A 144,179-nucleotide genomic window follows, 5' to 3' on the forward strand; every position below is an offset into this window, starting at 1 on the left:
GCACTCTTTAATTTTTTGTCCAAGAAGGATGTATTTGTTAATTTACCAACGAGCTACGGAAAGTCGTTAATATTTCAAATAGCCCCGCTCGTCGCCGGCGAACTTGCCAGTTCTTGCCCGCAGTTTGTCGCCGACAGTATCATCATTGTTATTTCTCCTTTGGTCGCTTTAATGCGGGACCAAGTCGCTTCTCTTGAGAAGAAAAACATCCCAGCAGCTTATGTTGCAGCAGAACAGGATGCCGCGATTTTAAAAGATGTTGAACTTGGCAAGTACCGCATTGTTTACGCTTCTCCGGAATCTATGCTTTCAGTAGCCTGAATTTCAGACATCCCTCTGTGCTCGCCCGCTTACCAGAAGGAACGTCTGAACACATTCGGGCCTAATGCCGTCCGGTGACGTCACTACGCTTTGGTGTTAATTCATGCGGAAAAGTTTCTGTCGAGGCCATGAAATTGTGAAAGAAAAATCGCTTAAATAAAGGATTACAGGGTATAAAATTGTTTTAATAGTAAACTATTAAAAACCTTGAGACAAATGAATGATATTTTAATCGACTGCAGGCTATATTCTTTTACGGAAGCGATTTAATCTAAACTGATTTGCTTTATCTAGCGATCAAAATATAATATGTTACGCAACGGACAAATACAACACACTCGTGAGTACTTTAATAAACAGTCCGGATTATCCTAATATATTAGGACAGGGCCAACTTGGCTTTCAACCAATGGCAAGCCGCCTTTTTTTACCGATCGCATATCAAAACAAATCTCAATTTTCAAAATGGCGGACGAACGCGGACAGCGCGATGGTTTCAAGTTGTAATGCGAATTGTGGACGAGTATTAGAAGAATACGAATGTATATTTCTCTCTAGGAGGAATCTTTCAAGTAAGGCCAGTTTTCGAATCCACATTACACACAACGCAACGCGAAGGACGGCCGTGGGAGCAGGAGCCAGTTGCACCAAATAGCTTAATTTTTTGAAAATCGAGCGATCAATACCGGGCCACTTATACATATCTTGAACGCTTAAGAACGAGATAGTAGATCAAAAGGACCATTAAATTAATGAGATGCAAATTAGTGCCCGGTATCTACAGTTTAGCCCAGGATTGGTTTCATTCAACCGGATGGAACTGATGCGTTTCGTAACAGTAGCAGATGTATATATTGGTTTGGTTTGTCATCCGATCGATCATACGTTCGTAAATTGTTACGTGGTTGTTATATTTAAAGATTGTTCCACTCTCGTTAACGAAGTTCCTAAGTACATCTATCTCTTGACTCAAAATTTTCTGTCATTTGAAGGTTGTTAGATAGTAGTATGAATGGTTAGTTTTGTTTTGCTCTTAAACCAAACAATTTTTTAGGCAACACTGAATATTTGTAGTGTTTTCAAAATCTTAAAATTTCGCATTCGAAAAATTTGCCAATAGGTTGCACAACGACATAATTTTGAATATAATACAGTGTAAATTGAAAATGATTTTTCTTCTCACATGGTATTGCATTAAAGGAAAAAATAATTAATTCTATTTTGTAGAAAAGCTTACTGTTATTTATTTTAGGTTTGCATGATAGCCAACTCCACTGGGTAGGATGAAAGGATTTTTGGTTTTCCCCAACAGACACAGCACAATTAGATAAATCTACACTTAAAATTTTTTGTTGTCTACTTTTTTTGAGATTATAAAAAAATATGCAAATTTTTCACATACTGCGGAGGCTGTCAAGAGGTTGGGCGGAAAGACATCCCCCAGTCATTGGATAAAAATAAAATGAACAGCGTAGAATAGAGAAAAAAATTTAAATTTATTTCATTTTACAGTAAGTAAACAGTCTGTTGCACCAACTAGGCCTGCAACAAAAATAATACAGCATGATCAGTGTGCAAATATACAGCAACAATAAACTAGTGAACAGCCATCACCAAAAGTTATTTTCTTTTCATAAATGGCAAAAATTGACATGCAAAATCCAAGATACTATATCCCATGTTTTAGAAACCAATGATGAAGCATACAAAAGACACTATCTGCTTTGAAATGAAAGGAACATGATCATTGTATATATCATGACTGCAATAGGAATTAGGGCATCACAGGTGTTGGTTAAAGTGTGCGTTCGCGGTGTCTGGCATTTGCAGATTGCAAAATGCATACTAAAAGGCTAACCAAAGTGCTATTTAGGCTAACCGAAGGGGATAGTAGGCTAACCGGAGTGGGTAGTATGCTAACCAGAGTGAACTTTTCACTCGGGTTAGCCTACTAGACACGCCGGTTAGCCTACTATTCACTTTGGTAAGCCTGTTTACCGTTAACAGTACAATACATTCTCTTAGGCTGCATTCTGCAAATGTCAGACACCATTCGGAGAGGGGTGGGTGGAAATTTTCTGTAATATATTTTTGCGTGGACTCGAAAGCAGTTTTATCTTTTCTATTACTGGCCATAAGGCAAACATTGTAAAGGTATTTCAACAAACAAATTAATGATTTCCAAGTGAAGAATTGTGTTTGAACTTTGTATTTAGCATTCTTCAAGATTCAATGTGGTTCACAATAATTGCACTTGCCATAGTATAAATAACAAAAAACACAAATTCTCCCATTGCCAAACTATCTTATGAAATTCTCATACACAGTGCATGTCCTGCTGACATGAGGTTTACAAGCTAGTCAGTATGTGTAACAGAAGTTCTCTTTGAAACAGATACTCAAAATAATTTCCTGCAATTTCCATAATTATTGTTGCTGAATAACGAACATTCCATATTCGATTATTCTCTAATGAAAGTTGGTCTTCAGCCTTCGGCTTTTCGTTGGCCCAAATTATACAATTAATATAACCCAATAAAAGGAAACTAAAGCCGTCATCATTACTGCTAAAGAACGAACCAACACCATCTATAAAGAGGTTTGATTGTTCGTGGAACAGTTGTTTTGGTACGTGAAGTATTACCGCGACATGATCACCGAACTTCTAAAAAAGTCTACCAAAAATCTAGGTTGTCTACCATGCCCAGACTTCGCACAATGAGACTTTATGGATGAAACATTCGGGAAAAATTATTTCCAACTCCAGGAAAAATCTTTGAATATAAGAAAATATGAACGATTCTTCACCTACCTTGAAACACGAGCCAAAATTCCGGCTAAACAGCACCATCGTGGCGAAAAAACATACGAAAAGTCGACTTGAAATCCTCTCAAAACATTTCCAAGATGGCTTCCGATCATTTGACTCACACTTTTCGTTTAAAAGTCCCGGATGGAAGCTGAAAAAGCCTGGAAACAATCGATTGAATAACATGGACCATTCGTCCGCCATTTTGTCCGAGAACAATAGGTCCGTGACGTCATGACTGTCCTAATATATTGGGATAATCTGGACTGATAAATAAATCAATTTCGACGGTTTCAGAGGCATCAAGAAACGGAATTCAATCCAAAAATATCCTACTTGACCGTGGGCACTGAGTTCAGAAATCACTGGCTCATCGAGGCTGCAGGACATAAGCAGGGTGACATAAGCGTCGAGCGGCTTTGTTGACAAAACAAGATTACATATAAATTTGGCAAAACACTGCATGTCGAAGCGACGAATGCCGCCAAATTAAAACCTACCGATTTCCATTACTATTCTTCATCCGTAGGTAAACTAATAAAGTAATAAACTCAAGGTAAATGACTAATCAATTCATTTCTGGGAAGGTGAACTCTTTCGAACTCTTTCCAAACGTTTTCAAATTACAATCCTCGCGCGGTAAAATTCAGTCATAATTTCACATAATTTATGCAATTAATTTTTAAATTCAACCAATCAAAATCACTACCCGGTTTTCGGGTAGTGACGTCACCGGACGGCATTAAGCTCAAATGTGTTCAGACGTTCCTTCTGGTAAGCGGGCGAGCACAGAGGGATGTCTGAAATTCAGGCTACGTTATCACCTGCATCCAAAAAAAAAAAAAAAAAAAAAAGAATACATATATCTTATTGACCACACGCGAGGGCCGTACTGGGCGATTATTAGCCCGAAGTCTTGACAGTACGGATCGAGCGCAGCGAGGTCCGTACAAAAAAGACCGAGGGCCAATATTCGCCCAGTACGGTCCCGAGCAAGCTTGGTTAATAAGAGATTTATTACACGACTGGAACCTTTGTGTAGTGAAAATTGCTACCCGGTTGATGTCGTGGAAAACAATGTGCGGCAAAACTTTTACGCGCGCTATTAAAGGAGTTATAATTATTTTCGTGTTTAAGGTCATTTCATTATCAAAGCAATAAAAACTCCGAAAAAATATTGCAAAAGAAATCTTGCAAAAAATCTCGCGCTAAATCGCGCGGGATCATCCGGGACAAAACCCGATCCGATACTTGGAAAATATCGGCCCTCGCGCATCCTCGGAGACAGACTTTTCTTCGCCGATTTTTTTTTTTTCGCCCGTATAGACTTTTCCCCGCCCCCACTAACTGCCCCTGGGTCTCCGAGGATGGCCCTCGCGGGACCGGAAATAAAATTATCTGATTGGCTGATTTAGTTATTGGCCCTCGGACCGCCTTACCCTGGGTGCCAGAGGGTTTTTTTTTTCGGCGACAAAGAGCGGCGAAGCCGCGACGATCGCGGCTTCGCCGCTCTTTGTCACCGCAAAAAAAAAGAACCCTCTGGAACCCAGGGTAGGACCGCCTTAGTCGTGTAATAAAAAAAAAATATTGACGAAGCTGCAGTTGAGGTTTTCAGTGGTCCTTCAAACAGGCAAATAATCAAATGTAAACATGTTTCAGACCGAAATCATTTTTTTTTTTTGCCTCCCAAATCCAATGCTCTTTTAAGAGCGAAAGAAACACTACAGGATCATTACCTTGGGGGTGGGGGTGGGAGGGGGTGACTAACAGTTAGCAAATATTTTGTTTACTATAACATTTTCACCTCAGGGCATGGAGGTTAGCAAATATTTTTGTTTTAGTTTTAGTTATCTGAAATTTTCACTCATTTCTCAGCATGGTTGCCAGACATTCAATTTCAAAATTCCCTGACTTTTTCCTGATAAAAATCAATAATTTCCTGACCAACAACTGCAAAATGTCAGATATTATAGTTGCAGCCTCCAGCCTCCATTTCCAAAGAAAAAACATCGCTGAGATCACTTGGCGTTAATGTTTTTTCCAGGCTTTAATGGTACTTAACCACAGTGGTGATATAATTACAATTTCCCTGACTTTCTAATTTTCCCTGACTCAAAATAAAATTCCTTGACTTTTCCCTGACCTTGACGAATTTTAGGGACCATTTCCTAACCTGTGGCAACCCTGCTCAGTGTCATTGTTCTTATTTTCATTTTTATGTGCTTATTCATGCGGCAGATCAACAATCTTTGACAAAAGTAGTTGACACATTGACTTCGCTCTGCGGTTTTTATGACAAATTTAACACTAGTTTTTAAATTTCATGACTGTCTGCTAAAATACCCCCCTCCCCCCCATCCAATGTTGTAAAATGGTAGCAAAGGACTTCTGGAAACAAACTACAACATTGATTGGGGGGAAGGGGGTTGGAAAGGTGGGGCAAAAGGATGGAATTGGTCCATATAACAAAAAATAAGGGCGTAAATTAACAATGGGTCAACACTTTTGTCAATGATTGTAGGTGGGGGACCCCACCTAGATGGGGGCTAGGCCCAAATCCACACCCCCTGGATCTGGCCCTGCAAATACATAAAATGATGTCAATTTAGCGCCGGTGGGACATTTCAACAATCGTCAATCCTTAATGTACCAGTGGAGCACCATGGGATGTGGTCTTTTACCGAATTTGTAGCCTGTGTAGCAGGCGTAAAGAGGGGGAAGGGGGTAGTAGGGGGATTGAGGGAATTCCAGTTCCCCTGCTACACCGGCTACCGAATTTGATTAAATCCACCTGGCAGTGGCTGTACATATAAACCCTCTCTTCAACATGCAATGTTTTCAGTCACCATAGTTTCTCTAAGAGTTGCAAGGAAAATTGCCTCGAGTAACATGTTTGGCCTTAGTGCTAGGGTAGGGCTAAAGGTTTCGGTAACCCTAGTACTTAAAGTTACTCTCTACAAGTAGCCTCTTGTATAAAATATATTTTAAATTTCTAATTTTATTTATTAATTACAAGAAAAAAAGTAAAGTTGCAAATTATTACAAATTATATCTATACAGTAATAAGACACTTACAGTAACTGAAAAAATATATATACCGGTGTATACAACTAAAATTTCCCGGGGGGGGGGGGGTACTCCATATAACGGCCTATACGGGGAGGCTCCGCTCGAAAAGGGTACCTTTTTCAGGCTTCAGGTATATAAAAGGGTAGCGATTTCACAAGTTTAGGTGTATGAAAGGGTATTAAATTCCGTCATTTAGGTTTTTTAAAAGGCCAGTAATTAAAATATTTCGAACAGACGCACTTTATGGCTGTATATATCATTTTAATTTATTAAGTGCTACATAAAAATGACAAGAAAACGTCCTGTTCTAAGGCTATGTCACGTCTTTAAGGTATATGAAAAAGGTACCTTTTTCAGTAAAAGGCTTACGAAAGGGGTACAATTTCTGTCAAAAATGGTATATAAAAGGGTAGGGGGTTAGAACTTGGGGCAGAGCCTCCCCGTATAAAACTTTTTTGAGTACCCCCCCCCCTCCCCCACCGGGAAAATTTCTTAAAAGTATTGAGCATTAAATGGAGGAACTAAGAAATAAACTAATGCTATTACACTTCAGTTTATAGACTGTAAATATGCTGCACGAGGTTCCCATTTTTGCAACTTAAGCTTTCTAATTATAAGTAAAAAATCATGTTCGGTGCAATTCTTCAACTGTAATATGGTAGGTGTCAATAAAACTCATACAATAAATTAATCACAATTAATTATTCAAAAACAGAAGTTGCATGACATTATGATAACATAAATTTTCAGTATGAGCAATTAAATAGGACATCCATTGTGATGCCACCTTAGTACGAGCAAAAGACAGACATTGAACAACAATCTTGCAGGCTCTTAGCCATACTTTTCTGACAACCAAGGCAAAAGCAATTGACAGAGTCCTTAGGGGGACAAAGGATTGAAAGCGTGCGCTTAATTTAGCGACTAAAATTTTTCACTGGTGACAAAACTTCATGAGCAGTCGGTGGCCAAATGGTCTCTAAAGAAAAAAATAAACTTGGAGGGTTGTAAAAGAGCATCACATGATTTGCAAAATATTTTGATAAGATTATCTGCATTTGCCTCAATAATGAAACTTGTTCCAGTCCAATGCTGAGAAAACGAATATGGTCTATTGCTTAGTTGGCACCTTGATATTTCAACACAACAAGTGTCATTTACAGAGGAACCCAATAAGCAGCAAACATCTCCACATTTAAGCTTTGACGCTGGCACTTTCTTCTTTAAATACTTTGCTGTGTTAACATATATCTTGGGATTCACTACAAAATGATTCCTCGCATGGCACTATTAATCTTATAGGGGTTTTCTTTCCAACTAAGTTCAGTGATAGGTGTGGCTTTTACACCTTTATTTTGGATTTATTTTTAAGTCAATTTTATCAAATACTTATTCTAAGATAAAGGCCTTTATAATGTAGGACTGCAACAATACATTTTCTCACAATACGATGCATACCTTGAAACAGGTGCCACGATATGATACAACAATACATAAAACTGACAACTGCTATAATTTTACTAAATTTGGTTGGTAAATCAAATTTTTCAACGTTAACAGCTGCAAAAACTTATTTGCAAAGTGAAGTTCTCATGATCCACATGTTTTTGCTTGTGGGCAACATTGTCAAATTGACAGTTGACAACATTGTCAAATCTTTAAAGAATGTGTGATAATTTGGTAGCGAAGCAGAATGGCACTTCCTTGTCCCCCAGTTTAATAAATAATTTCTGAATGTTGATGAAGAATATTTAATTGATTCACGATACTGCGATATTTTGTTCAAATACAGATATTCTTCATATCTTGACAAAAATATGACAATTCACCGGTGCACTGGTGTATTGTTGCAGCCCTATTATAATGTACACATTGTTTACTTTTAAGTAAAATTGAAAACAGACAAAATGCTTCCCTTAGCAGTTATAAAAACTTTCAACCTACAAAATAATTATGCTTAGCTGGCAGGCAGAAAACCTGGGAAGTTAAGTGGCATTGTCCTAATAAACACTGCAAAACATAGCAACAACAGGCTGAATTGGATGTAGAAACAAACTATAGAAAATGACAAAGCAGAATCATTGGTTAAAATCTAAAATATCTATTTCATGTGATTATCATAGTGTTCAAGAAGCTGAGCTCGGCTACTAAACTTCTCCTGACAAATCCAACATTCGAATTGGCCTTGTTTAGCTCTTTCATTGTTACTCAAATCTTGTGTGTGTTTAACACAGTTGCCTCTCTGTTTGCGTTTATTTACTTCCGTGCCAGTGTGAAGACTTTCATGTTTTCGCAAACTTCCTCTTTGGTTAAAACACTTGCCACAATGTTTGCATTCATAAGGCTTCTCACCAGTATGAACTCTTTCATGAATCCTTAAATATGTTCTAAGTCTAAAGCACTTGCCACAGTCTTTGCATTTATGAGGCTTCTCACCTGTGTGGATTCCTTCATGTTTTCGCAAATCTCCTGCTTCCCTAAAATACTTGCCGCACTGCTTGCATTCATGAGGCTTCTCACCAGTATGAACTCCTTCATGAGTCCTTAAATATGATTTAAGTCTAAAACACTTGCCACACTGTTTGCATTCATAAGGCTTTTCTCTTGTGTGGACTTTTTCATGATGCCTCAAGATTCCTACTTCTCTAAAACACTTGTCACACTGTTCGCACTTATAAGGCTTCTTACCAGTGTGAATTGTTTCATGAACCCTCAAATGTGATGTTTGGTTAAAGCACTTGCCACACTCTTTGCACTCAAAAGGTTTTTCACCACTATGAACTCTTTCATGAGTTCTCAAATGTCCACTTTTTGTAAAACACTTGCCACACTGTTTGCACTCATAAGGCTTTTCACCTGTGTGGACTCTTTTATGAGTTTGTAAACTTATACTATGACTGAAACACTTACCACATTGTTGGCATTCATAAGGTTTTTCACCTGTGTGGACCCTTTTATGATTTTGCAAATGTGATGAATCTCTAAAACACTTGCCACACTGTTTGCATTCAAAAGGCTTTTCCCCTGTGTGGACTCTTTGATGAGTTCGCAAATGTACTGCTTGGCTAAAACACTTGCCACATTGTTTGCATTCAAATGGTTTCTCACCAGTGTGGAGTCTCTCATGCGTACTTAAATCTGTTTTACGTCTAAAACACTTGCTACACTGTGTGCACTTAAAAGGCTTCTCCCCAGTATGAATTCCTTCATGATCTTTCAAACCTTGTGCTTGATTAAAACGTTTCCCACACTGTTTGCATTCATAGGCCTTTTCATCTGCGTGGACTTGTTCATGAGTCCTCAAGTTTGATGCTTGGTTAAAGAACTTGCCACACTGTTTGCACTCATAAGGCTTCTCACCAGTGTGGAGTCTTTTGTGCGTTCGGAGATATGATGCAGTTCTAAAACACTTGCCACATTGTTCACATTGAAAAGGCCTTTCATCTGTGTGGACTATGTCATGTTTCTTCAAATTTCCGGCATCTCCAAAGCACTTGCCACACTGTTTGCACTGGTACAGCTTCTCCCCTGTGGTAGCTCTTTTGTGTTTTGTTACTTTTGACTTTTTACTTTCTTCACTCATGCCTCAATTCCTGGAAATGAATTTAAAAAAGGGAAAAAAGGTTTCAATATCACAAACACAGCTACAAATACATCTCTAGTACTGCTTTATTGAGTTATTTTTTCCAAAAAACACCTCTCGTCAGTCGCAATGGACTATGTACTGTAGTGAGTCAGTGAGTGAACTATGTTTGTTTGTCACACCAATCAGGTTTGAGTTACTATCAGAACCAATCAAATTGCAGTTTACAAAGGGGAAGTAATCTGATGAATTGAAGATTTAAGATTGTTAGGAGGCAGAATTGGTGAGTCGTGAATTTATTGTTCTGTATATATTTGGTCGCCTGCCATCAGCAAAAGGCCCACTACTATTGTTTTGGACAGGCTAGTTTTGCTGACCGTAGAAGAAATTGCACAAAGCAGATTTACAGGATAATATTGTCATTATCATGTTAATACAGTATACACTGTACTAACAAAGAGTTTGGCACAAATGGTAAGGAATCTGCTCTGTATTGTATAATAACCTGAATTATACGCGCATTATGATTGGTTGTTACTTATGATCTATCAGAGTACAGACGCATACAGTAGATGACGTCACGCGGTGGTGTGACTCGCGCACGTGATCAGAGTTCATAGTCCAAATCAAAGTTTTATTATATAAAACAAATAGATTAAATTTTACCGTGGGTCTGTTCAGTTATAGATCACAGAAGACGTCAAAATGTGGTAAGAACAACAGTGACCCACTCGCCTAGCAGCTCGTGGGCCACTTTTTTGTTCTTACCACATTTTGATGTCATCTGTGATCTATAACTAAACAAACGCACAGCAAAATGGAATCTATTTGTTAATTAGAGATTGTGATAAGGAAACTTCCCAAAATTTAATCATCTCTTAGACGTCTTGCTCATTTCACTGATTCAGAATTAACTCTAGGGCAAGTAAGGTTTATGTTTATCTTGTTGAAACATTTAGTTAACTGGTACTGGTAAGAGGGTCTCAATGGGGTTAAGCGTTAGCCGTTAAACGGTCAGAAACTTAGCTGTTAGGCGTAAAAATTGGAAAATTTTAACCGTTAGCCGTAAAATATGTTAACCGTAAAAAATCGGTCAGTATTGATAAATTAACCAAACTAGTTCACTTCATCGTCCCAGAATGGCCCTGAGACCTAAAATATGTTTTTTAATAATGGAAATTAATTTTTAACTTTTTTAAACAATGAAAATTAACTTTTAACTTCTGTTAACCGTTATGAAAATAAATTAACCGTTAGCCGTAAAAAAGCCAAAATTTTAACCGTTAACCGTAAAAGCCACCACCCCATTGAGACCCTCTGGTAATGTATGGGTACTAAATAAAAATGATTTTGCTGCTACAAATCAAGTACGATCAACAGTGGCAACCGAATAACAGCGTGCTAATCTGTGACAATTTGATAATTAAATAGTTTTTATTCAACTGAAAAAAAAACAAGAACTAATTCTTCAGTTGAATGAAAATTTGGGTGTAACTAAACAGAGTAATGGAGCAAAAAGTAACAACGAAGTAATGGAATAATGAGAAACGAATAACAGGAAAAAATTCAGTAGGTTGCAAAAATTATAAATATATAAAACCAATACAAAAATACCAAACAATACAAAATCAAATATTTAGACTTTTAAAAACATGAGGGCCACGGATTTTTGCACCTTAAAATTTTATGTGACTGTGTCTCTTTCATCAGTAAGCACGACAAGCATGATAAGGGACCAGTTAGTAAAGATTTTCTCTTGTTTTTTGTTGTTTACCTTTGCTTAACAGTGGAGATAGCTACTGTACAATAATTACATTAGCAGCTATTTGCTGTCGATTTACGGCTCTTTTTTATCACACTTTATTTGCCTAACAGTATCATTTGTCTCTGCCAAAACCAACAGATGACTCCTTTGATCACAGAAATATGTTTTCTTCTGAAGGCAAAATCTATTAAACTATTCAAGAGAAGGTACTGTAAATAGAATGGGATTTTCATGCGGTGTAACGCATGTTAACTTCAGCAGTACCGGTACCTTTTTTAAATTCAAACGAACTGCAGACATTGAGTTAACAATGAAATTTTGACTTTCAGGCCATATTTGTTTTGTCTGTTGCCTGACATGCTGTTTTCCTAAGAATTTTGCGAGAAAATCATAATAATAATATAATAATAATAAAATCATTGGAATTTAAGTGACATTTTAAGTATATGTTGTATTGATTACGGTTGAATTTGCGCCAATGTCTACTAAACTTAGGGGTGTGGAATGGTAAATGTGAGACTAATTGCAAGACGGTGAGACTGACATCTCTTCTGCAACCCGGAGACCTTTTTGGCCTTGCAAAGGAAATCAAGACTTCGAGATGGCATCAAAGAAAAATTCGAGATGATGAGACCCCTGAAATTTGGTTTTAATTTCGCGAGACACATTTTTTAAGGATAATTCACTACCCCTGAACTTGTTTACTGTGACAATTTCATGAAAATAGAACTAAGATTGACTGTGTCTTCTCCAGCTTGGTCACAATCCTAACCATTTGATCGGTATTAGCAATTTGCAATTCATAAACAATGCAGAAATTTACACAGTGCTCAAAATTAAAAAAAAAAAACATCCTTAAGTAACCATTAGGCAAATAAGTGCTAAAAAATCACCAAATGCAAATTATTAGTCGCCAGATAAACTTTTGTAGGAATATACCGTAATGATTCGATTTAGCGCCCTCCTTCAAATAAGCGCCCCCTTCCGAATAAACGCCCCTCTTCGAATGTGTTTTTGTAAATAAGCGCCCCTATTCCAATAAGCGCCCCCATTCTAATTAGCGTCCCCGTTCTTATAAGCACCCCTATTCTAATAAGTGCCCCTATTGTGGATAACTGCCCATACTGAAGTCATTGACGTCAACTAGATAAACTCCTGACCGTTCGCCGTACAGTTCATGTATATATTTACTGCTAAAATGAACAATTATTTTAAAAGTAACTGATCTTTAAACAATTTCCAACTGTTACAGTTTCTGTTATTGTTAGATACATTTGGTTGTTTCTCAAGAAATTAAATAAGCGCCCTGTCCCGAATAAGCGCCCTGTCTCGAATAAGCGCCCTCCCTCGAGGTGGCAAAAGTAAATAAGCGCCCCGGGCGCTAAATCGAATCATTACGGTAATCCAAAAAAGGACTCGTCTGAATACATATTAAACATTCAGAAAGAAAAGCAAAGCAATCTTATCACAAGGTTTAAAACAAACACATTATATAAGATTTTGCATGCACTTTAAACTTTGTAGCTGATGTAAAGTCGAAGGAATCAACATGGCAGATAGCCATGCATTACAAGAGATGCAATCCATAGGCACATGACATACTTAACAGTTTGCAATGCATTATTGGGCGATTTCAAACTGTGCAAGTTTTCCAATATGTGGAAAAGAATATTTTAGAGCAAAGCAAAAGGATGGATTGGAGCAACAAACGACCAACATAGAATAAATAAAATGAGCCATACACTCGCCTATGGTTGAAATAGAAGATTTAAAGGGACTGTGTCACAGCTGAGTTACTGTAAATGATCTAATAAATGCCCACTCTCAAATAAATGCCTCGTATCCAAAAAACGCCCCCCCTGAAGTGTAAAGTTTGTATTAGATGCCCCCTCTAATAAAGGACCCGTGTCTAATAGACACCCCCTACAAAAATATGTAAGAATCACCTCAAACACCTGGGAAATTCTCCATATACCGTATGCGTATTTATTCAATTAAGCCCCCAACCTCGAATGAGCGCCCACCTCGAATAAGCGCCCACCCTAAAGTTGGGAAAAGTTAATATGCGATGTGCGCAAGGCTGAGAAGTAGTGAAATTGATTATCAATAAGTACTACTAAGACACTTCCCCAAAGACCGAGTTTTCTTAGTATTTTACAGAAACTTTTAATGAACAGTTAAAAGTCTGCTTTCTTGCATCGTCAAGTTTTGGTATTATTTGTCTTGTTACAAGATAAACTTCCTTTTTGCTGAAAATGGTGAAAAATTTTAATAAGCGCCAGCCTCGAATAAGCACCCACTCTCAAGGTCCAACTCTGTTTTATATCTTACTCTGCTAGGAAACTACACATCCTGTTTGTTTTGTTGCCGTTGTTACAGTTAAAGTTAAATAAACGCCTCTCTCTAATAAACGCCTCATACAGTATCTATTTAACAACTTCCCTAGGACCCCGAAAATTTAATAGACGCCCCCGGGCTTTTATTAGATCATTTACGGTAAGTTTATGTTATTTAGATGTGCCAAATACTTGCTTTGAAACTTAATTTTGTGCAAGGAAATTTCTTCTATTGATCTAAATGACAAAAGGATAGCTTCATATTGCAACCAAATGTGTCTCCCGATGAATTGAATATTTGAATTTTAAAAACAGAAAAATGTTTTAGTGCTTGTCTGAAAAGTCATTTTTAATATCTTAAACATTGTTAGAATCAAGAAAAATATTTTTGAGGCTTGCTTAAACTTGATTATTACTGGATTTGCTTTTGGACTCTATTTATTGGAATGAACGCCGCATCATGGTGTGGTTTGATGAGCAACCAGTAGGCAAAGTTTGAGCAAAAATCTATTGTCAGATCTATAATTTTCGGGAATTACCTAGCAAAATGAAAAATATCAAATCGTTTAAGATGACTCTTAAGTTAGATTGGATTCAGTTTTGGGGTGTTACTAGGGTAACAGAAAAACAAGTAACTGGTAGGTTTAGTCTGTGTTCGAGCCTAGTGGCTTATCGTTAAAAATGAAGTCATCGGGACTTCTTCTTCTAAATCCAGACAAAACAAAACTGATGGTTTTTGGTAGCAGACAGCTTACTTCCAAACTCCCTGACTTGAGAATAACTCTACTGGGGAAGGAACTTGTCCCTGTATCTTCTGCCAAGGACCTTGGGGTTATACTCGACCCGAATATTACTTTCGACTACCATATTTCGAAAACAGTTTCATCGTGTATGTCTATAAGTTTAGCTCAAATTAGTCGTGTAAAACATGTGTTTAAGCATGACATGCTTGTAACAATAATTAATGCGTTAGTATTAAGTAAACTATCCTATTGCTCATCCGTGTGGTCCAACAGCTCGGGAAAAAACATCTGCAAGTTGCAATTGGTCCAGAACTTTGCCATCCGCAACATCAAAGGTACGAGGAAATTCGACCACATCACGCCAGCATTTAAAGATCTGCGCTGGCTTCCTATTAAACAACACCTCTACCTTCGTGAAGCTGTGTTAGCCTTTAAATGTATGACTGGATGCTTGCCTCGCTATCTTAGCGATCAGTTCACCACCCGCAACAAAATCACCAAACGTGCGACCCGGAACTGCCAGCTTTTAAATATTCCCCTTTTTAAATCTGCCTCTGGTCAAAGAACATTTCATTATAGAACAGTGAACATTTGAAACAATCTCACACCGACCTTAAAAACTCTTAAAACTATTTTATCTTTTAAATTTCATTTAAAATCAAAATTAATGGAGGAGTTTTTAATATAGATTAATTAGAAGTAATGCATTTACGAACGCGAGCTAAACACCTCGTAACAAAACCATCTGTAATCTCCAAGGAGAAAAAACATCTGTCATCTGTTCTTGTATCTAATGGTTATCCTTTTTCTTTCTTGCAGAAGATCACTAAGACTAGAAAACCGAACACCAGTGCTGAACCCGTGGCTGAGTTTAAATCTACTGCCGTTCTACCTTATGTCAAAGGTCTTTCCGAGCAACTTCGCCGCTGCCTACAACAACAAGGCGTACGCGCTGTTTTCAAGTCGGAAACTACACTGCGATCACAACTAGTACGGCCGAAAGACGCTGTTGATTCGACTAAGCAAGATGGCGTTGTTTACAGGATTCCCTGTGAATGTGGCAAAGTTTACATCGGCGAGACTGGAAGACCTATGCAAGATAGGATCAAAGAACACGACCGGGACATCCGACTTGCACGCACCCAGACTTCCGCCGTTGCAGAGCATACCAACAACACCGGACACTACCCGCTTTGGAATGAGGTAAAGTTTATTGATCGTGACTCGCACTGGTACACACGCCGGGTCAAAGAGGCGATTCACATAAGACTTCACCCTAATAATATCAACAGGGACAGTGGAATTGAAATTCCTGAAGCATGGATGCCCACGATCAAAAAACACAGCAACAGGAGAACTGTACGACTGCGGACCGCCGAGGGAGCAACAGTACACCAGCATGCAGAACACTGAGGATCGAAATGCACCAATCAGAGCTGTTGAAAACCATCCAATCACAGAGCAGCCGTGTACTTTATAAGCTAACGCACAACAAGTCGACCTTATCGCCTGATGAAGACTAGCAGTATGCAGTCGAAACGTTGCGATCTCCATCACACATGACTATGTCATGAGACAAACGAAATAATACTTTATTATTCAAATTTTTATAATTGTAACTTTTTATCATTGTAATGTTTACCGATTGTAGTTTTTATAATTTTAAAATTCTTATTCATATTGTAATTTATTGTCACTGAAAAGCCCCGTAAGGGGAGTGTCAAATTAAAGTATTGTATTGTATTGTATTGTATTGTATTGTATTGTATTGTATTGTATTGTATTGTATTGTATTGTATTGTATTGTATTGTATTGTATTGTATTGTATTGTATTGTATTGTATTGTATTGTATCGGGAATACAAGTATTTCACCTTTTAACCATTAATACACAATTACAGTATAAATCTTAACCCAAGGTTTGGCATGAGAGAAAAAAGTATCCATACATGTACACTGTACCATCAATTAAGTATAATATAAATTTCATAAGTAGCATTTTATACTTGAGAGTCTTAATTGAAAAATGTGCTGGCCTGCAAAGCTGTGTTCTGCATTTGAAGATGAATTCTACATTGTTTAGTTAGGAATATTTTGCATATAAATCACTCTCTGAAAGAAAGAAATAACTAGATGACTTTTAAGTCAGATTGAATTCATTTTTGGGGTGTTACTAGGGTAACAGAAAAACCAAGTACCATATTTACTCGAATAAGCGCCGCATTTAGGACCAAAAAGTTAATAAGCCACCCCCCCCCCCCAAATAAGCGCCGCAGTCCTGATGCGGCGCTCATGTAAGGAATTCCGTTCAACTGAAAACAGCATAGCAAAGCAACTCTAAAACAAACTTAGACACTTCTTTCCATCAAAAGCGTTGTTTTGCAGTTCAAAGTGATTGTTTTACCTGCTCGCCATTATATTTTCTATCCAACATTCTTACAATACGTAGTTCTGTAAATGTTGTAAAGGCCACGAACTTTGCCAGGACAGACAGCTAACGCCACTTTCGTCAGCAAAAAACAAAGATTGGCAATCAAAAGACACTATTTTCAGTTACTTTAAAAGATGAGATTCTTTGTGGCGTCCAAATTTTAAATAAGCACCGCCCTCGAATAAGCGCCGCACTGGAGACAAGAAAAATTTTATAAGCCGCGCAGCGCTTATTTGAGTAAATACGGTAACTGGTAGGTTAAGTCTGTGTTCGAGCCTAGTGGATTATTGTTAAAAATGAAGTCACCAAGAATACAAATTTCCCCTCCTTCCCAGATGGGATGCTAGTCTATTCAGGGTACAACCTCCCCAAGCATTAAATTCGCCTCTAACCATACTACACCATAAATTACAGTATAAATCTCATCTCAAGGTATGGCATGCGAGAAAAAAGTATACATACATGCATATGTACACTGTACCATCAATAAAGTATAATATAAATTTTATAAGTAGCATTTTATACTTGAGAGTCTTAATTAAAACATATGCCTGCAAAAGCTGTGTTCTGCAATGATTTGAAGATGAATTCTACATTGTTGTGAATATTTTGCATGTAAATCACACTCCAAAATAGTGTAATTTCTGTTTTATCACCAGGGCTCAAGACTTACTTTTTTGCTAGCTACCCTATTGGCTATTGGCTAATTTCACCAGTCAAAACCAATTTTCTACTAGCCAGAATTCTCAATCCAACTAAGGTTAATTTTAGGTCACAGTCTTTGACAATTTTATACGTGACAACAGTGTACTTGTGAGTTCCATTTATTCGAAGTAGATTTCGTATCAAATTCCTGAAATTTTATATGGCTAGCTTGTGAAAGCTGAAAACCTATTAGCCAAAACTGCATTTCTACAAGCCTGTGGCTAGTTGGCTACTGTTATTCTTGAGCCCTGAATCAAATATTGTTTTCTATTAATGTCACAGGGGTAGGCAATTTGATAAACAAATTTGACCACAGGGCATTTGAAAACAATTTTAGCCCAGGGGATGGGAATTTGAGCAAACAAAAACATATGGCTGAAATGCATCTAAAAAGAGCCCATTTTAAGATATTTTATTAACTTTGTTTAAATCCCTAAATTCACTATTCTTACTAGATAGTAATTTTTACCGTAGAATCCAAATTTGAATCAAATTTTTCATTTTCCGGTCATAAAGGTGTGAAAATTGACACCTTAAAATGTCAGCCAAAATAGTACATGCAATTACTTTATTCTCTCCATTCCTTTTCTTTGAATAGCTTTCTTCTTTGTATAATTTATTAAATACCTGTATAAAAACAATTCTTCTGTGACTTAACCGACATCCAGTTGTTATTCGTACGGAAAATAATCGACCATCTCTAAACCAGTCACGTGGCATACCATAATATCAATCCGATGCAACAAAAAATGTCTGCTAAGTCAGGGAACTTAGCTCCATTTGTGTGTATTAACTCTGTCAAATTTCACAAGAATTCAATAAAACACATGGAAAATATTTCTATTTTCGTCTCACACATGCTGAGAATCCATCAAATTTTGCCTGTTTTTGTGGCTTTGTTCGCACAATTCTTGTCTGCCATGTTTGTTTTCGATTGTCCATGCTGCATTGGCTTATGGGACAGGTATTTCACGGAAGAAACGAAGAAAATGACGCATTTCTAGCATGCTACGTTTCCTCGAAAGAAACAAAAGGAGAGACCCTGGCTAGCACTGCAATCCTTTTGTCAGCGGTAACAATGCGCACTTGCCTTGGCGCATAAGCATCGCGCATGTTCGAGTAAACATATCGAGTGTACATGCAAGGGTATTTACCCTATTGTTACGTATTTTCGTGGGCACTTAATTGTGCGAAAATGAAACGGCCATATTTCGCGGGACTTAAATTTCGCGATTTGGCCAAATAAATAAGATTAAGGGAACTTAATTTCGCGAAGTGTCAAAATACTGGTCTACATTAACAAACAGTAAGTCTCAAAATTGGTCCAACTGATTTTAATTTTCCACTGCAACAGTTTCCAATGACATTGAACAAAACCATATAACAAAAGAAAACTTTAAAAACAGTTTAACATGTTCCTTTGCAACAAAGAAGAGCTAGTTTGATGACTGTACCAAGGTAATTAAGTAGTAAACTGACGGAAACGTTGAATATTCATAACGAATTATATAGAAGGGTATTAAATTTTGCGTTGTTATTTTTCACGGGTCTTAAATTTTGCGATTTTAACAAAATCGCAAAAATCGCGAAAAATAAATCCCGCGAAAATAAGTAACAATAAGGTAGATGCTTCGCTGTGGAGATTCAAGTTCTCCTGTCATACAGCTTATAATCTTGTAATTTTTTCGGTGGAAATAGTCCTAAGCAAGGTGACATTTAAAACCACAGGGGAGGGGATTATCAATATCATCAGGAAAAATAAAAACGCCTAGTAGCAAAAGTAAGACTAATTAATTAACAATTAGACTACTAGCCCGATTTTTCTATAAAGAAATAATCAACGAGGCGGCGCCGGTTTGTCTATCGCTCATAAAAAAAAGGGGGGAAATATTTATTTTTTTTAAAAAAAATATATAAAAAATATAATACAAAAAAAAAAATTATTATAAATTAAAAAAAAAAAAAAAAAAAAATTTACCTAATTCCCCCCCCCTCTTTTTTTGCGAAAAAAAAAAAAAGGAGAAAAAACAATCCCATAAAAAAAAAAACCTAAATACCGGTAGATGGATTGGACATTCCAGGTCTGACAATTATCCGTAATGTAAAACAGAAATACATTCTGTTTTACATTTATCGCCAGTACCCAAAACTAACTTTTTTGCTACACTGTAGCTACAGCCCATTGGCTAGTGACAGCTTTGACTTCACTAACCAAAAAAAATTTCTACTAGCCAGAATTCTCAAGTTATCTTTAGTTTGGGCATTGGGCACTTTTGCCATCTTCACTGCATGACTTTGTTATTATTATCTTGGGTAAATTTAAGGTTACTTTTTGGTAATTTCAGCTTTTCCACAGCCTTTATAATTTATGTGACGACAGTATACTTGTGAGTTTTGTTCCATTGGCTAGTGAGACCCTGTGTCAAAGCCTAGAACCTTCTAGCCAAAACTGCAGTTCTAATATATATATATATATATAACAATAAATATATTTAAGCGCCATCCAGGCCGCCAGGCGCTTTACAAATGTTTAGCCTGTGGCTAGCTGTCTACTGTTAGTCTTGTGTCCTGAATCACATATTTTTTCTATCGATGTCCCAGGGGTAGGCAGTTTGATAAACAAACTTGACCATAGGGCCTTTAAAAACAATTTTTAGACCAGGAGATGGGAATTTGAATAAAGAAAACTTCAAAAGGTCAAAATTATACCCGGTGGTTGTCTGGGGGAGAGAAGATGAAATTTAGATTTGATCGCTACATTGTGCCTGAGGTTATTTACTGATTTGCAAAAGTTTGTTCCTCAGTTCTTTCATTCTTAACTTTTATTCAATGGCTACAAATAACATCCATGATTGACGCTCCAACTTGCTGTTTGCTCCTTTATTTTATCAGTGAACAAAGAATGCAACGCTCGTCCGCCATCTTGGAACTTTTAGGTAATTTATGAACTTGAATTTTTAAAGAAGCCTCACTGATAGTACTTTATAGCTTCTTTATAGCTTCTTTAATCTTCTTTAATCTTTGATGTTTAGGGTGTCGATAAGGGTCAATTAGGGGTCAATGCTTGTCAAAACCTCAAAAAATTACAGCAACACGATTTTATCGGGTGTGATGATTGATGCTGACCCAAAACCAGTTATTTTGTTCCTGGGTAGGAATCCTAGCACAAATGAAATGCATCATGCACCGATAGGCATTTACAACGTGATCTTACCTTCACAAGAAGAATCCTTTTATGGTGTTACAGTTCACTTGATCAAAAATCTCCTGCGGGCAATATTGAGCAACACACGTTCGCGCTATTATCAAAATAGACTCGACGCTCTTTCCGCTCGATTGAATAAGGCTCGCCCCAGTGTACGTGTATTCTCAAAAGAAATATTGACGCTAAATTTGGACTGGACTCAGAGATTTCATCTTTCGGATCTCTTTCCAGCTTACTGCTATTTTTAACGACCAACCATAGCAAGAGAGCTCTATTTTTTTCCATCAAAATACCTCTAAACTTCTCTATGATACAGTGTATTCATAGGCATGGATGTGGTCATTAGATTTAAAGCAAAACAAAAAACAACAAAAAACAAGGAAATCTGCAAGCAAACAACAGCAACAACGTAACACACGTTTCGGCGTATGCAGAAAAGTAAGCAAGCAAGCATGGAAGAAACTTCATTTATTGTCGAAAACGTGGAGTGTAGTTGCTCAGGATAATTGTTAAATATTTGTTCTGTTATAAAGCACACAAGGAAGACTTAGTGACGAGAGCACGAAAAGAGTGTAGGGTGATACACTTCTTGAGTGGTCGTGTCAAAACAATTTTCACGGAGAGGTTGATAACAGAACAAAGCCTTCTCAAGGCTGTATAACTTGTTTTATAATCAATTCAAACAAGATTTCGTCTTTATAGGATGCGTGCACGGCCGGAATGGAAAGTAGACGAATGTGTCATTGATAGTGTTTTGTTTTAAAAATTATTTTATTCTAATCAAGATCAAACAAATTTCAGAAAAGAAAACAAAAACAGTTTCCATCATGTAAACTTTGACCTTTTTGGGTAAAACAAAAACATTACTGACACCTCTTCAACTAGTCATCAACAAAACTAGAGTTAGTTCTTCCAAAACAGTAGTTGCATGTTATGATAGCATGAACTTCCTGTATATATGAGGACATGTTTTGATGTCACCTAATAGCAACGGACAGACATGGAGGAGCCCCTCAATGGGGTGTCCTTAAATGTTTTCCTTTAATGTTTCCTTAAAATTTCCTTTGCATTAATTCTGGCTTGTTCCCTATATGCATTTTGTCAATTTTTATGATGATCCTTGTTCCCTAAAATATCATAAACACATCTTTTGTTTTCAGTTTTATTTTCCTTCTTGTTTCCTTGTTAAGAATTATTTAGTGGCCATGTTCCCTTGTTCACTGAAACCCCATATGTGATGTGGGGCATATCAAGGAACAGACTCATTCAGTTTGTTGTTTAACAATGGACTGTATTCATATTCTCAGTATTGGAATGGAACTAGCATGCAAAGAAAGGCTAATGAGGAGGGATACCACTCAAGAGTGTCACATGATTAATGCTTTTGAAAATCAGGCGGATACCTTATTATTGAAGGTTAGCTAGTTTCAGTGATCTATTGTTCACTTGGCACCTTGTTTTTCAACACAAAGAGCCCAGCAAGCAACATCTCTGCACAGCTTTGATGTCGGCATTTAGACAGTATTTGGCACTGAACAAATAAAATTTTGAAAAGGTGTTTTTCTTGGTTATTATTTAATTCTCACCCACAGAAATAAAATTTGCCCAGCAGGCAGAACACCTGCAAAAGGCAAAAACTGGAAGTAAAATTGCATTGACTTAGCAACTGTATAACTGAGCAATGAACTATAAGACTGAATAACAGATAACGACAGTTTTAAATCTGAAACATCTATTTCATATGATTGTCATAGTGTTTAAGAAGCAGAGCTCGGCTACTTAATATTTTCTGACAGATCCAACATTCGACTTGGCCTTGCTCTACTTCTAGAAAGTTAGATGTCGTGTGGACTCTTTCATCATTCCTCAAATCTTGTGCTTGTTTTTCACAGTTGCCTCTCTGTTTGTATTTATTTGCTTTCTCGCCAGTATGGACTTTTTCATGAGACATCAGGTTTTGTGCTCGCTTAAAACACTTTCCACACTGTTTGCATTCATAAGGCTTCTTATCAGTATGGACTTTTTCATGAGACCTCAAATAGTCTGCACCCTTAAAACACTTGCCACACTCTTTACATTCATAAGGCTTCTCATCGGAATGCCAAACTGTTTCATGTTTCCTCAAATGTCCTGCTTGGTTAAAACACTTGCCACACTGTTTGCATTCATAAGGCTTCTCACCCGTGTGGACTCTTTTATGAGTTCTCAAAACTGAGGCAAATCTAAAACACTTGCCACACTGTTTGCATTCGTAAGGTTTCTCACCAGTGTGGATTCTTTTATGTCTTGCCAAATTTCCTGCTTCTGCAAAACACTTTCCACACTGTTTGCATTCATAAGGCTTCTCACCAAAATGCCGAGCTCTTTCATGTTTCCTCAAATGTGTTGTTTGTTTAAAACACTTGCCACACTGTTTGCATTCATAAGGCTTTTCACCAGTGTGGATTCTTTCATGAGTTCCCAAATCTGAGGTGAATCTAAAACACTTGCCACACTGTTTGCATTCATAAGGCTTCACACCAGTATGAACACTTTCATGTTTCCTCAAATAGTCTGCACTCGTAAAGCACTTGCCACACTGTTTGCATTCATAAGGCTTCTCACCCGTGTGGACTGTTTTATGAGTTCTCAAAACTGAGGCGAGTCTAAAACACTTGCCGCACTGTTTGCATTCATAAGGCTTCTCATCAGTATGGACTATTTTATGTTTCCTCAAATAGTCTGCACTCTTAAAGCACTTGCCACACTCTTTGCATTCATAAGGCTTCTCACTGGAATGCCAGACTCTTTCATGGGTCCTCAAATGTGATGTTTGGTTAAAACACTTGCCGCACTGTTTGCATTCATAAGGCTTCTCACCAGTGTGGATTCTTTCATGAATCCTCAATGTTTCTACTCGGCTAAAACACTTGCCACACATTTTGCATTCATAAGGCCTTTCATTTGTGTGGACTCTTTCATGATGTCGCAACTGTACTGCTTGGCTAAAACACTTGCCACACTGTTTGCATTCATATGGTTTCTCGCCACTATGAACTCTTTCATGCTTCCCTAAAGATGCTCTTTGTCTAAAACACTTTCCACAATGTGTGCACTTATAAGGCTTTTCACCAGTATGGATTTTTTCATGATTCCTCAGAGTTGCTGTTTGGGTAAAACACTTGCCACACTGTTTGCATTCATAAGGCTTCTCACCGGTATGAACCCTTTCATGATTGCGCAATTGTGGATGATCTCTAAAGCACTTTCCACACTGTTTGCAATGATGAGGCTTTTCACCTGTGTGGACTCTTTTATGTCTTGTCAAGCTCCCTGCATGTCTAAAACACTTGCCACACTGTTTGCACTCGTAAGGCTCACCAGTGTGGACTCTTTTGTGTTTCTCCATAATTCCTGCTTCTCTAAAACACTTGCCGCACTGTTCAAATGCAAAAAGTCTCTTTCTTTTGTTTTTTGTTACTTTTGACTTCTAAGCTGCTTCCCTTGTGCTTTCATTCCTGAAAATAAATTTAACAAAAAGTGAGAAAAGGTTTCAAAATATTACAACAGGTTTTTACAAAGGCATTTACTGGTATTTAGAGAGCACAACAGTTAATATTTGCCCACATCTAGACATAATATAAAAAACGTTTAAAACAGATCTAAAAAATATAAAAGAGTCTATAAATTTTGATTGCCTTCTGCCGTCTTCTTCAGAGAAAGATGTATTTTGCGAGGTTTCAGAATTCTAATAAGCTACGTCGACGTTATTGTCCGTTGCCCCCCTGGTGAGCAACTAGTGATGCGTAAACCCTTGGGAAGGGCGGGGAAGGGCGCCCTTTCATTTACAGTGTTTCTGTCTAAGAAAGAATGTAAGGATTTCAGAAACAGTTTTTTGTTCTGGCTGCTTACACCTGTTTCAAGAATTTCGCCGTAACTTGGATGTATGTCGTAGCCGGTTTCTGCATGTTGTTTAATCGCGGAGTTGATATTTCCATTTGTTCCGGGCTTGTGTTCGGCCCCCCAAGATTTCCAGTTTCTTTTGCTTTCCTCTGAAGAAGATCGCAGAAGGCGATCGAAAATTTAGAGACTGTTATATATTTTTAGACCTGTTTTAAGCGTTTTTATATTTTAAGCTATGACCACAGATTTCTCCAGCAGTTTCACATCTAGACATTTGCAGTCTTCCCATATGCTGGCTTTCTGTGATAACTATGTATATTAACAGCACAGCATTAATTTGAGGAAAAAATAAATGTTAACCAGAGGGGCTCTGCCTCACAATATTCCACAACCCCTAGGGAAAATCATAAAGATTGCATATTCCTCTGTATGGACAGCCCAGGAATTAAACCAAGGAGGAACCTAGTACCATAGCAATACTGCTTAATGTCACAGAAACTGGAATAAGATCCCGAAAGTGTGTGCCACTTGGCTCTGGGCTTTCCCATTATCAAACTGACAGTCAGGATTCTGGTCATTGAACAGTTCCGTAACTGCATTACTTAAAGCCACAAACAATTGGTGTGTTAATATTGACAATGGTCTCCAAATGGTTTTTATCGACTTAAAGAAAGCCTTTGACACTACTGACCACAATATTATTATCCAAAAATTGGTCAAGTATGGTTAGACTTTGGTTTACGTCTTTCCTATCTTCTGGGAGTCAACAATGTAATGTTACTGGCCATATATCTACCGCTAGACAATTTACATGTGGTGTTCCACAAGGTTCTCCAATTGGACCATTACTTTACTTTACATATGAAATGGTTTTACAAACTCTCTTAACAATATATGGGACTGCTTCAATGTATGCAGATGAAACCAGTATCACTCTATAGTATAGTTGTGCTGAAGCACAACTATAGAGTGACACTTTACAAGTCACACGCTTTGATCACCCACAGCGGAAAGTATTTCCTTGAGAAATTAAAACAGTCCCTTGAGAGTTAACAAGAATGTGATTCCTTCCGGTTGGCTTCCGGTTCCAGATTACCCCACATAACTGCTATTCCCCCTATTTTTGCTTGTAAACAAGCCAAAAAAGTCGAAAAAATGACCGATTTGTGGGACTATTGGTCCCTGCAACTAGTCCCAGAAATTAAACAAGCTTAATTCGTGGGACTAGTCTTTTGGTCCCTGCGACTAGAATTTCGATGCAAAATACAAGTACACACTAGGGGACTGGTCCCTGAAGCAAGTCCCTGTGACAAGTCCCTGCGACTAGTCCCCTAGTGTGTGCCGACCTTAAATGAAAGCTCCTTTTATTTTAATGATTGTATCAAATGGTTAGATTTTATGACATACATTTTTGGTGTTGTTTTTGTTAACACTTTAACTTAAAGGGTCACTTTTCCATGTGTCTGGCATTTTTCACGTTTATTTTTTGGCAATTATTCTGAAAATTAATCTCACAGCTTTGATGTTTTATAACCAAGCAGTTTTATTCTTAACCTAGCAAATATCCTTTCCTGATATTTAAATTTACGATTAAAATTAACATTGAATGTGATGTGGGCAAATCAAATGTTTATAAATATTTAAGGAAAAAATGCCTCGCGCTAGTTATTTTCATCCACATGTACACATTTTTACACTTAAGACAGCTGGGGGTTAAATTAATAAAAATTACAGTCTAACGTGATAATATGACCAGATTCTTGTTTTTGTTTTGTAGATATGGGCGTTCCAAGGGGTAGGGGGGAACCAAAAGGCAAAACAAAGAATTTCCGTGGGGTGGGCAAGACTCTCAAAAATGGAAAATCCTGAGGGGTGGAGGGGGGGGGGGGTTAAACTACAAAAACCCTAGACTATTGCAGGGTTACAACCTCCCCAAGCATTAATTTCACCTGTACCATTAATATATGATTACAGTTATAAATCTCATCCCAAGTTACGGCATGAGAGAAAAAAAATATACATCAACTCTACCATCAACAAAGTATAATAAATTATAAATAGCATTTTATACTTGAGAGTCTAAATTGAAACATATGCCTGCAAAAAGCTGTACTGTTCTGCATGCATGTTCTGCATGCATGAATTCTACATTGTTTAGTTAGGAATATTTTGCATACCGTAGAATTCCGGTTATAAGCCCCCCGCTTATAAGCCCCCCCGGTTATAGGCCCATCATCCTGGAAACAAAAAAATACATCCGGTTATAAGCCCCCCGGATATAAACCCCCCGGATATAAGCCCCCCTCTCCCAGATGACAGTACTGAATAGGGCTAAATGTTGCTTTATCGTGTGTTTTTAACTTAAAAACGTATTGTCATCAACACTCCCGTGGCACGTTTTGAAACGTTTTTTTCATTCAGCTTATTAGCCCTCCCGGATATAAGCCCCTCCGCTTATAAGCCCACCCAAAACCCCTTACGAAGTTGTATAAGCCCAGGGCTTATAACCGGAATTCTACGGTATACCAATAAATCACACTCCAAAAGAAATACATTTCTGTTTTATTACCCCTGGCCTGAGACTCAATTTTTTTGTTAACATTCTTTTCAACCTGACATCACTATTGCCAAATCCCACAGAGTAACCGACCTGTTTCGACCTGTTTGCTTATCAGGTGTTTCTAAAGGGCACTATATGTTGTATTATTATGAGCTAATGCAAGTTAAAAAGAGTCAAAAGACAGTGGTCTATAAAATTGTTAGAGGTAATAGGTTCTACATGGTTTCGAGTTTAACACCTGGAGCTCTATTTAATAATAATTTTAGCCACATGTTTCCCTAGTGCGGCTTGTTTTGGATCCTTCTATCTGCAAGATTTGTTTTAAGCTCTCGAAATAGTCGCACTGGAAGAAAAAGGTCTGAAATATTCCATGAAATTTTTTTGGTGATGCAGAGCCCGGCTGTTTAGGGACTGGTCAATAAAAACCAAGGGGGGGGGGGGGCATAGCAATTGGAAAAGTGGTGGCTTGAAAATTTGTTACCCAGCCCTTCCTTCTGGCTCAAACTGACTGGCCCACCCCTGATAGGGGATTGAAAATTACATGACCCACCCCCTTTGCTTAAAAAATTCATTATTCTGTAAGGGTTGGAGGTTTTTGATTTGATATCAGCTTTAAATTTCAAAGTGTGATTCCTTACATACACCACCCTTATTTTCCCTGATGCACACTGCTGTTCCGCATACGTCTTTTTCATTTCAACCAATTCTTAGCACACCAAAGAGGGAAAAATTTCTTAATTCTTATACTAGTCTTTTAAGTTCATGGGAAAATTTAGACACAAACATATGGGAAAACTGAAACAGATACGTAACATTAATCAAAACAATAATTTTTTATTCAAGAAATACAGAAACTGATAACAAAAATTATCTACAACCACTGTCTATAAATCATAATTGCAAAGTGTTTAAGAAAAGAGTTTACTGGTGAAAGCCTAAAGCACAGAGTGAATCAACACAGGCTGAAGATTGACAGGCAAAACTGATGTTGTAATCACAAGCCATCTAGGGGGGAATTAGCCTGAATTTCAGCCATCCCTCTGTGCTCGCCTCCTCGCCAGAAGAGACGTCTGAACACATTTGGCTCTAATGCCGTCCGGTGACGTCACTACCCGAAAACCGGGTAGTGATTCTGATTGGTTGATTTAAAAATATTTTGCATAATTATGTGAAATTATGACTGAATTTTACCGCGCGAGGATTGTAATTTGAAAACGTTTGCAAAGAGTTTCGAAAGAGTTCACCTTCCCAGAAATGAATTTATTCGTCATTTACCTTGAGTTTATTACTTTATTAGTTTACCTACGGATGAAGAATAGTAATGGAAACCGGTAGGTTTTAAGTTGGCGGCATTCGTCGCTCCGACATGCAGTGTTTTGCCAAATTTATACGTAAGCTTATTCTTTTGTTGTCAACAAAGCCGCTCGACGCTTGTGTCCTGCAGCCTCGATGAGCCAGTGATTTCTGAACTCAGTGCCCACGGTCAAGAAGGATATTTTTGTATTGAATTCCGTTTCTTGATGCCTCAGTAACCGTCTAAATTGATTCATTTAAGTACTCACAAGTGTGTTGTATTTGTCCGCTGCATATTATATTTTGATCGCTAGATAAAGCAAATCAGTTCAGACTAAATCGGTTCCGTAAAAGAATATAGCCTGTAGTCGATTAAAATCTCATTCATTTGTCTCAAGTCTTCAATAGTTTACTATTCAAACAATTTGTTACCCTGTAATCCTTTATTGAAGCGATTTTTCTTTCACAATTTCATGGCCTCGACAGAAACTTTTCCGCGTGAATTAAAACCAAAGTGTAGTGATGTCACCGGACGGCATTAGAGCCAAATGTGTTCAGACGTCTCTTCTGGCGAGGAGGTGAGCACAGAGGGATGTCTGAAATTCAGGCTAGGGGGGAATGGGGCATGCTCCCCCGGGAAATTTTAATATTTGGGCCTCCTGAAATCTCTAAAAAATCATTTAAAACTGCTCACTTCGAGAAATTTATTAATTTATACTGATATCAATAAGATGACCCACTCCCTACGTGTAGATCAAAACTACATAATCCACCCCTTTTCGAGGGCTCAAAAACTGATGACCCATCCCCTTTCTGCTCTGGCCCACCCCCCTCTACTTATTGACCAGTCCCTTTGGGAAATGGTCAAAACTATTTTAACTCAGACAGGACCCACCACTCTGGAAAAAGACAGGTGGTCTCTTCATGTACCACCCCCACCCCCTACCCCACCTAAAAAAGATGATTTCTTGTTAGTTTAGTGTCCACTCTATTAGGAGTAGAAACTAAGAAAAAGATTCAAACCTCCTTGTGCTATTTCTCCAGCAATACAATCTTCATGCAGACCAAATATGAAAGTCTTAACACAATTTTTGAAGCCAATAATAAAACTTTGTCCATTTGGCTAATCAGAGAGGTGGTTACTCGCATACCCCCCTACCCCTACACAAGGTTGGGCCTTTGCTGAGTACACTTGTTATGACCACTTCCCTTAAATGTAAGTTAATTGTTGCAAGATTTTTGTTTGTTTTCAAAATAATGTATGACATATTTATTTTTCCCACCAAATGTTTTAGTTCAGGCAAGACCATTGTTTTGATCATGCATATAATAACTGCTTGAAAGACTTATTTTCTTTTCTTTGTTAACTGTGGCCAGTATCATGTCATTTTCATGTTTGCTTTCTGCCCACTTTCTGTTTACTGCCAGTTCAAACTTCAGGGGAATGCCTATCAGAGCCAAATACGGTTTTCCTGGTACACAGTTCGGGGCTCAGACTTAACCAAGAGTTTACATGTAGTTTCGTCTGCAGTGCAGGCAAGCCTATTGGCTAATTAGAGCTACGATTTCACCAGCCAAAACCAATTTTTTACTAGCCAGAATTTTCAAGCTTACTTAGGTTTGGGCAGAGGCAACTTTGCCATCTTTACTGACTCTGTTATCATTATCTTTAGGGTTAGTTTTAGGTCACAGTCTTTGATAACTTGTGTTAATGTCCAGTGCACTTGTGAGTTCTGTTCATTCAGAGTCAATTTTGTTATATGGTTTTCTTCCCATGAAGTTCCTGAAATTCCTGGCTAGTGAAAGCCCATAACATACTAGCCATAACTGCATATTTTCCACACGCTTGTGGCTAGTTGGCTATGTTAGTCTTGAGCCCTGAGTCACATATTGTTTTCTGTTAGTGCTGTTCACCTAATATGCCTAAATCTAAACTAAAACGGCTCAAAACGATCATATCTTGGAACAATTTCCCCTTGTGCATTGCAAACGTGCTAATTCGATGGTTCTCTTACGATGCCCTGAATAAGATCCGTACAGCAGCGAACAAAGACAAGGAAGACTTCAAAACCATCTGGCTTTCTGTCTCGTACATCGGAGAAAAAAACATCGCAACCCTTAAGGTCATTCAAAAGAAAGCTTTGCAGATGTCTTACAAACTCTTACATCGAGATAAAAGTAAGTGAGAAAACAACGAAACTATGTTTCTACACGAACAATAAAGATCGAGTTCCACTTCTGAATAAATCACATGTTGTTTACAAATTCAAATGCCCTGGCTGCCAATCAGCGTACATCGGCAAAATGGACAGAACTCTTTTTGTCCGAACACATGAACACGCTTTATATCTGACAAGGAGAGCGCAATTTACAAACTCTTGCGAACGTGTAATCATTTACTGTTCATTTGTGATTTGTGTAATTTACCGGATAATTTAAATACTGACATTGTTCCACCTTCTATCAGTAATGACAAAGAATATTTCACCCAAGTTGTCAGTGATAATACAACAGTATTAGATCGTGACAATAATTGGAATCTTCTTCTATACAAAGAGGCATATTACATCAAATGCCTAGCACCCTCCCTCAACAATGGACTAAAATCCAGCAGAGAACTCTATCTATTCTTCTGAGTAAACTTATTGATTTTCGTCTTCTCACTCACAGTATTTAAGATCTAGCTTGTATGTTAATTTTATTAGTCTGATGATGGTATAGCTTATACCGAAATATTACAATTTATTTATCAAGATCTTCATTTGTGGTCTGAATTGTTGGACACAATGAACTTATTCGGGTTATCCTTTGTCCTTTATAATGTTGCAGGGGTAGGCAATTTGATAAACAATTTGACCACATGGCATTTAAAAACAATTGTTAGCCCAGGGGATGGGAATTTGAACTTCAAAAGGTCAAAAAACCGATGGTTCCCTCCCAGGGGAGGTACTCCCTAAAATTTACTACGAGGTGCGCCGCTGAGTTTCTAAGACTCTGGACCTGTTCCAGAGAAAAAAAGCTGAATTTGGGACCTGTTCCTGACAAACATTGTATAATAGGTACCCTGTCGGACAATATCCATAATGGAAATATATTTAGAAAGAAAAAAAAGAAAGAAAAATCACAAAGCACTAACTTGAATTCGTCTGTGGGTCAGAGATAAAGCAATGAGAGAAAAGGAGTTTCATAGCTAAGCTCTATCATGTTCATTCAAGATTCTGGGGAAAAAATCAACCCTGATCCAGGGTCAAAAGGGTGATTTTTATACCCTGTTCCACAGTCAAAGAGGCAAAAAGCATACCCTGTTGAGCTGCATATACCGGTATAGCCCTTATATGGGAGTACCCCGGGTGGTTCCCCAGGGGAGAGAAGATGAAGTTTTGATTTGCCATATCTAGCTTATTATGCCTGGGGTTATTCATTTTTTGCCAATGTTTGTTCCTTGTTTTTTTCCATCCTTAAATTTTGATTCAATGGCTGCGAATAACATCTGTGATGGCGTTGAAACTTTAAGTTTGCTCGTTTACCCTTATTATAGGAAATTAACGCAAATTTCAAACATTCGCGTTAATCTTAAGTCGCATGATTTTTGTTAACCTTAATTTCCGTACCGTTAATTAAATGGAGCGGTAATTTCAATGACCTTAATTTCTATTATTTTGGTCTCTTTCATGTTGTTTTTGCAAACTTCCAAACTTGTTATTAACATACCATCTCTTTGATATTCTTAGTAAACTGGTTAATTTGTTTTGGGTAGTTGGAGATTTAATAAAGTTTTTATAGGGTACATTTTTCCTCTTAATAGATTTGAGTAAAGCTTAAGTTATCCATGGTTTTAAATTATACGAGTTATATTTCACTTTTTTTAAAGGAAAACACTGGTTATGCAAGACAGTAAATTATTTCAAGAAATTATTTATATAATAAATATTTGGATCATTATCATCTTTATGTATTGACCAATCCATATATTTTAGTTTGTTCCTAAACAATTCTTCCAGGGAAGAATTGTTGTACACCCTTTCTTTTAGTTTTGGATCCACCACTAATATTGTTAATCATGTGAACATGAAAAATTATATAGGAACATGATCAGAAATGTCTGCACAAAACAGTCCATTAACACATAAGTGTAGCTGTATTTGACGTAACTCTAGTTGGTTTGGTTATAAGTGGTTTAAGAAATGAGGAATAAATAATATCTGCAAACTTACATGCGATGTCAGATTCATTTGAGTTTATTAAGTTTGTTATAATCTCCAAGTAGGTAACATTTTTTCCCATCAGAATTAATTTTCTCAAATATTTCTCAATTCTGTTAATTTTGCAAGAAAGCAGTTAATGTCTGAGTTAGGTGCCTTATAAATAACACCAATTATTGTGTTCACATTGTTGTCATTAATTTTTTCCACGGCTTTCCTTACTTTTAAGGGACTTAACAGTGATCCATTACATCGTGATCATAAAATCCTAAATCTTTTCTTATTTTGAAGTTGGATTTTTTCTTGATGAAAAGCCCCACTCCACCTCCAGTCCTGTTTTCTCTTTCTCTTCACAAATAAAATTATAGTTTTCTAATTGGATCAAATCATTTGGTTCTTTTAACCAAGTTTCACTAATACCAATGAAGTCTCAGATCACCGGGGGTCGCACAGCAACTAGATTTTATCGATCGGGTGCGAACGTCAAAGCAGACTCCTGTTTTTATCGATTTTGGGTAAGGAATCCTAACAAGAATGAAATACGTTATGCATCAAAGGGGATTATAACGTTATCTTACCTTAACAAGAAGAATCCTCTTGTCTTGTAGTGTTACAGTTAACTTGATCAAAAATCTCCTGCGGCAAAACATCAACAACACGCGTTCAACTTGGACTCGACGCTCTTTCCGCTCGATTGAATAACGCTCGCCCCAGTTTACTCGCAAATGAAATATTGACGCAATATTTGGACTGGACTCAGAGATTTTAACTGTCGGATCTCGTACTTGCTCCAGCCTAATGCTGCCAACGATAAGAGCAGAAGAGTTCTATTTTTTGTATCAAGCTACGACGTTTTGACATCATCGGGATGTTACTGTCAAGTAAAATGTGTAGGTTAGTAAGTTATGCGCATATACACTCCTGGGTACCAGAGGATTTTTCTCGCGCGCGACGAGTGGCGAAGCTGCGACAAAAAATAGACATACAAAATAGACACACAAAAGACACATGACCGACGGCGTGAAAGATAAAACTGCGCCCCAATCGTACTTGGATGCTAAGCGCATCTGATTTTCTGGCGATTTGGAGTTAAAATGTCGAGATAACCGTAAACAAATTCAGCCGTTGAAAGGTCTTTAAATTTCTTCCGCGAAAGGCCGAAAGGGACGTGCAGATGAGGCCATCCTTGAGGATTAGTAATGCGAGTACAGTCAACTCTCGTTAAAGCGGGCACGCTCGGGGCGTCGTTTAGTGTCCGTAATAGCGAGAGTCCGTAATAACGGGAGTCATTTCCAGTCAAACCTTATTCGCCGGAGATCTGGATTTTGTCCGTAATAGCGAGTGTCCGCAATAGCGGGGTGTCCGCAAGGCGAGAGTTGACTGTAGTTTAAAATAAAGTATCGTGCAGAATTGTTAAGAAGGAAAAAAATATCGAGCAAAATTAAAAAAAATCCTGCAGGGTTGGAAGAATAAAACAATATCTAGCAGCCTAAAAATCCTGCAAACCCCCCCCCATCAAAAATCAAATGGTCCACCCCTAAGGGACAGACCATTAGAAATAACCGGGGGGGGTAGTCTCCCACGCAGTCGTGCTTTTACCCAAAAAAAAATTCCTCCAAGGGAAACTTGTCGAAAAAAAAAATCCTGCAAGCGGTTGTGCTTGAAAAAAATTCGTGCAACGGAATTACCTGTAAGTGTTGTATGATGGCATCTATAAACGTACATCAGAATGGCTAAAATAGCGTTCCTGAGGTTCTGAAAATTTTCCCGGAGAATGATGCCCCCGGACCCCTCTAATTTGTCATGTAGCGAGGGAACAGCATCAGCTCAATCCTATCAACTATTTGGTTGCAAACACACCTGATCCACACTAACAATCGCGTCCCATCAGTTAAGAGTCAATCAAAAGCACAAACAGTATTATTATTATCACTTTAAACTGCAATTTTGTCTGATATTCTAAAGTTTAGCTTGATAAGTTTTAACTGTCATCTTTTTTTTGAGGGACCAGGGTACAAATTTCTAATAAGGAGGGGGATTATATTTAACAGGCACTATTTATCAAATCCCTTAGGCCACCCTACCCCGTAAAAAATGAACGGTCCCTAAATGTCGCTTAATTCAGAGAAATAATCTGAAAAATGAAACAATAATGCTATTTAATAATGACAATTGTTGCACAAATCATAGATGTGTTACAGAGAAAGACCTGTATCTTTCAGCGAAAAATAATTCGTGCAAAGCTTGTGCCCAAAAAAAAATTGCTGCGGACAAGTACGCTTTCAAAAAAAATTCCTGCGCCGAAAATGTACTTGTAATATAATTTTTAAAATTTAGATAGCATTAACAGGTGACGAGCCATGTATTATGGATATACTCTTAATAAACCATTATTATTATTATTATTATTATTATTATTATTATTATTATTATTATTATTATTATTATTATTATTATTATTATTATTATTTTGTCTACAACCCGCCTGTCCCCCCTGCTCCGCCGCTTATGCTCTCTTCACCCAGGTGTATAAATTGGTAGCAGCAAACTTATGCTGGGGGTAACCCTGCGATGGACTAGTATCCCATCCTTAAACGCTTCATGTTACAGAAACCGGGATAAGCTCTGGCCTGTATACGTATGGGCTAAAAGGCTCGACGCAGAATTTATTACTACTCAACGTTAATAATAATAATAATAATAATAATAATAATAATAATAATAATAATTTTTTTAAAAAATAAATTAAACACTTTATTAACCAATTTCTAAAAGAATTACAATGATTTGACTATTCGAATAAGAACTTTATATATAAACATATTATTTACATAATAATAAAAACAGTGTCTTTAAAAATGTAGAAAAATAGTAAAAGCGACTTCGAGAGCAATAATAAAAGAAGAACTATATATTAAAAAAAAAAAAAATATTCGATCTAAATTGCAGTACGAGAATTCTCTACTTGAAAGTCCATATCATAAATGTCAATGTTCCTGTTTCTCTTTACAGTTCTTGATCCCCTTAGGCAGATTAAGGCGGATCGGAGGATCGCAAATGAGACTTTTGATCTGATCCAAGACACCGTTGTTGCGTAATCCTCCCCTTTCTTTGCGGCGATTAATTCTGCAAGCCTACTGTGATACCTCTTGCACTCCTCGCCCATTCCTCCGGTGGATGTAAACACCAATGGAGTGAAAGTTCCCTGTTCTACTTGAAGAACCCTGTCTGCGTAAGCCCTCTTCTTCTCATTCTCATGGTTACGGTATATCTGCTTGGGGGTTTGGTCCTTGTAGGAATCCGCGTTGGGGTGACACACCCTCACATCAAAGAACGCGGATCTCTGCTTCTCCCAAAACCCCCGGGCATGTATATCTAGGCGAGCATCTGGCGTTGTGTTAGCGCCGCTTGGTAGCCTCTCTCCAGTCAGTTCTTGAAGGACGGGCTCTATTTCGACATCATTACAGACCATCTTAAGCAAGTCAGCCTCGAGGTCACGGAGTTCATTATGGCGCTGAATTATGAATCCGCCTCTCCTACAAATCATTGCATGATCGATTGTAAAGGCGTCACCGCACACGCACACTGTCGGCTTGTCGTCAATTTTCCAGTCGTACCTGAGCTTTACAGCATCTCGGAACTCGCCTTTATTCAGGTTGTAGCCCATGTCCTTTAATGGGAGGACCGTGAGCCAGTTAGAAGCACCTTTCTTGGTTGCGAGATCAATGGCTCGTTGTGTCTTCTGAGGTAGAGACTCCCTGACATTGCCAAGCCTAGTCTGAAGCGCTTCGTTGGTTTCTCTTCGCACGCACTGCTGTAGTGTCTTGACAGCAGTATCAGCCGGTGTTTCATGATCCTGTGCGATTATTTTCTCGACTAGGGGCGCTGTGATCTTGGTTGACACCTTGAATTGGGACGCTGCATCCAAGCCCCCCTAGCCGCACTGGAAGTGCAACTAGGTCCCTCTCTTCTTTTGTGCAGTGGTGATCAGTGATTGATGGTATTAGTACATCTGCGATAGCACGCTCCAGGGGCTCTAATAGATCTTCTATATCAGGAAGTGTTCTGAGAAAATATGTCCAGCGGTGGCGTAGTCCGAAGGTAAATGCCGCATAGCACGCCTGTGGGTTTGATGTGGCATACTCGGCTAGCTTTACCACCTGGCTCACCCACTCTTCAACCTTTCCATCGACATACTCTTCGAGATAAGCTCGAGAGCCCAGAGCGGCGCCTAGATGTTTTTGTCCCTGCGTAGAGATGTTTATCGCAGTCCCCTCGAAGATAGCTTTAGCATGGTCCTTCTTGTCGGGTTTCGTAATAAGCCAGCACTTTTTGGCGTTAGGGTAGTACCCCAAATCAGGTCCTGCCTCAGTCAGCACATCCCACCATCGCTTGATATCTTCCAATGAACCTGCACCACTCGCGTCATCGGCAAACCAGCACTGCTTCAAATCGTTCGAAATCCCCAAACGAGTAATCAGAGGTTGTAGACTGATGGCGTAAATTCCCATCGCTAGAGGATCTCCTTGCGTTGTACCCTCTGCAGACTTGATCTCCTTCCCTCCGATTATGAATAATCTTGCTGGTTCTCGATACGTATTGATAGCGTACGTTGCAATAGGTGGGCAGAGTACTCTAATATTGTGGAGGGCAGCAGCTCTGTTTAGTGCATTGAATGCATTTGAGGCGTCAATCAGGAGTACAGCATCCGTCTCATCAGCTTCGAATATAGAGTGTATGGCGTGGACTGCGGCTTCGCTTCCACTCTTGAGGCGGGTCTTGAGGCCTGCGCAGACTTGTAGCGAACCACTAGCCTCGATCACATCTTGTTTGGTCACCTTCATGACACATTTCCCAATCACTCTCCTGATGACTTCACCAACACCGATGGGGCGGACCGCGCCTTCGCTTTTGTCTAGAGGGATGAGCCTGTTGGCTAGAAATGGCTCAATGGTTCGAGGGTCGACAAAGTCTGTGTTGAGCCTCCTTGCCATTTTTGCTAAGGCATCGCATAGGTTTGCACTCGATTTCTTGAATGATTTGCAAGCAAGAATTCGCTTGAAACCGTTTGCATCGACGCCTGAGGGACCACCGGAGCCTTTTGTTCGTAACGCCGCAATAATAATAATAATAATAATAATAATAATAATAATAATAATAATAATAATAATAACAACTTTATTAACGTGTCAAATATGTAGTAGCTGAGGGGAAAAGTCCCCTCTACTAATTGTGGACACCTAACCTGCCTAACTAAAAAACGTAATTAATATATATAAAATAGAAAATATTTATTTACATTTAAAAAAAACCTAAGTACAAATATATTAAAATTCTGTTTCTTTAACTATCTTAAAATATAAAAATTAAAATTATGTTAAAAGTAAAAATTATGTCATGGCTGTCAGTCATTCCTGACATAGTTTGCATCCCCGACAGTCACTGATATTAGCAGCCAACGCAGTGAGGTCCCGACCACGTATAACGCATTTGAATTGTTTTAAAGATGGTAAATTTCTTAGTATAGTTGTGAGAGCATTCCAAAGTTTGGGCCCTAGGTATCGAAGAGAGTGTTTGCCAAATGTTACCGAAGAGAATCGGGGTTGAATAAATTCACGATTTCTAAAAATAATAAAAGCCACTGTCTATTTGGAAGAAAACGGAATGCTGTGTAAGCTGTTTTGAAGAATAGGTTTTCGAATTTCATAAATGATAATCGTCTGAGATCGTCGTTCGAAAATTAAAGCGCGCGCATTCACACTGCGCATTCTAATGACGATGTCAAGTTGATTACATTTGTGATGTAATAAACTCATTCGTCTTATTTCTTTACAAAGTTGTTGACAGCTGTAAAGTAGCTCAAAGATGGGACACTGTTTCTCAGGTTGTACGGAAAGCGACGATAGCGCATTCTCGTCAGGACGAGAGAAGAATGCCAAAGGAAAGCGAAGATTCAAACTTACAAGAAAAAAGAACGCCAAGGCTTCTCGAAAAAACTCTCCATCGTCAACACCGAGAGATGATCTCTCCATCACTTCCGTAGAGTCATCCAATGAAGCCGGTAATGTTGATACAAAGAGCGAGTGCCTGAGTGAAGGACGTCAATCAATTGAGGATTTAACAGTCATTGGCCGGGCCCTTCCCAATGTAGAAAAACCAGAAAGTCCTGGGATCGAGCCCGGCGCGTCAAATGCGAGGATTATCGTTGTGCAGCCATCCGCGACGAGCGAGAATTCTTCAAAGGAAACTTTTCTCGGAGAAAGTATAAAAAGACCTATCACCGGTAGCGAATCAAACGTGTCCTTGTCATCACCCTCTATACTTGAAGAACCCAAATGCAACAACGAACTTGAGGAGTTCAGTCTTGACAAAGAATCAAGTTCCGCACTTGCACCGCCCCGCGTATCTGAGGAGCCCGAGCGGAGCAGCCACTTGCAACTTCTTAAATTTCTCAGGATACGTCTTGATATGGCCGTTAATAACATGGAAATCAACAAGCTGATAGCCAATGTGGATCGCGCTTTAGACAGAGCAGCACGAACTCGCGAGCTTGGATTCCGACGTATGCGTGCTGCTGCAGAGGCACGGCGAGCTTCACTGGACATCCACGAAGAGACTGGTACTGCATCTAGTGACGAAGAGGAGACTGAAGATGAAGACGACGAGGAAAGTGACGAAGGGGGTGGTACTCCTCCCCCACCCATCCCTAGAGTCTGTTGGCAATAAGAGTGTCCTGAAGAGGGGGAGGGGGGTAGGCAAATTAAATTCCCATTTCCCTACCCTTATTTTGCCCAAATCCCATTTCCCCTGCTTAAATTTACCCAAATCCCATTCCCAGGTCAATTGTTCCGCCCCGAGCTCTAACCCCTTCCCCTTCCCTGTCCCGGTGCCCCAACTCCCATTTTCCCAATGAACATTTGCCGAAACCCCAATTCCCCTTTCCCCTTCAGGTCCCTCTAATAAGCCAACAGATTCTAGAGATGGGTAGCTGAATCTGTGGTATCGCGACTTACTCACATGCTGTCTTGGGTGCCTTGCCTATTTCGCCTTCCTCATGAACTAGATGTGATTTGTAAAGGACAATTTATGTCGGAAAGGTTTGCACTACTTTTAGGAATGCGAATGACAATTTAAAAAAGTTTGATCAGTTTGACATAGCTTGCTTCTCACACGACACGCATTTCCTTTTTTGCATTTTGTACGGTTTGTTATCTTTGTTACCGATTATGAAAGTTTATTTAAAAGTTCGCTTTTAAAATCCCGACCTTGCAACTCTAAAACGTATTTGTACTTGACTGTAATTACAGCTAAATCTGAGAAAGAAGAATAAATTTGGAACAATGTGATGCATAATATCTCATTTAGCTTTACAAAATGAAAGAATCTTATTTGGGACTTCAACTATGAAATGGGTACGACTTTCTAGAGGCTCACGACCCGGTCGCTTGTGGGGGGGGATAGGGGGGTCTGAACTTCCCGCCTCCCGTACCTTTTACTCCAGCTTCCCGTACCTTCTACTCCTGCCTCCCGCCCCTTTTCGTAGCTTGCTCCATGTCTATTGCGAAATATAATGAAATGTTACAAAATTTCACTCGTTTTCTCCTGGTTCCCTCCACCTTAAGAATCATACTTCCCGCCCTCTCTTCTTCCGCTTCCCGTCCCCTGTCCCCCTCCACTCGCTTGCACTTTGCAGTTGGCCATTTGATAGCGGAGCTCTCGCGCCCGCGAGCGTAGCTCCATTGATAACACGCGGGTTCAAGGGACAGAATTTGGTAACCCTTCGATGTGAAAAATTTTGGATGTTACGTGGCCGTCCGTCCGACCGACAGACCGACCGTACGCACGGAAAAAAACTGGGGATATATTACTGTGTCAACTATAATTTTGCAGTGTGATGTCTCTTGGCAAAGAAATTTTCAAAATGACTACGTTTTTCAAATCCTATTCAGCCAGTCTAAAGGTAAGAACTTGAGACAAACATATTTATTTTGGCTCCTTGTTATGCCGATGACTACAAACGAGAGCAGGGTAAACCTAACTTCGAGGAAACAGGGTTGAAGGGATCTGCGATGGGAAAGAGTTCGCGAGAGATCAAGAGAACACGGACAAAAAACAGACGAAAAAGTTTAGTGAAGCGCCCGTCAAAACTGGCAGCAAAATAGCGAAGAAAAGCGGCAAAAATAGCAAGAGAGGTGCCTATAAACAGGCAAAGAAATAGCGAGTTAGGATTTCGAGTTGGATTTTCGAGTTAAGATTTTCTTGTCAGGATGAAAGGAAATCACCGAAACAAGCAAAACTTCAAGATCTCCGCCACTTACCGTACTATACACTCCGGTTAGCCTACTATTTACTTCCATTAGCCTACTATGCACTCACGTTAGCCTGTTTACTGTTAGCTTTTAATCATTGTTATGGATTTTGCTTCGCCAAAAAAATCCTGACTCGAAAATCCTAACTCGAAATCCTAACTTGAAAATCCAACTCGAAAATCCAACTCGAAAATCCTAACTCGAAAATCCAACTCGAAATCCTAACTGGGGAGTTAGTTTGTCTCTTTTTAACGTTTGTTTGGTTACGACACATACTATTTTCAACCTTGAGTAGTTCCAAATACTGGAGAAAATTGATGTAATTAACAGTGAATATATAGGGAGTCTGGGAGAGGAAGAGAGGTGCAGGTGTAGGTTTCACACTCTAATAACTACTGAGCATCCCTCACTGACTATACCTTCGACAATATAACTCTTTTTTACCCAAAAACACCACGTGCCGTCCTCGCCCGCACTTTCTATCCTTTGGTTATTACTAGTTTAAATTAGTGAATAGAAACAAATGCTAAATGTGGTAAACCAAGAATGTTTACCTGAGGAATCTAGTTGTATGTTTGTTTCTAAAGCACTACCTATTATTTTGTTATTCGACAAATTAATGAGTCTCAAAAAATATTTTATGATTGTATTATAAATATTGATGTGGAGGTAGAATCATCCAAGTTCCCCCTTCACAGCAAGGCTGCTGCTTGATTTGGAGTGTACTTCTAAAGCAATTTTGCATAATTTGTTGTGCATAGTTTCAGGTATTATTCGTTCATCAAAAATTCTTCACGAAAAATGATCATAGTTACTGCCAAATGAGTTTAAAAAACAGACCCAGACTTAACAATTGTACAGAAGAATGGGCTTGTATACGTTTACCTCCTTTAGAAAACCATACATAGACCTCAAGGATTTATTATATAATGTCCTAAGACCCACTCGGTGTAAAGACTATTCCTAAAAAAACATATCTATCAACTACTTGAATTGGCTGTTTTCCAAGCTTATTTTCATTTCTGAATATTTTACCACTCTTGTTAAAAATAATAACTTTAGTTTTCTTTATATTTATCTTCACTTGCCATTTCTTGGTATATAGTTTAACCTTATTAAAACATAGCCTTAGACAATCTATTGTTAAACACTTGCTCTCTTGATGGCACCTGTGTTTCTTCCAATATACAACAACTGCGAGTTATCTTTATGTTGAGCAGTCTTAAAAAGGAACATTCCGAAAAAATATAAGCAAACACCAGCTTTTTGCCCGTCCATTTCTACGTGTAGTTTGTTTGTAACAGAACAAAACTTTAAACGTGTAACACGTACTGTAACCGTGGGAGGCGCGGTGGCCTAATGGTTAGCGCGCTCGCCTCCAAGTCGAACTGCCCGGGTTCGAGGCCTGGCCGGGGCGCTGCGTTGTGTTCTTGGGCAAGACATTTTATTCTCACAGTGCCTCTCTCCACCCAGGTGTATAAATGGGTACCGGCGAATTTACTGCTGGGGGTAACCCTGCGATAGACTAGCATCCCATCCAGGGGGGAGTAGCAATACTCCTAGTCGCTTAATGCTACGGAAACCGGGATAAGCTCCGGCATGTATGGGCCACTAGGCTCGAAGCAGACTTTACTTACTACTACTACTATGTACTGTAACCTAACAGAGGCAAATACCTGCTTTGAAACAATAATCATAATAATCATAATGATAATTTGTCCTATGGGTGTCAAAATAGGCATAAAACAGCATCGTCATCGATTTAATTTCAAATTCGTTGTTTGTATATAAAACGTCTCAATTGCCACCAATCTTAACATTTTTTAAACATTTTCTAGCTTACTTATGCCCTGACTAATGCATCCTTGGTGTTTTTGTAGCTTTGAACCTGTCGCAGAGCGCAGGGACCGCGTAGAGGGAGGGGCTTGGGGGGCTTTAGCCCCTCGCTTTTTTCAGTAACAAGAAAAAATTATAATGAATTACAAATCAAACGAAAAATTACTGAGAAGAAATTCGTTTCTAAACGACGAAAGTAACACCAAATACTATTGCCAAAATTGACTCGCCTTCAACTTAGATAATAAAACACGAGTAAAAAATACGCGCAAAAGACATTTGGATCAGACTCAGACGCCTTTAAACGATTAGATAGAACCATACCGGAGTTGAGTTATTATCAAAACAGGCGAAATTTCTGCTTAAAACGCTGAAACACCGCCAGGATCAGTCGCGTCAACGCAACTGGTAGTCCCAGCCGTGATGACTGCTTCAACCTCTACCGTGCATCCATGACTCAGTGGCACACACTGTGGCGTTTACTGTTTGATACTTCGATCAAAGAACAGTAGGAAATCTCACTTCAAATTCCCATTTTTATTTTTTGATTACTCCAATGACAGAACTTACAAAGGACATGATGCCAACCATCCTGTGTCATGAAGCTGCTCGCATCTGAGCAATCGAAGTCAGTTAGACAGCCCGATTTGCGTATCACGCTTATCGTCGCACGCAACTCGATATCAATAGCATACATCTAGTCGGGTTACAATCACGTGCACACTCTTACAAATGAGGAACGCTTTGCAAACATGCCTTGCTTTAGTTCAATTACTGATTTCTCTACTTTTAAGTGATTTATGTTTCGATGTACTTGGTGAATATTATAACGTGTCGGCGACGGCCTTCACTTCACTTCCATTTTTCACCATCGGCCTGCAGTGCTAGCGCTTATACCGGCACTTCTAAACTAAACAGGAAAACAAGACCTATTACCACAGAACAAACGTTCTGTTTTGGTACGGCAAGAATGTCTTCTCACCTACCAGCAAACTTGAGGAACGGACTTGTAGCAACAAAAGTTATAGAGCAGTTGAGTGTCGAAAGTAAATTGCGTTTGCTTTGGTTTTGCATTAATACGCTTAGTGATTGGCTTAAAAATCTCGCGCCACTTTCTCAGCCAATCAGAACTAAAACCAAAACCAATCGTGACTCGCTCGCGCACGTTTTCCCGAGCTTCGTGCCAGCTACATGTATTTGCTTCGAGTTTTGATTGGTTCACTGGATTGCCTGTGTCCTTTGTGATTGGCCAGAGCAATTACTTTGGGTTTGGTTTGGCACCTTTGTTTCTTTCAATATCATAACTCCGAGTTATCTTCATGTTCAGAAAAATATATCCAAACACTAGCTATTTTCCTGTTCACTGACCAACACATTTAAATTTGAATTCGATCTGGAATTAGTCGGAACGGAAAACAAACTATGTGAATTTCCATTTGTTATTTTAACTTTGACACTGGTTAAAAAAGCTTTGTCGCCTTTGGGTGTCAACTCAACAGCCATAAAACAGCTTTGTCACCGGTTCAGTTTCAAAAATCGTAACCATTTTAGTTAACTTATGTCCTAAATAATGCAACTTTTGCGCTTTTTGTAGCTTGGTACCACTAATTTGAAGGTAATTTCCTACATGGCAAAAAGTACCTAACATGGGAGTTACCTGGCATAGTTTTTTACGCTTTTGGTTTTCACTAGCGATGCAAGCACAAGCGCAAATATAACAGCCCTTATTTCTCCACGAAAACAGCTTCGACTCAAGCAAAAGCACAAGCGCATTGCATTTTAATGCTTGTGCTTGTGGCATGCACAAGCACATGTTCAAAATTGGACCTTTCTTTGTGATCGCGCTTGTGCTTGCGTTTGTGCTTGCGTCGCTAGTGAAAACCAGGCTTAAAAAATATTCTCTATTTCATGTGATGATTGTAGTGTTCGAGAAGTAGAGCTCGACTTCCTAATTCCTCCAAACAAATCCAACATTCAGTGTGGCTTTGCTCGGATGAAATCTCATTTGTATCACAAGTAGTACCCTTATTGACAGAAAGAGTGTTAGATTTTGCATCTTTAGGCATATTGAAGTAGTCTACATTAATGATTTTCTCCTCGCCCCTTTTGCAGTTTGAAGACTTCTTCCTCGTTGGGACTCTTTTGTGTCTACACAAGCTACCTGTTGTGCTTAAACACTTGCCACAATGTTTGTATTCATAAGGCTTTTCACCTGTGTGGAGTCTTTCATGATCTCGCAAAGTTCTTCCATTTTTAAAACACTTTCCACACTGTTTGCATTCATAAGGTTTTTCATCAGTATGAACTCTTTCATGAGTCCTGAAATGTGATGATTGGCTAAAACACTTGCCACACTGCTTGCATTCATAAGGTTTTTCACCTGTGTGGACTCTTTTATGAATTCGCAAATATGATGCATCTCTAAAACACTTGCCACACAGCTTGCATTCATAAGGCTTTTCCCCTGTGTGGACTCTTTCATGAATTCGCAGTTCTGATGCAGTTCTAAAACACTTGCCACACTGTTTGCATTCATAAGGCTTTTCACCTGTGTGGATTTTTTCATGAATCTGCAATTCTGATTTACGTTTAAAACACTTGCCACACTGTTTGCATGCATAAGGCTTTTCATCGGTGTGGACTTTTGCATGACTCCGCAATTCTGATTCACGTTTAAAACACTCGCCACACTGCTTGCATTTATAAGGCTTTTCATCTGTGTGGATTATTTCATGACTTCGCAAATTTGTTTCACTTTTAAAACACTTTCCACACTGCTTGCATGCATAAGGTCTCTCACTAGTATGCACACTTTCATGTCTCCTCAAATGTGGTATTTGGCTAAAGCACTTGCCACAATGCTTGCATTCATAAGGCTTTTCACCTGTGTGGACTCTTTCATGAATTTGCAAATGTGATAAAGTTCTAAAAAAATTTCCACACTGTTTGCATTCATAAGGCTTTTCCCCTGTATGGATTCTTTCATGAGTCCGCAATTCTGATTCACGTTAAAAACACTTGCCACACTGTTTGCATTCATAAGGCTTTTCACCTGTGTGAACTATTTCGTGAGACTTCAAATCTCCTGCTTTTCTAAAACACTTGCCACACTGTTTGCATTCACAAGGCTTCTCAGCGGTATGAACTTTTTCGTGAGTCCTTAAATTTGAAGCTTGGCTGAAAAACTTCCCACACTGTTTGCAATTATAAGGCTTTTCGCCAGTGTGGACTCTTTCGTGTTTCCGCAATTCTGTTTTACGTTTAAAACACTTGCCACATTGTTTGCATTCATGAGGCTTTTCATCTGTGTGGATCACTTCATGTGACCTCAGATTCCCTGCGGAGTTAAAACACTTGCCACACTGCTTGCATTGAGAAGACTCATTCTTTGTGTGTAGTCGCTCATCTATCTTTAGTTTCGACATGTCTTCATCTATCTATACCTTGAAACAAACAAAGTTCGAGTAAACTTTTTTCCAAACCATTTATCAGCTTGCTACAACACATCCACTCTTTGATCTGGGTGTTTTGTAATAGTCACTGACCTGAGGAGGCTCGAAAGGGCTTTAGCTGCGCCCCTGGGCTCACTTATTACCCCAAGCTTGAACTTTACCAAACCATTGCTTTGTTATTAAAACAATGGCCACAAGTGTCTAATACAGTAAAAACCCGCGAGTAAGAAGCTAACATTTAAGAACCTGTTAAGAACCTTTTTAGCCTCAAATTTGGAAACAGGTTCTTATTTTCAAATCTTTCCTTAAGGTAAATAGGTTTGGACAAAGCATAACTGTGCATGTATATCATGTCATATTCTAAATCATTAGTGCTTCATTTTTACATTAGCACTTATGTGGTATGCAAATTTTATGCAAGGAATAGGCTAAATACCGCTGAAAGCTCTATTAGCATCAATGTTTTTTCTTTAGAAAATAAGAGCCTCTTAAGAACCTGAATAGCTTAAATTTGTCTTAACTACCAATTATGTACGAACCTGTTTAGGCTAACCTGGAAAATAGGTTCTTACTCACGGGCTTTGACTGTACCTGGCCTGGTGTTGCGATTTTTTAAAATTTCCAAAACAATGCAATGTTAAATAAAGCTGAGCTTGATGGGGTATCATCCACAATAATAAATAAAAATCAATTCATTTGAGTAGAGGTGATATTTTACAAGCCTGTGCAATTGAAATGCTAACAGTGCAGTTACAACGGTTACGAACTGTCCAAGAAGTCTGTTAAACACAATAATTAGGGTTTCCGAGGGGGGAGGGGGGAGGGCTGGTCCTTGTTCTCCTTGTTCCCTTCCAAAATTGTCCTATGTTCCCATGTTGCTACACGTTTTCCATATTCGTTCCCCTTTCAACAAATCTACTTCCCACCTGTCCCCGCCCTCAATTCTCTCCCTAAAAAAAAACTTATAAAAGAAGAGTATAGATTGTATGTGACATTCTATTTGTGTGACTCATCATGATCATCTCAACCATTTGAGCAAAATTTACAATCCATCAGAGTGGGATGAGAATTGAAACAAACCTTTAGTTTATATAATAAAAATTCGTTCTCAGTCATTTTCAGGTCTTGTCACAATATATGACCATTCAGAATAAAAGACTTCACTTTAGGAATCTATGGGTCAGCTATGGTCTAATTTTTGCAATCTTCGGTAGACTCTGGGTCAACTTCTGGAATGTTCATAAGTCTTCAGAGCAACTTCAGAAAATCATGGGAATGTTGTGCGTTGAAATTAGAAATCTCCTGAAAACTGTTTTAACTTCAAAGATTTTTAGAAGACCTTACGTAAGTAGAATCATCTCTCCAGAAAGTAATAGGCCTTATGCATGCATGTCAACGTTATAAGCTCAAAATTCAACAGCTAGCATCGTTGGGGCAAATTACTATCAAACCTTTGCTCCCTTAACGACCCTTAAACTTGCTGCTTGGTGAAGTTAATTAGCAAGTTTTAAAAAATTGACTTTGGTGGGTTACAATTACTGGTGTCGCAGTAGTTATAAACAAATAAAAACCATTTTATTACATAAACTGCGGTTGTTTATTGGGATTTTGACCACCGAGAAAAACAGTATCACGACTTGTGTAAAATTACGATAGTTTTTTACGTGTGTTTGATATCACCAATCACGTGCTGACAAGTTTGCCATGTTTCAATGGTGAATGACCCAAAGTTTATCGATATTAAGTCCAAACATCTTCCGATCTTCCTCGGACATCTTCGGTAATCTTCGGAAATTTTCGGAAAAGATCGGAAAATGTTTGGAAACATTCGTATGACCTTAGGACAACATTTTAGAGAATCTTCGGGAATCTTCGGGAAATGGTCAGAAATCTTCGGAAAATCGTCAAAAACCTCGTTATTAGTAGGTTTATACAATAAACAAAATAATACATGGTTCCTTGGAACATCATGTTCAAATCGATATCGAGTTGAACACTCGAAGATATATCTCCGCACCGCCATGTATTATTCTCTATGTAAAAAATCAGAAACCTGTCATAAATCCTAACTGGTGGGAAGCATCAGGATTAATAATAATAAGACTATGAAGGCCTTACTCTGTTTCCGGGCTAAGGCCAGCGCCCTAGGCCACGTCGCTTCACGCTTTCGAAGTTTGCAATTCAAAAGCGAGGTTTGGTGTGAAACAAGCCAAATCGAAGTAAACATGCATAAGAACTATTTCTGTCGCTATAAAATCAGAAAGTGAATAATCTCTTTTCCACAGTATTGTTTAGGGTGAAGGCCAGATCGCCATTTTATGAAACTCATGATTTCAGACGAAATAACTGTCACACACATTTGTATAATGCATGATTTACAACATCAATAGATAAAAGTACCGTATTATCGTTTAAGCGCCCTGGGGCCCGTTTCTCGAAAGCCCCGAAAACTTTACGGGCCCGTAAAGCCATTTTAAATTATCTGTATTTTAAAAACAGATAAGCGTATAGCCCTGAAACTTTGTATAAAGGAAACCTCTGTGCATATGAAACATATCATAGAATTATACAGCTCTGTAATTATAAGTATGAGATTTTGCTACGGCTTTTCGGGTGCGGAAACTTTTCGGGACCTTCGAGAAACGGCCCCCTAGGCGCTTATTAATTTTTGGACCTTGAGAGTGGGCGCTCATTCGAGGTGGGCGCTAATTCGAGGTTGGGCACTTACTAAATTCTCACCATTTTTAACAAGTAGTACGCTTATTTTGCAACAAAAAAGGAAATAATAACAGAACGTGAAGATGTACCAAAGCTGAATTTTTGCTGATCCTTGAAAGTTTTTGTAAATTATTGAGAAAGCTTGGTCTTCGGAGTAGTCTCTTCGTAGTACTTAGTCAATTTTACACTTCCCAGTTTACTCCTCTCGTGCATGTCAATTTTTTAGGGGGTGGGAGTGGGCGCTTATTCGAGGCTGGGGGCTTAATCGAATAAATACGGTAGGTCATGTGATCCCTGTGACATAAGGAGGCCCTCATAAAGAGAGACATGATGTTCATATGCATATCAAATCTACGGATTAAAACAACTTACTTAGTAGTCGTTATCCGTTAAAAAAAAAAACAATTCTGACCGACTGGTCTTTAAATGCGATATTGCAAACAATGAGAATGATGCCACAACAATGATATAATATTTTTACAAATTAGGGGCCGCATTCTGCTTAGCACATGAAGCTACATAGGACTACATACCTTATATTCTCACCGTCAAACGTTTTGATCCAGAGCTCGTCCACGTGCACTGTGACAGAAAAAAAAAAACACATTAAGGAATTAAGAGAATGATAAATTCCTGGTACCTTTAAGCACTTTAAAATGTGCATACACTTTGTTCGATTTTCTTTTTGATAATTTTTATATAGGTGAATAATTCTGTAGCCCCTGTTATTATAATATAAATAGTTTTCAAAAATTTGTAAGGGTTGCTTTTGAAAATGTATGATGCCTGGCATACGAAACATTAATTCTAGTAAAATGCCTTTTTTTCATAATGTTTATTACCGCTGTTTTTCATATTTTAGTCATGACCTTTGACCTTATACTTTCAATTGCAATGTATTATCGAAGAGCTCATTCTCCCTTTGACCTCCTTTCGACCTTAAATCTGCATTGTGATAGTCTTAACACTACCATATATAGTCATAACACTAGAAGGACCATATTCTATTACAAAAAGTCGTTTACACGAGCAACATCTAGCCGACAGCAAGCTTGCTTGTCACCCTGCCTCTAGCGGCAATTTATCTTTTCGTTTACAATTTTGCCCACCTAGCCACATCAGTCCAACTGTTTTATTCTTAAAAATGGCTATTGATTACTTTTATTTTTTTTGCCTGATACTTACTGCAGATTTTTTGATTACTACTACTTAAAATTACAAGAGTCTGAAGAAACAAGAGGCCTACAATCTTCGGCGTTATTGTATATCCACAGCTTGCGAATGGAATTTTAAAATTTTCGCCTCGCTTATTGCTATTGTTAATAGTTATGCTTTCCAAAATTTGCATTTATGGCTGTGTATTTGTGGCAAAATAAGGTTAAATAGTTTCGCTTCGTTTAGTTGCGTTCGACGAAGGAGAACGCATACTAATCGCGTCGTTTGCCCGACGTCAGTCCCGCGGGATCTATGGTTCAGTCCCGCGGATATCAATCGCCTGATGCCATAACCGTTTGAGATTTTTTGGACTGCTACAAGTGACCTCGACCTCATGCAGGTGGCCTCAATCTCATGTGAGAAGACATTAGAAAGCAATTAATTGCGTCACATCAACGTCACAATGACATTAAGCCGCGAAGACAGCGCGCGCAAAAACAATTCAATTAAGTCGATACCGCTAGGCTGTAAACAATTTTTGCGTTCGACGGTAGGAGAACGCATCCTTATCTTTTGGTGGCGTGGTGGTCTCGTGGCTGTCCTGTGAGAGCCGTTCTATGTGTCGTTCTGTGTATCTTTGTATGCGGCAGATTGGCTAATTAATGACGTCACAGTTTCGTCTCAAGATACCCTGGGAACGAGGTTGATTCGATCTAACGATCTTCTTCGGTTTGCTTTTTCGAGTTTGACCTGTGAGTTGTGCTGGAAAATAAACGTTTCGGCTGTGCTCCCTTCAACAGCAGCAAAAAAATTTGCTATGCTGCCTGTGCACTGTTGGATTGAGATTGTTTCGCTGATAGTTTCCTAAAGTGATGTTGGACGCACGCTTTATGTTGCGCGCGCGGTCGTTTCAAATTTGTATGACGATATAAAAGTTTACGTTTGCTAGCCTTATGTACCTATCTTGGAACGAACGCACTCCCCTAATCTCTGATTATTACTAGTTTTAGTTTGTTTATTTTTATGGGTTTAAGTTTTCGACTCGCTTCTATCGCATGATTTTTACACAGAGAATATACAACTTCAACACTAAGAATCGGGTACCACCTTTGGAATGTAAATAAAAAAAATTGCATCTACGCTTTCATCAGAACTTCTGGTCCTTGATAGAACAGTCTTCGAACTATGAAGTATGGCCTGAATATCATAAATTCGCCTTTTTACTATGATCTGTACCACCAGCCGGTAAAATTTATGCAACTTTTACCGAAATTGGTCAAATTACTGCCTATGCCCTGCTCAGAGCGTAAAACGTGTTCTTGATCTAGAATCTGAGGAGAACCTCTGAGGCTACCCAATTATAACAAGTCAAAAACCGCGACGGCGAAGCCGAAGATACATGAAATGGAAAATTGATTTGCACTCGCTATTGCGTAGATTTTGTTGAGTGCACTATCGGATATAATATGTGAAGAAATTTGGTGCAAATCAATTTAAGACCTGATGATATGTGATATATTTTAGTCCTAACCAACGGCATGTATCCCGTTCGCGTGTCTTGCCACAGTTACCGACGCAAGGGTGGCCAGTGCATATTGCGTTTAGTACAGCTGCATTTTCACGACTAGTGTGCTAACTAGCCTTTACCCCGAATGAAAATATGGGCAGGAAACTAGTTAACTAACGACTAACAGAACGTACCTTTCAGGAAATCAGATCTTCTAGCCAAGCCAAAGCAAACTGTTCAAGACACTTGCTTGAACTGAGAGCAACTATTTGCCAATTAACTAGAAATGCTAATTAGAAAAAAAGTATCCTTGAATTTTAATTGCAAAATAACAAAGGCCGTACTTATCTGGTAAGACAATTAATGAACTGTTCAACATAATGTTCGCTAAGATGATAACATTTTTAAAAAAGGTTAAAAGGCTATAATATGTAAAAATAAAAACCGAACGTTTTCGACTTAAAAGTCGTCATCAGAGTTAATGTTTTTGCCGCGTAGTTTCGTATTTAAATGTTAAGTCACTCCCATGAGGAACAGATTGATTGGATGAGCCAGCAGTTTTTTGTTTAGCTCTGGCTTTCTTAAAGCGAAAAACAAAGCCTCCAGGAACTTGCGTTTTTGCCAGTTGTGTTGCTCAGTGGTTTTATTCCAATAATTAATTAGCTTTTCTTGTCTATTTCTTTGTTGATGAACAATGTCCGTATTGCTTCGGTAGCATTAAGCCTGGTTTTCACTAGCGACGCAAGCACAAACTCAATGATAACAGCTCTTATTTCTCCGTGAAAACGGCTTCGACTCAAGCAAAAGCACAAGCGCATTGCATTTTGATGCTTTTGGCAAGCACAATCACCAGGAACAAAATTTGTCCTTTTTGCGCGATCGCGCTTGTGCTTGCGCTTGTGCTTGCGTCGCTAGGGAAAACCAGGCTTTAGTTTTCTTTTTTTTTTTACTACAGCGAAAATACGCCGAGTATTCTTCGTCTGAGATATACTATAATATTAAATACGAAAAGTTAAATGCAGAACGCACAAAACAAAAGAAATCATTGTCCCTGTTCACTGTTCTGGTGGTCTTGAATTTATCTTACACTTGGCACACTCTATTTTGAAATATTATGCGCCAAATAGTCAAAGAGGGGGGCGTTGCAGACGAACAAAACCCCGGTTATATAACCGGGGTGTTGTTCGTCTGCAACGCAGGCTAAGTTGACTGTCGCTCAAAAAAAACGAGTGCGAGTATTCTAATTGTTTTAGTAGAAACTCTAAAAATATAGACTCCAATGAGGGAACATTTGGACTGCTTAGATATCAATAATAAAGATACAAAGAAACATAATGCAACAGCGTTTATTATTTCACCCTTTATATCTACTTTAGAAACTTGACTATAAAAATCTGTGATAAAAGGCCGCTTTAAATCTACAGAACTTGATGACGTTTCGACGTTGGCTGGTCGGAGTATCAAATCAAGTTATAAGTTCACACAAGAAGTTATACCAATTCTGTATTAATCTAAAACCCTTTGACATATGAATGACCACTGAGGTGTCAGCCGACGAGAACGATCTACCCCCCGTCCCCACAAAAGTATTACAATGTAATACTTTCTTCAGTTTACAAGTACATCGTTAGATAGCTTCGGACTCCTAATTCCTTTTAAAACCAAAACCGAACATATTAGGCAAAAATGAATGCCAAAGAACCAGGACAATGTTGTGGGTTTTTGGTTAGCAGCGTATGTTTTAATTTTATGTTTTAGCCTGTTTGAGTCTCTTTAGTTTGCAAAAGAGCTGAACTATCAACAATTTGGGAAAATCAGTGTTACCCTCCACCCTAAATTGCTACGATTTAGTTCTGGCTGGGAGATTAGAGGAAGACATCAAAAATAGCTAATGCGTTTCGGGAAAAACGCGCAGGCACCAAGACAGATCCACAAGAATTCAGTCACAATTTCGTGGCTATTGTAAGGCCTGACCCAATCGGCAAGACATTTACAAGGACCCGTGGATCCTTGGCGATCTTCTTATTCAACGCATGCATATGAACAGCAATTCTTTTGTAGATTGACTGAAGATGGTGCTTGTACAATTCAATGGAATCTCTCTGATAGTCCAGTGATTCTACTTCCCATGTTCTGCCGTCTTTGTTAATCTTCGGGTCACACACATAGCCTTCCCACAATGTCTGGGGATAAAAGAAAAGGTTTTGAATCAAAACTAGCGAATGTTTGCAAATACGTTGTCTTCTTAAGGCTGGTTCTCATATAATCTCCCCAATCGTTTCTGTAGCCTCTGTCACTTTTTCTTGCGACCTGGGCGATTATATGATAACATTACACAGACGACGGCATGGGACGTGATAACAAGCAAAGAAACAACAAAGAAAAGAAAGAAAACAAAAGAAAAGAAAAAAAAGAAAAGAAAGAAAAAAAGAAAGAATAAAAAAAGATAGCGGTAATAAGCAAAGAAAGCGGCAGGAGATGCGTTTAATTTTCCAACTTGGCACCTGCCAACCACGCGGCCTCAACTTGATTTCCGTTTCTATTTAGGTTCTCGCGCGTATGCGTGACATGACTTTAAACAAATACTCTCGTGGCGTATTTTTAACGGTCCTTTTATTAACGACCAATTTGCCACTGATGAAGGGCTATAAAGCCCGAAACGTTTGCTTTCTTATGAACTTTTTAGCACTTTTAATATACTTAAATATACTTAACCCGTCTTCTTCTTCTTCGTCTTGGTTTTTTTTTTGCGCCATTGGATCGTCGCACAACGCTTCACCCCAGTCAAGCACTGCCGTGACGACCGTGACGGCTAATTAGGAGACTGGATCCCACACACACACACACACACACACTTATAATAATCATTCTCGTCCCCATAGCCCTTTCGTTTCTCTTAGCCGGCTTAGCACGAAAAAAGGAAGGGCTCTGGGGTCATATAATTTTTTAAATTAATTCGTATTTTTTTGATTGGCTGTTTGGAACAAAGAATTCCTAAACGGAAGTCGAAAACGTAACGACTCTCTCATACATTCTTTTGAAACGTCATGTATGCATACATGAACACCGGAAGTCCTAGAATCTAGCATTGGAAATCCTGTGTCCCCAGAGCCCTTCGTTTCCTCGTGCTAAGGCTCAGCCGGCTAAGAGAAACGAAAGGGCTATGGGGACGAGAATGAATAATAATATTCTTACGTCATCGAGCAAGATGAGTCCTCCATTGCGCACAAGCTCCATGCATTTGTCGTAATACATCGGATAGTTCCACTTGTCTGCGTCAATGTAAACCAGGTCAAAAGTTCCTGTTTCGCCATTAGCAATCAGTTCGTCTGAAAAAGAAAACAATGAAACAAAATCAGTCTCTCGACGCTAATAGGCCATTTCCGAGTTACCCTTTGCCTCTGTTTCAAAACGAGTCTACGTGCGAAACCATTTAAATGAAAATGAGTTTGTTTTGCATGAAAATGGACCTGTAGGTAAAACTCATTTTCATATGAATGGGTTCGCACGTAGACTCGTTTTGAAACAGATGGAAAGGGTAACTCGGAAATGGCCCATTGAAAAGTCTGTGGGAGGCCTAGGGTGTGGGGTCTCTGTGATGCAGTTGCGGAAAGGGGGGAGAAAAAAAAGAAAAGCGAAAGGGCTTGAAGCACTTGTCAGGCTCTTGTCTTACCTTTTCAGTGCTAACCACGCAGGCTACCGTATTTTCTCGATTAAACGCCCCCGGCGTTTATTTCAAACTTGGCCCGATAGAGCCTGCGCTTATTTGATTCCAGGAGTTTGTTTAAGCCCTATATTTCTAAGAAATGATTTTTATTCATTGTTTTTGACAGCTATATATGTAGACATTATTTTTAAAGCATATTAAACCTTTAATAATTTTTAAGATGTTTTTTTTTCAAATACAGCTTGGAAACCCGGCGTTAATACGGGGCCCGGTGTTTAATCGGGAAAACACGGTATGCTTTATATTCCTGCCTAAGTCTACCTTATTATAGGAATATAACGAGGCATTTTAACAACGCGAACAAAATTTACGTGTAATAAAATTAACGCGAATTTAGGAAAAGTTCTGGTCAAATGCTTATAGTAAAAAAGTTAACATACATAAAATTAACGCGAATTTTTGAAATTCGCGTTAATAACATGTATCGTTAATTTCCTATAATAAGGTAACCTCAGTGCTTCTAATACACTCTCGATAATATAAATTTATTATAGAGCTAAAGATTTGTCTAGGAAACGACTGGAGTATACCAGCCAGTAGCGATCTTCACGGTGTTCAATTTATCGCCTGCCTTACGGAAAGAAATAGCGATTACACAGTTGGTTAAGGAATGGAAGAAAAGACCCCTTCTTATTTCTGTCAGCGTGCACAAAAGACGGTTATTTTTTCAACTTCGTATGGTAAAAATGCGAATGCGTTGTTATCTACCAGCTTGCACCGATTATAATTTGCGATTTCTGAAATACATGTGGTTGATAAGTAAGATTTTAATGAGAAATAACATCGCCATCGGCATGTTTGCCTGACTGACTGGGAAATTATCAAAAGCAAATTTCCCCAGTCATCTGCTCTCTTTAGATTGTTTTATAAACAATGGAATCGAATGCGCTTACGTTATAGCTTGCACATAAGCCGATCTGAAACCATCCCTTTAAAAGCTTGGGCATGAGACTGGCAGAGACTAACTTTGCTACATCACTCGATACTAATCCAGTGTCACTTTATAGCTTACCAAGTGCCTGGGCGGCGTCCTTCACAATAGACTTAATTTTGTGGCTAACACCAGCCTAGAGAAATAACACAAATGAATGGTTTATTTGATGGATAATTAAATCAGTGGATTAAGCTACTTACAGCGTACATGCAAAGAGGGCGTGCAAATGGGTGAGGGTGGCGTACCTAGAGCTGGCGACCGACCCTCACGCTTCTATCAGTTTTATCAGGTGCAAAAAGGTATAGATCTGAAGTTGTGAATGGTTTCCACTAATTAACCTCTTATTAATTAAGTTTATGTGAAGTCCTGTTGGATTTATGGCCTGTGCGCTTTGCACTTGGGTAAGAGGCACTAAATAAATAAGTTAAGAACATGGAAAGCGAGCAATACTGTACAATCCGAGCTGAGAAATTGACCAATCATAGCACGCGTATTATCCGAGACACACGGTTCAGTAAATAGTACATATTACACTTCTCAAAGGTAAGACCCCTGACTCATCCTGTTCGTTTTATGGAAAAAAGAATTGTATTTTCCCGCAGCAGAAGGCGTGGGACAAGTCAGGGGCAGAGCATGAAAAAATTCAGGAACACTGAACGTATTGTTTGAATGCCATTCTGCCTCTGTTTCAGACCATGTGATCACCTGCAGTTTATCTTCAAGGGGTGTATACAACTTAGATTTATTTACAGTTGTTTTTAACAGGCTATCCAGTCGAAGACAGATCTTACCTTTTCCCAGATTGGGCGGCCTGTGGCAACCCAGTCTTCTTTGAAATCTATTGTCACCATTTTTCCATCGTCAGGCAAAACTAGTGCAATGCTAAGCGCTGTGGTACCAGCAAATGTTCCTGGTAAAATGGTTTAGGATATCATTCACTTACAAAACAGTTAACTAAAGGAATTAGCTCAGTCGCACGTTTTGGGCAAATCAGAATCTACCTTATGCATGGAAATACTGGTAGAATTTGTGTTTTACATGTGAGAAACTGTATAAGATTGTGCAATGAGGGATGACATGCAGAATTTGATTGCATGAAAGGACATAAGTGTGGACAAGTTAAAAAAATTATTTCATATTTCAATTTCATCAAGTAAAATAAGGGCAGTTATTGACGGCTTTTGCAGCCTTCTGCAAAGATAATTTACCGAGCCGCCAAGCGGCTAGGTAAATATTCACCACATTCACTGACACTGAGGTGAATAGTTGTTTTAGTATATACCACACAAGTTGAGTAACTAGCGGACTAAAACATCACTTTCGGCAAACAAAGCGACGCACGAAGGCAGTTTGTTTCTCTTTAGTTGCTCGGAGGTGAATATAGTACTTTGCTAATCGCCTCCGAGTTAATCAACAATGAACGCGTGCGAAAAGCACTATTTACTTGTGTGGTACATACTAATTAATAATAAGTAATAATAGTAATAATTTGAATGCAAGATAACAAAGAGGAGATAACAAATTTTAAATTAAAGAAAAGCCAGAATGAAAGTTAGATCACAGTACCTACGAACCCAATGGCAAGAAGCCTGTACAAGATTATTATAAATGAATTTAAAGAAAAGAGAATTTTGTGGCAAAAACTCCTCCTAACAATTATAGACAGTTGCACCTTACCCACTTCAAGCACCTTTTTTGCTCCAATTGCTTTTGCAAGTTGAGTGATAAAACTTGTTTGGTCTGCCTCTGTTGCCTTTGGTGAAAAATCCTTCAGTTTCTCACAAATAACCTGAAACCAACATACAATTCATTCTATGCTCATGAGTGCATTACTGTAGGAGCAATATCTGGGAGAAAAGTAGGCATGACTTTGAAAACACTTCTTGGGAAGAAAATAACGAAAAACTATAGTAGGAACTCGCTACCTCAAACTCAAAAAAGGCAAAACCGCAAAATTAAACTCTCCAAAAATTTCCGCGCCACAGGGTTTCTCGCTTTCCTCTAATAGAAGACTTAAAAAAAAAACAGATGAAATCGAAGCGTCGGAAGTCCTTTTTGAGGCAGTAGGGAGCTTCAGATCGGAGTACGAGTACGACTTTTGGATTTTAATTTCGTTCCGAGAGCCCTCATCCCTCCCTGTTGCTGAACAGTTGAAAAGGAGACTATCATTACGAGGTTGGTATAAGATGTGATAATCAAAAGCATAAGCACCAGGTTTGAAAAGTCGTACTCGTACTCAATCTTGTACACATAGTCCGAACTAAAGGTATCCTATTAGCTCCTATTGACTCTCTTGCGACTCTTCTAACTGAGTTTGAAAACAGTCCTGTTTATCAAAAGCTTTCTTCGACCCAGAAGGCGAGTGTTTTACTAATAGCGTCGTCGAGGAAAATTTGTATTTAATACTTTCCACGATGTTGGCCCCGGCGACATTTGGCGCGGAACGGAAGGAAAACGTGTCGTCAAAAGCAGGAATTACAGATCTAGATCTTGTCGGATTCTTGATGCCCTTCACGGGCATGAGGTCAAAAGATGTTTATGGTCTTCCGTTTCCATCTTCATAAACACTTTCTCAGGTTTTTTGGTTCAAGGAACACATTTCTCTTGCATCCCGTTTTTTGACGTGACTGGTCTGATTACGGTTTTCTCGATGCCTTTTGCACTTGACAATGGATATATTTATTGATTAAAAAGCGATATAAAATACACTCAATTCACACCGCAAAAGCCTGTTCCAGGCGTTCGGTAAGTTTAAGAGCAGCGCGAAAAACGGCGAGCGAAAAATAAGGGGGAGGGGTTTGGAGAAAAAGGCTTTCACGCCTTAGTCCCCTCGTCATTTCTTCGCGCTAATCCCGTTTTTCGCGCAGCTGCGAACTCATGGAACAGGCTAACACCGCAAAATCAGTCGGCCTCGATAGTTCCTTTCTTTGTTCGCGCGTCTCGCCCCAGACTTTCCACGGTCATTTTTCCACTCTCGCTTTTTTCGACTTTTTTCGCTTGTTTACAAGCAAAAAGAAGGAGAATAGCCAGGTGGTGTGCGGCCTATGACCGCACTGCATGCTGGTATTTGTGTCGTTTGGAGCTCATTTACTCGTGACCGCCATCGCGTGAAGATGTCTTGCGAAGATTGAAATGACCACAATTTGTTCAAAATATCGCTGATTCTGCGAGTCCTTCGATTGAAACATGCTTCCGATATGTTACTGATCTAAGGAATTAGCGTTTTAATCGGAACTGACCGTTTGGATTCGAAAACCATTGGTTTTGGACGTCTGAATGTGGTATCTACGACTGCTGCTCATCGACCATTTTGCAAGCCAAGGTAAGCAAAAATTATAAATGTACCCAACGCTATTACGCTGTAGCTTTCCTGACCACTGGAAACAAAAAGAATCAAACGTATTTTTCTTATCCGTAAAATCATCAGTGATAAAGTAAAACTGGTCGCTGTGCTGCATATTGTCATGGTTTAATGCACACAGTTGTCTGTGCATCTAATAGTGTGTGCTCTTAAAAATTAGTTTTGTTTGGAGTTTTGCCACTAAGATGAAGATAGAAACTAAGTGGACTAAAAAAAAACTAAAAGAAAGATTATTTCCTTGGCAGAGATATCAGTGGAAGCTCTACATACAGTCTCTCATAGCCAGAAAATTCATCAGCACACTCCATTCATGCATCATATGTTATGTAGCATTGGTGTACAAACTAGACCAAGGAAAATGATTCTGTGGCGATAATGCATATGGTCGTCAGTTATTGACAAGGTCTTTCTCGTTTGATTAAATTTATTATCATTATCATTGGGGGACTAGGTGCTATACTAAATGAAAGTCTTGTATTAGACCAAGGAAAATTATAAGGAAAATTTAAGCAGCAGTACAAGTAGTTGTCTACCTGCTAAGATGGCTGAAGGTCTTTGTTCATCGACTAATTACAGCTAATGATTAGATCTTTCACCTTATTTGTTGAACAGCTGGCCCTGGTTGTTCAAAGGATGTATAATCTCAGCACTTTTATCCGCTGCATAGTGATTTATCTTGTGGATAGCATTATCCACCCATTGAACCGGTGTCTGATATTTGCAGAATGCAGAATGCAGACTAAGAAAATAATTTATATTGTGTTACCTTTACCAAAGTGATATTTAGGCTAACCAGAGTGAAAAGTAGGCTAACCGGAGTGTGCAGTAGGCTAACCCGAGTGAAAAGTTTACTCCAGTTAGCCTACTACGCACTCCGGTTAGCCTACTATACACCCTGGTTAGCTTTCAATAATAGTTAAGGTAACACAATATATTTTGCAAACGTCAGACACCGCCTTTGAACAACAGGGCCCTGGTTGTTTAATGTTAGCTCAAGCAAACTGTTGTGAAAGGCCCTCACCTTATAAACATAAGAGTATCTTTGCTCTTAAAATGTGAGATTGTGTGCAAATAGATGCATTGTGTTAGGGGCCTTTACATAGTTTACTTTCCTTTATAATCACTACTGCACTGATTTCATAACTGCTATAATTTTGTACTGAATAAAGTTATCCACTTTTCTATTTTCAGAAATATGAAAACGAAAATGTCAAATGATGAGGCTTGCAGAAGATAACTTGGGAGGCAGTAGTTCCTCTTTATCATTTTTTAAATAACAAAGTTTGAGCACAAGGATATGGCCAGCAAAGGTGGACTGACCAGTAAAACATTTTAGTGGCACACTGTGTGACAAGCAGCCACAAATAAATGAAATCACTGTAAGAGGTTGTTGAAAATAAAACATGCAAAGAACCATGCAACTTTGTGTCATTTACATGTATTTAATTCTTGCAGACCAGATCCTAGATCTGTTGCTCAAAGCTTGATAGAATAATTTGATTAGATAATTTTGGAAAGCCATTTTAACAGTGATGAATAAAACCCATTTTGATCCTCATTAAATTTCAGAACAATTTATTGAGAGGGGTCTGAAGGGGTAAAATGGAAAGTGAGATTTAAAAATTTTCACTGGGAAAAACTGATTTGGGTCCCTGGTACTGGGAATCACAAATATCAATAGAACTGGGATTTGGAAAATAAGAAAACAATACGCTGAGAAATGGGATTTTATACCCCCCCCCCCTTTTCAGAAACCTCTATTAAACTTCCCATTCTTTTTATGAACCACAATTCAAGTCCTAGTGAAAACAAACATGGAACACCACAATTTAATATACCTTTGGTGTACAATCAAAACACTGATTTTCAAGCAGATGACATTAGTAAAACCTTTTCAATATCTCAAGAGGTATCATTTGACCAGAATAAAACCAAGCTGTCTGACATAAATGTAAGACAAGAAAGCAGTTTCTTAGAATGATTTTATTTAGCCCGTGAAACATTTTAACATTTAGTAAACAATGTCTAGTCTATCAACTAACAGGAAAAGACTGAAAAAGAAACCTAGCGATTATTTATTTATAAACAAATTTATATGGCGAAAACACAGGACAGTCTTTAACAAGACCTGAAATTGATTATAACACATTTAAATCAAAGCAGGCTTTGTTTTTGCGGTACGGTGACCTGACATCACCGTCTTTTAACGAATAAACAAAAGCTGTACACATCGTCTCAAAACAAAAATATTGTCAATTTCTAATGCAGTTTGTGTTAAAAGTAGAGGGGTGCGCTGGGGTGCGATCCACTCAATTAGTCGGTCTACTCTTCAGGAATATCTTGGTAATCGTTTTGGAAAAGTGGGCGCCAGGAATAGTTGAAGAGAGCCATCAGAGTGGAGTGTACTTCGCAGACGTTCGGTCAAACGAAATTACGTGCTATTACTCTTATAACATGATACGATACCACAAACGGTGTTTACAATCATTAGCGTCTTCTGGAGATGTAGGAAGGATTTTGCTTTCCATTGAATTCCTTTGTGGCATGATAAGCTTTGTAACAGCGACAAAAAATGACTTCAATTTTCGTCTTCGAACGTCGCCTCACGATGTGAAAGACCGCCATCTTGAAAATGTGTAACAATAATGCACCGCGATCGTAGGCCGCACACCACCTGGAGAATAGCAGTTATGTGGGGTATAAATCTGGAATCGAAAGGAATCACATTCTTGTTAACTCTCAAGGGACTGTTTTAATTTCTCAAGGGAATACTTTCCGCTGTGGGTGATCAAAGCGCGTGACTTGTAAAGTGTCACTCTATAGTTTGCTTCAGCACTTCCGTTCTTGTAGAAAAAACGTGACTTGTCAAAATTTACAAACGTTATACTATAACAATCAAAAACGTGAGTAGCCCAAATCTTACGTCACATAACCAATTAAGAATGTAAGGGGTTCAGCGCTCGAAGATAGCGAAGTTTAAAACGATTAAGAACGCAATTTGTACTGGTACAAGTCTTTAGGCGCTAATATTAATTTAACCTAAAACGATTAACAACGCAAATTTGTACTGGAACAAGTCTTTCACACACTAAAACGTTGCTAATAGTTAACCAAAGGGAACTCATTTCGTGACAATTGATTATTTCTGCTGAGTTGCACAATTTAGAATTGCAACATCATTAAATGTGTTAAGTGATATTTACAAGTGTTTTTGTAGCCTGTTGTGAAATTACTTCCGGTGGAAACAGTAAACGCTAAACCTTTTTGCTTCTGTTCAGAAGTTAATGCATCGCAATTAGAAAAATAAACAGCAACTGTTTTACTGGAAATGTAGTCGTTAGAAATGGCACGTGTAGCCGTAAGGTAAAGAATAACGCGAGTAGAAGCGGTTTTTGGTAATATCCAAACGAAAATTTACTTCTCAATGTGAGCTAATGTGGGGTTAAGATTGCGTGACGAGACAAAAGGTAACTCTGTCGTGCGTAACCTTTATCGGGAACCCTGCATTAAGCCGAGTAGAAATCTTCCTAACTCGAAAGGAAACAACTATTTCGATTAAAGGCAAACGTCAAAGTTTACCATTTTTAACCAAGCCAAAGTATATGAGTCGCAAAGCACCCAGCCGTCGCGACTGACAAATAGAGCATTTCCTCCGCGAAAATAAATAAAATGCTTGAACTGAAAGACGTTTGAATTCTTCCAAAATATGTTCGAACAACAATGCCCAGGATAAACCTTCTACTCATACTAACTTCATGCAAAAAAAGTCGATATCTCGAAGAGATCTTTGATTTGTTACTTTCACGCTCCATGGACCAAGAAAGTGGGATTGCTCGTTGTTTATTGCTAATGCAAATACATGAGCAAGCAAGCAGAGCGTGACCTGTCTGCCATCTTGGAAAAAGCAAGAAAATCCGTCTACATGCCTTATCTCTTTGCTTGCTTCACAAGTGTGAACATCGCATGCGCTTGTATTTGCGTTTTCCGTCGTACGTTTAAACCAGGCTTATGTTGTTATGCTTATGTCATTCAATGTGTTCTTGCCATGTTGTTATGTTGTGTTGTTCACACTAGTGTCATAAAGCATCAATTGTGTTGCGTCGTTTTGATTCGAACATGTTAGTAGAGTTAGTATTGAACCATGCCTAAGAATAGAGGTCCCCTGTTTTATAAGTCAAATGAGTCTATGAGTCAAGGTGGTTAGTTCCACTCTGGTTCGCTTGCAGTTAGCTTCTATTTGTAAGGATGTAAGGGCAACACTATTTCAAATTAATAACTCTAATTGAAGATTTACACATTGACTCATGACTTCTCATTGACTTATTTGACTATTTGACTCAAAAGAATTACTCTCCGAAGAATCCCCATAACCGCTGCCGTGACACCTGCAGATTTCCACTCCAGTAACTCGCCTGCGCGAAGCCTGAATAGCGCTCTGGGAGCCTGTTTACGGTTGGCTCTTAATAATTACTGACCCTCCTAAAATCCTATAACCGTCTTTTGTTTTCTCTCTGCAATATATCGACGATTGCAGTCATGAACCAAAACATCAGTGTGGAAACGATTGAAATCGTCGATGCAATGCAGAGAGCGAAAAATAAGGTTTAAGGAGGGTCAATAATTATAACAGATAATTACTTCGGCTCACAGTATAATTGGGTATATTGCAGGCAGCTGAGGCCTGCGGCCTATACCCAATAATGCTGTGAGCCGAAGTGGTAATGGTAACATTAGTTGACATTTTATATATACTTTCAGCCCGCAGCTTTCAGTGTGCAATCTGCCATCTGCAAATGTCAGACACAGCCGTGACAGCTGCCGTGACAAGTCACAATAAATTCACGGCGCTTGATCAAAAATATTGCAGAAGACAATATTACAGATCATTTATTTTTTCCTTATAATAAAACATCCACCTGCCCCACCAGGCAATCAAGAAGTATTTAAGTACTTGTTACTTACCTTTCGCAGTTCCGTGACTGCGTGGTGCTCTGGCGATGAGTGCTTGGCGACGTATTCTAAAAATGTCTTCAAGCCTTCGGTCTTTTTAAATTCTCTACCAGGCCTTTGAATATAATCGTCTGCATATCGTCGCGAGCCGTGCAGTTTACCGAGAAAGTAACCAACAGCTAGCGACGAGCACACTGCGGCACCAAGTACTAGAGCTGTGTTACTGCAGTTCATTCTTCGGTAATATTCCTGCTGTTCGCAGTCACACCAATTCTAAATTTTACCTCTTTACGATGAGGGTAATGTTGCATGACTTGCGTAATGGCAAGTAATTATGCGGATTGTAATATATGCCAGGAGCCATATTAAGTCGGGGTCAATGGCTCCAGTACGTATACATAGAGGTGGTGAATGGTCCCTAAAAAAACGGTCACGCAAAATTTTAGCCAAATTTCAGGGGTCTCGTCGTCTCGAATTTTTCTTTGACGCCTTCTCGGAGTCTCGATTTCTTTTGCAAGGTCTCGGGTTCGCAGAAAGAAAGAAAAAAAAAAAAAAACAGACTAGCCGTCTCATAAAGTCTCGCATTTACCATTCGACACCCCTATACATGTATGCACAATGACAAAGAATTGACCTGCCTGAAAAGCGCTCCCTTTTGCCTCACCAATTTGCAAAAGCAGCCGCTCTTTGTGGCGGGCTCGACTACGATAACAATCAAAGATTGCATCAAAATCCCCAAACATAAGTCTTCGATTTCACGCTGTACATAGAAAGTTGATACACCCTCGAGAAATTGAGTATTATGTCCTTTGTCGTCACCCTCGGCCTCAGAAACGAAATATTATTCTCGCAGTAACTATGATTATGCTCGTAATAAAGCGACAGGTTGCAGGACATGCAGTTGCAAGAGACAAAGTCACATGTCACTCACAGAAAATGTAGCGGGGCATTTTGCAGCGACATCCCCATCAGGGCCATCTTTCAGGGCCTTTTACAATGCCGATTAAGTCCATTCCGCCTTATCACTAGGTTCGTAACAGTCGAGGTTTCACTTTTATAAACATGTTTATTTCACTTCTATATCAGGAACATACGGATGACACTTGGCCGTTAAATCCGAGATGACGTGCGGCAACCTGGAACGGCCACCATATTAGATTAGGGACGGACCATAAGAAATGACCGGTAGGGGGAGGGGGGTAAAAAGTTTTCGTGCACGAATTTTTTTTTTTAAGGACTACTTGTCTGCAGAATTTTTTTTCTTCCATTGCATGATGTTTCTTCAGGCATAACCGCTTGCAGGATTTTTTTGGGTCGTCCACTACCTCTCGAAACGAGTTAATTCACTGGTTCTTAAAACAATAGCTAACAGGTGACAACAATAACAATAGAGGTAGTGTTTACAGCGGGCGAATGAAAATAGAGGTTCCAGAGAGGTAGTGTCTAACTGTTTTTTTTTTTTAGACAAGTTCCCCTTGCAGGAATTTTCTTAGCCTGCGTGGCCGGCGTTCAAAGGGAAAGTTCGTGCGCGAACTTCGAAGGGGAGAAACTTAGAAGGGGAGTTCGTGCGCGAAGCGCTAGGTGCGAGGAGAGAGAGCGAAGCGCGCTTCGCATTCTCTCCTCGCACCTCGTGCTTTGCGCTCGAACTCCCCTCCTCCTGCCCCTTTCAACGCCGGCCACGTAGGCTAGAATTTTCTTTGGGGAAAAGTTCCCCCCCCCCCCCCCCGCCTCCGGCTATTTCTAATGGTCCGTCAATTAAATCGTTCTGAAGACGCTGGAGCTGGCTAGGGGGTTTCGATATGATATGACCATAACTTCAGAGGGCGCGGTTACGTAAAAGTTTTGTCGCGAAAACTCACGGGTTAAGGTATTTTGGGCTGGAATCAAGAGTGAAAAACGTTTACACCTGGTTTATTTCTTTGTGTGTATGACACAAGCGTAAGGTGACACGCAGTTGCATTTCCCTTAAATTTTGATCAGTATGTGACTTATGCTTACGTCCTAAGTGGAAACCAACCTATAAGGGCCACCGAGTAACCTGCGCTCACTGCGCGCGCGGTCTTCGAACAAAAGGTCTGGAGCGAGTGCCAAACAAACGGTGGGAGTAGGGAGAAACGCTAAAAGATTTCTCTCGCCTTACGATGTTCTACGCTTTTGGCGCTCCGCGCTTTAGCTTGCAAGAAAACGCCTGTTTTGCCGCCGAGTGGCTTGATAAATCTAATTATTGCTTGTGCTTGCGTTATCCTGGGGTCAATTCACTAAAACATTTTCAAGTGTAGCTTTTGTTTTCAACGTCTTAAACAGCTACAGTTGTAAATTACACTTGTAAATGTTTTATTGAATTGACCCCTGGTCTACAAGAACGACGCAATCATGAAAGAAAGATGTGTGCTTGCGTCGGCCAATTTACACGACCGGTGTCTACTGAACGCGAACTTCTGTGCCGTACATGTAAACCAGTATTACGAAGAAAGTACACCAATACAAACAAGCAAATCAAAGGATTTAGTGACTTATTATCTCTTTACTACCTAATGCAAAACAAACTAAAAACAGCCTGACTAAAAGAGTAAAAAATTGCGTCTCTCTTACAAAAGATTCGCCTCATTACAGTAAGGTTTCTGTCTTTTGTTTCATAAATATTATCTTGCAACAAAATATTAACTTTTCAGCAATTGTCAAATATATATTATACCTATCTCAGCACTCTTTAAAGTAATATATCTTTACAACTTTGAGGTCTGATAAAATACATAAGACCTCACTCTGTACAAGTTTTAAAAATCTTTCTCTATGTACAAACTATTCGCTATTGAAACATACAAGCTGTATTTATGGCCCTATTGCAAAATTAAAATTCTAAAATCGATAAAACTAACGGGAGATTCATCCTCCTAAAATTGTCTCGACCCATTTTCGCGCTATCAATGAAAATTGACGCTTTAACCTACATTACTATAAATACAATCAATGTCGCATATCTTGCGTGCTTATCTACGAAATTCTCTTCATAAAATAGCTGTGTCCAAGAATCATTGGCACCAACGAAAAGGAACCATGTTTGTAACATGCGCGGTGTCTACGTTCGACTCAGTCCTTCAAGAAGACGTTGCGACCTTCCGAATGCTACGCGTCTTCCTGATTCCAGACCACTGTCAGTTTCCTGAAAAAGAAATGAACGCTCGCAAAAATCACTCAAACATCTTTTTTGAATTTTGTTACCATTAGTTTGGGTTGCGGCCCAAATTTGTACAAAATTTTAAAGGAATCCGAGGCAAACTTCTCGCTTGCTAATCGGTATCCAGCCTTCACTCGAGTACCACTTAACAAAATCAAACCGTTAGCTTTGGGTTTTATATGATCTATGTATGTTTTGGTGGCTTCTCAAAACATTAAACAATACTCCAATGCGCTCCATTCTGCATTAACTGTTGTTGATACAGTATTAAACTACCATCATGATGCATATCACTAGATGACAAAACCAGCTCTTTTTCTAAAAAGGTTTCAGTTACACTCATAAGTATTCAACAATTGTTAGAACAAGTAAAGAACTATTTTGCTTAAGTTGGAGCCCGGGGGGGGGGGGGGGTACTCCATATAATGGCCTTTACGGGGAGGCTCCGCCCGAAAGGGGTACCTTTTTCAGGCTTCAGGTATATAAAAGGGTAGGGATTTCACAAGTTTAGGTATATGAAAGGGTATGTAAATCCGTGTTTTAGGGTTTTAAAAGGGCCTTGAATTGAAATATTTCGAACAGACGCACTTTATGACTGTATTATTTTAATTTATAAAGCGCAACATGAAAATGACAAGAAAACGTCCTGTTCTAAGTCTATGCCATTTCTTTTCGGTATATGAAAGGCGTACCTTTTTTTCAGTAAAAGGTATACGAAAGGGGTACAATTTCTGTAAAAATGGTATATAAAAGGGTAAGGGGTAAGAGCTTGGGGCGGAGCCTCCCCGTACGAAACTTTTTTGAGTGCCCCCCCCCCCGGGAGTTGGAGTTTCTTTCCTAACATTTCACTGCTTAACGTACCCCGTCGGTGCGTTCGTCAAGAAAGCTTCCTGGCACGAGTCCCAGCTGACCATTCACGTCAGCGTGATAGAAACCATCAGCACGCTGAAAAAAAAAAACACGCACTTGTTCTTCAAATCAACATTATCAGTGTTTCCTAAAAAATAGCTGTACTGCTTGATAGTCTGGCACTCGTGTTAAGACCAGGGTTCGTATCCTTTTTCACAAACAAACAATTTTCCAGGACTTTTCAAGGACTCAGATTGATTTTTCCAGGACTCCAAAATTACAATAACCCTTTCACTCCCAAGATCTCGATATTATTTCTCCTTAATGTCTGCCATACACTTCTTAAAATGTTAGTTCTGAGAATTCAGTTGTTACTTGAGTTTAACAGATTTCCAGCAGTTTCCAGAAACGGTAGCCATTTTCCAGAACTTTTCAGTCCTGGAAAATGCCACAATAAAACTTCAGGACTTTCCAGGTTTTCCAGGACCCGTACGAGCCCTGTAAGACATCACCGCAATCAAAACCATTCTAATCCTTCTCATTATCCACCTTTAAGTCGTGAACACACGTTTTTACAATGCTGTGAAGAAACAAGCTACTATTACGAACTACGCTATCACTCAACCACACCATCACAAGAAAATTCCCAAGTCATCAATCTATCTTTTTTTAATTCTGTGCATAGGTGCGGTCTTATGCAGAGCAAAAACTAGCTAGCACAAAAAATTTTCATGGTGCAGTTAGATACGGAAATAATACAGAAGTTGCTCACTGCCGCAGGAGGAAAGAGAATCAAGAAGAATCAACAAGCGTTCTCCGGTTTTTCACCTCAGCATCTTACACTGTTCAGCACAGTTTCTACTATCATTTAAAAATGATTTTAAGCATACCATTTCTCCCACAACAGTAATGGTTTGTCCTTTCCTGAATGAAAGTTCGGAATCAGGGTTATCTTGTGGCGACTGTACCTCTGGATTGTAATCATACAGCGCAACCATCATCTGATCAAGGAAAAACGAGATTCAAACGATTTTAGAGCGATTTTCGACTGAGTGTCCTAAACCTAAAACCAAAGTAATCACTCTGGCCGATCACAAAGGACACAGACAACCCAGTGAACCAATTAAAACTCGAAGCAAATACATGTAGCCGGCACGAAGCGGGGGAAAACGTGTGTGAGTAAGTCAAAAGGCAAAACCAAAGCAATCGTGAATTACTTTCGACACTCAGTAAAACTAGCTCTAATTTCAGTGCTAAATGGTGAACCAGACAAGGCAGAATATTCGAAGGAGTAGTAAACGGTGGCAGGAGTGGAATTGTCACGTGGACCAAATCACGATTGGCTGTATTAGCCGAGTGGATGCGAGACTAAACTTGAAACAGGTTGCACGAGTTCTTTTTATACAATTTGAGGCGAGGTCTAAGGTAGTTAGTTGAATTGCGATGCATTTTGTTTGAAGTTAATGACACATGCACATTACATGGAGACATGTACATCTTAGTTCTTACGCAAAATACTCTCCCTTTTTCTTGTCAGAATTCGGTTTTCTTGGAATTTTCAACCCATAATAATGAAATTCTGAAAGCGACACACCAACCTTTTTTCTCAGCTGCACAGGATTCTTTGTTAGGACTGCTGGTGAACCACCACCGCCACTGGAACTGCTGCCGCCCGAGAACGGCCGCGTGGGACTGGGAAGGGCTGCTTGTCGCTTCTGGAGACGGTTTTAAAATAGTCAGATAAAATTAATTTTAGAGAAAGCCGTCAATTTATTTCGCTTAATTTCGTTGTAACATTTTTTTAACATGCCCGACTTTCAAAACAAGTTGAGTTTTCAAAGACTAGTAAACAGACCTGCAAACTTGTGCAAAAGGAAATGTATAGAGTATAGCAAGAAGTTAACATGGTTAAATGTTAATAATTAGTTTGTGTAGGATTGCTAGCGATTACTAACCTAACGAAGAAACGTGCGCCCAGTGAGAACATTTTTTAAGGGATGGTCTAATAATGCTCGCCTGAAGCAGGATCATAAAGTTGACTTACCTTGGCGGCTGCTAATCTGCGAGGCGAGGCGACTGCTACTTCCTCTACAAAGTTGGATGGGATCAGTCCTTTCTTGTTCTTAAGCTGTTGAGGCGAAAGGAGGAGTTAAGAACAACTAACAAGCAGGAAAGACAACAACATGAGCAAAAGTTGTTTTTGGCAAATCTTTATTGAAGTACCTATGACGTTTGCTGTTCTTATTATCTAACAAGAATGCAGACGGCAACAACAGAGTAAGAGTTCTTTTTGGTAAATTATCGTTAAAGTACCAATAAAAACGTTTGCTTATCCACAAATCCATTGAAAACGAACTGCCAGAAATGCATCGATTCATAAGATCTTCGTATCAATGGGCGTAAAAAGATTTTCAAGGCAAAAGTAACAGTACCTTTCCTACATAGAAGCCGTCCTTTCTAGAAGTATCAAACACTCTCAGAATGTCTCCTTCTTTGAAGCCGAGTTCAGTAGCAGGATTCGGGTTTGGTGAACTTTTGAATGGATCGTAGTCGTACAGGGCCACAAACTGTTCAGAAGAGAAAACAGAAGAACAATATGAACATTAATACATTGTCATGCAGACAACAGACAAGAATAAAGAAAGCCAACAAGTAGAGATATCTTGATATAAATCCTTAGAACCAATATGAGGACGACCAATTTACAAAATTTGAGACTAGTTTTAGACGAAACTCGAAACCTTTTTTATTTCTTTTTGTGCTGGGAAAATACAAGTGAATTAAGAGTCTACATTTAAAGCAACTGGTAATGCTGTTTATAATATACGTATTGAGATTTTCCCACTGAAAAGCCGCTAAGTAAATTTTCGTTCGCAAACCGATGTAAACCAATCAAATGGCGCGTATCGCTTTTTTCACGTGCGAGGAAAATGATACGTTCAATCGGAAGGCGCGTATCATGTTTTTTGACGTGTGAGACATATCAAGTTGAAGTGTTCATTCAAGGCTAATTGGCGGCGTTTCGCACACAAGCCATTTCTTGGCGTAGCTAAAAAGCTATTTTTTTGCAATCATAATTCCAACGTTTACCTTGAAACAATACCACATGGAAAGTGCTTTGTACGGTATTTATGCACTCGTTGGTTTGTATCAGAAATCTCAACTCGTTCGATTTCTGATACTTCACCAACTCGTGCGTAAATACCGTACGCGCGCACTTTCCATGAAATATTCTATATTTGTCAGATTGTCGCAATTCCTAAAGAGTTTTTTTCAACACTTTATGGACTAGATTGGCCAAATTTGCGTCCCTGAATGCTAAGAGATAAGCGATAGCAAAGGAAGAGACAAGCTAGATGCGAAAAAATGCAACTCAAACTTACCGTTCTATATTGCTGTTCGTCTCCCGAATCCTTTGGGGAAAAAAAGAAAAGCTTATAAACAATCAGTTCCTTTTTACGTGTTATTTACCCCTAACGTTTTTCCACTTTTACTCAAAAAAATGCACGTTTTAAAAAAAAACTTACCTCAAATGACTCTCCGTATGAATCCTGCAAAAAAGGAGAGAGTTTTCACATTAAGTATTAAAATAGTGTATTCTTATGGATTGCACATTTTGATCAATTCTCTCGAACAAAACGTTTTCTTACCAGTAAACTTGCTTTGATTGTGTCACTAAACGTAGCTGACACGGTTTCAGATGAGCTGCCATTTTCAGCCACAGTTTTGATGCTAAATTTGATGGGGGAATGGAGTTCAAGATCTTCGACCAAAGCCTGATAAGAAAAGTGAAAACAGGGAGGTTACAATTAAAGTATAAAAAGAAAACACTTTTGTACAACAAAAGCAAATCACATAACTTGCAGGTAAAAAACAAAAACAAAAATAGCAGTATCGGGTCATATTTATCGACTTTGTCTCCAGGTAGGGTAACTATTCACTTGATTTTCATTCCCCTCTAGTAACTCCCTGTGGGAGGAGAAGGGTAACTGCGTTGTGTTTTGGACGACACACTTTACTCTCACTCTCACAGTGCTTTTAAAAAACAAGGTGTATAAATTGGTACTGCCAAATTAATGCTGGGGGTAACCCTGCAATGGACTAGAATCCCATCTAGGGAGGAGAAGAAATACTCCTAGTGGCTTAATGCTGCCGGAACAGGGAGCAGCTCCGGCCTGATGGGCCACTAGGCCCAAACGCAGACTTAATCTGCCATACCTAGCAACTACCAAGAGAAGCGACTACTTACAAGCGACAATCCTTTCCGTGTGTTCTCACTCCCCCTACCTAACAAGTAGTTTAAAATGATCTTTTTCACTGTGTCGTTTCATACCTTGGCCATGTAAGGGCTTCGGACCTCTAGTTTGACGTCACTGCTTGCATAGATCTGCAAAGGAAAAAAACACCATTAAACACAGTCATCATGTTAACAGGAAAGGGAGGCGGAATCCACTGCATGTGTTAAGATGCACTTACAGGGTTCTTTAACGCGAAACTTACCTTATATCCCTTTACAGTGAGACCGTTGTTTCTTCCAAACTCGTCCATTTCCGGTAGTGTCCAGCCCACCAACATGGCGTCGTGGTTTACCGGCCGAATAATTCGAAAGTTACTTGGGGGACTGGGACGAACTAAGAGAAAGAAAAGAGAATGCGGGCATTAAACAAATCAACAACAACAACAACAAAGACAAATTAAAACAAAACATTAACCTCGTAAATACGGATACCTCAGCCTCAGTATTCCTACTCTTTTTTGGGCTGAACAGTTGTAGCTCAGTCAGTCTTAAATTATTGAAGAGGGCCTTTAATGAGATACCGAAAACATAAATGACATGTACCTTTCTTGGATCGTGACTTGTTGGAAACAACAGGAACGATCTGTTTTGAGGCCGCGGGTGGCAAAGATGCCTTCACTTGTTTCTGTGGCGCCACAGACGAAGACTGGGTCGAGGTTACGGGTACCACCGCTGAATTATTTAAAGGACCCAGCATCGCCACTTCCGGAGATGGCTTGAATCTTGTTAACCCTACATTAGGTAGAGGGCTGCTTGGGCCGCCGGGAAGATGCACGTGACTCGGTGGCGTGCTAAGATTGCCGGGAAGATGCAAGTGGCTTGGAGGCGTGCTAAGGTGGCCGGGAAGGCGAACGTGGTTTGGTGGCGTACTAAGATTGCCTGGAAGATGCACGTGACTTGGAGGCGTGCTGAGGTCGCTGGGAAGGCGCACGTGACTCGGTGGCGTAAAATTACCTAGCGCCTGCGTCGGTGACGGGAAGCCGTTAGTGATACCACCAGGGGGAGTGAGCATGTGTGTTGAAGAAGCTGTGAACATAAGAATAAATACGTTTTTAACCCACCCGCATTACAACATAACGTACTTTCTTTTTGATGAAGAAGACGGTCGTGTATTAAGATACCTACTAACTATTTTTCTTTCTAAATCCAGCTTTAAACGTTGTAAAGGCGAGGGGAAGGATTACTTGGCGGTGTTACCAAATGGAAACGAGGGAATGGTGACAAAAATGTCCCATCCATAAATGGTTTTGATTGTTCACAGTAGAGCTCTTGTCCTATTCTCATTCAACGCGCGCATACTGTACCTCAAAATAGCATCTTCAACTCACCTTTCGGTTGTCCTCGAACTTGAATGTTGTCCAGCATTCCTAAAATCTGCTCGGGAGCTCGGCTGCTTGTCTGGTTAAATGATAACAACAATTGAAAATTAGAAGTATGGTTACTTCAATTTTCTGGTAAATTAGGAGTTTAAGAAGTTTGTCATTCATTTCTAAAATCCGACAATGGACTGGACTTACAGGCTGTAGGAAGGATGATGACGAAACTTCCTCCACCACATGACCAGGAACAAATCCTGTTTGACCTGAAATAACAGGTAAAATAAACTCGAATTACTAGACAGTATGTCTCTCAAAAAATCTCCTGAGTTGTGTGGTGAGGGGGCGACTATAAAATGTGTTAGAACATCGATATAGAGAGCAATTAGGGACCGGTCATTATTTATGTAGAGGGGGGGGGAGGGAAAAATATGTTGGAAAGATCAAAATTTCTGTAAGGCCCCCCTCCAGGCCATGTAAGTAGCAAGTGACCCCCCCTTCTTTATTCAATATTTACGTGATGACCCCCCCCCCCCCACCTCATATCTCCCTTTATATGCCTCAAGTAATTTATTATTAAAATTATGCATGTTACATACAATCTTAATTGCACACTTGTTCTAATTCAAAAAGGCTGGATCAACACTTAGTCAACCAAGGCTTCTTTGCTATGGATACTTGTCCAGCAATACGGCAAATTTTTGGATGAGTTATTGTATAGTAAACATACCTCTATTATTAACTCCTTAACTTTGGAAAAGTGGTAGTTTTTAAAATTATGCTCTCATGGTGAACACAAATGTAATAACCATGCAAAATATAATTCCTTTCCAATGATTTTCCTAAAGTTGTAAAGGGATTACTTTGAATTCTTGTTTCATAAATATCATGTTTTATTACTTCTTGGCTATTGCAGTGATAATCATTTTGTAAAAAGAAAATAATTTCAGTCAAACCAGATATTAAAGCAGATTATAAAGGTCTGGTTTCTTTATTAACTAAAATTAATTTTAAGATAACAATGGAGTTTAGAGTGAAAACAGTATTTCTGTAAAATACAAATCACTAAAGTTGTACATAATAGTGGAGTTTAAACAAAAGAAAACAATAGAAATAGCATAAAATTGTACAATTTAGCATCTCACTGTTTCACATATGGTGTTTGCACTGTTCTATTTAACTGTTTTACCCACCTCAAACTGCTTATCCCCCCCTAAACTTCTTTATAAAAAAATTTTAGCCCCCCCTCTTGCCACTCTGAAATAGCCTTGACCCCCCCTTCTTTTTTTCCCTCCCCCCCTCTACATAAATAATGACCGGTCCCTTAGGTCAATGAATTCTAGAATCTATCAAAGAAGTGAGCACAATGTAAGTTATGAACACAACTTAAGCAGTGGCAGGCCTGATTTTTTCAGGCTTTTTTTTTGCGACTGCTTAAGTTGTGTTCATAATTGCGAGGATCTTCTCTTCATTTATTCTTCATCCGCAGTTCAAATATATGATTTCATATTTTCATAATTTCATAACCAATTCACTTTACATGTATATCAATATTATACGGAGAAATTCGATCTTGATCGCTGATAAGGATGGCAAGTTCTCACCATTAAGATCAACGCGATAAAACCCATTTACATCCATGTCTCCAAAAGCTGTCATGATGTCACCTTTCTTGAGTGACAGCTGATCTCGAGAAGGCCGTCCAGAGACCCCAGAATGGAAAGGATCGTAATCGTGTAGGGCCACCATGCACTGACGTGGCTCAGACCCTGCAGAAGAGGCCCCTGATGAGGGTGTACAATGGCCACTAGACGTGTTATCTCTGTATAACTGCGAAACCAAAAACAAACACTTAATAAGTTATCTTTTGCTACCAGGTGAACATTGTATGTTGGTAAAAAACAAAAATTGTAAATTACATGCACGAAATAGGTTTGTACGGAAATTAATTGTTTTCCTGTTTCGTGGCTTCTGATTAACACTTTTAAACTAAACCTTGTTTCTCGATTGTTCACGTGGTCAAAGTTTGTTCATAAAACTATCAGTATTCGAATTGATTTCTGCGATAGGAAAACTTTTGCAAATCTTTTTCCATTCGCGGGAGCAACAAATTAAAATTACACTCAACAAACAGCTTTTTCAAAACATGACTCATGTTGACATTAAAAGGGTTTGTCACTGAGTTTGTTTATTGTTTTTAGACGTTTCGGCTATTTCTTAACCCTTCATTAGTAATAAAAGCGAGTTAGCTGTTACACGACGAGAAGAATAAGACATCACGTCTTTTAGACACGTTCGATACACTCAAAATAGCTTTTACACGAATTCCCCCCTTTTTTTTAAATTTCCAGAAAATCGCGAAATTAAATAGTCGCTCAATCTTGCGCGGAAAAAATAGCTAGAATTAGTAGCCGCTAACATATATATTTCGAGGACGAGTGAAGAGGTTCAAAGAGCGAAATATATTTCGAACTTCCGCGATTTAACAGTTTTATTACCAGTTTTAATGAACATATAGCTAAGACGGAAATCAATGTTCAGTAAAAAGAACAAACTGCTTTGAAATCGAACAAACATTTGCATAGCCAGAAAGAACAAAGTTACCGGCATCAATTTTTTTAAGACCTTTTTAAGTCTTCTACGTTTAATGGTCTTCAATTTCGGTTTCTTTTGGGGTGAGAGGGGGGATACTTAAATTTACGAGTATTAAATTTGACCGAGACAAATTTTAGCGAGTACTAAATTTAACGATTCTCGCCCAACTCGCTAAAATAAGTAGCCGCTAACAGTCGTTTAAGGTATAAAAATCTTGTTCCTTTTTTTTCAAACTGTCCTCCCGTCAAAAATGAACGAGAATTTCATCTTTCGTACCGCCGTAAAAATTACATGTCAGAATAATTCCTTTTGAAATTGATACGACAAGAAAAACCGACACTGTAACTATAGAAAACATTAGGAATGAACTAATTACAATGGAACACGTCAGAAGGAAAGTGTGATAAGTGTCCTATTAAGGTAAAGTGATAGCCCCAACTGAAATCTTTCTCTAAGAGTCCTTTGTGATTTTTTCGGTAGTTCTCTGCCATTGTAGTTATGGCAGTTGTTCAGGTTTGGATTTCGCTCGTACGCCGAAGCACACTGCTGGGATGTATATCAGCTTTGTGCGTCATATGTCTTCTTTTCGTAGTGCGCTTTGACTTCGAAGTCATTGACTCTTGGAACAAGTCGCATCGCAGTGGCTACGTAAATGAGAGGTAATATAAGTTCTTCCATTCTTAACTGAGCAATATTTGGTGACCGCCAAAAAAGGAAGCCTTTCCCCATTGAACGAGAGTTCTTCAGGCTGATAATAGTCTACCTTATTCTCACTAATTTTCGCGCGTACTTAATTTCGCGAAAATTCGAGAGCTGAATTTCGCGAGTATTAATTTTCGCGATTACAAGAAATATTAGAGGAAAAGTGTATTAAATTTCGCGATTTTGTCAGCGTCTCATGGATCAGTTGTCAAAGACTAAGGAACCACTGGAAATACACAAAGGTCTGGCTCAATGTAACTACAAGGAGCCTGCAAACGGAAACTTTAGTGACTGTGCTAAAGAGGTTTTAAACTAATTTACAAGCTCGAAAAGGTACTCAGAGGAAGGGTGCTAGTCAAAAACAAGAAGGAAAGATATTTTTAAAGGTAGATAGTTGAAGTTCCAAACATTTAAAATTTTTATCTTTTTGATATCAGATATGGTATTACATGTAATTTTCGCGTGTTTAAATTTCGCGCAATGTTTTTTTTCGCGAGTACTTAATTTCGCGATTATTTTGAAATCGCGAAAATCGCGAAAATTTCGTGTCCATCTTCTAATTATAAACTCAAACAGTCAAATTTTTAATATTCCTTGAATCTTGCCCGTATTGAAAAGGGACTTTGTCGTCATGATATTAAAACAGATGATGATTGCCTCTATTGTGGCGAGCACGACCCAATCGATTGTACATTTACTGAATGCCAATTTATCATTAGTTACGAGAAAATTACTCCGCCCAAAATTACTTTAAGTGACAAGTATATACATTACTTACGACAAATGTCATAAGTAATAAGTTAAGCAATATATTGTGATGTTGTACTAAAAGAAACATATGTAAATATGTGAGACATATGCAAGGTAATGTAATATAATTTAAAAAGGCTAAAAAGGATAAAAAGTCATTAAAGTTCTTAAAACCAAAACGTTTTCGACTTTAGGTCATCATCAGTGATAAATAAACATTTACATTCAACTTGGTTTTGTGTTGTTATGTAATTCCCGCGGGGAACAGTTTGGCGATAAAACAGTGCACCTGTTTATTCAAAGTTGGTTTCTCGCAAGCAATCAACAGGCCTTCCATTATTTTGCGTCGAAAAGTTTTTTTTTTTTTTTCCGTGAACGCGATGTTCCATGTGTATAGGTGATCTGGATTTTTTGCGAGGTGGCGGGTTGGCTCCGAGTTATGGGTCTTATTCTCGTGCTCTGCTTTTCGCACTGCGAAATCACGTTTTGTTTCGCCATATTTGCACACGGCGCGATAGATTACATTTGATTTGTGATATGTTGCAAGGAACATACGAAAGTAAGATTGGTGGCAAACGTAAGAAACGTATGTTAGAGCAGAAAACAAATGTAAGTGAAATAAGGTAAGTAATACATAAGACAAAGTAAACATAAGTCGTACCGAAAACAAATAACGTCAATTAAAAATAAATTTCCTGTACTGATTTTTAATTCCAATTATCCGCCATCGCCGTTTCTTCCTTCACCCACGAAAATAATCATAAAAGCCATTCAATAAAATTCACAGAAGGTTGTGGGACCTTCCACACTTAAGGCGGCAGCTTAAAATTACAGAAACCTCAGCAATAATGGACGAATAGTGTAAAACGCATCAAAAACTGACATGTAACACCTATAAATCCAGCGAGAAACTTCTTTTACTTGGCGATTGAAGAAACACAACTTTCTATCTGCCTCATTAGTATTCTTTATTTAAGGGATTTTTATCAGTACAAAGTGAATACACGTGATGCATTATCGTTGATTTGACAGTCCATGGGATTATGAATTATAAGTGAGTTTTTGAACATAACTTTATTCTGTTTTCACAGGTCAAAAGCTACACGCGGACCAACTGAAAACCTGGATATGGTCCATAAGTGCTCTCCGATACAACACGTTCTTTACCTCAAGACACACAAGACAGCATCCAGTACGTTAGCCAATATTTTTTACCGTTATGGCGACTCCCGGGACCTTTCATTTGTTCTTGGTAAAGGCACATACATAGGTTGGCCTGAACGCTTTCAGCTCTCACACGCTCTCCCTTTTGATGGAACCCGACCGAATTTTCTGTGCACTCACACCAGGTTCAACAAAAGGCCAATGAATTTTCTTTTCCCAAAAGAAATCAGTAGATACATAACGATCATCCGAAACCCTGTGGACCAGTTCGAGTCAGTTTTTAACTACGTGGGCTTTGGCAAAGTTTATGGTTTCGGTCAAGACCCAACCGAATCGTTGAAAGCGTTTCTTAAGAAAGGAATAGAATTTAAAGATATGTTCAAAACCCCAGCAACTTGTTTGGCCAGAAATCCCATGTCGTTCGACTTGGGTTTGGGCTACAGGTTTTACCAGAACATTACTGCTATCAAAGAGTATATTTCGTTTCTGGAGAAGGAATTTGATTTGGTTTTGATCTCCGATTATTTGGATGAGTCTGTGGTGTTAATGAAGCGCTTACTTTGTTGGGAATTCGATGATATCCTTCACATTAAAACCAACAAAAGAATTGACAAAGAAAGGGCTGTTGGCTTGAGCGACGACGTCAAAGAGAACATCAAAAGATGGAACAAAGCCGACACGTTACTTTACCATCACTTTAACCAGACATTATGGCGCAAAATAAAAATGGAAGGGAAAGGTTTTTATGACGATCTTGCAACTTTTCGTCGCAAGAAAGAGGAAATAAAACATTTGTGTTTTACCAACGAAACAAGTGATCAACTATTCTCATTCATAATTATGACGCGGAATTCAGAAGTGCGTGGATTACATAACCCCATTTGTTTATAGATAGTTGTGTTAGGTAATGCTTAATCACCACGTGCACAATCGCCGTATTTAAAGATCCCTTTGCTTAGTTTCGGGGCATTTCGAAAGAGATACGCAAGCCGGGAAGTCCGGGCGAATTTTCTTATACTCTCGCGCTACGTCGCCGAAGCCCAACCACGTGCTTTAGTTTGTTTCGTCGTTTATTTTCTCAAGTTCATGGCTGTACCTACCCTGCCTCTGCTGTTTAACCTAAAGATTTACACTGCATGTCCATTCTCTGCCGCTTCGCAAGTTCCACATCATGCCGGAGTAGCGGGACAACGCGTACAGCAATAGTTTACTCGGTATTTTAAAACATTTTTATGTGTTTTTCTTTTTCGCTTGCTTATCCGTTTGTTTATCCCGTAGTGTGTTTTATATCTACGTAGTTCTGTTTATAGCAATTTATTACCATATGTGTTACGGCTGTAGTAGCTTACGTTCGCTCGTGTGTCGAGCAAAGATTGGCAAACGCCGTGTGTCGGCTGTAGTAGCTAAAACGTTCGCTCGTGTGTCGAGCAGAGATTGGTAGACCCCGGCGCCGTGTGTCGGCTGCCCGGTCGGCTGTAGTAGCTATAAAACGTTCGCTCGTGTGTCGAGCAGAGATTGGTAGACGCCGTGTGTCGGCTGTAGTAGCTAAAACGTTCGCTCGTGTTTCGAGCAGGCACTGGCAGACGCCGGGTGTCGGCTGGTAATAGCTTAACCGTTTGCTCGTGTGTCGAGCAGAGACTGGCAGAGGCCGTATGTCGGCTGCAGCTAAAACGTTCGCTCGTGTGTCGAGCTGAAATTTGCAGATGCCGTGTGTCGTGTGTCGAGCAGAAACTGTCAGATGCGTTTGTCGGCTGTAGCTAAAACGTTCGCTCGTGTGTCGAGCAGAAATTGTCAGATGCCGTGTGTCGGCTTTACGTTGCTCAATGTTTGCTCTTGCGTTTAGCACAATTTGTTACACGCCGTGTCGGTTTTAGTCTAAAGGTTGGCTCGTGGGTCGAGCTTAGTTGGCAGGAGCCTTGTGTCGGTTTTGTTTAAAGTTTGAACTGTGTATTGTGGGTATTTGGCAACAATCATGTATCGACCATTCCGGGGGGGGGGGGGGGGGGGGGCACCCTGTATTTTAACTGTTAGTGTGCTAAGTGTTTCGTTACGGTATATCTGGCTGGAATTGTTTTGCTTGCATGTCAAGAAAATCAAGTAGTTGCCGATTGATGGACATTTGTTTCAGAGCTTACTGGTGTCAGTAAGAGTGTTAATGAGCTTAGGTTTAAAGTGTTTACGAGTTGGTTACGTAAGGTTTGTTACGTAACCCATCCCAGTGCGGAACTTTATTGGACAGGTATCACGCATGTTTGTTTTATGGATCTGTGTATCTCTGTAGGTTCAGTGTTTAAATTTTCAAAGCTCGCCGGTTGGCCGTTTTCATCCACGGAGTTTAATGTTTTATCCACGTTTAGACACGAACAACGTGGGATATATGGAAGTGATGTTTATCCTTTATTTTTCCCCAAGCTAGAAGTTTTTTAATTAAAATTCAAAATATTATAAAAAAAATAATTTTAAACAGTCCACCCCCTCCACTGGCCTTGTCGCGATCAGAAGGGTAATCTCAGTTACGCCCTATAATCCGTTTACGACGGATTCCTGGTCCGGCTTGGCTAGTGGGGTTTTTTCCCTTTTGTTCATTTTTCGTTTGTTGTCTTACGTTTTCCTTTCTGTAACAACAATGGTTTTAATCTGCCCGCCTTAGGTATTGGCGATTTCTTGAAGGAGTTTTTTCTTGAATCTCCTACTCTCATTATAAGCCACGATCGAAATACATGCTATGGTGTAGGGAAGTAACCCCACTAGCCTGGCCGGGCCTCTCGCATACCGGTTGGGGTTTGAGGGGATTTTTGAGTTTTGGGGAGAAGGTGTATTTTTGGGGTACTCTTTCCTATAAATGTGAAGATCTTTTGAGTTTGTACTGAAGCAGCAAGGTGCGTGAGCAGCCGAAGGCCACAATCTTTTCCCATACCTTATCCACGCCGGACAATGAGCGGCATAATTAATGAGTGAGAATGGTATACTATTCTCATTCATAATTATGACGCGGAATTCAGAAGTGCGTGGATTACATAACCCCATTTGTTTATAGATAGTTGTGTTAGGTAATGCTTAATCACCACGTGCACAATCGCCGTATTTAAAGATCCCTTTGCTTAGTTTCGGGGCATTTCGAAAGAGATACGCAAGCCGGGAAGTCCGGGCGAATTTTCGACCCTCCCACCTCCCCTTCGGCGACGTAATAGACAACTATAGTGCTTTCTCACCCTGTCACTCATTGCCTCGGCCACAATCTTTTCCCATACCTTATCCACGCCGGACAATGAGCGGCATAATTAATGAGTGAGAATGGTATACTAGTTTACCCCAAGAAGTACGTAAAGGTATTAAATTTAAAGCAGAACCTATCAGGAGAAACGAAAGTGAAATGTGAAAGAATGACGAGATTTGAAAACTTGTATCTTGCGTATTTAAGAGAGAAACGAGAATCAAAATTAAGAGGTATTTTCCGTGCAGAGCCAGAGGAAGGCGTGCAAGAAAAAAAACTTAGTTGGGACGTGGCAAACGAACTAAGATACGATCCTGTTTAACACGAACTAACAAGCAAACAAACAAACAAACAAACAAACATTGTAGCAGTAGACTGCACTAGAACATGGGAGAGGGGGGGGGGGGGGGGGGAGGGGGAGACCAGGGTAAACAAAACTAAAGAAAAAATGTTTAGAGCCAGGCACTTAACAAGACTCTCGAGGGAGAGAGGTTGCAAAACCGAAATTGTAAAATAACGAAATTGTAAAATAAATATATTGTTACGTAGTCACAAAGCTTCAACTCCTACATCCCACTACTAAATAAATAAGAAAAACTGAAAAAAGCCACAAAGAAACGAATGGCATGACAGCGATGTCAATCTAAAATGGTCGAACTCTGTTAGATTGTGTCCTTGAAAACCATCTTTTCTCTGCATTCGGGAGGGTTCAGGCCAGTTCCTCCAAGAGGGAGGTTTTCCCTGACGGGCAACTGGCACGCAGTTTTAATCTAAACCGTTTCGATTGTAAAAGTTCTGAAACTTCACGTTCGCATCAATAAAGGGGTCTGTTGTTTGCCTAACACTGGGAGCACTTAGTACAACAGCCAGTTCCCCTATTTAACAGCAACAAGTTGTGTGATCGATTTATTGTCTATTATTGCTACGATAGGGAATAGGAAAAACCAAATGCTTTATCGCGTTCTGCATAATTATCTCACCTGAAGTTCACTGGCTTTGTGCGAAGGAACATCTTTCAGTGGGTCTCTGCGTGACCTCGATAAATACTCCTCGAGCGCAAGATCCGCGTCATTATCGTCCTCAACCTCCTCCACATACAGACTAGGAACCAGGCCTCGTACGCCATTCACGTCCGCCTCGAAGTACCCATTGATGTCCATGTCACCGAACACCGTCAGGAAGTCCCCTTCCTTGAGTTTGAGCTCCAATTCAGGGTGCTCACAGGCAGGCGACTTGTAAGGATCGTAATCAAACAACGCCACAAAGCGCTTGGCTTTTTTGGTTCCAGGGGGTGAAGGTTCGAACGACTAAAACAAAGAGAGAAACAAACTGTTTAGGAAAATAACTGCGGCTTGCATAACATGTATGACACAAAAAGTGTTCCACTACAACATAGTTAGTAACTATGATTACAACTTACTTTGGGTGAGCGTCGCGGAGACTGCTTTTCAAGCCTGCTTTGCAACCTTTCTTCAACTAAATCCTAAAACATAACAAACCAGGGACAAAATAGTTAACACACAAAACAGTGTACAGTTAAGTACGAAAAACAACATGGAGCGACTTTCGAGAGAACAGGTTGAAAGTAGTCACGTTCGTTGCTTGTTAACTAGCTAAAAAGCACTAAACGGACTAGTTCTAATCTTTCACAAACCTCAGGGTGTCGTTTAGCTATCTTTCGCTCTTGCTCCCTCTGAGCCGAGAGTTTTACGAAGTTCTTCGGCGAGTAACCGTAGCTTCGGATCTTCGACATGTCGTCGAGAGCTGACGTTGCGATGGAATGACGTAGCTCTCGGATTTCTTCGCTCAGTTTGTCCACAAGTTCGTCTTTTTCTTTGCACGCTCTTTTGAGTAACGAAATCTTGGCCTGGAAGTAGCAAAGAAAGAAAAGGAGAAAAAATTCGAATAATTCTTTGTGTTTTTTTTTTTTTTTTTTATAGTAAGAAATAGATAAAGAAGCAGACAGACAGACAGAAAGACTGACAGACAGACAGGTAGACTGATGGCAGAAAAACACAGACAAACACAGATGGACAGATAGTCACTAGTCAGTCAGTCAGTCGGTCGTTCGGCAGTCAGTAAAAGACACAGACAGACAGACAGACGTCAGACAGACTAGTTTACCTTTAGAGTAGGTATCTGCATCTCAGCATCATCTTTTTGTCTATTGGACTCTGCTAGCTGCGAATTAAAGAATAAACACCTCAATTTAGAAGAAAGTACTGTCTATATTACAAGTTTTTTCTCAGCTCGACGATAAGTAGTGTTCCATTTAATTTGCTTTCCACCTCAGGTCGTTAGTTACAATCAGCGATAAATTACTTCGCATAAAGATTTGAAGGTTCATCCTGGCTAATTTGGGTTGGTTCGTCTTCTTTAATTTTTTTTTTTAACTAAACGCCGATTTTTGAAACTTAACTGCAATAGGGTTTAACACTCTACTGGAATAATAACAAACCAAGTAAATTAGATTCCGTTGGCGCTGAAATGTCAATAGCCTCGAACTCAGGCTAACTCCTGGGGTAAAGCTGAGGGCGCGAGGCTTCTGACATTTCAGGCTAGGATCCCATGACTTTAACATACTGTACCTACCTTAATTCGTAAAGAATGGAATCCATCTTCTAATTTAACATGATCCCTATGTAGGAATTAAACACTATATTTAGCGAGTTGCTTTTGTTGTTTTTCTTTTAATATGCTACGCTCAGATCTGACATGCAAAATCCTCATATCTTTTTGAAAAAGAAGATATTAATTAGATATTATTACAGCGTATTGTACTTGTGGAGTGCTCACACTTCTTGCCAAACTTGGGACAAAACTCAAATTTTGTTGAACTGGGATGGCTTGATTAGAATATTTGAAGTTTCTTGAGCTGACCCAACATTCATAAGTCTGATTTTTTTCCTAACCAGTGACAGTAATCAAAGTTGAAGTAAGATCAAGAAGAGGCATTGGTGTCACAAGTGAAAAATACCTCACTTGTTTTACACCAAGTAGGAACTAATCTTATAATTCAACGCAAGCCCCATACCTGTTTAGGTCCTGTAATTCCGCTACTTGGTTCTCAAGCGAGTTTCGTTCTTGTGTTGTTATGGCGAGCCGTGTCTGCATCTCATTTCTTTCTTTATCCATTTTATCCAGCTGTACTTGCAGGAAGTTTCGTTCATGTTGGCTGTCGTGCATCTTTGTTTGGGCAACCTTCAAGTCCTGTTCTAGTTCAGCCAACTATGAGTACAACAAGAAATCAAATCAAGTCAGTTATAGATCGCTACGTTATGTCGTATTTTTAAAGTTTTATATTGTAGTTTATGCACACATATTCCCACTGGTGTTTGCATTTTACACATGGTTGCTACAGACATCAAGTTTCAATTTTCCCTGACTATTCCCTGATAAAAATGATATTTCCCTGACCAAGTAAATACAACATGTCAGATATAGTAGCGGCCTCCAGACTCCGCTTCCAAAAGAATTACATAGCTAAAATCACATTGACTTGATAATGTTTCTTCCAACCATCTGTGGTATTAAATCAGAGGCGTTATCATTTAATTTTCCCTGACTTTTTTCAAAATGTAAATTTTCCTGACATAAAGGAAAATCCCCTGACTTTTTCTTGACCTTCAAGTATTTTATTTTCCCTGACCATTTCCTGATCTGTGGCAAACCAGTTTAGCGGTAGCTGGTACAACAGGAATAAAATTAAGATAACTGAACTCTAAAGAATACGGTTAAAATTTATTTTGGGAGCTCGAGGGAGCAAAATTCCTCTGGAAATAAGACCACAACCGCCCCCGAAAATGATCCCATCGAAAAAGCCTTTTTAAACAGAAATAAGCTCAGGGTTGCTTTCACTGACACAAGCCGAGTACACCAAAGATATCAAGTCTCCTTACTCTAGAATTCAAGGTGGTATTCGTCTTTTGCAAGATAGCGCATCTGTTTTCTAAGTCATCTTTTTGCATCTCCATCAGTTTGTTGTTTCGTAGGAAGTCGTTTCTCTCGGATTCCACCACTCGGCCTTTTCTCAACAGATCATCTCGTTGGTTTTCTACGGTCTTCATTTTTTCGACCAAGTGGTTTCGATCTTGCTCTACGATGTCCATTTCTTGTACTTGCGCCTGAAAAACCAGGCGACAAATATAACGTTTACTTGGAATTTCTGCTGAAACATTTGCATACCGTAAAATTTCCGGTTATAACCCCTGGACTTATACAACTTAGTAAGGGGTTTTGGGTGGGCTTATAAATGGAGGGGCTTATATTTCGGGGGAGGGGGGGGGGGGCTTATAAGCGGAATAAAAAATCGTTTTGAAACAAGCCACGGCAGTGTTGATCGAAACACATTTTTAAGTTAAAAAGTCACAATAAAGCAACATTTAGCGCTGTTTAGTACTGTCATCCAGCAGAGGCAGAGGGGGACTTATAACCAGATGTATTTTGTTTTGTTTTCCTGGCCTATAGCCAATGGGGCTTATAAGCGGGGGAGCTTATAACCGGAATTTTACGTTAGCTCTTGAAAAGAATGCATTCGTGGGGAGATAAATGCGATCCGGAAACAAATCACCCCTCATGGGATGTGGTGACTACTTTTGGTACCTCCTATTATTGTTAAATACCTGTAAGAGTTGGATATTTTGCTCCAGCTTTTTGAATTCCCTCTCCGTTCTTTCTAACTTCTTGACCTACAACAAAAATGATTTTCATTATTTCAAGGCAGTTAGTTACCAACGAACAAAATCTTAAACCGACAAACAAACAAACAAACAAACAAAAAACGAACGAACAAACAGACAGAAGCATCAGAGGGAATAGGTGTCAGTAGCTGTTTACCTTTTCACTCAACTCAAAATTCTGTTTCTCCATTCCACTGTACTTTGTTTGTAGTTCAGCCAGTTTGAGCTCGGCGCCTTGCAGGCTTTTTAGTTGGTTCTTGAAATGTAGAGAAAACAAACCAGAGTAGTTTAATTAGCAAGAAGGAATCATAGATTGAAATAAGAAGAAGAAGAGTGCCTTTATTTAAACAGGGTTTCTCTTTTAGTAATTATAAATTACAAAATTACTTCTATCAATAGAGGCCCTATAAGAACGAAAACTACATTATTAAATTAAAATAAAGATAATATTTAAAAAAAAATTAAAATTAATTAAAAAAAAAAAAAAAAAAAAAATTAATATTTTTTTTTTTTTAAATTTTTATTTTTTTTTTTTTAAATATTTATATATATACTTTTAATAATCTTGTCAGGCCGCTGTAGATCTTGAGAAGGCCTACAGTTAATTCTTGCAATGGTACAATGCGTCCATTATTTTCTTTCAACATGGAGGGACTGGGGTTGAATTACGACTTTCGAAGGTTCCAGAGAACTTGTTTTTATAGCTGTTTTCTTGAGTAGGTAAGTTAAACATTTCATAATTGTTCTATATACCTGTAAATTCATATAAGCCGCTTCCATTCTTTGTCTTTGTCTTTCCGAGTTGTTAGCTTCAGCTTTCCACTGTTCAATCTAAACAAAGAGAAAAACAAAATAAGGAAGGAGAACCCAAATATACCAAGTAACGTTCACAGACCTCTTAAATATCCTCTCCGAACCCCCCCCCCCCCCCTCGCCAAGAAAAGAGGAGCAAATTAATATTATCTAAATGTTATATATCTAAGTTCAAGGAAAACAGACGCAAAGACTCGCAGCTGAATTGACAAATAATCAATTTATTACGCCAAGAAAGATTTATACTTACCTCATAATTCTTTTTATTCATTTCCCCAATCTACAAAACCCATAGCAAAGAAAACCAAACAGCGTCAAGACCTCAAAACAATTTGCAAAAGCAAACCAAACAAACAAACAAACAAAATTCAGCCTAGTCAGTCCCTGTTAAACGTCAGAAAAGTACTAGTAAAACAAAACCAACAAAGGAAAAAAAAAAAAACGCTTTAAAAATAAAAACAATAGCATACCTTCGTAAGAAGCTCTCTCTCTTTCTTTTGATTCTGTTGGAAATGATTAATAATTTATAATATTGTGGAACCAAAACTGTTTAAGGACCAAAAAATTTATTTATAACGTAACAGATGCAAGTACAAGAACATTCACATTTAACAACCAGCTGACAAAAAACCTCTATTCCTACATTACCTCTTGCTTTAAGAACGCAACGTCTTCGTCCTAAATGGAAGAGAAGATAGAAAGATGACATACTTCTACATCCTTTACAGGAATGACCTAAATTGAATTTTTCGTTACAATACAGATGAAGCTGAAGAAAAAAGGTACAGCGAAAAAAAAAAAAAACCAGCTAGAGGGTATACCATGTCAGCACTGCAATCCCAAAACCAATATTCCGTAGAAGAGAATTAGGCGTGAAAGTATTTAACAAAGTACACTCGTTAGTGGAATATACTCCATACGTACAACTTGAGACATGATAAAAAGAATTGTCTGGAAAAAAAAGGAAACGTCAGTGCTTACCAGAATTTTCATCTCACGATCTTTTCTTTCAAGCTGTAGAAGAAAAGCAGAGAAAAGGAAGAAATAAATGACTTGTGTACAACAGATGTTTGGCGCGGTCATGTTAACACGATGATAAGAAAACTATAGAAAGATGAAAAATGTTTTATCGTCCAGTCGAGGTTTCTAAAACAAGGCAAAGCTACAATAAGAAGGACAAATACTGTACTGTATTTACCAACGATTGTGTCTCCAGCTCAGTAGCTTCAGTCTGAAAAGAAAAATTAACGCGATTTAGGAGATATAATCAGACAAGAAAACAAGAAAAAGGTAAGTGTACGCTAGAATACTCAAACTCCACTGTGTTCAGCAAGAAGTATATTTCAAACAGCAAAGTTAATGCAGCACAGATAACGCTCCAGTAAAGTAACCATAAGTGTCACAAATACATGAATGTATAATTTTTCGTGTTAATATTCACTGGTAAGACGTTATCGATGAAATTTTCTAACCGAGAGTTTTAGAACATCAAACCATACCTTCATAGAGCGGATGAGATTCTCTTTGTTCTGCAAAACAATAATAAGGCAAACTACATTAAGAGGAAAAACTAAACACAGTCATGACCAAAAAAATAATCTGTGAGCTAGGTTTCGTTGAAATGCTTTTTTTAAATTAAACTTGTTAAAGTGTGGAGTTGTACAATTACGGAGTCGTGGAATGTGCAGAAATAAAGAATGGGGAATAATGAAAAGAAATACTGAGAACCTGTGAAATAACCATATTCGACGCGCGTTTATTAAAATATAAGTTAAAATTAAGTGAAAAATCGCATCTCTTGTAAAATGCATTTAATTCCAGAGAGTAATTTCTAGTTGAATTCTGAGAAAAGGCGATTTATTTTCCACTTCTTACTCTTGGCTCGTCACTGTTGTTCGATGTCTATTGTACAAATGGGACACTCTTGATATTTCCTGCAAACTGGCCAATTAACTTCGCGCTTTTCTTGCGAACAACCGGGCAATACGTCTATATATCTAACTTGATCCAAGCTACAGTTATTGTTATCTTCTACAGAATCACCTTCATCTTCATAAGAAACAACAAATTCATCTTTATCTTCTTTTGACTGATGGATATGTAGACACGAAAGAGAGTTCATAGCCAGAGGCGTGTTTATGTTAGCTTCAACAAATTCATTCTTTATATGCGAAGTAGCGCCAGCTTCAATTTCTAATGCAAGTTTGCTGAAAATATCTGATTCTTTCAAGTTGTTTTGCTCGGATGTCACTGCCTTTTTACCATCAAAATCCGAAGCCTCGATAGCAAAACGGCTGGATTTGAAACCAGGTAGAATTGGTAGTTTTAGACTGTAATCGAAGTTAACTGGCGAATGAGCTCTGCTACCGCTCAACGATTGCTGCCGATCCATTTCAAGCTTTCTTCCTTCAACTAATGCTTCCCATCCGAAGAAATGTTAACTGTGAATACTGCTCTCATGTACGCATTCCAAACAATACAAAAATGAAAACTCCTTCGTTTTCAGGCAATTTTTTTACGAAACTGAAATGCTCAATCTGTAGCTTGGAACTGAAGGCGACAGTTATATTAACATCAGTTGAATATGCGTAGCTTAGCACTTTGGTTGGCAGTTTTACTTGATGTTCATTAAGCTTCTTTTCATTCGTTCTTGGCATTATTCCGTTTGGTCATGTGACTTATCGACTGTACATACTGTTACATTATTGATCAAAATTTAACCAAAAATACATCTATCTTGCTTTAGAGTGATTTTAAATTTCGAACATAGTATATATTCATTGCTTTTTGGCGAGCTAGCCATTACAAAAACAACAACACTCTTACATTAAACTAAAACAGTCAAAATGGAAAAAGTTGTGCGGCGAATAAGCTCCGAAACTCAAAATAAAATTTGGCGCAATCCTTGGTCTATTGTTCTAAGGTGTTTTAAGGACCTGCTCAGATTTTCTGTCTTGTCTTCACACAAAAATCGCGTGAAAAAATCCCTCGGGTGTCTAAGGAGTTTTCTATTAGAGACGTTTTGAGTTTAAATATGCGCATGCTTTAGTTTTGTTCGGTTTCGGTTTTAAACGGTTTCGTCACTGGCACAAAAATGCTCCTGCAGTCTGGTCGAGCCAATCAGGACGGGCACGCTGATCTCTCAGCCAATCAGATGCAATACTTTTCCCGCGCTTACAAGCGGTTGGAATCATTTTTACGGGTTCATTTATAGCGGTATCTAGGCTATTGTGATTGTTTAGATGTGTGGTGCGTTCTTACCTGAAGCTGTCTTTCTAGGAACCCAATCTTCTCGTTCAGTGCGTCTATTTCGCCACGATTAATCGAAGCGGCTCGGTTTTGAACAATTCCTCGAGGTGGAATAACACCGTCCTCTTCATCACGTGACCACTGTGACGTCAACGGCGGGGACGCATTTGAATCTACATACGAGACCATCGGTTGGTTCAATGGTCCTGGTTGACGCTTTTGCAAAAGTATTCTTTTGGGTTTGGGAAGTACCTGAGGAGGGGCCTTAGTTGTTGAGTCAAGAGGCTTGGTGGACCCCAAACCAGTCGGCCTTCTGACAGACGAAGATAAAGGTTCCTGCTCAGGATACATCCCACCCAACTCGCTAGGCTCCGATTCCAACATCAATGTGGTTTCCTCCACAGGGACAGGCGATTCCACACGGGATGAAGGAACTGACAGCTCTGATGAGGGTTTGCTGTCCGAGCGAAAGCGCTGGCGAGAGGACGCCCGAAGCGTGGCTGCGTCTCTGGGTGGGGAAGATTCACTCCTCAACAAAACCTCCAGCGCGTCGTCGAAGACAGGCGGTGAAGAGTCTGGGAGATCCGGTGGTGGTTCAAATGGGAGGGGTGGGGGTGATGATTCAGGGAGAGGGGGAAGATCTCCGTCATCGTCCGAATCAAAACCTACGAGATCGCTCGTTTCAGTTCGAGGTCTGTCTCCATCTCTGTCCTCCGTAAACAACTGTCCTTCACGGTCGATGTAACGAAGATCTTGAATACGCTGGTCGATGTCATCCATATAGGAGTCCAGGTCCCTTCGCGAGGACATCAGTTGTGGTTCAGAAATAAGTTCATCCGAGTCACGCGCATTCTCATGATAAGAAGGCATCCCTACAGATTCACCCACTATCCCTGGATAGTCCATGAAGTCATCTTTACCCTCGAAATCCGAACTTTTAACCGGAATGTAAGAAACTCGAGGAGATAGCTCTAACTCCAAGCGGCTGTCTCCAAGATAACGGACCTCAGAAGCAACTGTCGAGCGGACACGTGGAGTGATAGTCTCCTCCACGGAGCTTGGTACCGGGCTGATGACGTCACGAGAGCGGAATCCTAGGTCTGCACCATGCTCAGTCTGTGTTGCTTCGTTTAATCGCTCAGCGATCTCTCTTTCCTGCAAATCGAGAGAATCAAATGTTGTAACCAATTCACCTTCAAGACCAGGAATGAAATTCTTCTTACAACTTTATACAATTATTTTAGTTTTACAAGGAGAATTCGGTGTTATATAAAGACTTTGCTTATGCAGTTGATCTTGCTCTTAGTCTTATGGCTTAACGTATTTACTCGAATAAGCGCCGCGGCGCTTATTAAATTTTTCGTCCCTCAAGTGCGGCGCTTATTCGAGGGCGGCGCTTATTTGAGGGCGGCGCTTATTTAAAATTTGGACGCCGTAAAGAATCTACTGATCATACAAAACTTCTACAGTAACTAAAAGAAGGGTAATTTGATTGTCAGTATTCGTCCCTTACGGAGAGAGTAGTTGCGCTTTCTGTCCCGACAAAGTTAACGGCCTTCACAAAGTTAACAGAACTGCGTATTGTTAGAATTTTGGATAGAAAAAATATAAGGCGAGCGGTAAAGGAATAATTTGAAGTGCGAAATATCGCTTTTAATGAAAAGGATTTTCCAAGGATGTTTTAGAGTTTTTTGTAGTGCTATTTTTGTTTTATATACGGAATCCTGGGACGGCGACACAGGCTATTCCTCGAATAAGCGCCGCATCAGGACTGCGGCGCTTATTCGGGGGCGGCGCTATACTTTTTTGTCCTGAATGCGGCGCTTATTCGAGGGCGGCGCTTATTCGGGGGCGGCGCTTATTCGAGTAAATACGGTATCTACACGAGAACTTTCAGGGAGAGTTTCAGACGAGCAAACTTTCCTCGCAACGAAAGTTGAAAACACTACGAAACGAATCCGTGCAGGGAAACCTTTTTTTCCATATGAAAAACTAGATGACAAACTGAAAAACATCCAAAACAAATTTAAAACGAGACAGTGAAACAAAGACTAAATTTCACTCGCGTCAAATTTTATATAGACTCGTCTGAAAACAAAAAACTGCCTGACTGTCAGCTTCTTTTTTCGAAACATGATCTTCATTGAAACCTCTGCCAAGCATTACAAACATCGGATATCTTTCTATTTTTTTCTACGAAATCTATTGTCTTGACGTTAGCGACGTCTGTCAAAACCAGAGAAAAATTCAAATCAGGAATAAGGCGGTATGTTTATCTTAACTGTTTCTGAGCTCACCTCTCGGTGAATAGGTCAGACGCTTTACGTAAGAAACATTTTGTTTCACAATGCCTGAATGCGCCTACGATTAACAAAACTTTTGTACCGTGAAATCGACATGAGGCATTTTATTAAAATGTACAACGTGAATTCAATACACTTTTCAATTTGTAAAAGAAAGAAAAAACAACATTACTTGTACAGTGTACACGCCACGGGGTGTACAATTTTCCTGACGTCGAGTTTAAAGTAATCGCAATAATTATACCTTGGTTTGATTGCAGAATATCCTCGCGTTTTTTAACTTCCATATTTTAACATATTCGCTCAGGAAGCCGCGAATATAAAATAAATGAGATATCGCTTACTTAATAGATGAAAACAAACATCAAAGTTTTGGGCGAAATTACAGATAACATAACAAAAATTACTCGAACTCGATTTAAGTTTTAGCAAGGCATATGACTTATCGTGGTTGCCAAAATATTGGTCATTAAATGTGTAATATAAGAATATTCAGTGCGTCCAATATCATAGGCAAACCAATATTTTAAGTCTTAAACTCGAAGACAGCAAAGTTCTGAATAAATGCAAAGTTATCAATGCCGCTCCCTTGCTGGAAAACAACATATTCCTATAGACAAGCAAAATCAAAACAAATTCTGTTTCTCTCTCGTGTTCAAATACAGCTTTGAATAGCACTTAGGATCGATAAGCTTAACCTAACGTCGCTGTATCGAATCTACTAAATGTTTAAGAATCATATTACTGGTACTTCAATAAAATACGAGTGTATAGACCTGCCTGCCATGAAATAACTTTACATATCAGGACAGTGGTACGCTTAAAGTTACATTCGAAGGTAAACAGGTTGAAAGATTACGATTTAGCAAGCTGAATGAGCATTAATCGCTGACTTTTCGATTTTTTGAACCCTAAGAAATGAATCTCATAGTTTTGCGGTAAAGAAATAAATAAAACCACAATAAAAATAATTACGAACCTTGGTTTTCGCTTCCGACGTGAATTTTGAGAGCAAAAATGTGGAAATGTTTGGTCGGCATCGCTGCTAGTAACTCGATTTCATTAGCATAATCAATCAAGAGCAAATTTATGCGTGGTCAAAAATTATTCAGTGTTTTCTGAGTATTAGTAAACAAAGGACATTTCAATCGCACTGGGAGCTATTGTACAGGTCTTCAAATAACAAACGAAGAAGACGATTTTTCGCGCCGATGTAAGTTCGCTGACATTCAAAACACAACATATGAAACGACTTCTGTCAACAACGCATAAAAACAAATACGAAACTATACGTTTAATTAAAAGAAAATACTTCACGGCACAAAAGGAATAACGTAATGATTATCGTTTTATTGATCTACGAAGAAAATAAACGAGGAAACAGCTGAATCTAGACGAATAACGGAGGGAAATGTGTTAATTTCCCTGAATAAAATTTTTTGGGATAAGAACGCTAGACGAAGAAAGCTCAATTGAAGTACACATTTACATTTACACGTAATAGAGTGACGGATGGAAATTATCCTTTCGGAAAAACTAGACATTGTGTCAACTTTTTTGGGAACCGATTATTAGGACTAAAAAAAGACCTGACGCAAAGATGCATTTGCCTGGAAGCAAAAACAAATACTCCATATGGTTTCCTTCGATATTAAAGCAACTTAACAAAATTTTGTACACAGCATAAAATGACTTCTGCAGTAAATTGTGAAAAAGCTAACAATTTTCTTCCAAGAGAATTAAAGAAAAAAACTTCCTTTTGAGAAAGATTCCTACCTGAACTTTTCGTCTTAATTCCATAAGTTCTTCATAAAGTTCCTTGTTTTCTTGTTTAAGCTTTTCCAGTTCCTAAAAACGACAAAAAGCCTGGAAATTAAATTTACATCTATGATAATGTTCAACAAAATAAAAATAATAACGATTAAAATCGTGACAAAAAATAGAACAGGGTTTTCACAAAATCAATCGTTACCTCGTAGACGGTCACTTTTCCCTTGTTTGCCACACGTTATAAGTCAGTTTTAAGTTTAAGTTTACGGTTAAGTTGAAATGCTATGGTTTAGTTTTACAACGTTTAGATTTCGAGATTAAAAGAGATTGGAATGCGCACAGAATTCTTTTTAGACAAGTGAAAATACTGATTTACTTTAGCAATGTACTCTGGTATAGTTCCATCCCGAGCCAGCTTCAATAGAGTGACTGAATCTAAAGTGGTCTGAATCTCTTGATTGACTCCCCCGGAAATGCCTTGCAAACGTTGTATCGGTTCGCCCATAGACGGGGGGACACCACCAGTCTCTGCCTGCACTCCCATGTCAGCCTTTTAAAACAAGGAATTAGGCTAAATTATCGATAGATTACAGGTTTATAGTGCTGCATAGCACTGGCTGTTCTTAGTTTTATTATTTTTATTTCTTTAGTAAGAGAATCTAGCGACTAAACAACGCTCTTTATTAACATGTATTAAAGGATTATCATTGGGTAGACGAAAAACTAATGTCAGCAATTTGGCTATAAATTTCAATGTTGTTTCAACTAAGATGACAGTTATCAATATTTCCAGTTCTCTGTAATTTAATTCTTAGGAATGGCTATTGGATTTTAAAAAAATTATTCATTAATACATTACTCTCGTTAGTCAAGGTAAATACAATTCTTTTCAAGTTTTCATTTATTCACTACCTGTTCAAAATAACGGCCCAGATTGTTAAATTCTGCTCGCGGGGTAGCCATTCCAGATGACGACACGAGACTGTCAAGGTCACATGACCCCAGAACACTTTCAACCTCTGAAGTTGTAAGACCAAAGTCCTGCACTAACAGCAAGCGAACCTGAACACATGCAATTATTTATTTATTTTTAACATATTGTTTATTGTTCATTTTGTCTTAAGCATACACACAGGTTAGTTCTTACTGAGTTATTAGTTATTTTTATTTTATTTTATTTATAAAGGGATTCAATATTGGGTTAAGTATCCTCAAATCACGGACGAGAGAAAGGGAACAATTTTAACTTTATTTAGCAACAGTTTTTTCTTTAAAAAGGTACCTGTACGCATTGTGTTTATGTTATTAGCATTATTTCAAAAGGAAAGATTATTTTAAAGAGTTTCTAAATTAATTATTCGATTTATCTATTTATTTGTTTATTCATTTATATGCGTGCGGAAGGCTGGGTTAAATTTAAGAGATGCACGACCTCGCAGAAGTGTTCTTTTTTCCTGTAATTTTTTTGGATATATCTTCAATATATGATAAATCAAACGCACCTTTCCAAGTTGTTCAGAGGTATCCATCTCAGATGAGTTGTCTCTCATGTTTTCCTGCAGGGCAAAGATGGATCAGTGTAACAAATTAACAGATCTTTATAATCCATTACTTGCAATAAGTGCTGGGAAGCAATCACGAAAAGACATCCAATGGTCTACCAACTGGTCGGCAGGTGACAACAGCAATTTTTTTAGCAATGTTCGTTTATAGCGTTTGTTTTCCGAGATTTTTTGCATCATTCTCTTGAAAGCGAATGCAGTCACAGACCATCGCGAAGTAATATTCAATTTTGGTTCCCGTTTTTACCAGCAATCAATCATAGTCTTCTTACAACTACTTTTCTCGCACATTATACAATACTCTTCTAACTGACTAATGTAACGTCACATTTGAGCCCGGTAGAGAGGGATCTAAAAGGAACATCTGTCATGCATGACTTGTCCCTTGACTTCCATATCAAATATTTCCATGCAGATTACACAACGTACCTTCTCCTTTTGAAGAAGATCTATTCTTTCCCTCAAAGCCACATTAGACTCGTTCAGCGCAGCAATTTTCTGAGAAAACAAATCATTGATTCATCAGGTCAGAAAACAACACTTGTGCTAAACGACACAGATGGCGTCCAGTCTAGATGTCTATCTTTTCCCAATGGCGCGCAAGTAATGCGAAGTGAAGGACAAATGAAATGATGAAATGATCGCGAGCCGTGAAAATCGCGGGCGCAGTGAAAGAAACAAAGAAGACTCGGCAGTCGCTTTCTTTTACTTTCTCTAACCAGTCCCTACTCATATGAACCGTGGCACAGTTTCATGGAATCAGCTGTAATTTTTCATTCCTACAAACGGCTTCAATTTACAATTTCAAATAACTTCTCGTTGCAATAAAATGCATTACTTAGCGAACAGATAACAGGAATAAAAATAATAATCAAATCGGTCCTGTCTTGATGTTACTACGAATTCTCAAAACTAACATTACAAGAAATACATGGCAATCGGTAGAGAGAATTCCTGTTCCGACCTTGGGACTAGCTTAGTTATAAGGTGAAAAAATAATAAAAAGATCAGAGAAGTCTTTTTACCTTCTCTGCCTCTTTCAACTGTTCTATCTTCTGCTGCAGTAGCTCAAAATCCTCCTTAGATGAATCTTTGCCCTGGTTAATTAAAAGAATTGTCAATGATTTAGTATTATAGTTAACGAATTTAATTCTTTTAGGGCAAAATAATAACTCACGACACAACACAAGCGCTATGGTTAACTAGAGAATAAAAGCTTTAAAATCGTCCGCCATATTTTTACCTCTCGGGGTACAATAAAAGTAACTTCATATATACGTTTGAGAAAGTTGTCCAAGACTGGGATTGTAGATAAGTAAGTATGATGCCCTTAGCGCACAGAGTAAAATGCAAATTATTATAAAGCAAAACTTATTTCGGTTACCTGTTAAAGTGATTAAAGGAAAATATAATCTCTTGACATTGAAATTGGATCGACTCATGTTGGTGAGATTTCTGACTTTCATTTCCAATATTGTTTTTTTTTTTTTCAAAGGAAAGCATGCAAATGAAAGAAATCAATAACCCAGGACTTAGCGTCCTTGCCATAATCAGGGAATAAACAAATGTGGTTAACCATGACACCTGTTATGGCGAGGCTATAAAGCCAAAGATTCCCGACCACATTTCACAAGTGTCGTTTTCGGCAAATTTTCGAAGAAGAGTTCCCGATTCTTATTATCCAATCAGAACTTAGCACGAGCACTTCCGAGTATTGCGCCGAAGGACACGTCATGTTACTAAGCAACGCCTCTGACAAAAATCACGTGCTGCGTCAACCTAAGAAACAAGCTTACGACGGGTCGGGGAACCCGAAGAATTTCCAAATGGTAATGTCAACGGGGCTATAGATTTAGAAAACGTTGCACTACATAACCATGACGAAATTGTTTCCCAGACACAGAAACAGTCCGGGAACTCTTTGAAGATGCGACTTTGTCGCAATAGGGTTACGTTAGGGTACATCGCATCTCTTTAAGATCTTAGTAACCAGGAAAGGAAAACCGTGCGTTGAATCAATTCTCGGTGTACAGTCTAAATTCTTACCACAAAAGAGTCAGAACGAGGAAAATACTTCAAATGGAAATATCCAGGGTATAAACCTTATTCTGAAATTCACCAAGCTATTAATTTCAGTCATATTTCCTATTATATTTAATAGGACAATGTTAAGACTTACTGCCGATTCCTCCAGACTTCTGATTTTTTCTTTAAGTGAAGCATTCTCTTCTTTTAGTTCTTGAATGTTCTATAAGAAATGACAAACAAATAAAACAACGTAACCACAGAAGTCAGGGAAAATCTAATCTAATTTTCGTATACTTATTTCATCCAAATGGCGATCTCGAGGCGTATGTCAAGCTTAATGCCCATACTAGGACTTAAATACTCGAATAAAAAAATTAAGAAGAAGAAGAAGAAGACAACTGAAAGATTTTAAAAATAAACCAAAACCAAATAAACTCACACTTGAGCTGTATAAACTTTCAATCTTCCCTCTCAGCAATGCATTCTCATTTTCAAGATCTTTCATATTCTAAAGAGAAAACAACACAGATCGAATTGTCAAAATAACGTTAGAGACTATTAGAACATTTTACCACCAGTAAAATAATACGTTTTGTACAAGAGGGGATTTGGTTTTTAAATTTGTTTTTCTTCTAAACAACCGATTAATTTATAACAAAGACCAGACACACAATTCATGTAACTTACTGATGTTGAATCCTCCAGGATTTGTATGTTTTCTTTCAACATGACATTTTCTTCCTCAAGTTTTTCAACAACCTGCGAAATTAAAAAAATACTGCACTCGATACTCTTCAAAGTTTTTACGTTTAACATGCCACATCTCCTTATCCTTGCACGATCTCGAATTTTTTTTTATTGTTTTCTGGAAATGTTTTATAAGTCTCTGACAACAACGTGGGAATAAACAGTTTTCGGAGATTGAATTTCAAACTAAAAGTCAAAGTGTTTAGTTGGTATAAGAGCAAAAATACAGAAATTTTCGTGTTTTATGTCACAATTCACAAATTTCCCTTTCTCCTTAATCTTGGGTTATCAGTGCAATACAGGACAACTTCTTACGAAGTACTACAGCATACAGACATCTTGAACAACGACAAATTGATAAGATTATAGAGTAAAAGGCTAAAGAACCAGTAACAATCGAACAACGCTACCTACACCACAGGCACACCAACACCTACCCGTCCTGTGGACTGTTCCAGATCTTGGATCTTTTCCATAAGCTGCTCGTGTTCCAGTCGTTCTGCAGCCTAAGAAGCAACGAGACAAGACGTTATGATCTGTTACATTTTATTTGTTCCATTTAAAAAAAAAGGTCAGAGTAGTCCGAAAGGTAAATTATCCTCCGTTGTTAGCCTTTTGTCAGAGCAATTCCAGAGACTGTGGGCTGAAATAGTCCTAAACCCTTAATCACAATCCATAAAAACTTTTACGCCCTTATAATTATATCGACTTGGGTGTTAAAAACATTACCGAAGATTCTTCCAGAATCTGCACTTTTTCCTTCAGCATTTCGTTCTCATCTTCCAGTTCTTTTACTCTCTACAATATCAACCAAAAAGAAACGTTATTTCAATGGTGAAATACATATCATGTTTATACGTGTAACAACAAAAGCAACCTATAAAAGCGAGCACGAGGCGCAGATCCACGCTTAACATCTAATAAGGGAGGGAATCACCTACCCCAGTTTCCTCCATAATTTCGATTTGTTCCTTCAGCAATGCGTTTTCATTGACAAGATCTTCAACATTCTGAAATAAGAATAAAGACAACATCTCAACAAGCAGCATCGAGAAAATGAAATTTGAAGAGTGCCCGTGTGGTGGAATTCACAATATGGTAAACTACTCTTTGATCTACCAAGAAAGATATAAGTCGTCAATACTCACAGTTGATTCTTCTAGAATCTGCACTTTTTCCTTGAGCATTTCGTTCTCATCTTCAAGTTCTTTTACTCTCTATAACATCAACAACAAAATGTCAGTTTAATAACGCGATTTGTCTGGTAAAATACAAATCTTGTTTATAACATGCAACAACGAAAGCAACCTCAATGAGATACGCATAGCGCACAGCGTCACTGTAAACATAAAAAAAAATAGAGCAACATACCCCAGTTTCCTCCATAATTTCTACTTGTTCCTTCAGCAATGCGTTTTCATTGACAAGGTCTTCCACATTCTGTAAAGAAGACAACAAACTCAACAACTACAATCAAGAAGGGCACCAGATGTGAAAAATTGTAAATTTAGAGTGTTAAACTAAACAAAAGACAAGTTTATCTATGTTGTCAGCATGTATTTTTGGTAAAGTTATAAGCTAACAGATTGGCAATTAAGGGTTTAGTTACGCGTGCAACATGGTGTGTTGTAGATGTCAGGTATAATGAATGTTAAAGAGAACGTTCTTTAGAAAATACAAATTGGGAATTAAAGAGTATTTTGTCAGTCAAACAAAAACAGTTTGGAATTTATCGACACTAACCGTCGAAGATTCTTCCAGAATCTGCACTTTTTCCTTGAGCTTATCGTTTTCATCCTTCAGTTCTTGTACTCTCTATAACATCGTACACACAACAAGGGAAAAAGGTTGAAAACATTGCTCATTTTTCGGCGAATATTCTTGCTTTCAAATACAAAAGCATATCGGCATGATAAAAACAGTGTTATTCTCCACTACAACTTAAAATTTCTAATCACATACCTCGTTTTCCTCCAGAACTTCAATTTGCTCTTTCAGCAATGCGTTTTCATTGATAACCACATTCTACGAGAAAGGGAAAAGATAATAACTCAGCAAATGGAATCGACTTAAATAAAAGCCCAGGTGAGGAGTTGCTAAGGGTCTGTTTGCTACTTGTTAAACAACAGTGCGGAATTCACATTCTTGGTCTTGAAATCTACCTTGACTGAACTAACTCCATCACCTTATCAGGAAGCTAGTCCAGATAAAGAGTGTAACAGGAACAGTAAGATCGATAATCAAGCACGACTGTTACAAATTCTTGACTACTAAAAGCGTGATCGGCATGTTAGAGCAGTTTTCAATTGAGTATCGTAAAACCAAAACCAAAGTAATTACTCTGGCCAATCATAAAGGACACAGGCAATCCAGCGAACCAATCAAAACTCGAAGCAAATACATGTAGCCGACACGAAGCGCGGGAAAACGTGCGCAAGCGAGTCACGATTGGTTTTGGTTTTACTCCTGATTGGCTGAAAAAGTGGCGCAAGATTTTTAAGCGTAGCAATGCAAAACCAAAGCAAATGCAATTCACTTTCGACACAGAAGTGAAAACCGCTCTATTTCGCCTTACAATCCCAATACATTGTCAACTTATATTAATACTGTAAGCTCGGAACTGAAAAAGTTGAAATTAAGAATTATTTGATGTCACTCACAGCGGATGCCTCTAAAGCCTGAATCTTTTCTTGAAGAATTTCATTCTCCTCCTCCAGTTCTTTAACTCTCTGAAATAACAACGTGACGCTTAAGCTTATTTACTGGATGTAGAAAGATAACTGATGTTAGGCAACATACAAGTTTAAGAGACAAATAGTGTTTATCTTTGCAGGCTTCGTGTAAGTTATTACATGAACACAAGGTCAGGAAATAGCTTTATACCTCGGGTTCAGCTGCCAGCATCGCTATCTGTTGTTTTAGGTAATCATTTTCCGTTTCCAGTTCTTCAGTATTCTAAAAAGAATTGGAAACAATATGAACGACTTCAAAATCATACGATTATAGTTAAGCTGAAATAAGTTACACAGTTCATAAGAGGCAATGTGCTTGGGACCTTTCAATGGAGTTTGTAGCAAGACCCAAAATTCTATTAGTTTATAATTACCATAGATTCCACGAGGGTTTCGATTTTTTCCTTAAGCTCTTCGTTCTCCTTTTCGGTTTTCTTCATATCCAGCTCAGAAACCTAAAAGAACAAGAACATTTATAAACTAAACAAGAGTGTCGGTTCGTAGCGTTGTTTGATTAGAAAGTAAGACTTCGACCAAAAAATGTTATTCGTCAATATATATCGTCGTATCTTGTGCTTATGGGAGTAAACTTTACAACAACACTTTCTTACCCCCGCAGTTTCTTCGAGAGTTTTGACTTTTTCTCTGAGCTCATCATTCTCTTCTTCTATTTTCTTTATATCCTGTTCAGAAACCTGTAAAACAGAACGATCCTGTCATCAAGTTGCGATAAACACAACCAAACGAACAAGGACCATGTGCACTTACCGCTAATTCTTCAAGCATTTTAATTTTGTCTTTAAGCAGTGCGTTTTCCTCCTCTATATCTTCCAATGCCTATGAAAAATTTGAAGACAAGAAATAATTATGCAAGGCTTAACGGTTTTGCAGATATATCGAGATAAACGAAAAATTCGCTTTGAAGAGGAAAAACATAATATTTACAAATTTGCATATCGTTGATTGTCTCAAGATTTCAACTTCCTCTTTGAGCAAATTGTTTTCTTCCTCAATATCGTTCAGAGACTAAAAACAAAGTTAAACGAAAAAAATAAGCTCCCTTTCACCTCGATGTAATCGTTTTACATACCCATAACACAAAGTAAGTATGAAAATCATGTTTTCTTATAGTGCCCTAATAAGTTGAGCAAGTAAATGAAAAAAGACTTGTCAAATAAATGCACATTGTTTCATTGATCATATCATTACCTCGACTCTTTCTTTGAGTAAAGCATTCTCTTTTTCGAGTTCTTCTGTATTCTGCAACGCATGTGTCGTTGAAAAGAACAAGTTAAAACAAACTACGGCTTAAATAGAACTTTTTAGGAAAGTCGTCCGGCAGAAAGCCGTTGTTTGTGAGGAGATTCAATTAGACAAGATTAAAGATAAGGTAACTCTTACATTCTCCAGAGTTCTACAACAATTCCGCTGTGTAGAATAAACCAGCAAATACACCACAAGACACAAAATCTTATATATATTCGTTTTTAACACTATTACAACGTAAGCTGCACAGAGAGCAGCAAAATCTCAAAGCAAAAATAACATTTTTACTTCACTTAAAGAAACGGATGAGGGAAGTAAAGAACATTAAAAAATTAAGCTTACATCTGATTCTTCTAACTGCTTGAGTTTTTCCTTGAGATGGGTGTTCTCTTTCTCGAGGTCTTCCGCACCCTATAGGGATAAAGTTTTCGAGGAATGCGTTTATTTCAAAATAAAGAGGAATGCCAGCTACACATATGGTAAATATATAGATATTTCTCAAACGGTTTAATTATTTTGTACTCCAGTAGTATCATTGTTTGTGGTCCACCTCTTCTCGGTGGAGCGCAAAAAAACGCGCGAAGTAAGTGCAATTATCAGCAAGCGAGCTATCGTATTTCAATTCTATCAAACCAGGCGTAAAAAGCACCATTTAAAGTATGGCTTTCAATGGATAATTAGTCAGATAGGTGTCCTCTTAGATGGCTTAGTCTATAGCATTCGTTTCCTAATTTTGTGTTGTTTCTTATTGAAATAAAGTGTGCTATTAACCTAAATATTGAGTGATGGACTTACTTTCGCGCTTTCAAGAATTTGCAGCTGTTTTCTGAGAAGTTCGTTTTCTTCTTCCAGTTCTTTTAAACTCTGAGAAAAAGACGTAAACAAAAAATACACGTAAAAAAATCATCAAGTCGCTGTCGGTATTTGCTTCGTCTAGCTACAAGGTTTTTTTTTCGAGTTCTTGAATGATTTTTCATTTTATAAAATTATCGCACCATAAAATCACTCAATTTTAACAATATTGCATGTGCACGTAAGAACGAGTTGATTCAGATTAGGTCTTAAAAGGAGCAGTCATCTTTTTGGCCAATAATATGTAGTTATTAATAGTACAGTGCAATACGTATTCGGTATTCAATAAACGACCTTAAAAGAACTATATTTAATTTGCTAATATCCAACCTTTATCTCCTCCGCCCCTTCAGCGCCGCCATCGTCAATTCCCTGCCTCAAGGCCATCAGATTCAGCAGCTCAGAGTCCTTTCTCTCTTTCAAAAACCGGTCAAACCGGTTTACAGCACTACTATCACGTGGCATGTCTGTTAACACGTCTCTTTCCTCGGTGTCGTTAGGAAGGTTCATTGATTCGTCTGTTTTGTTGAACACGCTGTCACTTTCATCAAGAGAGGCTAGCAATGGAGTATCAGCTGAAAACAAATGAACGGATTTGATACAAAAGTTGTGATAGTAGCGAAACAGTATTGTAATGGCAATATAGATAAGAGATGAAACTACAACAGAGAGTATGAAACTAGGGCAATGGATATTTCGCTTTTCATACGCGAACACTGTGAAAAGGGCATTCCCACTTGTTTGTTTTGGGGCAGTTTGACGTCATTCAGTAACGCCTGGTAATCTGTACAGATCAGGCATCATGTACATTTGTTCCTTTCGCGAACGGAAAACAAACGTCTCTCTTCTTCCCGCCTCTCTCTCGCTCTTCATTATAGGCGAAAGGAAGAGAGGCCCTGTGAACGAGGGTGACAGGAAAAATCTAGTGTTGTTGTTTGCCGTTTCGAAGTGAAAGTGAATAATTCGCGTTTGTTGTGATCGTAAATTTTCATAGTTATTTTTAAGAATTTATTTGACTCTTGTCCAGAACTTGATGCTTTATCTATCAAGCGAGAAAAACGCGCGGTAAGTTTTGTAACGTGTAATTTTTAAAAAAGCTATAGATATACTTTTAACTGCGAGTATATCAATTACTACGAATAAATAAAATTTAAGAAAGAAAGATGAAACGCTTGATGTGTTATATGCTTTATATACCTTCGGGAAACTCGGACTGCTCTTCTTCTGCTGCTTGTCCGGTTGGCAGGCAACCGACAGTTAAAGTGGCATCTCTAGGTGGCGGTCGTGATAATTCTACCATCAGGCTGTTACTGTGTTTATTACCCACATCATCTTGCACAGGACTGGAGTCTCCGCGATTCCTCAAATGTACTTGAACTGGATCAAAACCTGAAATATTTCCATGCAGAATATCAGGGATTTACGTCCCGACAAACTGGCAACGTTTTTCAACATGAATGACAATAAAAAACACGCGTCATAGATTTTAATGGACATCTAATTATTCTGGAAAACTTTATGCGGGTGCATCTATTTTTTATAGTTAGCAATTTGGGTAAAGCCCTGGCCAAACATAAACGCAAGTGGATGCAAGTAATCGCAAGTGGAACTTGCGTTCAGACTTGCGTTGGGTGGCCAAACGGAATCGCAAGTTGTCAAAAAAGGGCGCTGCAATTTAGTATTCGAAGTAAATTTCAGCGAGACTTGCGTTGGGTCTGTGCGGCTTTGGTATGAAACACACCCCTGGCAGTGAAAATGAAGGGATTTTCGTCCCCTGGCCAAACGGTGAAAAACTTGCGTTGACTTGCGTGCAAATTTGATCTCGACCAAAGTGAACGCAAGTCATCGTAAGTCAGCGCAAGTGCACACAAGTCCTGGTCAAACGGAAACGCAAGTTTTCCCAGGCCTTAATAATAGTGGTAATTCGGTTTGTAATGAAAGGAGTGATTTACAAAATAGGACAAGACAGAAGGAAGAAAACTTCTAGGATCAGGGTAATCACGAGTGCTAATACGTCTATTACCGGCAAAGTCGAATGACACGAACTGATAAATGTAACAAAATTACGGAAAACTATAACATTAATTGAGTAAAACTAACGATCGGCCAAAAAAAAAATCAAAACTTTTTGGTAGAAATAAAAAGAGTAACATTCGAGGTTATTTCGAAATCGATGAGGAAAGAAACCCTTCCAAGAACAATTATTCTGTTACAGTGTGCGTAAGTGACACTGTCCAATCAAATGCGAAAACGCTGTCATAGTTTTGATTGACACCGTACACGTACCTGTGTCTTCTCGTGACATGTTCATAGCTGACACAAACAGTGGCATGTCTTCATCAGTAACATTTCTCTGATACTCTGCCAACATGGCGAGGACGTCCACAATATCACACTGAATCCCAATGTCCTTGGAGAAAGCGTCACCTTCCTCGAAGGGCAAAGAATCGGCATCTGTATCCTCATTAGACAGGGCACCCGGGCTCACAGGGGACTCACCAGAGAGGTGCATCAAATCATCGGGAGCGCGAGCAAGTTGCGTCTCCTCAAGAACATGTTTAGGGGAGGATTCTACGTCTAGATGCTCGTCTGTGGGTAAGGCGTACACTCCATCAGTTTCTCTCACAACAAGATGAATAGGATTAAAACCTGTCGGGAAACAAATACATATACAATCAATGATGAATAAAATAGACCAAGGAAAAAAAGATTTACGTTAAGCATTTGGCAAGTGCATTCCAGATAGAACACCCACGAAGGAGGCAAAACATTTTTCCATGATGTTAAAAACTTGATAGAACTGAATCAGCAAGGTTTTAATTCAAATCAAAATTTGTTGGTTATGCAGTTCAAGGAATGCTGTTAAATTTGCACTAAAGCTTTAAAGACAACCTTCATCGCTTTAGACATTTTAAAAGGAGCCTTAATCGACTGTTATAAAATTCCCATATTGCACCTGTTTACACATTTTATGAAAAGCCTTGTTTTCAATTACTTTTGGGATCCACAATGACATACAATCATCCCTAGAGGAATTGAGTACAAGTCGTAATGAGAATTTTAGGGGTAAACGTGTATAAGGGCTCGTGAAAAAAGCAAACATAAAATTTATTTCAGTTTTTCCGCTACAAGCCATAACTTCTCTAATAAAACATCGTTAAGCATGGTACAACTCCTGAGATATCAGGGATTAGTAGCAACTTAAGAACAACGTTGCATCCCAGTCTGAGATATCAGGAAGATGCACAGGCAACAGCGTTTACAGCGGTTATACAACGAACTTTACTATTACAGACTCGCTACATTTAAAGATTGGTGGAACTTACTGGTTGTAACTTAAAGCATTTGTCGATTTATTGAAATAAAGCTGGACATGATTAGAATTTTAGTTAGTATGCATTATATTCCTGTTTTAAGTCGTTTTGTTTATAGTTTGTTATTAGTTGTACACGGTTAGTTTTATTTGCTTTGGCGTACTAGTTATATCTACCATAAAAGGCACGGCGTTTAACAAGCACGTTAGATTATCGTTATGGTTATTGTTTACGTTAGGTTATTTTTTTTAGTTATCATTATGTTATCATTATTATTATTAAAGCTCTCATTCAGTGATGAAAACTTATTTTCGGTTTTCACAATAGCTCACATCAATTACAGTACGCAATTTTTAATATGTTATCCTTAAAATTATTTTATTCAGTTTCCACACTTGTTACATTAATCACTTATGATTTACTAACACTAATCTTGATCTTGTTTTACCCATTTTTTTTTTAAATCTAAGTTACTTGAGTGTTCTTTGTCAATTGTGTGGTTTACAAAGTATTTACAAACGTAGTGTAACTATTTAATTTCAATTGGAGATTTAAAAACTGACAACATGCAGAGGGATTTTATCAGGAATTTATTTAACATTTTATTTGATGAGAATTTACTAACAGATTACACATGCATTCTATATAGTATTTATATTTAGGTCTACTGTTTTCTTCTCTTTAGGACAAGCATGCTTCTCCAGTGCAAAGTGAACTGATCGGGCACATGCACATGCATGAGGTACAAAACTGAGCACAAACCTCCGTCTGGTTGTCTCATTTTTAAGGCAGTCACAAACCACGACGGGACATCTTCGCCTTGTTCTTCAGCTTCCTTGCTCAGCTCTTCCAACAGTGATCCAAGATCCTCCAGTTCACACTGAACACCAGTCTCGACTAGCTCTGGAGTAACCTCCACGACGCCATCACTGAGGTTTGCTTCAAGGTATTCCAAGTCAGGCAATGTTAATTCTGTCATGACTCCAATATCTTGTCTTTGGAAGTCCTCTTCTTCGTCCTCGTCCAAGATGAACTCAGGCTCGTCCAAAACTGGAAGATAATCCATCTCAGACTGCAAATCAACAAGTGTTTCAGCTTGGAAATCTTCATGCACAAATTCCTTAAACGAAGGTGTAGCTCTCATTTCTGTTGCACTTTCCAGTTGATCTTCAAGATCTCTAATATCTACAATTGTCAACTCCGTCTCTGTTTCCTTGTCATCTTTTTCGACTTCACCATTACCTGGAAGTTCCTTGTTTTCATCACCGTAGATATCTCCCAGCACCTGAAGGTAGTCAATATCGGAGCTTGTCAAGTCTGTTATTACTTCTTTGTCATCTTTAGGTGCCAGCATCCCTGATAGGTCACCACCGTCACTGTTAATCTTTTTCAAGAGATTCTCAGCTTCCTCGAAGTATTCCAGGTCAGCAGTTGTGAGATCCGTCATGGCCTCTGCATTCTCCTTACTAACTGGCTCTGCAGCGCTAGCAACGCTTTCTTTGTACAGAACTTCGAACTGTTCCATGTGCTGCAGCTCAGATTCGGTCAGCTCGGTCATTACGTCCTTGTCTTCCTTTCCAGGTTCAATGACAACCCAAGATGAGTCTGTCTCCTGTGATTGTTCATGCTTCAGCCTTTCAAACTCTTCCTCCACATACTCTATGTAGGATACTGTCAGCTCTGTCATGGTCTCCACATCACTCTTGCCATCCATGTCCCTAGACTCTTTATCAAGCTCGCTGTCTTTGTACAAACTTTCCACTTCCATCAAGTACTCCAAATCGTCGTGGGCAAGTTCAGTCATAATTTCCTTATCTTCTATTTCCTTTTCCACATGGCGAGTCTCTGCTTCCTCCAAATATTTCAAATCTTCAATGGTCACATCTGTCATTACATGTTTCTCCTCCTTCTCCGCAGAATGAGCTCTTTTAAACTCGTCAAATTCCACCATCGTTTCCTTGTAGAGAACTTCCATATCTTCGTAATACTCCAAGATGTTGCCTGTCATATCAGTCATAGTATTCTTGCTCTGTACATGATCTCTATGATCGCTTAACGAAGACGACCTTGACCATCGTCTCCACTTCGGAGTTTTGCTTTTCTCGTGTTCATGATCGCTATGATCGCTATGATCACTATGATCAAATGACGACGACCTTGACCATCTTCTCCATTTCGGTGTTTTACGTTTTTCGTGGTCAGAGGCAGCAGATTCAAGACTCCTTAAATCATTAGCATTCATGTCCGTCATTGTTTCAACACTCAACCTTTCTTTTTGGTCTACTTTAGCTTCTGATTGTTCTTCCTTGTCGAGCAAACATTCTTCATGTGCAACTTCAACATCCTCCAGGTATTGCAGATCCGACACAGTCAAATCTGTCATAATTTCTGCATCTTCTTTCTCTACAGTTTTGGCTTCTGACTGTTCTTGTTTATCGACAAGGCATTCCTCATGAGCAGCTTCAACATCTTCCAAGTAGCTTAGACCTGACACGGTCAAATCCGTCATAACTTCTGCGTTTTGTTTCTCTACAGCTCTAGCATCTAATTCGTCTTGTTTATCAACAAGGCATTCTTCATGAGCCGCTTCAACATCTTCCAAGTATTGAAGATCTGACACGGTCAAGTCTGTCATAATTTCTACACTTTCTTTCTCCACATTTCTCGCATCTAACTCTTGCTGTTTATCAGCAAGGGCGGATTCAACAGCTTCCAAGTATTGTAAGTCTGACACAGTCAAGTCCGTGATCATTTCAGCATTTTGCTTCTCAACACTTAACGCTTCTAATAGTTCTTGTTTCTCTTCCAAGTCCTGAAGATCGGAAACAGTCAAGTCAGTCATCATTTCAGCATTTTGCTTCTCAACACTATGTGCTCTCGTTTCAAATTCGAATTGTTTATCGACAAGGCATTCCTCATGGGCTGCCTCGACATCCTCCAAGTACTGAAGATCTGAAACAGTTAAATCTGTCATAATTTCTACACTTTCCCTCTCCACTGCAGAATCTCTCGCTTCTGATTCCTCTTGCTTGTCAACAAGACACTCTTCATGAGCTGCTTCTACGTCTTCCAGGTATTTTAGGTCTGACACAGTTAAATCTGTCATAACTTCAATTTCCACTCCACTAGCTCTGGCTTTTAACTCTTCTTCCAGGTGCTGAAGATCGAAAACAGTTAAATCTGTCATCATTTCAGCATTTTGCTTCACGACATTAGTTGTGCTGCTTTCTAACTCTTCTTGTTTATCAACAAGGCATTCCTCGTGAGCGGCCTCAACACCTTCCAAGTACTTAAGATCTGACACAGTTAAATCCGTCATGATTTCGGCATTTAGCTTCTCAACACTAGTTGCTCCCGTTTCAAATTCGAATTGTTTATCGACGAGGCATTCCTCATGAGCCGCCTCCACATCTTCCAGGTATTGAAGATCAGACACAGTTAAATCTGTCATAACCTCAACACTTTCCTTTTCCACTTCAAACTCTTTCGCTACCAGCTCCTCTTGTTTATCGACAAGGCATTCCTCATAAGCCGCTTCAACATCTTCCAAGTAGCTTAGATCTGACACAGTCAAGTCTGTCATAATTTCTACACTTTCTTTCTCCACACTTCTCGCATCTAACTCTTCCTGTTTATCAGCAAGGGCAGATTCAACAGCTTCCAAGTATTGTAGGTCTGACACAGTCAAGTCGGTCATCATTTCAGCATTTTGCTTCTCAACACTTAACGCTTCTAATCTCTCTTGTTTGTCTTCCAAGTTCTGAAGATCTGACACAGTCAAATCCGTCATCATTTCAGCATTTTGCTTCTCAGCACTAGTTGCTCCCGTTTCAAATTCGAATTGTTTATCGATAAGGCACTCTTCATGAGCCGCTTCAACATCTTCTAAGTAGTTTAGATCAGAGACGGTCAAATCTGTCATGATCTCCACACTAAGCTTTTCAACATCATTCTTTCCACTTGCTAGTTCCTCTTCCTTGTCTTGTAAACATTCTCCGTGTGCTGCGTCAACTTCCTCCAAATATTGCAAATCCAACATCGTGAATTCTGTCATGATTTCCACATCTTGCTTTTCCCCGCTCTCTATTCCGGCTCTCTTTTTCTCTTCTTCCCTGTCAAACAAACACTCCTCGTGGGCTGCTTCCACTTCCTCCCAGTACTTCAGATCTTCAACCGTCAACTCTGTAGACACACATCTGTCTTCTTTGTCATGGGCATCCAATTTTTGGACGGGACAACTTTGATGAAGTTCTCCAGTTTCTTCTAGAAGCTCGAGGTCAGGCATGGTTAAGTCTGTTGTGGTACCTTTGTCAGCTCTCTCTGTCTCTTCTTCAGTGATAATGGACTTAAGATGGGCACATTCCACTTCTTGTAAATGGTCTACATCAAGAATTGTCAGATCCGTTTCTGTGCATTTCTCGTCTTTTTCCACAGCACTGTCAGCCTTCTGCCTATAAAGCTCTTGTACTTCCTCCAGGTATTGCATGTCATCTAAAGTGACATCAGTCATGCTCTCTTGCTCCCATTTTTCCACTGTGAGTGTTGTTTCCAACTGACTGGCTGCGTTCTCTATGTAGAAATCCTCCATCTCTGAAATCTCGATCAAAGTAAGCTCTGTCATGCATTCTGTGGACTCTTTTTCAGCATGACTAAGTAGAGAGTTTGAATCAGAATCCACCTCATGCAGACGATCTTTGTACAAGGTTTCCAAGTCTACGAGATCCTGCATGGCTATGTCTGTAATGCTCTCCTTATCGTCTTTCTCCACTTCAAATTGAGCGAGTTTGTGTTTCATCTCCTCCAAGTTCTGCCTGTAATCTCTGTAGGTGTTCTTGAGGTCCTCAACTTCTTCCCACACACCTTCTGTCATGTCGCACTCATCTTTGGTCTCCGTCGTTCCTGGAAAGGTCTCCAGCACGATCTGTGGTAACGCCTCATTGTCTAAAATCTCTGGTACATCTGTCATTGTTTCAGCTTCCTTCATCTCAACATTGAACCTAGCATTAACGAGATCCTGCAAAGACATTTCAGTAGACACGCTCTTTTCATCCTTCTCAACTGCAAAGAGGGCAAGCTTCTTTTCTAGGTCTTCGATATCGCGTTCAAAACCAGCGCACTTGTGTTGTAAGTTGATCATGTCATTCCAAGATAACTCTGTAAAAGACATTTCAGTACAACTGCTCTTTTCATCCTTCTCAACTGCAAAGAGGGCAAGCTTCTTTTCCAGGTCTTCGATATCGCGTTCGTAACCAGCGCACTTGTGTTGTAAGTTGATGATGTCATTCCAAGACATCTCTGTGAAAGACATTTCAGTACAACTGCTCTTTTCGTACTTCTCAACTGCCAAGACGGCAAGCTTCTTTTCCAGTTGTTCCATATCACGTTCATAACTAGAGCACTTGTCTTGCAAGTTGACGATGTCATTCCATTTCAACTCTGTCATCTCGCACTGATCTTTTGTACAAGTTACATCTTCTGGGAATGTGTCCAGCACAACTTCAGGTAAAGTCTCCACAAGATCGACTGAAGAGTGCACAACCTCTTCTTTCTCTGCATCTAACTGCGATTCAACTTCACGAGCGTTGTCAATACATTCTAAGTATTTACTTTCCATCTCAGCAAGTTCTGACAAAACGAGGTCGGTCGTAACACCTATTTCGTTCTTATCAGCTTCCTTTTCCTTCGTCTTCTCATTAATCTCATTGCTTAAAGACAAATATATGTCATTGTTTGCCTTCTCAACAAGTTCTTCCCAAATAACCTCTGTCATTGTTTCTCTATCATCCTTGGATTTTATTGGCGGCGTTTCTTCAAGATACCTTTGATAGCTACGTTCTAATTCCTCGAGCTCATCTCGGTCAAGGTCTGTCATTGTTTCATTATCTACTTTTTCTACCTCACCTTTACCTTTTCCATCAGTCGCTGACAAATCTTCAAGAAGGTTTCTGTATGATTCCTCCAACTCTACCAGATCTTGCCAAACAAAATCAGTCATGCATTCTTTATCGTCCTTTTCCAGGTCGAACTGGCCGCTATCTGCCCCAAGTCCCTCTGGAAAGCCATTCAGGTATTTTTTATACACGCTTTCCATACTGACCAAGTCTTCCCAGACCAGATCCGTCATACAGCACGTGTCTGCGGTAGGGACTCGTAGATCTGCATGCTTGAGGTGATCCATCTCTTCCAGTCGCTGGTCTCTGTAGCTTTCTATATCATCAAGCTCGCTCCACTGAAGGTCTGTGAGCGTCTCTCGGTCACATGTGATCACTGATAAGCTCCTTGACTCGTCAAACTCGGACTTCAAAGATTCGCTGTTGTACTGAATAAAAAAGAAAAAAAATATTTCACTTGATAAATGAAAACGACTTTATTTCGATCTAAATGATATAACATTGACAAAGATGATTTTTTACAACAACTGTCTCGGGAAAGGAATAAAAATGTTCCTTATTCACAGCTCTAACTTGGGTTGAAACGCTTCAACATCTTATGGGAGAAGCACTATGATGACAGCAACTATAGCTGCGAAGGAGGCTAGCGTAAACGTATTGATCTAGTGAAAATTGGTATTGGCGTTAACCTCCTATAACAAATCTTGGGCCATTGTGCCAATGAATAACCATTCTCTATAAGTCCATATAGCGTTTAGTACTGGTCGTTAATAATCAGCTCATTCATTCTCGTCACTTTGTATTAATATCATTTGGAGAAGTATGATGCTGGACTATGTTAGGTTGACAGGGATACCGAAGCACCTACTAATATTAATAGAACAAAAGAACGTTTTATCAACTTACACCCAAGTCTAGGTCGCGGACTTTGCCCCTCAATGCAGACTCTGTAATTTCCATGTGGTTGATTTTCTATACGACGAGAGGGCAAACATTAGTAAAATACTAAAAACTAAATAGTTTAGTAGACTGGGGTGACACATAAATGTACCGTATGACAAACTATCAGAGTACATAATACTACAGTTAAATCCCGATAACTCAAACCTCCCGCAAAATCGAACCCTTTTCGATTCCCCCGCAGGCCATCTTGTTACTAATTTTACCGTCGATAACTCCAAACTTCCGACAATTCCAACCTTTTTCGATTCGCCCCTCGAAGGTTCGAGTTATCTACAGATTCAACTGTGTTTGACTACCATTTTTTTCCCTACCTCAGCCATTGAATCCAACATCACCCTAGCTTGTTTAAGGGCACTTTGTTGTATCGGGGACAACACATTTTCCTAAAAAAAGGAGAACATCAGTAGTGATGTACAAATGAAAAAGCACTATATAAAGTATGTGTTCTATAAAATGAACTGAAAATCATAATTCATTTTTGCTTAACAGTATCTGCTTCGTTATTTCTTAATCTCACTGCCGCAACTGAGTGCTAAATTAGGTTTCACCAGAAAAGCATTCTTTAGACACAGTACGTTGCGACTTGTTATAACAGTTTCTGGACATTCCTTGGTATTTTGAAGGTTACACAGCGTGTGTAGCATGCACAGGACTTATATAGGGTTCACACTGGAGGTGCACGCACAAAGATGCCGCCTTTCTCTTCCCTGACTTCTTCGACTTCATTGCATGTTCTCCTATGACTGTTACTAACCCTTCATTTACACTGGCATTTTTTACACTTTATATTCTGTATTCCCTACCTTCTCTGTTTCTAATTCTTCCAGACAAGCTTTGATTTCCTCCAACGAAAGATCGGCAAAATCATTGTTCTGAATAATAATGAAAAAAAAAGTTAGTTACTACCAGAGGCTGTTATAATAAAATTGATAAAGATTATATGTAATTGTGTTAGCAATGTGATTCTCTCCTCAACACAGACATTCCACAAGCGTAGGATCGTTGAGGGGCTAACGATCCAATGATTCCGCCCCAGCTTAAACAAACAAGTTATTTCTTTTCCGAACGGAAATTACATAAGATAGGGGGGGGGGGGGGGGGAGTATATGCATGTGTGCGTACGGTATGGCAAACAGCTGAAAACGTTTGGTTTCAACATTTTAATTTCACAATTTTTAACCTTTTAGCCTTGTAAATAGCATACATTTTAGCAAGCGAACATTCTGGGGAACGTGATTCTGTTAAAGCTTTTGAATATGAAGGTACAACAGGAGCATGTATATCTGGCAGCGAATTTTCCAGTCTTTCACCCCTGTCACTACACGTAACATTTAAGTGACTGACCATCATCCTAGGTGACGGAGATGCTTCAAAACCATTGTTGCTTCTGGATCTTCTGGAATCCCAGTCTTCTGATCCAGCAGTCTGAAAAAGTGTATCACACAATAATATTAGCTACATTGACATGTGAGCCCTGAATTTTAAAATTACTTGCACTACATACATGTGCATTATACTCAATAGCGGAGAAATCTGAAATTTGGAGTTATCCTTGATCAAGTGTTTCTCTTTAAATGATTTTGCTTCTAATTCAGTTGTACCTGAGTAGAAATTAACTTACAGATAACTGTGACATTTCTTCCAGTTCAAACTCCAGGAGATCTCTTTGACCCTGTAGCTCTCGCATGTCCTAAACAACAACAAAAGTCAAGACAAGCCTTAAAAATAATTATTCTCATGCCATTTGTTACAGCACATTAAATATTTTCTCAGAAGCTCAGCTAATGATCATTACCTCAGTATATTTAGCCAGTTCTCCTTGTGCGTCATCTCGGGCTTTCTCTGCTGCCACAAGCTGTGAAAAAACAGCATGAAAATTATTATAGAGAAATCCTTCCAATAAAAACATTTGTGCAATATAGAAACAAGTGCAGTTAACAGGCCATAAATAACTTGGTCATATTAATGGAGTTGTCAAATTCAAAGGGTTAGTTCAAATCATAATACTTAATATACTTATCCCTTGAAATGATGTCATAACAAGTATACTAATTTAAGTTCTGACTCCTCCATCAACTCCTGTTTACAGTTTAGTAAACAGACACAAAAAAATGCTTGTGTCAAAGAGAGTCCATTTAATTGACACGTACATACCTCTATTTAACAGTTAAAATTAAATACATATTGTACCTTTTGGTATAAAGCCTTGTTATCTTCTTGAATTTGAGTCATTTCCTCTGACCCAGTTCCCTGCAAATGTATCATCTGTCATATTTATCCACAGTATAAAAATAATAATATGACTGTGTAATTCTTAAAGACGAAAAAGTCATTGAAACTGAAGGTACCTGTCCACTATCATTCATCATCCTCTCAAGCTCGTGAATTCTTGCTTGACTCTCAAGTAAATCTGACTGAAGCTGCTGTTTCTCCTGTAGAAAACAAATTGAATTCTTCATTAGTTATACAGACAAAACTGCTCTAAAGAGAACCTCTGAATACAGTGTTCGTACACGTTTTCAGGCCAAAATTCAAGGACTTTGCAAGGACTTCCCAAGACCCTTCTTGGAAATTTTAAGGACTTTTTTCACGTTTGAGAAATTTACCCCAAATCAAAGATTTCCATTCTGTTATGCTGTTGATGTGCTTGCTAAAGAACTAAAAAATCACTTATTTTGGCGGTCTTCTCATTGCCTTGAAGGCTTTTGACGTTTAATAAAAAAATCAAGGACTTTCAAGGACTGAAAACCAATTTCAAGGACTTTCAAGGCCTCGAAATCGAACTCCTGAAATTTAAGGGTTTTCAAGACGCGTACGAACCCTGTGAATATTGTGAAACTTAGGTCAAAATATTGTTGTATGATTAAGAAAGAAGCAATTATATCCAACTTTTCATCTAAATCTTGCTCATAAAGAACCATCAGATTTATCAGTGAGAGCAACAATATATTGATTATATTGCAAATGTTTCTAATGAGTTGATTTTGTTAAGGATAGCTATAAAATACTGGCTCAGTTAACAATACTGCCAGAAACTCAACATTGATAAGTACTGCAAAATAAATAATGTAAGAAGTTAAACTGTTTAATATTGAGCTTCATACATGACAAATAATTACCATCTCATCCCTCTCAGCATCCACTGCACTGCCGACATGAGCTTGTAGAAGTGCATAGGCCCGTTCTAAAGCTAACAACTCTTTGGCAAGCTTCTTTATTCTTTTGCTGTCAACATCATCACTTGAAGACTTAAGATAACAAAGATAACAATATTAATGTCAGTAGCCATTTAACATTTATGACAAATAATTAACAGGTTATAATTGAAGAGATCACTAATACCAACAACCACAAACTGACATAAGTAAACTATCAAACAAGTTTTAACCTTGCAGTTAACCAGTCTATACATGTACCTTATACAAACATAATCCAGTTTTGCATCTATTTTTGGTCAGCTCGATCTTACTCTCAAGATATAAAAATTTAATCAGGTTTCCTACGGTGATTCCCACATATTGTTTACAATAAACATATTGGTCAATTCTCACAATGTAGAAACATAATTAACTTAATAATTTAATCCTGGCCTTGTTGATGTCTGTCTGCTTAGCAAGGTATTGATGTAAGGAGATATAAGATTTCTGTTTCTCACTATAAGAGTATTTATTAGGGTTGAGAAATGCAGTCTTACATTGAAATACTGTGCACTGTTGTGAATGGAACAAGAAACTTTGATTTATTATTGCTATACCTTGTTACATATTGGCAGAAATTACTGAGAGTTATCATTGCAGAAAGCTAAGCAAGTGTCATAACCTCAGCTACTTTCAAATCATTTTTCTAGAAGGCCAGCACAATGATTTTGACTGACTAATGACACGCTAAAACTAACTTTACAGTTTAGTAACACTAGAAGGAATAAATTGTAACCAGAATCCTACTGAGAAAAATAGTACACATGGTGTGCAATCATTCAGCTTAAATGACAACAACAACAGCATGAATACAGCCTGACGACTGAACAGTACATGCTTCCATTTAAAGCAGCCATGATAACCTAAATCTAAGTTATTAAACAATCTTAACTTTTTAAAGATGATTAAAAGTCATGTTCATTTGACCAAACCAATGTCTTTCTCACATAGAGAACTTCGCAAAATGTTATCATTGGTTACAAGACTCATAATTAAGCTTGGTTTAAGCAATTGTTAGCTTTTAGGCACATTTTAGTGACAAAGGAATGATCTGTTTACTTGATGCCACAAATTTCCTGTTTAACGCAGCTCAACTCTATACCTACATGAACAATGTGTAGGTACTAAAAGGAATTAACTTGTACAAAACACAATGTAAATGAAAGCATGGATTACCTCAACAAGTCATCACAACATTTCAAGTCAACCAAGCAATTTTTATGCAAATGAACCAATTTTCTGTTGTCATGTTTCAGTTTATTGCTCACTTGGAATGCCAATGTTTACATTTTTCTATTTTTTCAATAGCATAATTATTAGGAGCTGCCATCATTCAAGCCAAATCATTCATAACTAATTAACACCTGCACAGCTGGATATACATTCATATATAATGGCATGAAATTATACTTAAGGATTTCTTTAAGTCAATTGAGGCAAAAATATTAGAGTGTTCAAAATGACAAGCTTCTGGATGCAAATTTTAGATGACTTTTATTAATAACTTTTAAACATATTCGACAATAAATATGATGACACGTTTTTGTGTTGTTTTTTTTTTATCTTTTGTACAAACAGATTTTAAATTGGCTATTGGTAGCTTGTTTTCTTGTATTTGAATGTTTGTTTCTTTAAAGATATTATCCCTCAAATCTTAAGTTATATTTAGTTTGAAAAGGATGCCTCGTTAATTTTTAATTTCCTTTTTAAATTTTTAATTAAATAGGCAGTTACTTTAATTTGTATCAATTTCTGCTACACTGTCTTTAATTGTTTAATATCTTCATCGTAACCAAATGAAAATCTGGCCAATAAATCATAAAATACAAAACGTTATGATTGAAAATGGATCCTGCTCTAGTTGATAACACAGGTAAAGCTACAAGTTGTTTTCCCAATTAAGTTTTCTAAACAATGTATAATATTTATTGGAATGCACTATTAAATGGAAGGGGGGAGGGAGGGAGGGAGGGGAGTATGGACATTTTCTGGAGCATTTTATTAAAGTATACACTAACCATTTCTGAAGCTTCACTAAAGTCAGAATGAACTGACAAGGCATCATCATCAGTCACAGGAAGGAAATCGGCTGATAATGAAGTGACACTGGCCTGAAAATAAAACATTTGCCATTAAGCCTGGTTCTATGGCAATTCCTATAAATAATGTTACAGTTTTATGTGGCTTACTGGTTGTCGTTTGCTCTTTTTCTTCCTCCCTCTCAAAAGCTCAATCCTCCTGTCTTTTTCCTGAATGAAATAAACAATTGAAATTAAAGGAGTTATGTCACACAATTTTAAGTTTACAATTCTATTTATTTTTGTTAATTAAGAGCTCTAAACTTTAAATTGGCAGAGCAAATTAAAGTCTTTTACTGGCAAAATCACGGCCACATAACAAACAAAGATGATTTTTTTTTTCGAGCACTGGAAATGACACTTTCATAAATTTTGCCCATCCATGCCCCTTTTGGCCTTTACATGTTTCTTTTGAGTTCATCTATAGTTTTAAACCGTTATAAATTGTGGTATTTCAGTTAATTCTATGACCGGTTGGTCAGTGCCAAAATTGCCTAAATTTGCGTTACATAGCCCCTTTAAATCAATTCACAGATTTTTTTCCCTGCAGTCCTTTTTGAATATCTATTGGATTCTATGATACAGACATGTCTCTTGAGTTTTAGGAATTATTTATTCTGTCATCACTTTACTCACCATCAAGCTTTGTTTCAGATCTGCAATAGTTCTTGTTTGTTCTCTCATCTGGGCCCTCAAGTTACCAAGCTCATCCTGCTATAGAAAAAAAAAAAATTCCTTGAGATTGTTCTGTCTGTTCTTTTTTTCTTTTAAACAAATATACAGTGATCATGAATTATACAGATTACCTTTTTGTTAAACAACTACAGTCAACTCTCGTTAAAGCGGACACGCTCGGGGCATCGTTTAGTGTCCGTAATAGCGAGAGTCCGTAATAACGGGAGTCATTTCCAGTCAAACCTTATTCGCCGGAGATCTGAATTTTGTCCGTAATAGCGAGCGTCCGCAATAGCGGGGTGTCCGCAAGGCGAGAGTTGACTGTACACAATGTTATAAAGTGGGTGTGTCTGTGTCCCCCCCCATCCTCCTGTTAGAAGTAACATGGTAGTCTTGAAGGACTCCTTGGCCATGCTTAATAAATAGCAAAAATATACATTGTACACATAGCTGGCTTGTTGATCAACATCCCATCAGATGGGACCTGTACAAACTAAAGGCAATATTCTACAATGTACACTGTAGTTACAATACTTCTTTGTAACTTAAAGGGTCACCAACTAACACCACAGAACTAATAAGTAACATTCCATCACAGACTGTACAACAAAACTTTAAGTTCTTTTCTTTTACATTTTTCAAAATTTTGATAGAGTAAACATTGACACCACAAAATATCTCTTCCAAGCTTCTACCTAAAAAGGTGTAAACCTGTCAAGTACCTAGCAAATACTAATTTTAGTTTCGCTACTTATTGCCCGATCAGTCATATACCAACTTAACATTTACCTCTTTGTTTGCCTTCCCCCTTGGTCTCACAGAGTTCTCCTTTCTTCCTGTTAAAGTCTTTTTCTGTGTAAGTGATAATAAATAAAAAATTATAAAAGTTTTTTTTTTGTTGATAAAAAACTGACTCTGGTACATAATTATGTCCTTTCAAAGTTAACAAATGGATAATTGGGTGAAACAAAGTAATCTGAAGAAATTTGTATTTGTGCATGCAGACACAGGACTTAAATAGATACTTAAATCTTTTAATTCTTACCAAATGGTTAACTTCATCCAGCAGCATTTTGTTCCGGCTTTCAAGCCTCTTGTTGGTTTGCAACAAATCAGCATTCTTTCTCTCAAGCTTCCTGTTTTTATCTCTGCTGTCCTTTTCAAGCTTTTCTAACTCAGCAAGCTATTGAAAGATAATATCAAATATCACAAAAATATGCTAGTACATGGACATGTTATGGGTTCAATAATACTGTCTTTAAACTATCCCATTGATTTTTCTTTTCAGAAACAGACTTTAGTATCACACAAACCACAGTCACATTACATACAGTTATAAAGGTTTAGTAGATATTTTAAGGATACTGTAAAAAATTTTGTGTGCTTTTCTGTCTCTTTATTTTTCTTTCATGTATGTTAGACATGAAAAGACATTACTGTTTAAAAGTCAAGCTGTCTGAGAATGGAACACAAGGTTTACATGATTGTACAAACCAAGATTTACAAATTAAAATTGTTGTGGAATTAAAGTTTACAGTCTGCAAAAAATTTCAGAAGTTCAAACTTCGAAAACTTTTTGCCTTGGATTTTATGCAGTATCTGCTGATTGCCTGAATAATGACCCCCTGAAGATTAGCTGAATGCATACCTTAGTCGCTATAATAATAAACTAATAACAGTTGAATCCTGAAAACTCAAATCCTCAATAACTCAAACCTTTTTCGATTCCCCTCCAGGTCATTTTCTTCCTAATTTTTACCCTCAATAACTCAAAACCCTGATAACGCAAACCTTTTTCAATTCAAATTATCAGGATTCCACTGTTAATACACAAAATAATTATAATAGTGAGCAAATACACTGTATCACTTCCATTCATGCAAGAACAATATATCAAGAACAAATAAAAGTTACAGAACTACAATAAATTTTACTCTAAAGTCATACTAAAACAGACTTTTTGGAAATAATTTTTTAACACCCCCATTTTATGCATTTTATTTTTGGTAGTTTCATGTAGGTTCCCTTAAGTTTTCTTTGTTCAAATATTGTTTAATTACATGTACATGTTTCTAAAATTACATAGTCATTACAGTAGAAACATTGACATAAATCCTTTGGTCTTTTTACATGTCTCTTAACTGTAGTTTGTTATAAAATTAAAATATTCCCTGCTCAAAATTCAAAGTGGATTTTATGATACAATCATGAATAGGATCTCTTAACTGTTAAGATGAGTAAATTTAAAACTTTTTAATGTAAGCAGTGATGCCATTGATAGCAGGTTCTTCGCACATGACCACACATATTTTCGACAGGTATTTCAAACATACCAATTCTGCATTTCTTGTTGCTAGTTGTTGATTCTTTTCATCCAGCTTCCGAACCAAAGAACTCAGCTCCACATTCTTTCTCTGAAGCATCCTTAATTCTTGACTGCCACCCTTTAAATCCTGTGGAAAAAATCTCTTAACTTAGCATGATGTATAGACATTTAAATTTGGCAGAAATATTTCATGTCTCATTTGAAAGGTAAAAGTCACAACATTAACAAGAAAATGTTTTTTAACTTCAGTGGGATGCAAAAAATGAAATAAACTGTGCACAGCTAGTACCATTTCTCAAGATTTTTATGGGTCAGGAACAAACACACTGTCTGACATCTCTACATGTAGTGTTTTATTTTAAGTCATTACAGCCCTTGGCAAAAGCTTTTGTTTGCATACATTAAAATAAATTTTGTTCATAGCTTGTGGTTTTCCTTTTGTTAAACAAACAATTCTCTTAAATTGATGTTTTATTAATTAAGTTCATTGGACTTCCTAGCTTGACTGCAAGTATTAATAATATCAATTTATAAATCAGGTAATATTTAAATGCCAATTTACAATTCTAATAAATGTTACTACTTGTTGAAATACACATTTCTTGTGGTTCTGAGGTCACTGTGATGAAAATTCTCAAATTCTCTGATAGAGCTACAGGTGGCACCAGTCATATTCATGCTCCTTTTCTTCCCCCATCTAAAACATTATAGGCTGAAGTTATGTATGTTTTAACAACAGGCTCCCAAAAAGGATAGGGCTCCAGGGCTCTGGGCCAAATAGTCCGGTCAGTTAGGTAGAAAATTTACGGAAATCGTGACAAAGGGCGTAAAAGCGCCAAACTTGGCACAAATGTAGTTAAGGATATTACAAATCATTTAAGAAGGGGTGCCACAAAAATTTCCCCCAGGGGGGAGGGGAGGGGAGTTTTTGTAAACAAGACCATATTTCGGCATGTTATGACCATGAGCAACAAAAGATTTCGCTTTGTAAAATTTCAGGATGGCTTAAACCGTTCGTATAAGTAAAGTTAAAGCAAAAATGAAACAAAATCGATAAATCTTTGCCCAGCATTGAAAACTTAATGCCCGATATAGTAAAAAACGGCAGGTTTTTACTCATCATTAAGCCTTTTTCGATAGAATTTTCCCCAACTTTTCACTTATTGTGATGTTTTAACGAAAAATATTCAGTAAACCAATCGTATGAAATTCACATCCATTTGTAAGTTAGTAACAAAATAAAAATCTCCACATTTCATCACTTTTGTGATTCAATAAACAATAAATGCTAATTAATAGTCAGCGGTTTTTCCATACAACATGCGCTTTACTTCCCGCCTTCAAAGCGTAGTCAGGGGACAGGGAAGGTCACTGCAGCCGTCACGGAGGTCCGCTATGTAAACTGTAAGTATAACCAGAAATTAAATTCAAATTAAACACTGTTTTCAAGTTAAAATGCTTTCGCTAGAATCTAATGTGACTTGTAAAAGAATGTAAGCTATACCAACTCGGTTTAAGTGTGAGTTACCACAGGGTTGACGAGATTATGAACAGTTTAGCTACATCCGTTTGCGATCATTTCAAGTCTGTTGGAGTAGTTTGTCCTCTTTCTCTACAAAGAGGCTTGTTCACCGTTGGGGCCATTGACAATATAGACCATAACCCTTCATCAACAACAGCGCAAGGGTCATTTCATGGGACTAGAATAAGTCTGTTCCAGTTCCCGAAGCAAGATTCAGAAGTTAGCCAACAAGAAGTGCAGGGAGTGAGTCTTTGCGCCAGCAGGACCACTTCAAGAGATATCACACTTCCTGACGAGTATTCATCAGTTCCTCCCGTCTCTGTAAAGACATCAGAAGTTAACGTGCCTCCTACTGGTCGGGCTAGTGTGGAAACCCCAAGCAGCAATCAGCTGTCCACTGCCATTGCACAGGAAACTTGTTGGTTGAAGCACTGTGAACAACATCTCCATGAAGAGCTCACCAAAGGCATTTATCTGTCATGGGCTGCATATCACGCATCTGTTACAGTTGTGTCCAATCCTTTGCCTTGCTTGGGTAGCTTGTTGCCATTGTTAGACGAAAAAGCCGCCACAGTTGCCATGATGAAACATGGTATGTTGTGATGAAGAAGGCAACAGAGCTTCTAAACCCTGGTCAAATACCTGTCACTGTTTGTGACCAGCCTCTGTTCGCCATCGCAAAATTTGTACAGTGGAACTGGCCTTCTACACACGGAGAAAATTTACACGTTGTGATGCTAGGTGGCCTCCACATTGAGATGGCTCTTTGGTCCTTGTGCGGAGATCTTTTGGCTGCATCTGGTTGGACTACTGCACTAGCTGAGGCAGGAATAGCATCCACCGGTACATCGGATTCCTTTCTCAGGGTAGCGCACTTGACAAAAACCAGGCGTGCACACCAGATAACAGCAGTGGCTTTGCACAAATTGCAGCATGTTGCCTTTGCAAAACTCGACGGTCAACACGACGACGAGGAGTTCCAAAAGTGGCACGATGGAATGATTAAGAACGGTCCAACATACAAGTTCTGGTTCCTGATCATGCAAATGGAACTCACGGTACTGGCATTCGTGAAAGCACATCGCGAGAACAACTTCTCTCTGTATGTAGAAGCCTTGGAATCCCTTGCTCCCTGGTTCTTTGCGCTAGATCACACCAATTACGCAAGGTGGCTACCCATCCACATAAGAGACATGAAGTGCTTGCCAGGTGCCATTCAAGACGACCTCAAGAAATGCTGGGTTATTTCTAAATCTTTCTAATCTTTGAACAAGTTTTCAAGCATCCCAATCGATCAGGCACACGAGCAACATAACGCAAGTGTTAAAGGGTCAGGTGGAGCCGTGGGTCTAACAGAAAGTCCAGTAGCGTTTAGAAGATGGATGGTGGCCGGACCGGAAACCGCTAGATTGTTGGAAGAATTCGAAAGTCAGTTAAAAGGTGATCCAGGTGTTGATGAAAAGAACGAACACCACGAACAAGGACTTTCTACACAGAAGGCCTTTCAAAGTCATGTAAAGAATCTTGTCAATACAATCTCTGAAATGGGAGACCCTTTCCAGGATGACTGCCCTGAATTGCTTGCCCTTGACACGCGCAATTGTGCAGATGCGTCGGTTGTGGCTACTGTGCACACAGTCCAGGAAATTGGATTACGATAGTACGAGAAGTAAGTGGAAGAAGTCATTAAGGAGAGAACTGTGTCTATTCACGATACGATTTCGAAGAATTCCTTGCCACTGTTCAAGCGTCAACAGCCGAAGCAAATCTCAAAAGCGTCCTTGAAGTTGACAGCGGTAGCAAGTGATCGTTATCTATTTAGTCGCCTGTACATTGCCAGCCAACAGCGCGACGGAGATCTTGAAGAGTTCTTCAAGCATGAAAATCAGCCGTATCCGCCTTCATTGTCAGAGTTTGGAAACCTTCGATTCGGGAAAAAGTCTGATTTGATTACATGCGTCAACAGAGAATCACCACCTACACCGGCATCTTATGACGTGAAAGTTTTTGATGGAGCAGCTATCGTGCATGCGCTACCGGTTTCATCCGTCTCGACGTTTTCACAATATGCAGATTCCACATTCTTGCCGTTCCTGGAAAACCAACTTAAGAGCACCAAAAGAATTGACGTTGTATGGGATGAATATCGCTCAGCAAGTCTTAAAGATGCTACTCGTGAGAAGAGAGAGAAAGGTGTGAGGCGAAAGGTGGCTGGGCATGTTAAATTACCTCAGAATTGGCAGGCGTTTCTTGAAGATTCCTCCAACAAGAAAGAATTGTTCAACTTCTTAACCAAACAAGTTGAAACAGCTTCCTTTCCAGATGACAAGTTTGTCTACATAACTTCAAGTAACTCGCTAACTGAACTATCTTAAAGTGGGCCTTCAATGTATTCATCGTCCAAACACCCCTTTTATGTATGAACTATTTCAAGTTCTGATGAACGGTTTTTCGTACTATGTGTATCATTGTCTATTTGTTCATTCTAGGTGAAAATGTCATCTCCAGTTGTCCCAGACAACAAATGCAGAGCTGCAATCATGAAGAAGCAGACACGCGGATTCTTGTACACGTTAAGGATGCTTTGGCTAAAGGAGGGAGAAGTGTCTTAGTTCGCACGGTAGACACGGACGTTGTCGTAATTCTTATTGCACAGTTCCATATGTTGTCTTCAACGTGGCCTGGATCAACCTTTTGGGTCGCCTTTGGGATGGGAAAGACTTTCCAGCTGCTTTCAGTTAACAGCATTTGCGATTATTTGGGTGAAGAGAAATGCCGAGCGCTTCCATTTTTCCACGCGTTTACGGGGTGCGAAACAACGTCTGCATTTCTGGGAAAAGGGAAGAAATCTGCTTGGGAGGCCTGGAATGCGTACCCAGAGGTAACAGAGGCTTTCCTTTATGTGAATGACAATCCCTTTAATCCACTGGAGATCGACTTCCCTCTGTTTAAAGTCCTGCAACGCCTTTTGGTGGTACTTTATGACAGGACCAGCCTCGCCACTGATGTAAACAAGGCTCGACGAGAACTCTTTACCAAAAAGAATAGGGCACTGGAAAACATCCCCCCGACAGAGGTAAAAACCCATCTTTTAGCTTACACAACCGTTAGCTCTATCCCCTGTTCAGTCAATGCTGAAAGAATTTAGGAGAAATTATTGCCCTTAACTGACCCTTTCTGGTGTTGATCCACTTAGAAATTTCCTTTACTGTGCATTTTTGGTTATCATTACACTTAAGTATTCTAGTCGATTAATGTAAAATGATATCTCTTTGTTTGTTAGGATTCCCTTTTGAACCATTCCAACAGAGGCCAGGCGAGCATTTGGACGTCTCTTGATGAACAACAAGTTGTCCCTTCCCGACAGACTTTGGTTGGAAAATGGATAACGACAGATGGAGACCCCGCTGGACCATACTTCCAGAAGCCGCTAAAGCTTGTTCTGAATTACTGAAGTGTGGATGCAGGACAGGTTGTTCAAGTGGTCGCTGCAAATGCTTCAAGGCTAACCTTCCGTGCACTGAACTCTGTGGCTGTTCTGGAGGCTGCCAGAACTCAAGTCTTTAGAAACAGAACAATAAATAACTATGTCGTTACTAATTCTGAGGGAAAATTTCGAAAACGATGTGCTTCAGACTCAGTAAAAAACGTGTTTAGAAAAATTTGAGTAAGCACGCAAAGATTCATGGGAATGTCACGTGATCAAGGGAAATGCCTCATTTATTGTCACAAACTCTTCACTGAGTCTGCTTAATGTGTTTTAGCTGTTTCACAAAGTAATTCGTCATAATGGGTGCGTAATAAACACATTGAATACTACAGCCTCGCTTTCATGTTAGCGTTAGGGCATTATGCAAATGTTATGGGCCTCCTCCCCCCCCGGAAAGCTTAATCACGTGGCACCCCTTCTAGATTCGTTTGGTATGTCAAAAGGAATAACTGTGCCAAATTTGGTGCTTTTACGCAGTTTGTCACGATTTTTGTGCTAACTGACCGGACTAAAAAAAGGTCTGGCTACTGGACTCCAGGTCTCCTCCCCCCCCCCCCCTCCAAAAAAAAGGGCTAAGAGCTCTATGACAAATGCCCTCAGGACTTCTTGCTCTGCAACACAGGGCCCCAAGCAGCAAAACAATGGGGATCCAGGCTCCACAGAAAAAGGTGTAGGACACCCAAGCTTCAGCCGTCCCACTTTGGGACCCTTAAAAAAAGCAAGGGGAATTTCGTGGGATGAAAATGTGTACTTGTGTTCTTGAGCAAGACACTTTAATCCCATAGTGCCTCCCTGTACGCACATTTATAAATGGGTACCAGCAAATTTAATGCTGGGGGTAACCCTAGAATGGACTAGCATCCCATCCAAGAAGGAGTAGAAATATCCCCAGTTGCTTTGTGCTACGAAAACTGAGATAAGCTCTACACCTGATGGGCCACAGGTAGATTGATTTCAATATAGTTTGATAATACTTAGGGTGTCGAGTATATTAAACACATGCAGCATCAAGTTATAAATTATGCATGTAACCTAAATCACAAGTTTTAGCACATACTATTCATTGTAATGTTATGGAAAAACAAACTTGCTTCTTGTGTATAATTTGCTGAAAAAAGAAGCAGAAAATTTAAAGCACACTTAGGAAGTGCGAGAAGTATTTGGCTGCAACTTGTTTGTCTCTATAACCTTAAGTATTGTCTTTAAAATTTCTTAGTTTTTTATACATGCAAAACCCAACAACCATTTGCATTTATAAAATAATTAAGATAGTATGTGTGCTCTCATTGGTCGATAGGTGAGTTTAGATGAGAGTATGTAAACACAGTTGTGACGTCACGCTTTCTGTGTTTCGCAGCACAATTTAAAAACATTATATAACTGCCAAAAAGACTTGTCAAGTAATTTCAAGTACAAATATTTAAGAAATGGAAAACAATGCCAAATATCTGATATGTGTTCCGGCTTTCTCTTCCCATATGAGCCCGAGGAAAAAAAGCAAGAGAAAGAAGAACCACAGCGCTTTGCCTGCTTCGATGATCGTGAGGAAGACGAGCTCGTGGAGGGAGCTCAAGCGAAGACAAAATATGCAACAAAATGCGCAGTTAACATTTTTCAAGTAAATTTTTGAATTTAAGTACTACTGTAAAATTCCCTATAAGACATTCTTTATTGGAAAAAAATTATAGGTCAACGCAAACAAAACTATATGCTACAAACTGTTCATCTTTAAGCTTAAATTCAAACTTTGCACGGCCGATCGGTTGCTGTCTTTTTGCCGGCAAATCTGCTTAAAATGTGATTAAAATGACGCTTAAAATGTATTAATTTTCTCTGAGACTTCCACTGCATACAAATTCTACTGTTACATATTTGGCAATAGTCGTGAACTTTGATTTGAACAATTTGAGGTTTATTCTACGCTTGAAGCACATCACAAAGACGGAGGAAACGACAGTACTGAGAAGAAACTGGACTTGTTTAGATCGCTATCTGAGCAATTTACTGTACAATGAATGCATACCATTGCTACCGACCTCGCTAGATCCACTGCTTGTGCTATGATTCCTAATTATCCTGCAAAACTTTACAAGGCACGATGAGACTTTTTAACTGTATCAGGCTGCCAAATCATTCAGGCAAGTTCACTTCACTTTCAAGAGCGATCAAGCACAGTGACATTCATTTCCAGCTTAATTAAATAAACTCCTCATCTTGAAGTTCTTTCCTTACAGAGCCGTATTTTTTTAGTTTTTGCCAAACTTTCCGTATTTTTCAGCAAGATTTACGTGGAATCGCTTTCATCGACACGGCGCTACTTGCCACAAATGCTACTTGAATTCTTATAACACAAATTTTGATTGGTTCATGTGTTGTCAAATGCGCATTTTTAGAAAATCTTTTTCAATCAAGAAGTAAATAAACCAAATCCCCTTCATTTTTCGAATTATTTTTGAAAAAAATATTTTATAAAAGCAATAGAGGACTTTTTTTCCGTGTTTACATAACCTCATCTAAACACTCGGGTGGTTGGGAGAATTCTCAAAAGTTATGCAAACCCTTGACTGCGTCTCGGGTTTGCATAACTGTCTCGAATTCTCCCAACCGCCCTCGTGTTTAGATGAGGCTATGTCAACACGGAAGAAGTCTTCTATTGCCTAAATATATTTTACTGACTGTTCCAACCTTAATAAACAATTAATACATGTAAATAATTTTTATATTATATATTGTTAAAATAGACTGTGAGCAATCTCTCTTTTGCTCTTAAAATTTGAAGGGCAGACAGTCAAAAATAGCAAGCAGGATCAAGCTAATTATTCAAGATCAGGCTCATTATTTTTGCATCCATCCCAATAGTTAACAAAAGGGGGGCTGCTTGAGCAGTCTGTTATTGCTAAAGAATAATATAGCAGCAGGGGATGGTTTGGTGGTGGGTCCACCTTGTAGGGAAGTTAGTGTTCTTTTGTGAACTCACCTGCCATAGGGCGAATTTGTACATAATTAAAATAAATAATCAAATAAATAAACCTATAAAATGGTGAAATTAATTCTAAATAATAGAGCAAATTACATAAAGTACTTACAGGAGTCCCTGGTGGGGTTGCCTGGCCATCACTTTTCCCAGATGACATCATTCTGTCCCAAGCATCAAATGTTGTGGATTTTTTAAGCATGTCAGACAAGCTGTCTTTCTCTAATCGCAGTCTCATTGAGTGTCCAGCCTCCAAGCCAAGTTTCTTTTCAAGTTGCTCAATTATGTTAAGCAGCTGACGAATTTCAGCCATCTGCAAAATTACACAAAATGTATTTTTTTCTAGTGATATAACTGTATATATACCCGGTAATAGAAATACAAAGAATTCACTTAGACACTTAAAATAAAAATAGAATTAAAACATTTTGATGTAGAAATGTACATGTATATATTTTGTTTATGCTGTGATTTAAATTTATCTTTGGTTTAGAACTTTTTCAAACCAGTTTGATTTCTAGTTCTTTTTGTTTAATAAATGCGAGGCAATGAGAAATAAAATCAACAGGTTTGAAAAATTTTAAATTAAAGATATTTAAAGCTTTTCAGGTTAATTTCCATCAGTTACAAGACTATCATTCATTTTAACACCACTCACCAGCTGTCAAAACGATAGCAGATCTTTTTAAATGAAATGTACAGGATTGTGCACAAAGGGAGTTTTTGTTTAGTATTATTTATGAACATGGCATTTCACTGCAAAGAAAAAAGAAAAATCCCGGATTTTTGAGGAAGGAATTTAGTATTTTTTTTATCTCTATATTTTGATTATGTGATTGACATCTCGAGTTGTAGGATTTTTTTAATGGCCCAATTACAGATTTTTAACTCAATGATTTAAACACACTTAAAACTGACAACATGTAGATTAAAAAACAGATCAAATAAAAAATGTGCAATATTAAACTGTCAAGTACAAATCCTTTAATAAACCTCCACCTACACTACGGAAAGCCACAAGCCAAGTGTAAACAAACGAAATCAGTGACGCTATATTTAATTTTTATTAATTTTGAAGGTCACATTATTGTAAATTGCAGCGGGTATGTTTATAGCCCGAATTGTACACAAAGCCGCTTAAATAGCTTTGCAAAGGTGGTCTGACTTACATTATTCTTTGAAGATGATACAGGAAAGGGTTGAATATCATCAACAATGACAAACAAAACAATACAATCAATATACTATCTAGTGGCAAATCATTGCATGACCTTTATGAAACTGCTCCACAATAAAACCTCAAGTTGTGGCGCGCGATTAGTCTGGATTAGTACGTCACGTAGTGATCCAAAACAATAAAGTATTATCTGACTGGAGATCTTTATAATCAATGGAAGTTGATGTTATTTAATCGACATACCGTTAGTGGACGCAATTACGAAAAAGATACAATTTGTACTATGAAATATACATCACCTGTTGTCGGCTCTCTTGCCACGAATTTCGTTTAAATTTCTCCAGTTCTGCTTCATGTTCGTGATGTATTCTGCGGATATCGTCGATTTTCCTTTTATCAGCACCTTGAACAAGCTTTAATGTTTCTTCTAGCTCTCGTTTCTGTCGATGTAGATCTGCGATGTCTTGTTCTAATCTCCCGCGCTCCTTTTCAAATTCCCGTTTGGTGTCTTCGCGAGCTTCGCCCCGAAGTTCGTTCCGAACCTTCGATTTCAGCTCGTCTTTTTCCTTCGCCCAAGCTTGTTGAGCACTTCTTAACATTTCATCCTTTTGCCTTATTATCTGCATAACTTCTTTTTCCTTCTCCTTGTGCAACTGCTCTTTCAAAGACGTAAGTTCATTCATCTTTTCCTTGTGTAGTTTTGATTTCAAATCGGCTTGCATTACGGCAGCTTTTTTCTGTTCTTCGTCCCGAACTTGCCTTAATTCTATTGCCTTGTCTCTCTTGAGATTCTTAGAGTGCACTCTCTCCTGTTCCAACTCCTTGTTAAGGTGAACAATTCTTCTTCGCATATCCTCCATGCTCGACTTAAAAGATAAATTTGAGGCAGTAGCGACATTCGACTCACTTGCCGTTGTTTGCGGTGTGTAGAGCGGTTGTGAACTCGCACGCTTCAGATCAACCGTTTTCTCACCTTCGGGTCCAAGATTCTTCCAAGATTGACTTCTACTCATTTTCAATTTGCAGCTACTTTGTCGCTTGGAATCCTTCCATCTGCGTTGGTGTAGTATTCGTTAAAGTTTACTCATCCATACTTAAAATTAACACGCATTCTTGAGGACTTAGTTCACGTCTTCGTGCTTGGGTTCATGACAACCAGTAAACATGTCGGCCGTTGTCGCTTGCTCGAGAATTTCTGCGCTAAATTCCATCAGGCCACATCATTCTTTATGCAATGACGGTGTCGCTTGTGGTGTCAATCTTTTCAGTTTGAAAGAAAAGGAAAATTTCACGAGTAATTATGGCTGGATAGTTTCTTCACACAACCTTTACACGCATAGTAAATTTTGTCACGCTCGGGAAAATACCCGTATCGTTATTTCAGTGGGGGTAGGGAGAGGCAACCATTTTTTTTTTAACAAAACATCATTCTTATTAGTTTTGGGGGGTTTAATTTCCAATCCATGGATGTTTTCAACAAAAAATTCTTTACATACATTTTTAAATTAAAAAGAGCTCGGAATTTTCCAATAATCTTGGGTCATAAAAAATTATCCACTCCTCCCCTCTCCTCCCCACTAAAAAAGTGCCATCGTTGTTCAGACCCAGGGCCCATTCAACCTTCACTATGATCATGGATCGTAGAAAAGATAACAGAAAAAAGCAAGGAAAAAATATTGATATTATATATAAAAGTGCTAATCTTGAAATACCAGGTGGAAATACTTTTAAATTATGCTTTTAATAAATTAAAGGAAAAGAGACTCTCTTTTTTTCCATCTGTAGGATTTTGAATTTTGAATCGATTATTTATTAGTCATTCATTAAAAGAACGAATTAACTCTATCTACCTGTATATCAAGGGCTCTCACAGGTCTCTCAAAAGAAGAATATAATTTTAGGGAATGTATTATTATTCAAATTTGTTTTATTCATTTCGCGTTTCCGGTGTCTGCCACTTCCGTTGCTAGCTTTTACCACGTGATCAACTCTTGACATTCTGATTGGTTAGCTGATGAATGTAAACAAGGGTCCAAGGAATCGATCAAAATAAAGGTATAATTTTTTTCCTCATAGAAAGCTGCGGCGGTATCTTTCGTGTTTACAATTGCTTTCAAGCGTTTATCGTGAAAGTCAATATACCAATGGCTAATACTGTAAATGGTGGTAGCCATAGCTCGATTGAGTCTTTGAATGGTGAGTTTCGCAGACATTCCAAGCGCGTTCTTTGAATGCAATTTATGACTGCGTCAAAATAATATTCGCATCATATGGCGGCTGTTTACCATTTTATATCTCTTTATACACTCTCACAGGCTCGTGGGTAAAGCTTGACGGCTCATTTAGAAATGGTTACGGGGCACAGCATTCTCCAGTCATTTCAGAGGACGATGCGATGGAAGATTTACTTGCCGAAGCTGTAGAGGAACAATCGAAACAGGGTTCGAGGTACGTAGCCGACGGCGCTGGGGTTATGAACTGGGCTGTGGTCCGATTAGCGCTCTTTCCGTTTTGACGGAAAGGTTAATTTTAAGCCCATTTGTTTTAGACTGGTTAGGTTGACTTGATATTTTTGTTTAAACATATTTAGTGGCGAGAAAAGTCCGTCTGGCTCACCAAGAGAACAATGTCCATCTGGTCTTCTGCGGACGGTACGTATGTTGTTTACTGCATTTTGACCGTGTTCAGAATTTTGTCTGTGGCTCGCGATCGTTGCATCAAACCGCTTTGTCTTTTAAAAGATCGATTTATTTTGTTCAAGATACCTATAGTGGTCAGTGTTTAAAGGATTAAAGTTAGCTGTGATTCGCAATATCGTAAATTAGTTAAATGTTTTTGTTGCGTGCCCTATCGTCGGAACTTTTTTTCTTTCTCATGCAATACTCCAAAACATACTTGAACGTGGTTATACCGTATAAAAAAATTGCTTCTTAGTTGAGCAGCTTCATGTTGATGCAAATAATAGTTTCTTTTTATTCAGCTAATTAGTTAACAGGAATAAATACGACGAGCGATTTAACGTGGAATAGGGAATTCAACTTTTGTGTTGAAATGCACGTAGTAGATTTTTTCCCGCCTTTCCATGCAAGATGCTGTCTTATAAGGTCTTAAAACAACATTGTTGTTTACAAAAGAGCCTCACTAAATTATAATCTTGAATAGACGTCAGCCTAATATAAAATACGTTTTTTAGTTAAAAATACTCGGCGTGCGATTTCCATAATTCTTGATTTTTTGTTCGGTCATTAATAGAAGGAGTTCAATATCAGAACTCTTAATGAAACGGCTGACTGCCAAAATAGTTACAACTCAATATCAGTGGCTGGCAAGGTTTTTTAAGCACAATGAAGACAATAGCTCAACAGATTATCTCATACTATTCCTGTACAATAATATGAAAAGATAAACTTTCTCTGCTGGTCTTTACACTAGTATTCTTAAAGGGAGAATGTAACTTATGATCAGTTCTTTTATTTTGATGCTGTGTATGCCTGACAAGAGCTTTGCACCAAAATGTATGATCATATTGTACCATTACAATATATAGTAATTGATATGATTTTCCTTGAAGGGTGATCCAATTCTTCCTCAAGAGCAGAACACAGACTGGATCTGGGAGTGGTCAAGCAGGATTGAAGTCCAACCACAGAAGTATGTGTTTATATTTTCCTTTGAATTTCAGCCTTCTGGTCTTAGTTGTTCAAAGGGTGGATAATGCTCAACCTCGTTCCCAGGGTCTCTCTCTCCTGCCCCCAGCGCGAGAGGAGAGGGGGACAGGAGAGAGAGACCCTGGGAACGAGGTTGGATAATGCTGACTCCACTGGAAAATTACTATTCAGTGGCCTTCAAATCAACTCTCCAAGTTGAGACCATTTTAGTCACCATGGCGACTAAATTGGAACCAAAGACGCCAGTCTGGCGACTAAAGGCTTGTCTACATGACAGAGAAAATTGGGTATGGACCAGCTGTCAAAAAATTGGACCCGTCAAAAAAATGGTCTGGACCTGACCACTTTTGTAGAGAAACGGTCAAATCAAAACGAGGCCCAGTTTTACTTTGACTGTTTCTCTCCAAAAGTGATATTAAAGGTCCGGATCAATTTTCTGACTGGTCCATACCAAAATGTTTCTGTTGTGTAAACGCCCTTTTAAGGTGATAAGAAGGATTGAAGGCGTTTGCTTAATTTAGTGACTAAAATTTTTCACTGGTGACCAAACTTGAGCAGTCAGTGCCAAATTATGTCCACCAAGGTCAAAAACTTGGAGGGTTGCAAATGTTAAGTTAACCTAACTAGCTGCACTGATTCCACTGGACAGTGGTTTACCTGACTAATAGCATTCCTAGCTAGCATTTTAGCATGTGAAGGAAGCATCCTTAAAAGATTTTATTTTACTGATGCAAACAGGGAATGGAAGATGCAACATCCCACTAAGAAATCAAAGCCTCGTGGTTCAGCACTGAGTATCAGAGGAACTAAAGTCATGAGAAGGTAAATCAAAGGCTCTTCGAGCAACCTCATGGTAATTCGATGAATGAAGTGCCGACCTCCGCATTTTTTCTAAATAAGTGTCCAGTAACGTAAAGCAATCTCACTTTGCTTTATTTTTCCACGTGAGTTGCGTCATTGATGGCTCGTGTTCGCTGGGGTCGTAGCGCTATTCAGTTTTCACAACCAAAATATTTACTGGTTATTGTATTACTTTTGATCCTTTTAAGCATTAAGTAAATTTGTTTTGTGAATATGTTTACTTTTCTGTCAGCACGTATAGCGTTATTTTTGAGCAGCGGAAAAAAATTGAGAGAAAAGATACGCCCGAACACTTCGTGTATCTGCTCGACTCAAAAAGATGAATCAAAGTCTCTTCGAGATACCGACTTTTTTGCATGAAGTATGAGTCGAAGGTTTATCCTGTGCATTGTTCTTCGAACTTATCATTACAGTTGCTTTGTAGTTTAGTTTAACAATTTCCTATTTTCGCGGAGGAAATGCAGCCATATAATTTTGTCAAAAATGGCTCGTCCGCGCCGGGTATTTATACACATATTCCTCAACATTACACAAATAAACAGTGCAAATTTCACCGAGATCTGACAATTCTATACTTTAACATTGCAAGGACCTTTCGAGGCAGTCGATTACGGCAGCGAAATTAGCAAATGAAACAACAAAATATGCGTTCGACGCTTTGTTTTTGCGACGAAAAAGCACGAAAAAAATACGGATATTTCCGACTACTGTCGGAGAAAACATTGCGCATATTATTGCGGCGTAAACAAATCGATACACTCAAGCTGCGTTTTGTCTAGGCTCTGCGAGGGTCGGATATCAAGACAACTTCTTCGTGGGCTTAAGAAGGATTAAACAAAAGCCATATATACAGTGAATGCTTTCGAATTATATTTGAAGATGAAATACGAAAAAAATTTGCTGCCTTTGACTGAAATTCCACTCGAACTGCGTCGATACGATCGCATGTTGTAAAGCCGATTCATGCAACATTGCTGTCAACGAGAGGTCACGCCCCTAACGACCTAGGCTGATGACGAAATAGAATGGCGCTTGTAGCGACCAAATTTGGCCTAATTTTTAACCGCTCCTAAGCTAAAAGAAGCCCCCATCTCTTGCATTTGTTTTAACTTAAAAAATATCTTTGAAAAGAGTGAGTTTTTTTGGTATGGTTTATTTTTGACGTTTGTAACTTTTTAAACGATGTAGGTGCTAGTGATTATTTATTCGTGTTTTAGTTACGCAATCCATTGTTTGTGCGACGCTTTTTATAAATCGCCTTTCAGACACACGTGCGTTGAGATAAAAAGCTGACATGTCACTTTTTAAATTGTTATATAACGTTTGTAAATGTGACAAGTCACGTTTTTTTTCCACGAGATCGCAAGTGATCACCAACAGCTGAAAGTAATCCCTTGAGAAATTAAAACAGTCCCTTGAGAAATTAAAAAAATCCTTTGAGAGTTTACAAGAATGTGAAATTTTCCCTAACATAACTGTTATTCTCCTACTTTCGCTTGTAAACAAGCAAAAAAGTCGAAAAAAACGGATGACGTGACACGAGGTGACGTGACGCGAAACAAAAACGTGCCGTGGATGTTGTGTTGACTAAAACACGTCACAAGGCGAGCGTAATAATTTTTTATAACAGTTTAAGCGTAACTATATGTAGTTCATAGCGCCAATTCCGTATTTTATCACAAAAATATTTAAGTGTAACCTTTGAATATTTTTAGCATTAAGTAAATTTGTTTTGTGAATATGTTTACTTTTTTTAGCAGCGAATAAAATTTGAGAGAAAGATGCGCGTTTCTGCACGACTTAAATAGATCAAGAACGGATGACGTGACACGAAGATGATGTGACGCGAAACAAAAACGTGCATGAATGTTGTGTTCACTAAAACGCTTCTTTGAATGTTTTCTTACGTGAATGGGTCATTGATAGCCTATGCTCTGAGGCTTCGTTGAGCGAATTCTATTCTCTTTTATCACCAGAGGATAAGTGTAAGTGATCCTCTTTCGATTTGTTTTGTGAAATTCAATTTAGTTCCCTGAAAGAGAGAGACCCTGGAACGAGGTTGAAAAATAATTTGTTTCTGATTGACATGTGCTGAATGCGTTTAAAGGACCCTTCTGTCAGCACGTTTCTCGTTTAATGCATGAATTAATTGCGGTTTTATATCGGAATGGAGTGAGTGAGTGAGTCCATGAGTGAAATAAATCGTCATTTTTAATACCTCATTACCATGAGGTAAAAAATGAAAATTGGATTAAACTATTCAGACTATAAGAGACTACAAAGGGAGATTTAGGCAAACATGTTTGATCAGGCCTCCACCATCTTGAATGGTGTGGGTAATTATAAAGGACTGAAGGAGGATGGACACCCAGGGGGGGGGGGGGGACTCGCATATGAAAGTGACGGGGATGCTCGTCGTCTCGCTTAGGGGTGTAAATTTCGGACTTTTGGTCTCGCTTCTAAAGGGTGTTCCGGGAAAAAACGCCCAAAATGCCAATATTTTTAGCCATAATGGTCTCGTTTAGGGTTACACACGAAGAAATATACAAATATAAACTCCATTCTTAGTTTTTTGGTATCTTTTAGGGGTCAAGAAAGGCTTGAGCCACACCCACATTGGTCTCTTTTAGGGGTTCTTTTCAAAATTTCCGACGAGCATCCCCGTCCGTTTTATATGGGAGTCCCCCCCCCCCCTGGGGATAGACACTTTCCTTGCTGCCTCTTTTGCCAAGTACCATTACTAAGCAGGGGTTTTATTAGGGGCCAGGCACAGGGGAATTAACCCGATGAGAGCAGGCCTGACTTTGCTCGGCTGTTCTAAAAATATATACCGACTTTGACAGCTTTCCAAACAGGGTAGGGCCTTGCTGCTACTTTGCCCGGGTGCCAAACCCTGATGCCCACCTGCTCCAACCCTTAATGAGTCTAAGGACTGCAGTAATTCCCAGACTGTGTTGTATGTACATGTATCACAAAAAAAGGACATTGTAATATATACATTACTTTATAATTTGTTTTATTCTTGTTGTAGCTCTGAACTAATGAACATGAATTTCTATGTGGTTGTACCTGCGGTTGTACTTTCTCATCTGATTGCATTTGGAATTGGGTAAGTGATGAAGATGAATATTCAAATAATGGTCTAATTAACTGTACACTCAACATACCAATAGTCTGAATGCATTATATGATTAGTGTTGAAGGAGTGAGGGGGGGGGGGGGATTGATTTTAGTGCAAAACTGTGAAATTATAAAGTTGGACCATGTTATCTTGAACTCACTGCTAGATTAAGCAGAGCCATTTCCAGTGGAAATTATTTTCTCTAGTATTTATTAAATGTAATATTTATGTTAACATATACAACCCATACTGCAGTTGTAGTATTTTTTTTTTAAAAAATTGGGATTAGAGATTGAACCCCCTGCTATCTCGTTTTATTTCCGTAAGGAATTTGAGATGGAGGGGTCCTACAGTGACTCTACTTCAGTACTTGTTTGCCTTTTTTTCTCCAGGATATAGTGTAATGAATACTGGAAACTGCAGTTGTAGTAATTATTAACATGTTATTAATTTATCACTTTGTAGAGTTTATGTGGGTCGACGCATGGTTCAAGTTGATGCATTATGATCACACGACGCTCAAAAACTGAAAGAAATCTTGACCTTGACACCGGCAATCAAGTTGCTTGATTCAGAGTGCAAAATAATAAATGTGGATTGTTGATTACAATGGGGAATGACAAGCTTAGCAGTACTGCACAACAAGATTATTTTGATTTTAAAACGACCATCTGTCAAACCTAACAAAACAGTTTCTTTTTAAATTTTTACTTCAAACAGTAGCTTTTTTTATGATGTAATATTTCCCTTAAATATTATGGTCATGCCTTCCATGAGTAGAAACCCTTAGCAGGCTTAGTCCCATATTCAAGTGTCTCTTTTACACATACCGACTCTACATGTACATGTAGCAGTACATGCCTGATGGGTGTCTATGTTAAGGAGAGCCTGTGTCTGTTCATGGAAGACTGTCCACTTGATTGAGTTACACAGTGATATAGTTGTCCACTTCAGGAAAAGGGGGATTTTCTGCATGAAGGCAAGGTGTTTCGCAGTGGTCTGTAGGTGTTTGCTTGCAAAGGTTTACACTTATTCATTATTAAATAGTTTATTAATTTATTTGTTAATAATAAATTTATTTAATAATAAAAGTTTTAAACCTACCCTTATATGTAGAGTTAAATTATTATGCAGGTTCAATAAATTTTTAATTAAGAATAATTTTATCATTTTAAGTTATTTAAAAAATGTTGCCAACAATTAATTTTTAATTTTTTTTCTTAGATCTAAGCAGCAAAATGCAGTGAATCACAAATTTTGCTATTTCCCTTATATCCACATTATCTTATTGTAAATTACTTAAAGATGATCAGAAGTTTACAAATTGTTGTGTTTCACTGTTCTAGTCTCAAATTGTTACAGAATGGGCAAAATACGATAGATGTGTTTGGTCTTGTTTTTAAAACATTTATATCAGATCTGAATCAGTGACCTATTCTATCATAGAAACAGGCTATTCTAGTGTTCAATTACAGTAATGTATAAATTTAGCACAGAAATAGTAGAATTATTTCCACAGAGGTTAATATGCAAATCGTCTTATTATAAGTGCTGCTTTGAAAATGGAATGGAGTATTATATAGGTGGGTGCCAGAGGTTATATTTTTTCCTTTGCTGCACACATGAAAAAAAAAAAGAAGAAAAAAAGAAGCCTCTGGCACCCAGGGTATATAGGGGAATAAGGAACACTTTGACAAGCTAAGTGACACCAAATTTCTATTTGGTGTCCACTATTGTACACATTTGCATATCTCTGCGCAGTCTATTGTAAGATTTTTTAAGTCATTTTCTGAGACAGAGCAGTTTATGATCTGATCTTTAAACCACATTGGATCAAGCTGTAAACCAATCTTCGAACAGTGGAGATTGAATGTATTTTTAGCATGATCTCAACATGTAAGGATGAATTCCATCTCTGTTTTGAGAGAGATCATTGATAACTGAACTCGGTATTGTGTAGTGTTCAAGATCATTGCATTTAATTTTCTATACCTTAAAATACAGTTGATGTATTGAAAATGTTTTGATCATAGAAAAGCTGTTAATAATAATATTTATATCCAAATTTAAAGGTCTATAACAATTACTTAAAGCCTGTGTCCATGTAACAAGCGTTCCTTGCTCCAAATGTTGGGTGGCCATTATGTAGAAAACTCTTCATTTGTATGGGTCGGAATGCTTGCTATGCAGGCCAACATAACATCCGTTTGAAATTATTTACGAGGGCACACATTTTAAATTCTACTGTATTATAATTATTGCATTTTGTAGCACAATGTAAATTAGCACTACCATATATCAAATGCTGATCAGTAATAATAAAGAATGAATTTTATGGGTGAACTGTTGTGATTGGTCAATCAAACAATGGCCTAATAAAAATAATCAAAGGAAACATGGCTTTTTTGCTGTTCTTTTATGATTGGCCCAATTTCACTGATTATAAAAAATTAGTCTGAGGTTGTTATAGATTGGCATGCCCACCCATAAGAGGGGCAGCATGTTTCCCTTAGTTTAACCAACAAGAAAGATACCGTATTTTCTCGATTAAACGCCGGACCCCAATTAAACGCCGGCCTCGTATAAACGCCGGGTCAAAATTGCTAGTTTTTAAATAAACGCCAGGGGCGTTTATTAGAGGTCAAGCTAACAAGTAAATATATATTTTGTTTGTCACAAATCTTGATTGCAACATAAACTATTCAATCCGTAATAATGTATCTTTGGGAAATAATCACCTTTGGATACCCAGGGACACTTTTTCGGGGCAGAACGAAGAGAAAAATCGTCCCGCCTTGACAAACTGCCCCTTGGTCTCGAAGATCGGTAACAATAAATCAATCCGAAAAATTGGCAGAAAATTGCAGTCCGTTAATAAACGCCGGGCCCCGATTAAACGCCAGCTTCAAATAAACGCCGGGTCCACAAAGCCAAGTTTGAAATAAACGCCGGGGGCGTTTATTTGACAAAATACGGTAACCTATTTAAATATAAATTAATAAATATATATTAATTTTTTCAGTACCTTTAATTTTGCTTTCAGAACAAGATCCCCAGATTAGCACTGCAGCGCCTGTAAACTAACACTACTTTGACAACATCGATTAATTCAACATAACCAGTTTACTTAAAGCAAATGATAACTCACAAAATACTTGTTACCCATAGTCTAAAAAAACCCCAGACAACTTGATGCACACAATTGTCATTTTTATTACTTCTATACCCCATCCCTCATGTGCAGTGATTGTAGCCATAAGCCTGGACATACATTTACTTAGTTCCAAAAGTGTAAGCTAGCCTAGGAGCAGATAAAATGAAAGACTGGGTGCCTAAACTCCTCCCCCCAAACCTGCCTGCCACAAATAAATTATCTAGTAAGTTACTGATAAATACAAAGAAGTATTATTTTAACAATGTTTTTACTATTTAAATGTCAACTCACATTAAAAAGTAATAAAAATAATTTATTCAGTACTAACACTAAAAGTGCACAAGCAAAGTGCTCATGTGTATTAGAAGTGAGTTGAGATATCTCAGTTACAGTTAAGTTCCGGATCCACTCATATCCACTTCCTGAAATGTCAACAAACATTAAAATGTGGTACATAGTTTGGTGTATTATGCTGAACAACAATAATTATTATTTACTTGTTATTTCTATTTGAAAGAAAGAGGGAACTAGATACATTGTACTGCACATTGCCCCAAAATTATGCACTATATATTATATATACACATGGCTTCTAATATCTTTTCAATGAAGATGAGTCTACATGTACCTGACAGAAGGCTGTTAAATACTACCTTGTGAAATATTTATGAAAATTACTAATTTTGCAATATATTGTACTATGTACATGTTATTTCATGTTTAAACCTTCGAAAACAAACAAAAATAATATTTAAATACAAGCCCTTTTCCCAAGACAATTTAGAGAAGAAGAATTACTGCATATTCATTAATAACTGATTATATTAATTAACAACAAATGTCACACTA

At 38.5% G+C, this 144,179-nt stretch overlaps 7 protein-coding genes and 2 pseudogenes across 10 annotated transcripts in view; 2 read left to right on the top strand and 7 right to left on the bottom strand.

The window, feature by feature from the left end:
* Positions 1–276: 276 nt before the first annotated feature.
* Positions 277–21,118, bottom strand: LOC144643121 (uncharacterized). Of its 2 annotated transcripts, XR_013568858.1 has the most exons (3): positions 20,977–21,118; positions 8,069–9,792; positions 277–289 (listed from the first exon to the last, which is right to left on the bottom strand). XR_013568858.1 is itself a non-coding variant. In XM_078502276.1 (2 exons), the coding sequence occupies exon 2, from the start codon at positions 9,780–9,782 to the stop codon at positions 8,301–8,303; it is 1,482 nt and encodes a 493-aa protein (XP_078358402.1). In that variant the 5' UTR covers positions 9,783–9,792; positions 20,977–21,118; the 3' UTR covers positions 7,438–8,300. The 2 variants fall into 2 exon arrangements, 1 of the variants encoding a protein (XP_078358402.1); XM_078502276.1 differs by lacking the exon at positions 277–289 and having other exon boundaries at positions 7,438–9,792.
* A 997-nt stretch (positions 21,119–22,115) lies between these two features.
* LOC144643116 (uncharacterized) lies at positions 22,116–33,587 on the bottom strand. Its single transcript, XM_078502261.1, has 2 exons — positions 33,483–33,587; positions 22,116–24,464 (listed from the first exon to the last, which is right to left on the bottom strand). The coding sequence occupies exon 2, from the start codon at positions 24,353–24,355 to the stop codon at positions 22,700–22,702; it is 1,656 nt and encodes a 551-aa protein (XP_078358387.1). The 5' UTR covers positions 24,356–24,464; positions 33,483–33,587; the 3' UTR covers positions 22,116–22,699.
* A 2,253-nt stretch (positions 33,588–35,840) lies between these two features.
* LOC144642169 (uncharacterized) lies at positions 35,841–38,720 on the bottom strand (annotated as a pseudogene).
* Positions 38,721–44,950: 6,230 nt separating this feature from the next.
* Positions 44,951–46,474, bottom strand: LOC144642170 (uncharacterized; annotated as a pseudogene).
* A 6,771-nt stretch (positions 46,475–53,245) lies between these two features.
* On the bottom strand, positions 53,246–65,126 carry LOC144643132 (uncharacterized). The gene is made up of 6 exons (XM_078502296.1): positions 64,866–65,126; positions 58,220–58,331; positions 57,334–57,452; positions 56,621–56,675; positions 55,077–55,210; positions 53,246–54,064 (listed from the first exon to the last, which is right to left on the bottom strand). Exons 1-6 carry the CDS (start codon positions 65,085–65,087, stop codon positions 53,825–53,827), a joined length of 882 nt encoding a protein of 293 aa, XP_078358422.1. The 5' UTR covers positions 65,088–65,126; the 3' UTR covers positions 53,246–53,824.
* Positions 65,127–67,337: 2,211 nt separating this feature from the next.
* LOC144643107 (uncharacterized) lies at positions 67,338–133,858 on the bottom strand. 2 transcript variants are annotated; one of them, XM_078502250.1, is made up of 78 exons: positions 132,826–133,858; positions 131,462–131,662; positions 123,371–123,490; positions 122,083–122,220; positions 121,827–121,889; positions 120,999–121,076; positions 120,474–120,533; positions 120,303–120,395; positions 118,207–118,335; positions 117,436–117,519; positions 117,278–117,337; positions 116,883–116,942; positions 116,709–116,777; positions 116,432–116,512; positions 115,891–115,959; positions 115,399–115,470; positions 115,031–115,096; positions 108,996–114,552; positions 107,206–107,568; positions 106,117–106,308; positions 105,250–105,494; positions 104,863–104,931; positions 104,410–104,478; positions 104,011–104,061; positions 103,759–103,827; positions 103,570–103,638; positions 103,413–103,496; positions 103,176–103,256; positions 102,953–103,024; positions 102,730–102,798; positions 102,032–102,094; positions 101,813–101,884; positions 101,441–101,509; positions 101,218–101,286; positions 101,011–101,079; positions 100,799–100,867; positions 100,507–100,575; positions 100,010–100,081; positions 99,762–99,830; positions 99,474–99,542; positions 98,320–98,391; positions 97,724–97,792; positions 97,235–97,288; positions 96,645–96,794; positions 96,109–96,282; positions 95,739–95,810; positions 91,672–92,814; positions 89,910–89,939; positions 89,609–89,641; positions 89,392–89,424; positions 89,059–89,088; positions 88,881–88,913; positions 88,661–88,690; positions 88,351–88,428; positions 87,755–87,853; positions 87,541–87,606; positions 86,818–87,042; positions 85,953–86,146; positions 85,511–85,556; positions 85,043–85,099; positions 84,573–84,785; positions 84,339–84,401; positions 83,899–84,225; positions 76,098–76,323; positions 74,695–74,759; positions 74,506–74,575; positions 73,721–74,203; positions 73,381–73,511; positions 73,214–73,267; positions 72,531–72,656; positions 72,408–72,431; positions 72,264–72,293; positions 71,313–71,447; positions 70,925–71,008; positions 70,479–70,595; positions 69,771–69,881; positions 68,893–68,976; positions 67,338–68,016 (listed from the first exon to the last, which is right to left on the bottom strand). In XM_078502250.1, the coding sequence occupies exons 1-78, from the start codon at positions 133,537–133,539 to the stop codon at positions 67,933–67,935; spliced, it is 14,952 nt and encodes a 4,983-aa protein (XP_078358376.1). In that variant the 5' UTR covers positions 133,540–133,858; the 3' UTR covers positions 67,338–67,932. The 2 variants fall into 2 exon arrangements, with proteins under 2 accessions (XP_078358376.1, XP_078358377.1); XM_078502251.1 differs by lacking the exons at positions 96,109–96,282; positions 96,645–96,794.
* Positions 77,654–80,595, top strand: LOC144638123 (galactosylceramide sulfotransferase-like). The gene is made up of 2 exons (XM_078497309.1): positions 77,654–77,747; positions 79,632–80,595. The coding sequence occupies exon 2, from the start codon at positions 79,669–79,671 to the stop codon at positions 80,593–80,595; it is 927 nt and encodes a 308-aa protein (XP_078353435.1). The 5' UTR covers positions 77,654–77,747; positions 79,632–79,668.
* A 712-nt stretch (positions 133,859–134,570) lies between the features above and the next one.
* LOC144643136 (BCL2/adenovirus E1B 19 kDa protein-interacting protein 3-like) lies at positions 134,571–142,519 on the top strand. The gene is made up of 7 exons (XM_078502299.1): positions 134,571–134,722; positions 134,842–134,974; positions 135,117–135,177; positions 136,098–136,177; positions 136,933–137,016; positions 140,087–140,164; positions 140,642–142,519. The coding sequence occupies exons 1-7, from the start codon at positions 134,671–134,673 to the stop codon at positions 140,682–140,684; spliced, it is 531 nt and encodes a 176-aa protein (XP_078358425.1). The 5' UTR covers positions 134,571–134,670; the 3' UTR covers positions 140,685–142,519.
* Positions 142,520–143,350: 831 nt separating this feature from the next.
* Positions 143,351–144,179, bottom strand: part of LOC144643129 (sideroflexin-2-like) — a 9,514-nt gene continuing 8,685 nt past the window's right edge. For both annotated transcript variants that reach the window (XM_078502293.1, XM_078502292.1), the window contains exon 11: positions 143,351–144,179. This exon is cut by the window's right edge and continues 642 nt beyond it. The gene's annotated coding sequence lies outside the window, so the exon portion shown is untranslated.

This window comes from Oculina patagonica, chromosome 2 (genome assembly GCF_052425735.1).
Source record: "Oculina patagonica isolate OP01 chromosome 2, crgOcupat, whole genome shotgun sequence".
NCBI classification, from domain to species: Eukaryota; Metazoa; Cnidaria; class Anthozoa; order Scleractinia; family Oculinidae; genus Oculina; species Oculina patagonica.

Coding starts and splice junctions, on each gene's coding strand:
- LOC144643116 (XM_078502261.1), bottom strand. CDS start 24,355: ATGGAGAAACACAAAAGAGTCCACACTGGTGAGCCTTACGAGTGCAAA.
- LOC144643121 (XM_078502276.1), bottom strand. CDS start 9,782: ATGAGTGAAGAAAGTAAAAAGTCAAAAGTAACAAAACACAAAAGAGCT.
- LOC144643136 (XM_078502299.1), top strand. CDS start 134,671: ATGGCTAATACTGTAAATGGTGGTAGCCATAGCTCGATTGAGTCTTTG. Junction 136,178..136,932: donor ATTGAAGTCCAACCACAGAA/GTATGTGTTTAT, acceptor TGATGCAAACAG/GGAATGGAAGATGCAACATC. Junction 137,017..140,086: donor GGAACTAAAGTCATGAGAAG/GTAAATCAAAGG, acceptor TTCTTGTTGTAG/CTCTGAACTAATGAACATGA.
- LOC144638123 (XM_078497309.1), top strand. CDS start 79,669: ATGGTCCATAAGTGCTCTCCGATACAACACGTTCTTTACCTCAAGACA.
- LOC144643107 (XM_078502250.1), bottom strand. CDS start 133,539: ATGAGTAGAAGTCAATCTTGGAAGAATCTTGGACCCGAAGGTGAGAAA. Junction 116,513..116,708: donor AAGAAATGTCACAGTTATCT/GTAAGTTAATTT, acceptor ACACTTTTTCAG/ACTGCTGGATCAGAAGACTG. Junction 74,576..74,694: donor CATCATCCTTCCTACAGCCT/GTAAGTCCAGTC, acceptor TCATTTAACCAG/ACAAGCAGCCGAGCTCCCGA.
- LOC144643132 (XM_078502296.1), bottom strand. CDS start 65,087: ATGAACTGCAGTAACACAGCTCTAGTACTTGGTGCCGCAGTGTGCTCG. Junction 58,332..64,865: donor CAGTCACGGAACTGCGAAAG/GTAAGTAACAAG, acceptor TGTTGGTTTCAG/GTTATTTGTGAGAAACTGAA. Junction 56,676..57,333: donor GCCGCCCAATCTGGGAAAAG/GTAAGATCTGTC, acceptor TTATTTCTCTAG/GCTGGTGTTAGCCACAAAAT.